Source organism: Hetaerina americana, unplaced genomic scaffold (assembly GCF_022747635.1).
Source record: "Hetaerina americana unplaced genomic scaffold, ioHetAmer1.1.p SCAF_15, whole genome shotgun sequence".
Taxonomy (NCBI): Eukaryota; Metazoa; Arthropoda; class Insecta; order Odonata; family Calopterygidae; genus Hetaerina; species Hetaerina americana.
The window spans coordinates 5,933,359-6,077,537 of record NW_027286625.1 but is presented as its reverse complement, the minus strand read 5'-3'; the positions used below and the strand labels follow the sequence as shown (position 1 = coordinate 6,077,537).

General features: G+C 39.0%; 2 protein-coding genes across 2 annotated transcripts; both read left to right on the top strand.

Moving 5' to 3' along the window:
- The first annotated feature begins 29,569 nt into the window (after positions 1-29,569).
- Positions 29,570-127,426, top strand: Cad74A (cadherin 74A). The gene is made up of 24 exons (XM_071583817.1): positions 29,570-29,879; positions 98,205-98,592; positions 99,456-99,955; positions 101,377-101,619; positions 102,059-102,970; positions 103,596-103,863; positions 104,556-104,774; positions 105,255-105,594; positions 107,561-107,691; positions 107,796-108,157; positions 108,806-108,919; positions 109,524-109,814; positions 111,172-111,427; positions 114,200-114,426; positions 114,553-114,688; positions 115,223-115,398; positions 116,082-116,202; positions 117,548-117,717; positions 119,276-119,360; positions 119,844-120,199; positions 121,291-121,481; positions 123,013-123,136; positions 124,721-124,845; positions 126,403-127,426. The coding sequence occupies exons 2-24, from the start codon at positions 98,220-98,222 to the stop codon at positions 126,596-126,598; spliced, it is 5,916 nt and encodes a 1,971-aa protein (XP_071439918.1). The 5' UTR covers positions 29,570-29,879; positions 98,205-98,219; the 3' UTR covers positions 126,599-127,426.
- Positions 127,427-129,995: 2,569 nt separating this feature from the next.
- Positions 129,996-143,584, top strand: LOC139686846 (growth hormone-regulated TBC protein 1). The gene is made up of 7 exons (XM_071583922.1): positions 129,996-130,108; positions 130,241-130,442; positions 130,725-130,973; positions 133,613-133,773; positions 135,243-135,351; positions 138,801-138,986; positions 142,568-143,584. The coding sequence occupies exons 1-7, from the start codon at positions 130,086-130,088 to the stop codon at positions 142,655-142,657; spliced, it is 1,020 nt and encodes a 339-aa protein (XP_071440023.1). The 5' UTR covers positions 129,996-130,085; the 3' UTR covers positions 142,658-143,584.
- Positions 143,585-144,179: the final 595 nt, after the last annotated feature.

Here is a 144,179-nt window from a genome sequence, read left to right as displayed (position 1 = left end):
TGTTATCAAAACTCCAAAGAGACATATTCGAAAAATATGTATGATAAAAAAATGTATTTTCTAGAAAAATTATTTATTGACGGTTATAGTAAAATATACCACAAATCCATGTACTACAAACCTAAATTACTTTACTACATAATTGCCGTTCACTTCTTCATCCTTTTCGTAGCGCTGCTTGTAAATGTCCTATTTCCACCCTGAAGTCGTTTTCATTTCGTGCCCATCGATTCCTCGAGAAAGTGTACTACAATTGCGCTAGAAGAGGTGCTAAAAATCAAATAATAAAACTAATAAGAAAAAAATCCTAATATCCTCATTTTAAAATTATTCTAACTCCAAAGGCACTATTCAGGACTGATTGATAGCTAACTAATAGCTGAATGAACGTTTGTATGCCTATTCATATATATATATATATATATATATATATATATATATATATATATATATATATATATATATATATATATATATATATATATATATATATATATATGCTTTCATAGACGTAACACGGAAGTGCCAAATAGTACAATACACAGTAACACACAATATAGAAACACAAAAAAAGAGAACACTCACACGTATTTTCTTGATATTTCCCCAACCATTCCTTTCACCCCTCCTTCCCCTCCCGTTCTCCCCTTCCCCTGGCCCCCTTCCCTTTCTCTCGCACCCCTCACCTCAACAATTCCAGCAGTCATTACTTCTATATCTTCAGAGGAAGACGGATTGTTTCCGTCGAAATATCAAGAAAATACGTGTGAGTGTTCTCTTTTTTTGTGTTTCTATATTGTGTGTTACTGTGTATTATACTATATATATATATATATATATATATATATATATATATATATATATATATATATATATATTCCTGTTTATTTTTGCAATTAAAGTCAATTCAATCACCTAGATGTTAAATTTCATTTGTTGCAAACTATAACTGCTTCTAGAGTGGCATTCAAAGATGTATTCATTTTAAAGGCTGACATTTTAATAATTCTTCACTTCGGGCATTTATTTACTTGTTTTCCTGAAATGGTTGTTGGAAGAGGCACATGAAATATTTTTATGAGTAGGGTAGGCGTCCATCAAATACTTTTTGGGGTTCCTTGCCGTCTGAAGTGACCTAAACGAATTGGCCTGTGAAACAGCATGAGGCGAACCGTGTTAATTAAAAGGTTGGGGAATAAACGCGTTAGACTAAGTGACACGAACAATATATTTGCTTACGAGCTATTAATTTCGTGGCTTGAATAAATTTCCCGAGCGATGATTAAATATCATCACTGAGCTGAGCTTTCGGAAAATAAATCACCGAGGTCCTCGAACACCACCGCTTGCCATCCCAGTCCAATGGAGATGGAAGATATCAGACGGAATCACGTGCGCTCTGCAATCTGGAAATTTCATACCTGATACTTTTCAAGGTCGTGTAGTAGGAGTCAATGTGGAAGGAATTTTCATTAAGGCGGTGTGAGACATAGGTATAAGCAAAACTTTGAATTTGAATACTCATTCATCTTCTCAAATCCTATTGGACTTTTCTTCCTTGAACTTGGAATATATGATTCCACGAAAAACAGAGTTTCTGGGCTTCGAGAATTTTGTCTTTCTTTTTTAACCGATAATAAACATCCTTTAGTGCCCCTTCCAAGGAAGTAAACGGTAATGAAAGAATATTTACAGATTTGGAGAGCACGCGTGCGTTTTTATTTTTTTGATGCTTATTTAATATCGATTTGAATTTATTTCTCACGCTTGTGTTTTAATGTGCTGAAGTACATTTGAGATTTCGCCAATGTTGGCACTTTTTTTACAATCCCCACTCTGCTGTGCTATTAGTTTGATAAGACGAGCCCGTGGCCATGAGTCAAGTGTGCCCTTTAGTGTAGATCTAAAATTGATTTTTCTTAATCATTAACATCCAATCAAAATTTCGCTCAAATCTGAATTTCGAGATTTTTTTATTTCAATAATAGTCATTGTGTAGAGGACAATTCCAATCAAATTTTTTTGCATAAACTCTTATGTAAATTTCATGCAATATGTACTTCATACAAAATGTTAACTTTTCTGTCGTGCTTTACAGCTTAATTTTCGATGCAATGATGTATTTGGGTTTGGTTGTACATCAGTCTGGAGCAAATTTCAGAAAAGGAAAAAGAAACTTCAGAGGAATTGAGCATATAACAAATGGTCATTCAGGTCCTTTATAAAAAATGTTTTGGAAAATTTAAAATCTTTTAAGTTCTGCAGCCTTAGGTGGTTTAAGGTACCTTGAACATTGAAAATTAAATCCTGGCGTTGTCAGGGACAGGCAATATTGTACACTTAAAACCTGGAAATCGTATTTTTATCTATTGTATCTGTAGAATCATTGAAATAGAATCAAGTAAGCATTCTAATTTAAACATTATATTGTATAAATTCAATGAAACCGCTGGAGAAGCCGCAACAGTAAAATTTAACCGAATCATCCGCTTGTAATGCAACAAGTCCAAAGTGTAAAAATCATTCCCCTTGATCAGGGTTCGGACCAGGATCCCTCAGGAACTTCTCGTTACCTTAACTGACTAAAGCACTCAGCTGGACATCGAGGGATTTTTGATCAATTTTTTTACACTCTGAAATTGTTGAATTGTAATATTGTTTCGTTAAAAAATCATATTTATTTCAAATACCTACCCAAAAAGAAAACGACGTGAAAGGTGTGTATGGTTCAATGAGGTGTTGAAAAAGAAAACTGATTAATTAAAAAAACCTTTGGGGAATAAATAACATGGCCATCAGCCGTTTTCTCAAAGATGGATCCCTATTATTCCTTTTCCAAATGCAGTTAAAGTATGTTAGTCATGTGCTTGGTTGTGCCTCTATAGCGTTTTCAACTTCAGCGTGTTTTGAAATTTTCTGAACTGAAAAACAGAATGCAATGGTTTAATAATCCCTTCATTGTGATATTCTTTAGAGTTCAGAGGAGTGTGTGGAAAAATGCAGTTTCTGAAATACATCACATTGAAGTATATGTTCATCCTAAAATGCCATATAAGTTACTATGAATAAGGCTAGAATAAAATGTAACCCGAACAATAAAGGCATTCATTAATGGAGAAACAGCTGTAATCCAATCACCATTAAGGACACGAAGTTAGAATTGTCTTCAGATATAATTTCCTTTTGCGTAGAAATTACAGCAACTATTTGTATGATTGTCCAGAGAAAGAACATAATTTATTTGTAAAAATGACACGAGAGGTGGAAATGGAGGTGGATTAGAGAAGTGTTGGGTTTTGAGACAGATTTGTAGCTGACGTTAAATAAGTTAGCAATATAGCCAAATAAGTATTTTTATGGCATTACTGGCTAAACGACGGAAGGAAAAAGAAATGTCGAGTGAGTGGAAATTAAAAAGATTGTTCAATCATTCTGGTTAATCCTCTGTGAATAATTTTTTGAGTTTTAACATTCGTAACGTAAAAATTAAGTTTTTCGAGCTTAGACGTTTGAAGGTACCCTGAAAATGTCACAATTTCGTAGCGTTTAGAGAGAGAGGAAGTATTGTTTATTTCAATCCCCGAAATAGCCGTCATGCCCAAGGATAAGCAGTAAAATATAATGAATGGCACATTCTAATTAAGATGTAATATTTTGTCCTGAAATATAAAAGTAATTCAGCTTTATTAACTACTTTACCTTCCCCGAATGACGATGACGTGAAGAGTACGTACATTTAAACAAGATGTCGGAAATAAACCTCAAAGAAATAACTCAGCGAGCAGCAGTTTGTTCATTGATAGATTTTTGTTATATATTCTTATTAAATAGTTTTGTGATTTTTTAAAGTGTATTTTAGCTAAAACAATGTGCTCAACTAAATTAAAGTGCGTAATATTCTCTTTTCTGCCGTATTAGTTATTGAGTTTCCTTCGGTTTTAATTCCGTTTGCATGCGCAAATAAATGGCCTTCACTACAACAGTTTGTCCACTTGATATATTGTTTTATTTGTTGATTACTTTCTCGATTTCCTTACACAATATTAATACTAGTATAATCTTGCCATCACCTGAGTCCGACGAACGAGTGAAAGGGAGGTCCCGGGGACGGCCCAAATCAAATGACTCCGTTTTCTGATTTAATTTCGATTGGGTTGGAGAATATGTACACGCATTTGGTGGGCTCCACACATATCCAGGGCGTACGCATTGGGCGGAGTTGTCGCACTTCGGGGGGAGGTCTGACGAGAGCGCGTAGGGCAATACCAACACGTCCAACCAAAAATTTATGCCGACCGGGTAGATCGCCCTGCTTGTATCTCACTCCGCTCAATGCTCTCCCCTTCGTCGTCTCCAACGGTGGGGACTGGAACGAATCGGCGAAACGCCGTCCAACGGGTTCCCGCCTTACCTTCGATCCGGAGCAAATAACATAAATTTCCCTCGACAAGATGATCTTTCTGTGGCCTCCCCCCCACCCTCGTTATGTTTTCACGGGGAAGCGGAGATGGGAGGGGAACCTTAATTATTTCCCCCCTCTTCCAGAAATCTTAATGTGTTTCTATGTTTCCACTCAGAACTCTTTTCTCCCCTCCTTTCGCCCCCCCTCTCTCTCTCCCGAAGGATCTCTGTGGTTAAGGATGCTTCCCACTGCGGGGAACCCCACGCAATCTAGGCATCCAGGAAGACGACGATATCAATAATTTCGTGATAATTTTCCTCCAGGGAGATGAAATGATTCCCGCCCTCTCCACCAAGACGCCCTCCCCAAAATTCTTCCGAATCAACACGTCCGTCCGCGCTTGAAATATGAATGTCCCCTCCGTGTGTTCGCTCTCTTGAGGTCTCTATAATGGGAACTTCGAACTGTTCCATCGCGTTGTTTCGCACGCAGATGTTACAGAAGTAGGAAGACAGATGGCGAGCTGGTGGGGGAGGAGAGCTAGGCGGATTTCATTTCGTTAATCACCCGTGTCCTTTGAGCAGTTGATAAAGCGAGGGGGTCGCAATGAATACGTCTGTCGGAGACGCAAAACAATTTGAACGATTTGCATGCGAATCCTTAGATGGAGTTGTTATCATCTCATATTTTGCGATGCCGGCTTCCTTAGCATGAATATGCAACCAAAATTAACCGTCGTCCCAGGAACAATCAAAGACTTCATGACTTTGTTCTCAAGTCTAACTCTAACGGGTTGGAAAACAGTACTTGTGTACGAGAAAGATTTTTCTCTCATCAAAAACGGCAGGAGCACCTCCTGGTAGCAATAGATTTCACAGCCTGGCGTTACTACGCGCAAATATATAGTATATGGGGATCGATAGTGCAGGGATAGCGCGACCCGGAGGGTACGGTTTCGATTCCCGGGCAAGCCTCTCTGGGCACCCTCAGCTCTACCCAAGCTTTGTGATTTTTCGGGTACCAGGGCTTCCAGGGAAACCAAAGCCTACACAGGAAAAGGAACTGGCCTACTAATGTGTGAATTTCACACGCCGTCGGGCTTGGTACTGGGCGAAGTGTTCTCTATATAGCTATCAATGTAGAGGAAATAGATATGTGAAATGTTTTAATGCCAAACTGAGTAGTGTATCAAAGTTTATTCTAATGAGGTTCTAGGTTGGGAATCACTCACGAATCGAAGGCTAAATCACAGATTAATCGGATAGGTTAATATCTTGCATAAATTGGAAGGATGTCTCTTTAGCAATGATGATGAAAATATGCTCTTAGCCCCATCTTTTTACGGGAGAAGAGGACATGCCAATAACATTCGAGAGTATAAGTGTAGAGCAAATAAATTTAAAATGTTATTTTTCCCACGAACGATAAGTGATCAGAATAAAATAACATTTGTCCGACCGTGCCAGGAGAGAAAGGTGTTTTGAGTCAAGGGTAGTCTGGTGTGTAATCACCCCCAGTGACAGACCCAAGCCGTGGCTCGCAGGGTAATAAATAAAACAATAAAACAAATCAGAATCTCACCTGACAGATACAGAACGGGTCATATTCAAAAACGTGTACGAACTATAGTAGTTGATGGCTATTAGGAGATGTGACCGATAGCTGAGATCACTTGCGCCATTAGGACATTTAGGTTAGTTATTCTGTAAAGGTAGTCTTTTCTGGGCATGAGGGACATGAATGGGTGGAGAGAAACTTGGCGTTGGAATAAACATACTCTTATAACTATAGGCGCCAAGGAGTCACACAATGTAACGTCCAGTCCAGCGAACCACGGACGTGCTCCATTTAAAGTGTTCTCTGAGTGGCGCCTACGTATACATTTATCAGAATACCTCTAAAAAACACTGCCATATCCGAAATTCGAATCTGGGCCCTTGGGATAGGAAGTCAATACACTAGCCTCCGCACAAGCTGATCCCCAATACTGATTACATAAATCGTGGGTGGCCAACTTACAAGACGCTCCAATAATTTTTCGGCAAGTACAGATGTGGTATCGTGCGGGATAATTATATACTCCTAGTGGTTAACATGTAGATTTTAAATAAAAACTTCATAAAATAAGGTTATTTTAATTAGGGTTTAGATTATATTGCATTAATATATATATATAGACATAATACCCCTCAAGTCGCCACAAAGGAGCATGGCGGAGGGTGTTAAGGCACCAGCCATACTCATAATAATGAACAAATGCATAAATGTAGTTGGATTGCATATCTGCTTAAACGTGTACACTTACACTCATATGTGCCTATCTACATCATGCCGTAATCGGATATTTACGACTGAATCTTTAAATTTAATTTCGTCTACATACAAGGTTGCGAAGAGACTAATACTTCAACTTCAGACTATGAGTGAAATAATATTCATTCTTTTTTGACCAAAATCTAAAGATATGATGGAAATTTTCATAATTTGAGCAGAAAAGAGCACGGATTGAAGTGAGTGAATATGTATTCACAAGCGACTAAGGGTGTCAGCTCATATATATATGCGGAACCCTAGATTAAATGCCGTTTTTCGGTTTTCAATTTGAGGGGAGTCGATAGGGCGTGAAACCATCAGATACTATCACTAGGGGATAGAACTGCACTGACTAGTTCATTCCTATCCCCTAAACTATTACCATTATATGAATCGAAGTTTTATTCTTCTAGAACAGTGGGCCATTATTTTAAATACATGCGTACCAGGGCCGTTCTTAAGTTTTTAGGCTGGTGGGTGAGAAGCGAGACTTGTTCACGGTGGACTGTGAAGTGAAATCACCATGGCGTCCCGCGCAGTCCCTTAAACATAAAATTTGACTGCTAACCCTGAGATCTTAGATTCGTACTCCACTCAGTGCTTAATTCAAGTGCATCTTTCTAAATCTGTGCGGCAGGGGTGCTTCCAATCCAGCCATGCGCAGTTCCCTAAGAGTTGCGGTCATGAACCAGAAATATTGGTGATCGAAGTCAACTAATGTCATATAGGTAGAAAAATTACGAGAGTGAAATTCCTGGAGAAAAAACAATAATCATTAGTAGAGATCATGTATACAAAGAAAAAAACTTGCTATCCTGAAAATGTTCTAATATCAACCACGAAAGGAAAGAAATATCGATGCCATAACGCCTATTAAACCGATAATAAGTGTGAAATACATTATTACCATTTGTTATATAAAAAGGAAGAAATAAAACAAAAAACGAACCTATTAAGCATATACTGCCTACTGATGCCCATTAATTCCATAGTTGTTGTGGATAGCAGCTGCTTCTTTCTCTTGTTGTTCTTGGGAAACGCGCTAGAAGAAATGTGCTATCATTGAAAGTTGTGTAATGGTACATTGGTAATATGTGACCTAAGCCAATCGGAATAACTTGAAAAGAAAATTATTATTATTATGCTCGTATCGCAGTTTTTATACCGAAATTCTCAGTGTCTACGAGTTAATTTCGTTTGTCATACACCCCTAAAATAAAGACTGCTAGTCGCCTCGTGTGAGGACGGGTGTTCAGACAATAGCCCTTTGTCTAGGTATTGTAAATAGTTGGGGATTTGATTTTGAACATTTTATAAAAGAAGTATCAGATATGTTCTCCCTATAAAAAATGTAGAGGTGGTTGATTGGCCTTGGTTTGGTTTTAACTGCCAATTGGACCGGGGATGAATGTTCAAATTTCTGAGTGCAGTTGGTCATTTCTTCCATTTCATCTGAGTGGCCTAATTTGTCACTAAACATCATAGAGGTCAAAATAACTCCCTCTTTGGCATCAGGAGTAAACTCGGTGTATCCATTCTTTTAAGTAAAATATCTTCGCTTTTCTCATGTAAGGAAGTGCTCTAATCCCAGTTTTTTTCCAGTTAGTCTGTAACAGTATATTCATTCATGTAATATTTTTAATGAAAGTCATTAGATCTTGGTGAACGTGTCTAATTCTTATGTTAAGACACTCTCCCACGTGTCCAATTTTAAATTTGGTCTGTTTCATGTAAAAAAAACTCTTATTTCTAATTAGATTTACCTACGAAATACGAACGTGTTTAAGTTTGGTGGCAGGAGTAACTTCTCAGTATCCCAGGCACCTTAACCATCGATGTTTCAAAGATGTTCTAAAATAATTCCCCCGGGGGCGAGGCTTATGCCCTTGCCGATTATGTCCAAGCAAGCGGGTTTTGGGCCTCGAGATTTTGGTAACCCTGACCGAGGAAATTTTCAATATTTTTTCATAATATTTATGGCGCATTGAAATATTTTTCGTGCTAACAAACGACTATATGGCTAATGCTTTGATATCGTCGTGACCTTATCTCAAATCCCCATTTAAGGCGAAACTACCACCAGGTACTTTCTAGAAGATATACACACGTAAGCCTCTCCGCTCTTTCGCCCACCCTGCCATTCCAGTCCATCACATCCTCCTTGTGACACTCTATCACACACATTGCCTTGGCCGTCCGAGCTTATCATCCACTCATCTGCGTCTCCTGAGACGCACCCTTCCATCTCAAAACTCCCGTCTTCGTGAACCAAAAGTCTCTTCCTCTTCACTAAGCCCCATTAGACTTTTTTTCAGCCCATTCGAGCAGGTTCTACAAGATAGGCTAACTCCTTACAGTTATTCCTAAGAGAGGTCATCTCTTATCTCTAAAAGGTTATTCTGTTATTCATCTATTCGGCATCGCTGTTCATGAACTTAATTAGGAATCATGGATACATTTTCATTGAATTCACTACTTAATTCCGATCGTGAATAGTTAAATGTTATTTATTTGAATGGCTAAAGTTTTCGGGAAAGGGTAACCTTTCCGGATTTAAATCTGTAATTTTAGGATTGACTTCAAGGAATTTATCAATTATGGAAAGAAAAATTTCAGCTTTGTAAATTCCACTTAATATTTTAATCTTACGACGCAGGTTTCAATTCATAATGTCATCTTGAAGATAATACTAAACATTGAAACCCGGGTCGTAAGACTAAAGTATAAAGTGAAATTAACAAAGATACCATTTTTTTCGCTTTCGGGATTAGTTTACCTACCAGCACAACACACTTCGGTAAACTCTCTTAAGGTTTTAAGAGCAGAGCAGCGTAGTGTCGAGTGTTAAAATTGCCCGTGAAAATAGGCAGATTAAAATGATTGCATACACCTAGGGACTTGTTAATTTCGTGAGCTTTTTTCAAAAACTTCCACGACTTTCCACTGTCATTATTTAAAAAAAAAGTGAAACAAACATCCATCAGTGGTATTCAGAGTTTTGAGGGTAAATAGTGGTACTAGTAGATTTATTTGGGTGCACCGACTTCGAAGGTCATTTAGTTCCCACTATTTCACGAGCCAATGCGTTCGTCAACATACTTGTGTACACAATAGCTCGCAAGCCGCCGCAGGGGTGTGTGGTGGGAAGAGACAGGTCACCAGCCTTGCATTCATATACGTTCATAAGAAAGATATGAAACTTACCTATTAAACGTTCTATCAACATTAAAATACCATTACGGCAAGATGTTATTTTTGCCTTGTGTCGCTTGCATTTTATAATAATCGTAGAACACCAGATCCCGTAAAAGAAACCATTACCCGGCTGAGGACATAATGAGTTATCGCCTAGCACGGAAACGAAATCTTCCTCGATCTTTAGCCTACAGGGCTCCGTCCGATAGTACTCGCATTTCGTCTGTAGAGGACCGGCGGTCATTGGCGAGTGTTCACAGTCAGGTGTTTTATCCGCAGTGAAGAGGTAAGAGCCAGTAAGAGCACATCAGCCTGGTCTCAATCGCGTGACGGCGACCTCCTCCCCCCTTGTACTTCTGACGGAAGAAGACCCGCACTGATGTCACGCTTTGCTTTTTCCAGTTTTAAAAATAAAAATTGCAAAGCTATATTCTCTCTTCCATTGCGTAAAAATCATGGAGAGAGGTGAATTCAGAGATTAGGGACCCTTCATCAAACCCATAGAACAATTTACAAGACAGCTAAAATCGACATTAGATGTGATAATACTACTTATCAATCTAATCCTCTGATATGTACCCAAGCGATGTCAAAGTAAACGTGTCTTTAGAATAATAGGCGTAATACAAGGGTATGTAAATTCCTCTCAAGATTGGAGAAACCGTCCGTAGGACGATTCTAATGATCGATTACGTGAACTCAGCAATGGTTATAAACCACTAAGTCATGAATTACGCTATCCAATAGATTTGGTTTTAGTACAGTCGCCGGAACAAAATGTGAATTAACACTTAGCCAGTGATACTCTTACTCTTATGCAGAGTATAGCATTTTCTGATTGGGAACTTTTCATGAATATTATTAAGGTCCATGAAGATAGGGCCACCAGGCTCAACAAAAATATAAAAAACGATATTCATTAAAATGAAGAAGTATCTAGGGAGTTTCTTTTTAATGTGAATTTTATATTACTATGTGTGCGTGCTGTTTCCGACGATAATTTGTGGAAAAAATGATCACTCGGAAAGATTTGTTATTTTTCCAAATCTTTGTTATGCACAAATCATGTAAACGTGCATCATCATAAAATAAAATGCATTTTAGTTTTTTGTGGAATGGTGCGTGTATAGCCGGAAGGAGAGCTGAAAGAAGAGTGGTTAAGAGTTATGGCATTTGGTTTAGGTAAGATTTTGATAACTAATCTGACGAATGTCTCCCATTCTTTATCGCCTTCACCCATTCCACTTTTCCCGGTCATTTCCTCATCTATGTAAGCACCATCCCATAAGAACGATACCGCATCATATATACCTGATGATAACGAATGTTAACATCGGAAAATTTTCTGCGTTATGATACTTGGGAAAAATTCTATTTTTAACAAACGAGGGTGGTCTGAAAATTTTCCGACCTAACAAAGATACAAGACATTTTTTCGAAAATTTTCTAAAAATTTTTGAGGTCGGAAACTTTTCAGACCACCCATTTAACTGTGATTACGAAATATTGGTTGGCCTGGTGACAATTAAATACCTATCATTGAAATCGCCACAATTCATGAGCTAACTTATATTCCCTCGTTTGGCATTGGAGAGATAGCAGTCATCAATTCTGAGGATGATTTGGGAGCCAGGGGAAGAGACCTATCACCTCAAAACCTTTCATCCATTCTCGCAACCTTTCTTCCTCAAGGGTACGTGGAAGTAAGTATGCGACCAAGGTTCAAAGGATAATTCCTTTCGCTTTGCCACTCATCGATTCCCAGATGCGTCATTCTGGTCCCAGAGATATGCATGTAACACAGCTAGGTTGGGCTGAGTGGATTCGCGAGCATCAGCCAGTTTGGAACCAGGAACTCTACAATCGAAAGTTGTATCCTTAAAGCTAAAGCGAAGAGCGCAAATCAGTGTTTAACAATCAATATCTTTTTCGCGACTTAGGGTTTGTTGAAATTCTACGTCATTTGGTGGAGTAAGGTTAATCTTCCGATAACGATGATGATGTTGATCTTCAGCGAAACCTAGATCGAAAATGGCCTTTGTGAAGAAAAACTTAGTTACACTTTTAATTTCAGAGCGAGGCATTTCGACGAAGTTTAACGAGCTAAAATTAATAATAAATACTTGCATCCTAATAGATTCCAAGAGGTTTCGATCAGTGTTGATTGGATACGTTCATTTAGTTTTACCTCATCTGATTCAAAAGTACTATTTTGTAATTCTAAATTTCCTAAAAATTCTTCATCTTCTAAGTGTGTCTGTAAACCTCGGCGGCCTTCAGGTTGAAAACTTACCAAAACAAAAAATAAATGGATGAGATAGATTACGCCGAATTTCCATCGGGGCCACACACCACTAGAAATGTAAGGGAATTACCATTACAGGTCCTTTGGATAGGAAATATTTTGCCATATTATTAAAATATACAACTTTTGCCTAAATACATACGTTGATGTATGAACTTTTTTCTCGAATAGTTAATGTTTCTTTTCATATTTGTTTGTATTCCAATGGTTAGTATTTTTCCTTCGTTGCCTACGTGTACTATTTTTGCTCGGCGATACTTATGCATTAACCTTTTTCAATGCTTATATCTTCAAAGGAGTAGCTGGCGTAACATAACTGGCAACAGTTATTTCCGCGATGGATTTTTACCGACTTAGCTCATTAATGGTTAAGGTTTTTTTTTACAACTTGACTCAGCAGCTCTGTCAGGAAAGCGCACGACTCCTGCAGTAAGTAATAGTGTCCACATTCCAAGTGAATTCCGTTACCGCGTTTCGAAATGAGAAGGAGCTTCCGTTTCAGGGATAGCTTTGAGAAGAACTTCACTGTGACTACGTAAATTGACCGAATGGAACTTGTGTGACTGCTTGGCGACCGGACAAGACCACATCGCCACTCACCAATTAGAATTTCTCTGCATTTAATATACGAACGGTCGGTTTAAAGCACCAATGATTTATATCCTGTCAACTTTATACTTACGAACTGAGGTACATGAGCCTGCCTACCATTCCAAGTGTCTAAACCCGGCACACGTCTCCCAGAGACGCGACGGGAACTCTAATTGTCTCCCGTAACCCAATCCGTGGGTGTGTCCGTGTTTTCCCAGACTGTCTTGGGACTTAATAAAATCCGCTGGTTAATGAAGGCAGTCGGACTGTTTATTGCTCTAAAATAGGGTCTAGCTGGTTGGGGACATCTGGATATTGCATGGATCAATCAATCAAGGTTTTATACCTGTTAAGGGTAGGCTTTTGATCGTTCTTGCCAACTATTTTCTTCTACATCTCACGGGAACTTTTTTTTGCTGACCCTGCATTATTTGTTTCTTTTTTTCGAAGCTGCTCGCTGCCTTCATGCTGCCTAAAATGGCTAATTTTGTCCTTCCTACACCCCGCTTACGAAACATTCTTCCTTCATTCTCCATGCATTCCCTCTTCCTATTAATGTGCATAGATCAGTATCAGCAAATATCACGTCAAAGATGCGGATATCTATAATTACACTCTACCTCCTTGGTGGTCTGTGGCAGGGGGTGGCAAGGGCACCACCTTTCATTATTTAAATTCAGATGAGAGCGATGTGTCCTTAATCTTAATGCTAAATTTTTATTACGTTAATTGAACTTTTTTGTTGGTGTATTTAACTTTGCCACTGTTGTGATCGCGAATTGTGCGAGAGAAGAAAGATTATACCTTTGCCTAAAGATGCACGGAGTCTATTTCTTTTATTTTATCCCGGTGGTCTCATGTGACAATACAGAGTGGGGCCCTGATAATTCACGCCTCGTCAGAAATAAAACTCAAGTATCATTTGACATCTCCCATCATGCTTGAATGAACTCCCATAATAGTTTTTCTTGTAACCCATTTCTTGCTTACTTTTTAACCCCTTAACTTAATTTCCTTCCGTAACAGCGTTTGACGAATCTGTCGGTTCCCCTTCTAAGTTCGTCTAACTCCTTAATTAACACTTTTGCCGATCCATCCCAACTTATTTCACATACTCCAAATGTGTCTCCAACAATTTTTTGTGACATCAGTCCTTTAATTTCTCATCACTCGTTCTTACACCCAGGATGAAGTTAAATGAAACAAAATTTCTTAAGAAGGTCTCATACATTTTTGTCAAGAGCGTGCACCCTACGACTTGTTGGAAGACCTTCAAATCCTTGATTCATTCTGAGTTACTTCATTTGATCCCGTCTATTCTAAGCGAGAATACTTGATAGCGAATGAAATGGGTAGGGATAGTCAACATCCCCGCAGAACTACTTAAGAGGTTATGAAAACGTGGTAGGAAAAGTTTTTATGGCTCAATTCGTAGTATTTTTAAGATTAATTTGGCTGGAAGATTTCGTCAGAGCAGCGTTGGTTCCCATCCCAGAAAAGGGAAAGGAATCCGCAAGTGAGAACTATAAATGAATAAGTTGGATTTCACACGCAGCCAAGGTGGTACTCAGGATCATTAGTAAGAGGATTGAGAACAGAGCAAATGATTAATTAGTGGATGATCATAACCTTACTTATCTGGTTTTTCTCTTAAATTTTTTCAATTATTTCATTAATGTTTTCTCACATGGATCCCGGGTGCCTGCCACGTATTTTAATATGGCCTAACTAAAGTGAAGTAACACCTATCTCTTACGATTTCATTGCATTTTCCTACAACCCGTCCGATGAAACCCAGTTTCTTTAAGACCTACCCATATATTCTTCTAATGCTTGCACAACATGAAAGTTTTGAGGTCTGTGTAACACCCAAGTATTTGGCCCGTTCTGAAATGCTCAACCTGATCCCACATATTTTATAATCAGTCTTTTTTATATTTTTATTGGAAAATTTCAGTGCTATACAATTACTGATCTTTAATTTTAACCTTAATTCTGTACACCACTCGATATCTGGTCTAACTGGAGTAAGACGAGAGTGTCCATTATCCATCAAAGGTGCCCATACTTTTCAACGTACGCGTAGAGGATATTGTTAAAGAGGCATGGGATGAACTGGAAAAGAATGAGTGACGGTGGGCTATTCATAAAATCAGTTAGGTTTTCGAATGATGAAGTTTCAGTTAGCCAGTTCACCAAGAATCATAACCATTGCTCATCACTTTGGAAATAAGTTTGATAGGTATGAAATGAAAATCAGTGTACTAAAATAAAGATTTTCAGATTTTCGAGAAAGAGGAAGGCTAAGTTAAACACTGAATTTGGGGGGCAAAAACTAGAGCAGGTGGGCCAGTCTGCCTGTTTTGGCAATATTTTGAACCAAAGTGGTCAAAGTAGTCGGGATATAAGAAGAAAAATTGCGTTATACAAGAAATACATCACAAAGATGGAATTGATGACGAGCGAGGAGTAAGAATTTTAAGAAAATATTTGTGAAAACTTTGAGGAACGTGGCTTTTTTACGACATAAAAAATAGTTCTTGAAACAAGATGGCAGGCGTAGATTGGAGCCTTTTGAGAAGTGAGTTTGGAGAAGAATTCAAAAGGTGAAATGGACGAAAGGAAAACAAACGAGGAAGTGGTAGGTATGGTTAAAGGGGAGGAGAGAGGATTGTTGGGAGAAATAGAGAGGAGGTAAGAAAGATGGATGCAGAGGATTGTATCAGTAATTGGATGTTATAGATTTTGATGGAGGAGAAAAAAATTAGGCAAGTTAAGAAGGAGGAGGAAAGGGTGGACATGTTGGACGAAATGAAGGGAGGTAAAATGTGTGAGGAATTGAAGGATTTTTTTTTGTGAAGGGTGCCAGGTTGTTTATTGTTAGACACTGCTAAGAAATTTAGCGATGTTCAGTCTGTCTCCATCCAAAACCTACCTTAAACGGTAGAATACCAATTAATGAAATAAATTTTTCATTTTCACGTGTCATTGAGTAACAATTAGCTCATCTATTTTGATCCATGAAGAATCATTTTATTATATTTCTTACGCAGATATACTCTTCTCTCATTTCTCTTCGGAGATGACACTCACCATTCTCCCAAGCAGAACAAACCAGTATGATACACTTTCTTCTCACTCGTCTTTTACAGGTGCATCCATAGCACATTCTTTCATAATTCACTCATTTCTCACCCTATCTCCCTTATTCATACCGCAAATACTGCGAAAATAGTCCATTGCCACCGAATGTATTCCATATGAATGCTTACACTGGTATAACCAATTTTGTGTTAAGAATGATCTGAGGCTTTCCTGGCGAATACTGTGGATGAAGGCTTCTCGGGTTTCGCACCAGGTCAGGTTGGGTAGCACCAACGTTTCGACAGCTAACTCCGCCACCCTGAAGACGATGGCGGAGTTAGCTGTCGAAACGTTGGTGCTACCCAACCTGACCTGGTGCGAAACCCGAGAAGCCTTCATCCACAATTTTGTGTTGTTACAATAATATGGTGAGAAATTCACTTTTCTCAAGGGATTTAAACATTTGTCGTTCCCATCCGAACAAATAACTGAATCGCAAAGGAGCAGCCCGCAGTCTACCGGAATATCTTTCCCCGCGCACAGCTAATAATCTGATGTCGCTTCGCTGGAACTCGTGTCAAGAGGCACGGGGTCGATAAGCGAGATGCCTCACGCACTCTAGACGGGGCTTGGCGTCGCCTGTGGTGGGCCAATGGCTACCGTTGGACGAATCGCAAATTCATGTATGGGTTCGATTTTCGCAGCTGAGAGCTTCTATCAATCCATATCAGAAGAATTCGCACACTTTTTAAAGTGCGTTCTCAATCTCTCAACTTGGGAACCATTTTATTCATTGTGCGACTCGACCAACTTGTCCGACAGCGTTTCCACATTATCAGAGAACTGGTGTCCATCATGAGGTGTCGCTGTAAAAAACCGCGCAGCGTTCCCCTGAAAAGCCTTTATGTTTTGATGGCAAATTATCAGTAATAGATGAATAAACGTCGTTTGGGCGAACCTGAAAGCTTACCTGCAAATTGACGCACGAGAAAAACTTCTCCACACGTTTGCATACTTGAAGTATATTTTTTTAATACGCCGTGCTTTTATGTAGTAAAACCATCATGCTATTAAGAACGAGCTATGTTATCAAGTAACTTCATTTAGGTATACCGTACTTTAAAAAATAAATAAATATATATATATATATATATATATATATATATATATATATAATATCTATTTTTTATTATATATATACATATATATACGCACACAAATATAACCGTAAACACAGTAATCAACACGAAGATCGGTTTGGTAGGAGATGGTAGAGTTCACTGAGTACTGCGTAGGTGGGCCAGATCCTTTCCCTGTGCTTACATGTATATTATTATTAGGTAATCTCTCTGTTAAGGATAGGTTTATGGCGGACACAACTACCAAATAAATATCTCCTAACTAAACATAATACTGCATCCTACTCAATATCAAGTCCTTAATATCTGTTTACTTCCTTCCTCCCTTCACCCCGTGCAACATCACCATCCTGTTCCTGCCCTTATCTCGTTTACCTAACATTCTCCCCTCTATTACAGTCTTCAACATCCCACTATTAATCCATCTGCTTTTCATCCATTTGTCCTTCCTCATAATGATTTCTCCTAACAATCACCTCTCCTCGCCCGCCATAACTAGCACTTCCTCGTTTTTTTCCTTTCGGTCCATTTTACCTCCTCCATCCTTCTCCACACCCACATTTCAAAAGCCTCAAATCTACGTCTATCATCCTGCTTCAGCTACCACGTTTCCGTGTCGAACATTCCCACGATCCATATCAAAGTTTTCACGAGCCTTTCCTTAACATCCTTACTCAACGTCCCTATCATCAACTCCCTCCTCCTTGTGAAAGCCTCTTTTCCTAGCGCTATTCTTCTCCTAACGTCCCTACTACTATGACCGTGTTGGTCCAAAACACTTCCGAGTTACGTAAACTGTTCCACCTGCTCTAGGTTTTGCCCTCCTATTTAATGTTTAGCGTAGCCTTTGTCTAAATTCTTTATGAAAACTCGAACGCAATTGAAGTATTTGAATATGGTATCCAACCACTCTTCAACCAGAAGTTTGAAACGACTGATCATGGAGTATCTCTCTTGGAAGTAGGCCCGGCACCACGGGAAATTCACATGTTCAGAGTGAGGGGACATTTCCTTCCCCTATGCTCGCTGCCGTCTCCCAGCAGTTATCAATGCTACGTACTGTTTTCAAAATTTTTAAAACCAATAGAATAGATATCATTATAACTTTATGCTTACGTGGATACTTTAATTTTTCCCTTGGGATGATACTTTTTTTTACTATTTTTAAGAAACAAAACTGGTAATTAACAATTTAAGTTTTTATTTTAAAGCGCAGAATATCCACAATGTGATGCTTTAAAATATTAATTTTATAAGCATTCGATATGGTAGCGTGTAATTTTTCGTTCCTAATTTGACATAATTTCATCAGCAACTACGCAACACCCCGCAAGCCGCCAATGATGAGGTCGTGGGGCTTGTTTGACCACATTGATAAACGAGTAGAGAGATTCACACCACCAAAGACAAGGTTGAAGTATTTGTTCTTTCCTTGGATGATACAGTCATTCAAAAGAGGAATATATTTATTTTAGAAGCAAAATTTCCACGTTTTAGTCAAACACACCCATTATTTCATGATGTATGTAGGCGATCATGTGCACTTCTGGACGGGTGTTTACGTGAACGATGACATTTGTATTCATATTCACGAATGATTTCATATTTGGGCACGTATTGCTAGGATCCAAGCACCCCATGCCACACCCCTTCGCGGCGGCTAGTGTGTGGGTGTAAATCTCCTTTTCTGGCCAAATGGTCTGCGTTCAAATCATGGAATGTAAAAAGAAGACTCCTTTACACACTCTGGTTCAAATGGACTTCCCGGAGGAGGTTACCGTGTTTCCGGATCCTCCGTCATCCGCCAATCGCGAAAAGAGTGAAGGGAACGGCTCCCGAAACTTGATTTCGATTCGATTTCGGATGAGCGTCCAGTGCTTCTCCTTCTCTCTCAGTAGCGTCCATTAGTTTCCCCTCTAGGATCACCATCCACTCCCGTTCCACTCCCCCGAGGTCTTTTGTTGTCAACCTTTCGACCGTGGCGCTACTACCTCTCCGCCACCCCACCCCACCCTTCCCCTCGTTTGCTCGTCGCCATCATTATCTTCAGACGGCGGCCTTCTCCTCGACATCCCCAAATACCTTCACCCGTCCTCCGCGACCCCCTCTCCGGCGAAGTGAAACGCGCCGACGCACACTTCGAATTCCCTAACGTGTCCATGGTTTTGATACCATGGCTCCCTCAGCGATGGCGCGCCAGTTTTTAAGTGTTGGAGTTGTACGCAGCCGAATAACTCAACGGTCGGTGTGCAACTATGCAAGGAAATTGAGTAGACCATCAAGTAGGGTGCTGGAATAATGAACGGAAAGCCCGGGTTCGATTCTGAGTGACACCTCTGGGTATCCTCAGTTTCACCTAAGCTGTGTGATTTTTTCGAGTACCTGATCTTCGTGGTAAAACAAAGTCGGTAGAGGAAAAGGAAATAGGTCCCATGCTCTGAATATGCGTATTTCACACGTCGTGCTATGACTTAGTACCCGGTGAACTCTACTCTTGCCTACCAAACCCTACCCCCGTATGTCATTCAGATTATTTTATCAAAGTAGGGTTCCATACTACTCCTTTGTGACACTCCTGAAGTTAGGTCCGCTGCTATGAGCTCACCCCCTCGGCGGTTGCTTTTTGTTTACAGTTAGACAAGGATTCCATAATTAAATTGGTCACTTTATCAATGATACCATTATTTCTTAGTTTGTGTATCAATTTCTCGTGAGGGTTCCATGTCGAAGGCTCTCTCTAAATTTAAAATCACAAAATCCACTTGTGTACTCACTTCCTCTGATTCCAGAATATCATGAATAAAAAGACCCAATTGTATTTCACATGATTTGCTTGTTTAAAACCCATGGCAAAGTATGCTCCCTCCACCAAAAAGGACCATTATTTTGCTAATATAATGATTCGAGGACTCTCATGTTCTAAGATTATGTAGAATATTGATGTCAAAGAAATAGATTAAAATTACTAGAGTCCTCCTCATCAACGCATTTGTAGCGGGAGTTATGTGAGCCAGCTTACGGTCACGAAGTATTACACCTCCTTCCATCGTTATTTAAAAAACTGTTTATTAATAAGTTACGATGTTTTAAGCAAGTTCCTTTGGTTTGCTGGCGGGATTTCTTCCGAACCTTTCGATATGTTTGTTTACATATTTCGGAGCAATTTTTCAATTCCTATCTGGAACGATATTAAGTTCCTTGTGAGCTCTTTAGATGTGTGGAGGACTTCTTTTTGGGTGCAAATACTTTTGCTGTAGACGTTTTAAAAGAAATGATTTAGAATAGATTTAGAATTTGGCCTTGTTGACGCTCTCTGTAACAATTTCTGCCTTCAAAGAATGCACAACTGGACGTTTCTCTTGTATTTTCCCGACACAAGAACGAAATGATTTTGGGTAACCCTGTTAATGTCGCCTAACATTTTGCTATTAAAGGTTCCTTAAGGCTTTCCGAATAATCTTTTTTACGTTTTTGTCCACCAGTCTACAAGTTTACCCTCTGACGTCTTCATTAGACTTTCGTCATTAGAACACATCTATGTACTTCAGAAATTCACGATGATGCGTGAAAGGGGTCAAAGAATTCTCGAAAGCATTCCTATTCCTATTCTAATCAGTAGACTATCTATAACGTTGACTACTGAAAATAAAGTATTTTCTTCTTATGAAATCCTTGGCGTGGACGGTTTTAATGAATGCTTAAATTTTAAATATACTCTACAGCTTTGAGTAACACGAAGGTAACTCTGAACAATGAAAAATAATGTTCGTATTCAGTAAAAATCACTCATTTTTTAAGGGTTTGAATTTGAATTTCTTTAGCTTAAAGAGATACTTTATTATTTGAGCTAATTACAAATTTAACATAAAAGTCTAATTTTCTGATAAATCCAAAAAATATGGAATCAGTCGATTCAGTGAAAAAATGATCATAGAACGTGTGGTAAAGTGAAGACGCAAGGGAAGAGGAGAGTCTCAAAATGGAAATGTGGTGTTGAAAAGTCATTCATCGCGCAAAAAATACGACGCTAATCATTTTTAGCTGTCTCAAATCCCACACGTTTTTTTATAATTGGTCTCCTTTGGTTCAAAGTGCCGAGAAGATTGCCGAGAGCGACTCCCACTTTGATGGACTATGCCACGGAAACCGCTACCCATTAGTGAGGTTGAAAAAAACATATCGTTTTGCTAGAATTGCCATTCCTTCAATAGGTATTTTCCGGGATTTCCCGTATTTCGGCTTCTCTTCCTGTAATTACCCTATATCTGAACGTTTTATACCTTATTCTTTTCCAACAGTTAAATATATTCACGTTATGCATTTAATTTTTCCACGAAGAATCGTTGGAAATTTGGGGAAAGCTATGCAAAAATTAAAAAAAAATACTTTCAAATACAAATTTATGTAAATTAATCAACAATAAAATGCAAATTCATTTTTTTGAAGTCTAAAATGTACGTGTATATTATTATTTAACTTGATTCGGGTATTATAAAATTTATATTGTCAAATTTTCTGACTTCCTTATGATATGCGGTACGATTATATCGAGTCCTTAATTGAAATGTTGTCTAAACTTTAGTTTCCTCAATGTTCTATGCATAAAGTTTCCGATTTTTTTCTCTTGATAAAACCCGTATTTCAACGGCTGTGCGTCACAATGTCTGTAACTATAAAATATTTCGCAGTACACTAATATATTCAATATAATATGCTATTTCACCACGCCTTGACTAAAATAGTCAAATGTATGCTAATAGTGAGCGTTTCCGGCTCATTAGGCTCGCTTCCAGCAAGTCAAAGGTGTTTCTTCATCGACTCTAATAGAAAAACGACCGTAATAATAGGTCTTTCACCGCTCCAAACTACATGCTCTTGCATCGCCTTCTGGCGTTTGGCGTAGACAAGGTGGCTATAATTTCATGTTAGAACTCGAACACCCACAATGGCTGGAGGTGACATTTTTTCGTGGTTCTCGTATATGTCTGGTAACTAATTTATGTCGTCAATCCAGTCATTCAAACCTGGAAAAGAGTATGCGGCGGAAGAAAATGACATCCCCGTAAAAGGAAGATAATGATAAATGTTGAGGCCGCATCGTCGCCTCGGGCCCGGATATATTCCAACTATGCATGTGTGGATAAATACACACACACATCTATATATATATATATATATATATATATATATATATACATACATACATGTATATATGTATGTAAATATATTATATATATATGCATATATATATATATATATGTATATATATACATACACAAACATGTGCATACAATTGAACGATGACTTCTTGGTTTCAGTAATGCGAGGTGGGTGAAGTTTGAAGTTGGTTGGGAGTGAAGTTTTTTAAACATCTGCTCTACTAATGTAATCACGGTCTCAATTTTTTAGGTGGAGAAGGAATTACTGTTACTACGATTGTGCAAATTCAACTATCCTTTGATACGTCTCTATTGTTACGGTCCCCATCATTGATCATTCCATTTCCCCAAAAGGTAAATGCGATACTCTATCCGGAGTATATTTGGGGAGATGTGTGACGGGTTTTCTCTACGGCTGCATTCCTAACTTTTAAATGTTGAAAAATTCTATCTAAATAAAATTCTAGGTGAGAAAAGTAGCGTCGTTCTTATTCTGCCCGAAATCTGGAAATCCCATCCTGTGAACTCAACGTATGCGCAGCGAAATTAATGTGATGCCCAGCAAACTTTTTCCGTCGCATTGTCGACTAATACATCCACATCAACATTTTCAACCCACAAGTTCCCAGTGGTGCGTGGAGATGGGTGAATGCAAAAAGACAGGTCAAATGAAGGTGTAATGAAAGCATATATGTATATAAATATGGAAGATAAAGTATTGGAGTTGGCGTAAGAAACTCAAATCTTTGCCGTCTGGTATCGTTTGCGTAGTAAAACAAATTCCCTCTTCGATTGGAATGATTTCATCAATTTTTTCCAGTCTTATCTTCATCATCTGATCGGATTTAATTAGTTGGCCTGTGAGTAATTGATTGCCCCGGATTGATTGAACCAAGAGATGTAGTTGTTGTTCGCCTAATATGGGTAATGTTCCCTCGTCACAACTGTCACCAAATAGTTGACATTCTCATACATTTTGCGGAAAGTGGTAATCAAAGGTAGGCCTCTACCGAAAAACTCGAATTTTTCTTTCGCGTCGCTTGACGCAAAAGACTCGGAATCCTATTAGTCCGAAAGTTTTGGTGTGTTAAAATGTGTATCGGTATCGGTAATTTTGATGAATTTATTTCAATTGAACACCAAATTGTTGCATAGGAAGGCCCAGAATTATCCGGCCTGACCTAGAGATGACGGTAGTTGTTTGAAAAATATCACCGTATCAGTAAGTATGCAATCTATAAAGCATCTGTTTTAAGTTTGAAGACACCACGTTGTTTAGTATTTGTTTGGCAGCCATCAATAGTGAACGTTTTGAGTGAATTTGTGAAAATGGAGAAAATTGGTCATCGTAATGTGATACAGTACTTTTATTTGAAATACCTCAGCCTATCTTAATATAAAAGCTGAACTGGATTCTACTCTGGGAGAGTCTGCTGCTTTTATTACAACAGTAAAATATTGGGTTGCAGAGTTTAAACGAGATTGTACGAGCTGTCAAGACGAGCATCGCATTGGTCGATCAAATGAGGTGACGACTCCAGAAATTGTGAAGAAAATCCATTAAGCGATACTGGATGATCGTGAAAGTGTGCGAGGTAGCAGACATAGTAGGCTATACAAAAAGTGCGGTTCATCGCATGTTAACGGAAAATTTGGACATGAGAAAGCCGTGTGCAAGATGGGTGCCGCGTGTGCTCACACTCGAGCAAAATCAGTCGTGAAGATGCTTCAATTGAGTTTTTAGCAAAGTTTCACAGCAACAAAGCAGAATTTTCGCGCCGCATTATTACCATGGATAACACATGGGTCCATTATTTCACACCAAAGACCAAAGAATAATCAAAACAATGGATTCAAAAGGGAGAGCCGGCTCTAAAGAAGGCGAAGACCGTTTCATCCGCAGGCAAGGTCATGGCGTCGGTTTTTTGGGATGCGCGTGGGATAATTTTCATTTACTATCTTGAAAAACGGCGAGTATTATGCGAACTTATTGCAACGCTTGAGCAAATAAATCAAGCAAAAGCGGCCGCATTTGGCGAAGAAGAAAGTGTTGTTTAATCAAGACAATCTACCAGCTCACAAATCCGTGATCACAATGGCCAAAATTCATGAATTAAAGTTTGAATTGCTAACTCCTTGTACTAATGACGTCTGAGACCACCTTTTTCTCATTCACCCTTGACTTTCCATATCAAAATTTTTCATACTCGTACATTTATGAATTTCTCGAAATTCGATTGTCCATTATTTTCAAAAAATCCAATTATGACGTCTCTCAGCTCTTTCATTTTTGGATTCAATATTTTCCTCGTCAACCTTTCTTCCTTTCCAGAGTTCCTCATGTTGCTGTATTAAGTTAACTATCGTGTCGACGAATATGCCTAAATAGTATTCCTCTGGTTGCAAGTGCTTTCCACAAACTTAATTCTTCAATGTATTGTTACATCAGTCATTTGTTCGGTCATTTTATTTCAATCATTCTTCTGGGATTGATGTACGAACAGTAGCGGGTATATAGTGCTCATTAAAACCATATTGTTTCCTCAGCACATTGGTAGAAGATAAAATTAGATCTAAGTCCATCCATTTTCTTTAAATTCCATTTGTAAGAGAATGAAGAAAGTTTGTAAAAATGCACGAAATTGATATATTCATTCTGATTTTCTTACGCGATTTCAGAACAAGTTTTAGTTTTCCACAAACCTGATATTTCAATTTTCTCGACCTAATTTCATTTTCAATGCGATGTGTATCACTCTGAAACCAACTCACGTAAATATGAAACCCGGCCTGGCAAAAAAAATGCAATCTTATTGTTTTTTTTCACATATATTTGCACCACATTGACGCCTGCTCCATGTTTCTTGCACGAGTCGTTCTTACTTCCAAATTTTCTGCTTTCGCCACTTCGCTATCTTTGCCTCATTCTTTAGCTCCCACCATATACTTATTTGCTCATTTCAGGCACTTGATAAAATCTTACCACTATTTCCGTCGTTGCATTTGTTTTTCGGAATTTTTTAAGCAAGGCATTAAGATTCCTCAGGTAAAAATTTGTCTTTCCCAGATTGGTGCGGTCTAGAGGTAAATAGCACTTAGGTTGTACCCTCTATTCTAATTCGACTCAGCATTGCTTATAAACACCTAATTAAATTGATAGTGTTCTAATTTAATCAGTTTCCCTTGTTATTCTTACTGAATTCTCTATAATTCTGAATTAACAAGTAATTTTATTGAAGACCAGTGATTTAAATATGTTAAGATGAAAGTGGAACACAACAACAATTGTTTGTTCACTCGTGAATGCAATATGAAATTAATACTAATTATTCAAAAGGTTATTCTGAAGGGAAAGGACTTTGTCTGCTCACTCATCCAATAGTTCTGAAATTTTATCACCCAAAAAAGTCAATAATTCGATAATAATTCATAGTCGCATCATGCTACTACAAGAAACTAGATGTAAATTTTTACCGAGATGACAGAAATGGGAGAAAAAAATGATATCAAAAGTAGCATAACCAAGTCAGTGATAGGAGTCTCTTGAAAGATAAGTCTGAGAGCAGCTAAGAAGCCTGGCATTTGGGAAACACCGCATTCTCTCATTAGCTGAAGCATTCTCTTATAAGGTAGGGGAACCGGAAGAGTGACAGCAACTGAAATTGCACGGTTGCAAACAATTTAAATGTGATGTTTAGGGAGTATGGTGAATCAATCGACTTAGTGGATTATCATTGCAGGTTTCATACCAAGAGAAGGGGAAAAGTTAAGCTCTCTTGAAACTTCCAGAAGAAGATAAAGTATAACAGAAGTGCTTGAGGGCAAAAAAGCCCCTTGACTACAGAACTAGGGTAGTTTAAGGCCACTAAATATAAAAACACGCCTAGCGGTAATGGCTGCTCCGAATACAGAGAGCGAAAAAGGAATCAAGGGACCATCAAGAGTACAAGTTATGACTAATTATTTCATGGCGTATATAGGCATGTATACGGATAGTTTTTGTATAAACGAGCAGATATATTTGCAAATACATGAATGAACTAATACTTGTGCATATACATATATGGCTGGTGATCAACACCCTCTACCGCGCGCCCTTGCCGCTGCTTGCGGGACATTTTGTAAATGGAGATGAGTGGAAACGAGAGGGAACCTGTGGCTAACCACTACTGGAGTTTACATACTCTGGAAAATCTTGATAGATGCTGATAATTTAGTAAATGATAATACTGACATTATCAGGCATATGTTTGACTATATGCTCAGCTGGGGGAAACTTAAAATTATTCTTTTAAATTTATAGATTTAAAAAAGCCGTTGAAATCCCAATCCCAACACTAATGAGCTCGCAGGTGGGACTCGATGTGCTGATTGAGTGCCTAGTGTGGAAGGAAGAACGACTATTCGGGAAAAATCGAAATGGTCGAATGAAAAACTTCGCTTAGACCTGCTCTGATTAATAGAAGTTTGTGTGCTTAGTGTACTGTTGTGTAGTGTCAGATAGCAGGCAGAAGCGTAATGATGTTAAGTTCAATGCTTGCAGAAAGGGAAGAGAGGATAGCTGTTCACAGCATAGCCAATGAACGAACGATAATTATGAGAGTTAAAAAAATGAAGCATTCAATCCAAAGGAAAAAAAACACATCTAAATTCGTTAAAGTGGGAAATTACAGACCTTTGCTGCCGTGGGAAAAATACTTAATCACCGTGAATAACTGAAGATAATTACGTCATTCAGGTGCGAAGCAAAAAAGTAAAAAAAAGCAGCGGAAGCCATGGAAGTACATATATCACCAAACAAACGTCTTCCGTATCTAGTATCCTTCGATCTGTATCGCCATAATTGATAAACCTCCCGGCAAAGCCACCGTAATTTAGGCCGAAACAATGGAAGCAGATGGTGAATGGATAACTTCTCCTTTCGAAGATGTTCTCGCAGCAGATTTAATTAAACTTTTTTCAGTCATTTTAAATTATAAATCAAAATTGAAAGTCGAAGATATGGCAACTGGCATCATTCTTTTATTAAATGAACTCTCGGCTGAATGAGTTCCATGCAACAGCAAGACGATACATCCACCATTACGGAAGTTTGACAGGAGTAATCGTTGCCGTAGTATTTTTAACTCACCTCAAAGGCTCATTTTGTTTCGTCGTACGTAACATCCACGCAGTGCAGTTGCCTGATGACTGAATATTTCATAGAAAACCAATTGGTCACCCACGGAGAGGAACTAAGCACCCTATAACCCCGAAAGTGTGTATTTTATAAGCCGTATGGGGTGAGTGAAACCCTCGCCCGATTAATATCAACCTTCGGGATGATAAGTATAAATGATAAACGATTTTATTAAAGGTAAAATGATAATAAATATTCAGTAATAATTAATTATAATAAATCTGTAAGTAATTGCTGAAAGAAATAGAGAAGGAAATTCAATAAAGAGAATGTTATTGAAGTGCACTAAAATTCAGAAATTGACAATTAGATCGAATGCTCTCCACGGCTGAACTCGTTTCTCCTCGGAACTCGCCGACTTATTTCTTTCTGCATGAATGGCTGCTCCTAAAATGACACGATTTCGCACGCACCCGCGTCTTCAAACTTTCCTCAAACTAAACTATGAAATCTCACGTGAATCACGAGCCCATCGCGCTTGATGAACATCAGCCTGTTAACATATTACGTAATGAATTGTTATTTTCCGCCAGGAAATGGCTCTTAATCGAGACAAAATCTCTTCCTTGGGTCTCGAAGAAAATGCAAAGGGATTCAAAATTTTTGATGTTCATAACCTGTAGAGATTATATTTTTTCGATTTGATAGGCGGTTAAGGAAGCGAGAAGACGTCCAAATGACGGACGGAAAGAAAAACGTAATGCTTAACCTAATTGAAAATCATGGATGATGCTACACAAATTTACTTACCTGGTCATATGTGATGGTTACATGAGTTTCCACTCACATAAAAATATATGAGGTTAGGGAACACATTTACTAGCATAAAAGTGTAGGTGATCGCGTAATTGAATCAGAAAAAAACTAAGAGAAGTCATAACATGAAATTAAAAACTGGAAAAATTGGACTATAATGAAGGTATGTCGTTGAAGTTTATTGAACCTTTAAGTTAAATCGAAGTTGAAATTGTTGAAGAAGGTTTGCTCTACCATATCATAAAAATTATAGTTGGTGCAATCAAAGCGTACTTTTCGAGGTACATATTAAATATTTCCCCTCCCCAATGATGTAGTGATTCTTTTCGGTTCATCTCCAACCCGAGAGATATTAAAAATGTGAATAAAATTTTGTGCCAGAACCACTTTGGTAATCGATAGTGAATTATTTGAAGAAATTAAAATTCATGTTCATGGTATCCAACCCAATGGTTTTCACCATTTACCTTTCAACTATTTGATAACGCGCATAAAAAAAGAGGTAATACCAAATATAAGAGTAATTTTGGCAATATAAAAATAGGGTTTGGTCACAGAAAAGTAATCGAAAACATTGATGAAGATGAATTGAAATTGAAAACAGAAAAAGAGATAATATTTCGGTTCAAATGGACGACATCATGTATATGCTATATTTTGGCTAGTGTGTTTGGACCTCCTTACAGTGTACATCCCGTCCCCTTTTTTTTACTTATATAAGTAAGGCATTTAATGTATGGTATACATCTGTGTTAATTGAAATGTCCACTCCATCCTCATCGGCTCAGGGTCGACTTTAAAGCGGATGGTCCATTTTCACAACGCAATTTTTAATTCTTTTTCTCAAGCATTAAGTCCAAACTAAACGAGGTTCTATGGCATACTTCTGCATTGATCGATGTGCGCGTTCTGTATCTTTATCACTTCAATATTTATTGAGGGTCCATCGTATAGTCCACATTCATCTCTCAGTGTGTGATTCTGTTTTTAAGTCTGCAGTTTAACCCGTACTTGGTTCTGGTAAAATATTATGCTAACCAGGTTCTGCCTTTACATCGTATGCAAATTGCGTGCTCTTATGATCGATAAATCGCGTGTACGTAGGTTGTTACAGTGCTCGAAACATCGCGAAGCTCTCGGAAGCTTCTTCGCCGATTGAAACTTGCCGCCCGAAAGACGCGACAGGCGTTGAAGTCTCCCGAGGCCCTCATACTTTCTTGCCTGGCCGAGAGATGTCTTTCCATTCGTCGCGGTGCAGAGCACCCCTCCCTCCCCTTCCCGATTCTCCTCCGTGGGAGGCAAGTCAAGCGGACCCCAAAAGAGAAGGAGGGGGAGGCGACGGTGCTGGCCGAGGTGGTGGTGGCGGAGTAAACGTGTGGTAACGGGTATTCCGTGGGGTGTTCTCCATCCAGCAGCTGGAGTCCGGAGTTGCCGGTCGCTCTCGCCCACAGTCAGTACATCGTCTCCGGGTTCGTTGTTGGGTGAAAGTTCCGCCGTGGAGGAGGAGATCGACAAGGCGTATGCGGCGCGCAGACCTTTAAAAGTGAAGTGAGTGGTGGTTATAGTGCGAGCAAGGGAGGAGGGTATTTTTTTATTTAATTCCCCAGTCAGGAGAGTGTAGGTCGGGAGGGCTGAATGCGGAACCGGAGTGCCTGGACGAACGGAGGATAAATCCAACCTAGAGAGACGGACAGCGAAGTGCCACACTATGGATTCCCCCGCTCGCGAATGAAGAGTCGGGACTAGACGAATAAAAGTAAGTGAAGCGCTTGCGCCCACCCTCCGATTGTGAGGACACCTGGTCGGACGAGGATTTTTGTTTCCTTAAAGAAGACACGCTCGCGTTTCTTTGCAAAAAAAACCTCGCTGATCGCTTGGTGAGAGATTTCGTATAACGATCTTATTATTTCAGCATTTGAACAACGGTGCCAAACGTTACTTAGTGGAATTCTTTCGTGTTAAATGATGGAACTTTGTTTTTTATTACAAAGTCACTAAACCAGGTGGCAAACATTCCAATTTCGTAACAAAATAAATAATTACTCACGGTGAAAAATAAAGAATGCAAATTTATATTTCAATATTTGATCATTGGATATGGTTCATATTATCGCTAATCGCCTCAGGTGCAATTAAAGAAGCTCATCATTGAATGATAACTCACAATCGCATCTTTCCACAGTTGGAACATCTATTATTCAAGACTTTTTAAAATTAGCATGAAAACGACTTAACGATTATCCAAATTAATTACTGATCTTAAAAAATCACTTAAATTGCATTGTCTCTCCACGCAGTTATTATCTAGGAAGTATGTTATAATTAGTTTTCATTCAGTGAAGTTTTTACATCAAGGTTAAAAGTAAAGTTATTACTTTTGGCAATTCTCAACGGTTGGAACGGTGTGAAACGTTTATCCTGGTAAGTACTTGTTCTCCCTTCTCTAAAATACATATCTGGCTCTTGTTGTTACAGCCATCTCAGAGAAATGTTCTTTATAGGAAAGGTGTCACGAGTGATACTAAGGAACAAATACAACTTAAAGTAATTACGGGTGTTACACGGAAGGGATCATGAGCTCATTAAGAAGATAAAAGGTAGAAACGAAAAAGTTGAGGTCGAAGTCAATCAATCTTCTGATTGAAATATTGATGATTATGATTGTTCCTGCCGTCACGTAACAATCTTCTCTTCATTTTCCATGTTTTACACCTTTCGGAATAAATAGAACACTTCGGTATCCCGCAAATTGATATTGCCTCGAGCCGTTCATTTTGCACATGGAAACGGATCTTGGGGATCTTAAAATTTTAGGTGTGTTCAATGCTACGGCGCGATATAAAAAAATACTTTGAAAAGGTCAGAGGTCTTAATCGTGCATTACGCCTTCTCCCCCGTTCACTTTCTCTTCTCGTCCAATCGACTCCGACACTTATTTCGACAGAGTAATGGATTATTCGTGGTAAAGGTCGAACTCAAGGTAAAAGCTTGTGAAACTAGGAAGAGAGATATCGCGACTCAATAAACGAGAGCAAAAAGACGTTGGCTAGTAAATTTCAGAGCGAGCCCGTCGCCTCAAATGGAATCACTGCCGATGGAAAACTATTTGGCGTCATCGATTGAAACCCGCGATAATCGCACTGGGTGGAGTGTTATTTCCATAGGCTCGGGTCTTTGTACTCCGAGACCCGGCAGACTATGGTAATTACCCCAGGTCGTTCCCCAAAGAAAAGCGTTCGTATAATTTACCCTCCCACTGGACTTTTCCTGGATCCGCCCTCTTTATGTACGCGATTGGCGCGAGACTTGGCATCGCCGCAAAACTGTCTCCGTTCGGTCAAAAATGTATGTTTACATGGGCTAGAAGTTTTGGGAAGGGAGTGGAGCATCCTTTTGCAACCGTGGGCGGTCTCCTCTCTGGTTCCTCCATCTGAAAAACTGAATAGAGCGGAGAATATTCTATTTCCACGAAACACAGAGAGGGTGTAAAGCGCCCGGCTCCATCGATGCAGCGATGGGCTCCATAAAGACTCAACAATTCTCATTTTTTCTAAGAATGTTTCTAGACTGGTGGTGATCTGGACGCAATTCTGCTAAATCTGATATTACTGTTGTGCACGATCACTGACCCTTGCGTCTGGCAAGCATTTTTTGCAAACATTGTATTGAATTTTACCTGCTATATTAAATTTTCAACTCCCTATATCTCCCTCTGCGAAAAATACGTATCATATATTTTATAAAGTCCCTCTTCTCCCCGGTATAACATCTTTTTGGGATTTCATCCTGCTTGCGAAATATTCTAAAGTTCTAATTTTGATTCGTGTTGGAAGATTGAATAGAAAATTTTTATTGGGCATTGACCGTGTGATTCACGGAACGAATTTTATCACAAACTGACCGCGATTTCTTCTCGCGAGTGCTTGCAATCGTAGGCTTGTGGGTGTCTACTTCAACTCAGATTTTATGCGTAATACGTTGAGAACGACGTGAGTTTAAACCACGTTTCTTTTCATGTTATACGTGCAAATGTAGAATGAATTCCATTGCCATCCTCATTAAATTGGGACCAGAAAATTTTGAACTAATTTCTATGGAGTTTTAACGCTCGCACTCGCATTAATATGTCGGTCGATTTATGCTCCACTCCAAGAGAAATGTAAGTAAAAAAAGGCCATACTTCCCGTCCGTGAAATAAAAAAAATTCGGATTTATAGAGCGTTGAGATAAGAAGATCTTGAAGATCCATATGCATTCCTCACCCCGCCTTTTGAAATTCTCAGGAGTCAGTGCCCACAGAGCATTCTCCCCCTACTGTATCGCCGAACACCGAAGAGTTTCGTTGAAATCTCTTCTGTCGTTTCCGAACATGGGCAATCACCAAGAGGAAGAGAGTAAGAAAATGTTTGCACGGGGGAGGAAAGAGAGAGAGTACGGTGGGTTAAATTCGCGTCCCTTCCGCGGATGCCTGAGAGAGTTATTTGTAAATCCTTGTACGAGGCAGCTGATACCATCCGAGGGGAGAGTTAAAACCATTCCTCTCGATCTCCGCTGAACACTGCAAAACCTGTTTTCTGGGGGTGTTCGCTGAGAGTATGGACGAGGAAGAGGGAGAGAGGGGTTCGAGACGGGATGAAGTGAAGGCGGGAAGCCGAGCGGGAGTTGTGGGGGAGGGCGGTGTGGACTGTGGGAAGGTTGTTTCGCCGAGGTGCGCGTGTTGCGGGTGAGCAGGGAGTGTCGGCACCACCTCACGCCGTAGATGTGCTGGAAATAATGATCCCCACACATGTCGGAGGGGAGAGGGGGAAAGGGGACGGAGTCAATTCCTGCCTTTGCCACGGGTCGGGGCGGGATGGGGATGTCGATTCCGTCGACGCCTCTTATTCTACTTCCTGCTCGAGTCGAGGTGGCCGGCCTGCAATGGGAGGGGGAGAGATAATTTCTCCGTTTAAGCGGCCGAATAATTAGCTCCGTCCCGCCGTTTGTAATCGGGAGGATATGATGCCCCTCCCCACTGCAGGATGATGTTAGTATGCGTACGGCGGAGGTTAATGGGATGACGTAGCCCTCTCATTCACTGAAAGAAGTCGTTTAATTCCATATTCTTGTTTCATTAAAAAAGCAATGGGTAATTAAAACTTGTGCCTCGAGCATTTCAAGAAATCATGGAGAAAGGAAGTAGAAAATTCACAGTTATCATCTGCGGGCGTTTTTTATTCTACTCAATGCATGTTTCCCCTTTGAAAAAAATCAATAATGTCCCCTTTTCTATATGGTATCAGCGGACCTGTTTGTGCATCAAAGTTTTTTTTGCCAAATATTTTCCAAAATGTCATTTAAGATATTCTACTATAAAGATTGCCGAGGTATTCAGTTTGACTTCGGCAAAAATCAATTCACGAAAATGTTCGTGCTTGGCAAACGTAACTGGCAAAATAGGAAATAGTGAAAATAAAACTTGAATTTACTTTACAGAGATTAAAATGAATCTTAAACATTGCGTTAGGTTTCATTAATTACAAGGATGAATGTAAAACATATTTTATGGCATTCTAAATTTCTAATGATATGTTACTCTAGGGAAAAATATGGCCGCATTCTTTCGAACCTGGATATCGTCATCTCACCTTGGGCCTGATTCGTGATTTGAACATTTTCAAACGCTAATTATCGATTAGATTGTTGTGAATTTCATTCACTCCAAATAATGAAATCTCTTTAACTTATTTAAATGGATAAAAAGAGTATAATCCAAAATAATATCAATTCCTCCTTAATCTGATTTATCTTGACAAAATTTCGTTGTAATAACACACACACATGGAATTTTTCATTTATAAATATTTACGAGAGAATCCAAATGATTTATCTATTATACTTTCACCGCCGAAGAATATTATACGTACGTCCTCAGGAAAATGACTCGCCTGTCTCAATTTCCCAAGTCGGCTTCTCAGTATTTGCCGTCGCCATTTCTACGCTCCCTATAAAAAGTGACCATCTAGACAGGGCGGAAATGCCCCCATAACAAGGTGGGGCGTCGCTGCGGTATTTGCGGTATGCAATTCGTCTTTATATAGGTATTTATATGCTGGCCTGCGGCATATCGGGAACCTAATCTTTTTGAGTTTCGCAGTGGGTAGTGTTAATCGATTCCGGGTGAAGAGAATTACTTGGGGCCACATAATGCTTCTAAAATGTACATACCCAAATCACCTCATTGAATAATAATTCTAATGGTTCCTTTATTGGACAAATGGTATCTGATAAGAGACGTAGTAGCCGAGTGGGTCGAGCATTAGGCTATTGTCTTGATGCCCGAGGCTCGATGCCCAATGAATTTGGACCCTGGTTCAATGGTTTCAGGCTGAACTATGTTAAAGGTAATTTTCATGAAATGAGGAAAACGGAGTGTTCTTCCGCTGAAACATAATTTAGGTATGATTTATTTAGATCTATAATTCAGAATTCACACCTAAGTTAGTCTAGTTATATAAATAATTAAATTATATTAACTTTAATATTTAAATGTTTATCTAAATAACTAAATAATATCTCAGTGGATGTCGCCTATGTCTTGAACTTAGTTGTGCCTAAATAAAATGTTATTGGAAGAATGCATGGTTATCCTCATTTCATGACTTTTAGCACCTCCATGTTAAACCAAGCTGTTGAATTTTTCGGATACCAGATCTCAGTGGGATACCACGTGCGGAACAAGGAAATGATCTAGTCAAAACACTCTGATTCACACGGCTTTGGGCTTATTGAGCTCTACCCTCACCTATCAAACCAACCTCCGGACTGTTTACTGTGGTTGGTTTGCATGTAGACTCAATAATGATCTTCGTATTAGCGGGCGTTGGCCTTCAATCCCCGCCATTTCCGGGGCCGTCCATCGTCTCATTCCGCTGTGATCCGTTATTCATGCACATGCATAGAGCATCCTACACTGATACATATTTTCCGCAGGAAAGAGCGTATAGGCATACTTGGTGACGGGGAGGGGGTTTAAGGCCAAGATTCTTGTAAATCCCTCCTTCCAGGAGTTGGTTATGGTCGTCTTTGACGCCACAGCTCAGGAAACGTCAAGGGCGGTCAGACTAAGCGGCGCCGCTGACAGCGATCGCCTCGCCTGCGAGCGTCTTTGCCGTCTCTACCAAAGCATGACGACGGAACGGTGAGAATTTTCATGAAAATCATACGGAATTTGAATTTTCGGCCAACTTTTCAGTTAGTCTGGCTTGTTTTTACGGGAGGGAGAGAGGTTGTGGCAGGAAAGAGAGATACCAAGAGAGTTCTCGAACCCCCCTCGCCTCTGGAGGAAACTGATTTTATGCCAGTGTACCCAAAACCAGAAATGCCGATTCATTGGGAGTGGTTAGAATTCTTCGTAGCCTAGATGGTTTGACGTTCGGCAGGTGACCATGAGAGTCCCGGGTTCAAATCCCTGGGGCCCCTCCCTCAATGCTCCAACTCATTTTTTAGGCCCTTTTAATTTGCACATACATCTACATCTGCTTAATACCCCCCAAGCCGCCGCAAGGGCGTGTGGCAGGGGATGTTAGGGAACCATCCGTAATTATAAAAATAAAATTCCATGCAAAAGCCACAAATTTATATACTCCATGAAAAAAACATTGTAGGCATTCATGCAAAAACCCTTATATCTCATACACGTACAAACACCCAAACTACCGACAAACACAAGTGCACATGCACCTACAAATATACCTGATATCTTTGCAATGTTGGATTTTGTTCCGCCTTGTAAATTCAATGTTTTTAATGTTTCTAAAATGGCTTCGGTTTCTTACTTTTATGATTCCTGATTGTTCGGGGAAAGAATGAGTATTTGTATCTATCTGTACTGGAATCTATCTCCCTTATTTTATTTCTGTGGTCCCATCTACCTAAGTAGCTTGGGGCTATTGTGATTCCTTTAATATCATCGTTATCCTCGTTTATTCTGAACCTTTCCAAAAGTCTAAGTCTTGCTTGTTCTCTTCGTATTTTAAGTGGCTCCCAGTCCAAATCCCCTAAGAGACCTGTCACACTTTTTTCTTATTATAACAATTTTTAACGAATCTGGCGGATTTTCTCTGGACTTGTTCTAATTCTTTTGGCCAAATTTTCTCCCAAGATCCCAAATACTTGCGGCATATAGTATTCCAAATGAGGTCTAACTAGAGCAAAATAACACCTCTCTTTAACTTTCTCATTACATTTTACCACCATCCGTTTTATGAAGCCGAGTTTCTTTAAAGCGGATCCGGATATTATCCTGATATGTGCTCCCCATGAAAGGCGTGGTGTTAGAACTACCGCCAAATATTTAACTTGATTGGCCGCAGTTAGCACTGAACCCTCTATTTCGTAGTTTATGTGCTGTTCGTCACTTCTTTTGTTCCAAAATTTCAAAACCGCGCACTTGTCGATATCAAGCATTAATCCCCATTCCTTGCACCAACCCGAGATTGTGTCTAAGTCTCTTGAGAGTAGCTCGCGATCTAGTTGGCTGTCGAATAGCTATAGAATAATATTAAATGAAGTAGCAATTGTTATTTGCCTTAAACGCGTAGGATGCGAATTAAAAAGTTTTATGTTAAATTTACGACTGATTAAGGATACTTTAAAATGGACTTATAGCTTTCATAAACGAGTCACAGGTGATGCATATTGACTTCCCCCACTTCTTTCTCTTAGCCAGATTCCATTCCTATGGGATCGGTATTACTATCTTTGTCAATCGTTCTCCATTTTTTCCTATTTATTCCTTCCTCTCATCTTCATCCAGTCTCCTCCTCAGTTCCTCTTCCACCTTGTCCTCCCCTATTGACTTGCGTCTTCCTCTTTTCCTCTTCTTTCCTACGACATCCAAAACTCTACTTTTTTTGAAAGCCATCTGAGCCAGTACATTTTTACCAATATACCCCACCGTGACTGGTCTTAGGATATAGTAATTCCGTATTTTGGCCCTCCTTGTTATTCCGCGCATCATCCCAATGTCTTCATCTCAGCGACGTTCATCTTCCTTCCTCGGTATCGTAAACCTGGCCAGTTCTCCGCTCTATTGAGCATCGTAGGTCTCACCGCAGTCATATATAGATTTTATTTATAGTCTTATATAATTTGCCTTCATCTCTTACAGTTCCCCACTTATCTTTCTCCAATTTTTCCATCCGTATATTATGCTCAGCTGTATTGCCGGCACCAGTCTGCCATCTCTATCTACTCTAGATTCAAGATATTTCACGAGTAACTCCGTCGATAATGCGGTCAGTGCGATATTCAAGATACCAGGACTTAGCCGAACCCATACCAGGGAGAGAAACTTATCTCTCTAACCTGATTTTGTGAGTCTCACAATCCTTTGGATTAGTTCAGAATGAGCTCGACCCTAATCTGTCAATGAAAATATTCGCACTTATTTTTATTTTGAATAAAACTTAGTATTTGTATATTTACATAATAATTTTATTTATTATTTATTTCGTATTAACCCGAAAACATCACTTTGGCCAATTGGACTTCTTTAACAATCATATTATATGATGTCGTCGAAGTAACACGGAAGTGTTGAATATCAAACTTTGACAGCAACAAACAATATAGAAACGCATAAAAAGATCACTCACACGTTATTTCTTGATCATTTCGGCGGAATTCAACTCCGTATTCGGAGACGGAGTTGAATTCCGTCAAAATGATCAAGAAATAACGTGTGAGTGTTCTTATATTGTTTGTTGCTGCCAAAGTTTGTTATTAATGAGTTGGACTACTGACAGGAGGGCCCGGGTTTGATTCCCGGGCAACCCTCTCCGGCTACCTGCAGTTCCACCCAAGCTATGTGATTTTTCGGGTACCAGATCTTCCTGAGAAACCATAACCGGCATAGGGAGAGGAACTGGCCTCCCCTACCCTGATGTGTGAATTTCGCACACTGTTGGGCTTAGTACTGGGTGAACTCTACCATCACCTACCAAACTTTTCTTCGGGTTGATTACTGTGTTTATGTCTCTATATATAATTATTTATGTATAAACGATTAAACGCTCAAGCCCTAGATGAAGAAATACCCACCTAGGCTGGAAATCGAACCCGCAACCTCTGTATTGGAAGGCGAGGAGTAAGGCTGACCCCGGTGGCGGTGGGATATATACTACCTTGATCAAAAAGTTCCCGGAATAACCACCGTGTGGCGCTCCCATCGTTCCGATTTGAGTTCTGTTTTTTTTTGTTAAATTGGTACATCTGTTGTTGATATTCCCTTTAAATCTTAGTGTCATAACTTGACATTTGCAAAAGTTACGGTCGGTTTTCGGTATGTCCATCAGTGCTTCCTGCGATTTTTCCATTACTTCCTCTCGGCTGCTAAAACGCGTTCCCCGTAATGGTTTTTTAACTCGATTGAACAGAAAGAAGTCACAGGGAGCCAAATCAGGTGAATTCGGTGGCTGTTGGATGGTATTTGTTGCATTTTTCGTCAAAAAATTACGAATAATGATAGCACTGTGCGACGGTGCGTTATCATGGTGCAAAATCCACGAGTTTTCTGCCCACATTTCTGGTCTCTTTCGGCGAATTGCTTCACGCAAACGTCTCATAACGCCCAAATAATACTCTTTGTTTACTGTCTGGCCTTCTGGCAAAAATTCATGATGCACTACACCGTTGTAATCCATGAAAACCGTCAGCATTGCCTTCTTTTTTGACTGAAAACGACGTGGTTTTTTTGGTCTCGGCTCATTTGGTGAACGCCATTCACTTGCCTGATGTCTGGATTGCGTGTCGTACTCATAAACCCACTTCTCGTCTCCAGTAATGATCCTTTTGATGAATGTGGGATCGGATTCAGCCTCGCAAATCATGTCTTTTGCGACGTCAACACGGTCTCTTTTTTGCATGAAATTGAGGTCTTTTGGAACCAACTTTGCTGCTACACGACGGAAACCCAAATCATTAACCACAATGTCTTGGGCGGATCCATAGGCAATGTTCAAGTCCTCCGCTATTTCTCTGATGGTTAATTTGCGGTTATTGACCAACATTTCTTTTACTTTATCAATTTTTTCACCGACTTTCGATGTCGATGGTCTGCCACTGCGTTCATCATCTTCGATTGACTCACGACCACTTCTGAACCGCTCGTGCCACTGGTAAACGACCGTTTTTTTTAGAGAATCGCTGCCGAAACACTTTTCCAACATTTCCAACGTCCGTCCTCGTCTTCTTTTTTTGCCAAAACGTTCCCTCTTGACGCTTGGCTTGCAGCTGCCCGATGATTTAATCATTCAGCTGCTGTGTTTGCGGCTTCTTAGCCCGTCGATGAAGGAAGGTCCAATCAACTCCTTTTCCTTTTCAATGGTGGTTGGTCGTCGTCCCGTCCCGTTGCTGCTCTTGGGCGTTTGTGCCTTTCCCAGGAGACAGGTTTTAAGCCGCCGATCGACCGCAAGTGCTCTTCTTTTTTGCCTTCAAGCTCCTCGTAAAAGGCCGTCGCGCGAGTCTTGATGACATCTCCAATGGGCGCAGTTTCAGTTAAGGCGTGGAGAATTTCTGCGGCATAGTTCCAGCCAAGCCCAAGTACACTGTTGAGTGCCCCTCTTTCCGTTACCTCCAAGTGGTGGAAGGCCGTCTGAGTCATTCTGCCACTCCATGCCGGTGAAGCGTACATCAAGATTGGGCGAATTGCCGCCACGTACAGATACGTCTTTGTCTTGATAGAGAGGGACGGTGAACGCAGCAGCGGCGAGAGTTGTAGTCGTCTTCCTCTTGCCTTCCTGGTGGCAGCGAGGGCGTGACTTTTGAATGTCAGTCTTTTATCCAGTATCACGCCTAGATAGGTCACCTCTTCCTTCCATGGCGCCTCCTCGGTGCCCACGAGGATTTCTCCTGGTTCTCGCAGTCCTCCAGGTGAAAAAAGAATCGTCTGTGTCTTTGCGCTGTTGACGCTGATTCGCTACAGGGCGTACCACTCCAGCAGTTTGTCTACTGCTCGCTGTAGGTATGTTGCCGCCATGTGTGCTCTCCGCGAAGTGGTCACTATTGCTGCGTCATCCGCATACAGGGCAACCATGGTATGTCGTCCAAGGTCTACCGGGAGGTCCGCCGTATATAGATTAAAAAGTATCGGTCCGAGCACCGATCCTTGCGGCACGCCTGCGTGGACCTGTTTCGGCTGTGACAGCGCGCGTCCCCAGGCGACACGGAAAGTCCTTCCTGTCAGGTATGATGTTAGCAAGCGGCGCTGCCAATTTGGAAACCGCTGTATTGCAAGTTTTCGCCTGAGACCAGCGTGCCATACCCGGTCTAAGGCTTTCCTGATGTCAAAGAACGCCGCCGTTGAGCAGCATCGCCGATTGAATCCGGCCGTCACCTGTTCCACGAGACGGACGAGCTGGTGTGTGGTGGAGTGTTCCTCTCGAAAACCGTACTGTGATGCCGGCAAGATTGAGTAGGCCGCGATGTGCTTCAGGAGATGTGGCAGCAGTACCCTCTCAAGCAGCTTTCCCAGGGTCGCTAGCAGGGCGATCGGGCGGTAGTTCTCTACGTTCCTAGCGGACTTCGGCGGCTTCGGCAATAGGATGACTTTTGCCGATTTCCAGATGGCCGGAAAATGTCCCATGGAGAAGCAGGCCGTAAAGAGCGTAATCAGGTGAGTTGCGAGCGAGACAGGCATCTGTCGAAGGGCCTCGTTCGGGATGTTGTCCTCTCCTGGTGCTTTCTTGCAGCGTAGTCGTCCAAGGGCTGCTCTCAGGTCGTTTTCGGTAACCTTCGTTACCGTCATGGTGCCCTCCTCCGTTGTTTCATCCTCTTCAGGAAAGTCGCTAGGATCATCCGGTACCAGTGGATCCGGAGTCGACGTGAAAGTGGCCTCCAGCATAGTTGCTGCAAATTCAGCCTTTTCGTCTTCCGTGATAAGAGTGCCACCAGGTGAGTCGATCGGTGGGTCGATCCGAATGCTGTGGCGAAGAGAAGCTGCCATTCTCCAGATGCTCCCATCTTCGGTTCGGAGGGAAGCAACCTTCCTTTCCCACGTCGTCTGCCTGTGGTCCTGGATGAGCTGCCTCACTTCGGCTCGTTTTCTTCTAAACCGTGCCCCATCCGCGGGACATTTGGTTCTTTGAAATCGTCGTCGAAGCCGATTTCTTTCGCGGATGCGGCGAAGGATGGAATGAGGCAGCGTCAGATGTCCAGAAGGGCGGATCAGTTTTATTGGCACGGTGTTCTGTAATGCTTGGTCCACGCCAGCTGTTATGACAGAAGCTTATTCGTCCAGCATAGCTTGTGACGTCAGTGATGGCGGCTGTTCCGGTAAAATGTCGGACAGGATCTGCCTGTACCCTGTCCAGTCTGTTTTGTCCAGGCATCGCACCGGCCGTGGGGGAAGTAACGTTGGGCAGCATCCCAGATAGGCGCAGACTGGGTAGTGGTCGCTGTCCAACGTCGGTGTCGCCACGAGAGAAAGCGAACTCGTGAGCCTACGGTGCAGCGCAATATCTAAGACGTCTTCGCTCCTGCCGTGATGCTGATGCGTTGGCCCATGTGGACCCGCGACGCGTACTCCGTTGTTCTGAGCCCATGTGAGCAGCGCTTCACCCCGAGGGTTCGGTGTAATTGAATGCCATGCAGCATTCTTTGCATTTAGATCCCCGAGAAAAAGCGACGGCCGTGACCCGGAGAAGATGACTTCGAAATCCTGTGTGGCTAGAGGTCGTTTTGGGGGGAGATAGAGTGACCCCACTGTGAGAGAGCCGATCGAAGTATCTACTTCAATGGCTGTCGCCTCTAGATGCAGTCGAGCTGGTAGGTCAATTTTTCTCGCAGCCAGGTCAAGCGAAACGAGGACCGCCGTGCCCCCTCCTCTTGTTTGCCGGTCATCCCGGTAAACTGCATAGCCTGGAACGCCGTATGAAGTTCCAGGACGGAGATGAGTCTCTTGCAGACAGACGATTGAGATTCTTGCCTTCCGTAGAAAGGCAAGCAATTCAGGGGTCTTTCGCTTCAATGCGCCGCCGACATTCCATGTGGCTAGGATGATAGATTTATTTAATTCTCGCCTATGGTCCATTTTGGTTTGGGAAAATAGTGGTAAGGGCGACAGTTAAAGCTTGCAGCTGTTGTTGCAATAGCGCAGCAGAGGACGTCAATGCTTCCAGGATGGAAGAGAGGGATGTAGCCAAAGTTGGAGTCGGCATCTGCGAGTCTGCAGCCCGCCTCTTCTGGAGAAGAGGAATTTTTATTTCTTCTGCTGTGTCCCTGGCGACCGGAGCCGGCGTCGAGAGTGGAGGAAAGTCAAGATGCTTGCACATGGTCAGACGTTGGGTTGCGTTGGTTGGGTCTCCCGGCTTCGACGCGTTGAAGGTACCAAGCGTCTTCTGTTGAGGAGAAGGCAGCTCTGTTTCAGCGGCGGTGTTCTTCGCCCCCTGGGTTGGTGCGCCTTTCCTCCGGAGGCTAGCCATCTTCATCTCCTTCTGTTTGGCGTAGACAGGGCAGGTCCTGAAAAATGCAGGATGGTTTCCTCCGCAGTTACAGCAACAAGTCTTCTTCCTTTCCGTATCCGGACATTGGATGCCTTCATGTGCACCAGCACACTTGTGGCATCGCGGGGCTGCCGTGCAGTTGGAAGATGCGTGTCCGAATCGGGTGCACCGGTAACACATTTGTGGCTCCCTGTGCTGATATTTTGCCACCCTGACACGGGAATTGCCGATGTATCTTATGGCAAGCATTTCTTTTGTTTGCCATTCAGGGTTTTCCTTGACAACGACAAGGAAGAAGGTTCCCTGCCGCACCAGATGCACTCGTTCCACCGGAATCCCCATGGCGTCCATATCTTCTTTCAGTAGCTCAACTGGGTAGGTGCACGGAAGTCCACGAACCGCGTAGAAATTGGCTCGTAGGGATTTCGGGCCCCAGGTCGAGAATTGTGCATTTGACTGCACCAACAGCTGCTTTATGGCCGCATAATCAGCCGCAGTCTTTAGTTGAAGTCTCGTCGAGTCGGTTGAATTGATTGCAGTAAAGGACTTGTCCGTTGCCTTGGATCGGACAAGTTTCAGCAAGGCCGCGTGGTCTACTACATCGTATATGATGAGTGCCGGGGGGCGTGGTTCCTTTTTTCGGCTTGCCGGGGATCCAGATGGTGCAGATGAATTTTCAGCCTCCATCGCCACGGGAGCAGAAGAGTTGTCCGTGTCCGGATCCGTGACGAGCGGTGAGAATTTATTACTCGTACTTACCGGGCGCTTATTAGTTGCTTCTTCAATGGAAAGGAATGGTGCGCTACGCTTCCCGGCTCCTCTGGGATCCTTGACGTGTCGCCAGTCGTCGTTGAATTTCGCGGCAGGGGCAGACGGCCCGTTCTGATGCATGGAAACGTCCATATTTAGAGCGCCGGCAGTATGAACAGGGTTTGAAGAAGTATTTTCCAGCTGCTGGTCGAGAGGAGTCCTTATAGTGTCCGCTGGCAGCGGCACGATGTCCATATTGGGCGCCACCGGCGCCTTGCTTCGCTGTCCCTCGATTATTTAATGATGTCAGGAACCAGGGTTAGAAGTATCCAGTAGAATATTCCAAGGGAGGCGTACGTCGAAATTTCTGTAGGTATATCCAGGTCTGATGGTCTATCCTCCGTCTCCAACTCCAAGTTCTCAGGTCAGGTCCAATTCAGGTGCCTCCAACCTCCAACCAGGTCGGTCTCCAACGTCCGTGCGCCACTAAATCCGTTTTTTAGGCAAAATTTAATACAAGTTCGTTGTTGCAAATTTAAATCCATTTCTGCAATTGTAAAAAATCGCCAACACACACAGAGATAGATGTACTCTTGGCTACGTAACTTTTGCAAATGTCAAGTTATGACACTAAGATTTAAAGGGAATATCAACAACAGATGTACCAATTTAACAAAAAAAACAGAACTCAAATCGGAACGATGGGAGCGCCACACGGTGGTTATTCCGGGAACTTTTTGATCAAGGTAGTATTTCCACGTAATATTCTTACACGAAAATGGTTTCGACGAATAATTTCATCTTCAGGTTCACTGCTTATTCGCTGTGAGTCAAAGGGATTCCCTTCTTCAACGACCATAATTTTTGGTGAATAATATGAGATTCCTCAGTTTCTAAGTGCGTCCAGAGCCCATCCTTTACCTCAATGGGGTATGAGTGAGCTTTTCGAAGGCTTATAGAATTGTATGTATTGGCTAGCGAAATGATGATTGATCCTCGTGAGGGTAACCCTGGAACGATGGATTGAAGACGAGGTGCTGGGTAGGAGCGAGGATGAAAGGTAGTCCACACAGCTAATAGCCATTAACGGGTTCACACAGTGCTTGTCATTCGAACAAATGATCAAAAGGGTCAAATCCCGTTTCAGTCACGCGTCAAGGCACACCAGACGATAAATATTTGTTCATGTTTGCTATGTTAAGATCTCAGCGTTCGCATTAATAGTGCGACAGATGCCGCTACTCGGGATGTGCGCTCATGAATCATTCAAGGCGAAGAGGTCAAGGAGCCCTCGAGCAGAATTTCCAAGCTCCAAGAACGCGAATTTTCCGCCTCAACGGTAGCATGGTGCGTAAACCTTTTATCTCTAAATTCTGTAATGGTACTTGTCGGCGGAGGTAGCTTTTCTTATGATTTTTCTGAGTTTTTGGTCATATTTGGAATTTACTTTTATGAAAACACGCCATTATGTGTTTCCAGGATGTCCAACGGGGTGAGAAAATGGTATCAAAAATGTTACATTGTTACTTATTTCGGGAAATTATGTGCCAATGTTCATATCTTATTTTGACATTATTTTGTTCCTTACTAATTCGATTTGCGCATTATTGAGTTAGCTACCGTGGGTAGGTTGTGGATGTTCGTCTCAGACACCCACTTGCTGCGCCATTGCTTCTCACTCGCTGGCCATTTTTATCTCCCTTGAAAATAAATGTAAACTTCCACTTGGAGGCCACGGAGCTTATACCATTAATAACATCGGGAGTGCGAGGTCACGAATGCTTCTTGCTTCTAAGTGCTCCCACGTAGTGAGTGGATTCGAATGGTGGTCCCGTTAACGTTGGCGTGCGTGCTTGGCTATGAAATCGTTGCATTTAAGATGCCGGTTGAGACTAGAAGGTCCCCCTCGTCCGTGCTCCTCTCTCTTCCCGTCTCGGAAGTGAATGCCGATGTGAATTCGCCGACGTCGTCTCCCCCGTCTTTTGCGTAATAATTCGAGGAGGAAGGTGGCAGGGGGGGGGGGTCAAAGAGTCAAGGACAAAACACCCAGCAACTGGTTCTCTCCAACTCGAAGGTAGTTTTCAAGATAGAAAGAGACAATACAAACGTTATGTCTTCCGAACGCGGCTTCGGATACCTGCGTTGGATCTTGTTTCCTTCCTTTGGTGAAGGTGCTGCTTTCAAACGCAGGGAAAGGATCCGGATGCGGGAAGGCGAATCACTCAAGACGCGAAGAGATCAAGCGAAGGCAAGGATTTTAGGAACTTAAATGACAATTCCATTCATTTGTGACACCGAGACCCCTTCCGTCCCCGCATATTGTCACATCAAACTACACTTTACGCATTCCCTCGCAAGCCGCTGTGAGGGCGTATAGAAGGGGTACAGGGCGACCGGTCATTCATGCATACATGTGAATGGGACCTACGAATCCCCGGAATGCCTCTGAGCACCCTCAGCTTCATCCAAACTCTGGGATTTTTCAGGTTCCAGGACTTCCTGGGAAACCATAGGCGGCACAAGAAAAGAAACTGATATCCCTACCCTGATTGGTGAATTTCAGACGCCGTCGGACTTATGAGAAAAACAAATTCACAATTTTCCACATATTTATTTGTAAGGTACAACGCGTTTCAGTTCATCGAATCATCTTCAGGTACTAGACAAGATTCAAATTGTGATGCATAATATTTATACCTGTTTGAGGAAGGGGGAGGGGGAAGAAAAGAGTGAGGAGGAAGGTAGGCGGGGACAAACAGGGGTAAGATGGAAAACCCAAAGAAACAGAGAAACTAAAGAAATGAGTCTCTGGGTTTTCCATATTTCCCCTCTTTGTCCCCGCCTACCTTACTCCTCACTCTTTTCCGGTTATCGGGACTGGTTCCAAAAATCAAAATTGATTGCAGTTATCATTACAATTACTTAATAATCTTCAAAATACATTCCTCCTGCATCGATACGCTTAGTTCGGCGCGTCTGTCACTCGTCAAAAGCCCGCTGGAAGTTGGTTTCCGGAATACTGTAGAGAGCCTTTGTCGTCGCCGCTTGAACCGCCTCGATGGAGTCGAACCGATATCCTTGGAGCTCCTTTTGAGTTATCCTTTGAGGTAATATAAGATAAAAGAAAATCTTCATCTTCCTGAACGCAGTCGAAAATTTCTTGCGAAATTTCCACCCACGACAGTTTTTGTCCCTCGCTTAAGACTTTCGGAACAAGTCTCGCGCGCACTTTCCTCATCGCAAGGTCCTCTGTTAAAATGGTGTGGACGGTCTCGACTGAAAGGCCGGTCTCCTCACTGATAAGGGCGATGGTTAAATGCCCGTCAGGGTTCAAAAGTTTTTTCACTTTGGCCACCGCTCCGTTCAGGCTACAGCGAGGGAAGAAACAGTATTTAACCTGCCTGTCCCGCTTCTTTCTTTTACAGTACAAAGAGTTATTACTTCTCACGTGGCGGCTTTACAGAAGAAGACCTCTTAACATGGGTCAAGTCTGCAGTTAAATACTTGTCCCGATTGTAGTCAGTATTGTGTCTGCGGTTCTTTATTTCAATGACTTCATCATGCATTTGGTCCTTCCCCTGCCCATCACTCGAAGTACCCATTTCCATAGTCATCCATCTCATATGTTCCCCTAATAATAGTTTCGTCTCTTTAAATAATGGCATTTTTTTTACCAGACTTAAATCTGTCTCTTCAAAATATGTCTCGCAATGTCTCTAAATCGTTATTAAATCCAATATTGCTTTATTACTTACAATGTTTCCACCTTCCTTTTACATTTCAAGCATAAGTTCACCATATGACGTATTTTTCTACTCTTGTAGTGTACTAATCGAACACTTTTTTCAGCTTTATTTACACACCTTTTATCTTTATTTTATGCCAAGATTTATGTTTTTCGTTTGCTTTACAATGTTTGCTTTTCAAATTTGCGTATTTATGTCCGCACTGTGGTTGTTTTTCTCGCATTTTTATTCACAGAGATCCAATTCGTCACATAGCTTTATGCAGTTAGTTTTTTTTCTAACCTTCCATTATCCTACCAGTTATTTTTGCTGCTATTAATCATAAATTTTGTGAAATTGAAAGGAAAACAAAGCATTTTCAAACTTTTTGCCCTAGAAAGGTTGATATTTTATTTTAAGGTGGCGCTTACGTTAAGATGTACCTACAGTTCTTGATGAGGACATCGGCTAAATTGCTAAAAAGTACTGACGAAGTCTTAAATACCTACGCAAGAGGTTGGACTGTGGTCCAGTGATTGTAACGAGTTTTTCAAATCGCCCAAAAACGGTGGTTTGCAAATCAAACCCACAAATCGTCATCATGATCAAACGTCTTCAATAATGGGTTCCTCTGCCACACATCCCAGTGGTGAATCACAGGGTATGACGCAGACGTTCATATAACAACTGGTTTTTCGGTTGATTGGCTCACTAAGATATCCTCGTGACCCCTGTCACTCCCTTTCTTTCCGTGCCTCCATGGTTTCTTGCGCCTTCCATACTTCTACCACTTCTTTCTCGTCCCTTATTCGTATATGTTCTCAGAAAATCTTCCTTTCCGTTTTTACTTTTATTACGCTGCCTATCGTTTCATTTGTGTCTAAATTCTCACATGAGCAGTGGCGCGGAAACTATAAGGAGAGCAATTGCCCCCACCCTCCCACTTCGGATGGGGGGGGGAAGGGATAACTATATCACCTGCCCTCTAAATTTTAAAAGGAGAACGGAATAAGAAGGATTGTCAATTTCGAAATTGTGGCGCGACAAAAACCCGTTGACATTAGTCACGTGTTCACGCACGAAAATGAGAAATGTAATTTCTATTGAAACTTCTTGAGACGGGTTTGAAATGCTAGCGATTTATAAGCGTGCACTGTGTCTTTCGCTCACAATTCCAAAGCCACTAATCAACTCCTTGAGTCATTAACTGCCCCAACACATGGTTATTGCAAGCCACCTGATATTTAACTACGTAGCATATCATCTAATGGTTAAACTCCTCCTCCGGGTACGTTAAAGTTTTGACCCTCCGATTGAGATAGTGTTCATGCCCTTCAGCAAATGAGGATTACGTCACCATTATCACTACTTCCTGCACAATTGGACTTTCACGGGTGCTAATTACCTATAAATATAATAAGTCTACTCTAGCGTTGAGTAGTTGTGAGTCCTAAATGCTTTACACGGTCCGTCACATTGATTGGTTTTATTAACCCTTCAAACCGAGAATTATATTGCTTCAGCCCTCCATTCCCCCTATCCGGTTCTAAACCTGGACCACCTTTAGATTTATTGCGTCCTACTCGGCTTCTTCAAATATTATTAGTTATTGACTGTCAAGTTTTTATCCTTTGGTGTACATCAATGGACTCTTCCTCCTGTTTCTATTTTCAGTAATATTCCATACAGATCAATTCAGTTTCAAGGAATCCTAGTTCCCCACCCGTATGTCCTTTGCCGTATTGTATTATTACACTTAGTATTTTCTCTATTAATCTAAGTAATTGAAGGAAACTCCAGTGGGTGGGAGGATGTCATAATTTTAATAAATGTCACTTGTAATTTTCTACCAAAGAATTTGCGTAGAATGTGTTTCAATTTATATGAACTTAAATTAAATTAAATTAAAAAGCACGAAATAAATTATGTTGAAAACTACAAACAACTTTCGTCGCCACTTTTCCCTATTTTATTCCTCTATATTTCTACGATCCCCTTTTATGTGATGATTTTTTTCTGCGGATTCCTCTGCAGTATTGAATTCGAAGGTCTTTTTCTTTCAGAAATTTATTTCATTAACCCTTTGAATGTCACTCTGCTCACAAATGTATTCCATTGCAAATAACGTTCAAAATTTGGCCCTGTCGAAAGAGAACTCCTATCCTAACTGTACTCTCCTCCCTCATTCTTTCCTCAACCTAATTAGCTGGTAAATGAATGACCAGATGAGACGTATAAATATAGGTGTAAAACTCCTCCTATAGTTGTTCGCGCTTTGTTATTGCCAAGGAAAAAAATAAAATTTATATTGGACGTCAGAAAAGGTGATGATTATCATTAGAGAGAGGGAGAGAGATGAGTTGAGAAAAAACTGCCTGCGTCCCTATTTGGGTGATTTTCGTCTTATGTCGGCAGGAAAAGAAAGTCAAAATGACTACAGGGTGTCAAAATAAAAAAGATGGAAAGTTTCGGGGGACTGTCACCGCCGTTTTGAGTGTCGAAAAGAAATGCCACGTGAAGAAAAATCACCATAGTTCCTGCGTTACTAACTTAATGTGGATTACTTTTATATTAGAAAAATATGTGTGTCGACGGATCTCTAGCAATGCAGAAACCGGAGTTTCTGTCCGAAATTAAAAAAATCCTCATCCTTATCTTTTGTTCTTTGGTTTACGGTTTTTAGGCTAAAGAACGAATGTATCCATGTGTAATGTGATCCATTCGGTACTTTCCTTTGGATCTAATTGCTTATCCGCAAGCATGAATGCTTTTTCTCTAAAACATTCAAATGTGATTTTTTCTGAGGTCAACTTGACGGAAATGTTCGACTTGAAGCCAGGTTTGTTTACTTTTTCAGTTTATCTTGTATTACCTGTTCTTTGGGTTAAATGAAAAGAGGTGTTCTTGTTTGGTGACTTATTGAAACTCGTCTGTGACTACAGTAAGGATATCATTGCAAATAAAATTTCTGAAGAGTTGTGGAAGGAATTTTTCCATCGTTTCTTACGATATTTTTCATTTAATAAGCTACAGTTAATGATTTAATCAAACACCCAGTATCGCATGATATGCGAGTTCTGTCCCAAAAGTAGTAGGACTGAGTCGAATTAAAAAAATGCCGCTATGGATACATTCACTCAAAAGTCTTAGAAGTAGCACCCTTCTGCGTCCACACCGTTGCCAGTGGGTTTTCCAGGCCTAAAACGCCTTCTTGAAGGCAGCCCCTGGAATCCTGCCAAGGTTCCTCGTCACGGCCTGTTGAAACGCTTCCACTGAGCCATGGCGACGTCCTTTCAGTACGGATCTGAGGCAGGAGAAGAGGAAGAAGTCTGGTGGGGTATTGTCTAAAAAATTTGGATCCTCACTCACACGGTCGCAAAGCTCTTATCAGATCCGCGTGCGAGTCTCCTTTTGTTCGCCCGAGAGCACTCGCGGCACCAACTTTGCACATACCTTTCTCATGCCCATGTTTTGGTCACAATCGATGCAAATCACTTTTAGGGGTGTGAAGTTCATAGCGCGTCCTGAACTTTCAGCATCTTCAACATCCTCTCTACCCTCCCGAAACAACTTGTGCCATCCAAAAACACCCAATCTACCCATGGCGTTATCACCATAGGCTGCCTTGAGCATGTCATGAGTCTCCTTCCCGTTTTTGCCCGGTTTCACGCAAAATTTGATGGCGTAGCGATGTTCCAATAACCAGTTCATGACGGATCGTAACGAGGTCACGTTGTAGAGGTTTTGCAAACGAACGATCCGCACTCTGAAAAGGCTGCTAGCCAACTGCCAACGGCCTCCAGTCTTTCTCGAGACTCCCCTCCCTCGAATCCAATCAGAGAAACCGCCGCCGTCCGTCCGTCTATTCGGGAAAAAATAAGTCTTACTACTTTTGGGACAGACCTTGCAGATAGGTATATTTTAAGTGTACATGTGTTTTATATGGCATTATGTATATTGTATATTATGTTTATGGACGCTGCCCCAAGCCCTCCAACCGCACGCCCTTGCGGTGGCTTTTATGGTTTTATGCTATGCAGCAGTAAAAGAAATAAACCTTATAAGAAATCTCTGCATATGGTTATCTGCTGCAAGACTTGGCCCGTTGAAAAAATGCATATCATACTTGTCCGTAAACCCCTTTTCTCCCTCAGATGTCGAGATCACGACTATGGAGAACGTCAAAAATAAATATTTAAAGATCTCGTTCGTTAATTAAAATCAATCGCTCATTAAAATCTCCAGTTCATCAATTTTTTTTGCGAAGATAATAATAATTATCTCTTTCGTACAAGGTTTAATGTTTTAATCCTCCACCTAATTATTTTAAAAATACAACGGGCATGGTAAACGGAGGAAATTGTTTCAGGTTTTACTTTTTAGAAGTTATCCATCGTGGAAGAATAATAGAGCTTTGAACAAATTGAGTAGTTTCAGGCGTGATGTGGTGGAATTCGAACATTATAAAGAACGTTTATCTAGTGGAAAATTGTAATTATCCGTTCTTTAATAATACAGCTTTCATTTATTCCCCTGGATTTCTTATTTTCACTACCTAGGTTTCGACACTGTGTCATCTTCAGGTCCTTCTAGACCTGATGGTGGCACTGAGTGTCGGAACGCAGGTCGTGAACAAAAAATTGATAGAATTAAAAAAACTATATTTCCTCCGGGCATTGTAAACTACCCATAATTTCAATTTTTATAGAAGTAAATGCAGTAGTAATTCGATAGCATTAAAGCTATTATGCTCGAGTATTTTTATGGTATCCTGTAAATTAGGGCTACTGATTGTTATTCCGAGTGAGACTGATATCCCGTGTAGCACTCCGAATGACTCTCAGTAATGAAATTACTGATCTCAGCGACAAAAAAAGTGATACCATGACGGAGCGGACCTGTGGCCAGCGGAGTGGCCTTCACATCACGAGCCGAGAAAAAACGGAATCCGACCGGTCCCGTCTTCCGAATTGTTATTTTGAGAGCAACCCCGCCCCGTTTCCCCCGCTCCAGATCGAAAAGGAATCTTCGAGAGCACGTTTTCAGCCCCGAGGATAAGGTCCCGGGGGGAGAGGGGGAGGCGCAGCGACTGGGAGGAGTGTTTTAAAAGCGAAATGGACGCGACGCTCCATAAGGCATGGATATTTGGTCGGAGTCAACGAACAGAGGAAGGAAAAATAAAATTGAAGACTCAAAGGAGGTTTGAGATACGAAGCGGCAATAACACCCAGGCCAGTGGTGACGTCATGTTTTCGGCGGTCGGCCACTAAACACGCACCTCGGAACTTGGGGTCACGTGGCCCCCGTCCCATTCCTCACTCTCCACCTCCTCACCTTGTTGAGTCCAGTCTCCTGTGTATGATTTCCCTCCGGATCTCCTCCGGAGGAATGTGAGCGGGGTCCAGCCCCCGGTGACTAGGCGACGCGTTTGAGAGCCGTGGCACACTTTTACCCGCTTTGCTCCGACATTCCAGGCATCGGAATACTCGCAAGTTTCATGTATTAAGTATGCCCACTCATGTAAGATTCGTTCTCTAGCCATGTCCCCACCCTCCTCCATCCAACGTTTTTGTGAGTTCGCCTCGAAAGCAACGCTTTCGTCCCTTTCTCCGCTCCTGCGTCAGCGGTTGTGGTCGGTAACAATGGAGCCAATGTTTTTCTGCTTATCACCGACGCTAAGGCACTAGTCACGAGTTGGGCGAAGGCAGAAGAAATTTGGTGTGTCCTAAAATAAACTTTTTTTTAGCTTCTACCGAACGTTTTCTATTTTATGCCCGGATCATAATGATCGTAGTTGGAAGTTTCTCCTTGACTATGGACGTAAAAATAATACGTGAACATACTCCAGCTGCATTGAGTTTTTCTATCCAAACAGACCATTCTTCTCCATGGCGTACACTATTTTCCATCAGTTTTGAAGTTGTTTTCTTCAGTGTCAACTGCTTCGACGGTTATAGTAATTTTATTTCTGAAAAAATGTAAATTAGGTACTTATATATGGCATATATTATGTACACCAAGTATTCGAACCATGGGTATTCTGGTTAGCTAGTGGATGTATTACCAATAATTCTCATATTCATTTTTGTTTTAATGCTATATGCATTTCTCTATTCGAAGGAACTTACAATTTAGACTCCAGTTGATTAAAAAATTTACATTTATACCTCCTTTAGGTGAAGTTTCCACTCTGTTTTTGAGTTTACCATTTAATCAAATTTAGTTATCTGGGATTTTTATTTCACTGAAGTTTTCGCTAAGTTATTTATAATAGCCCACAATTTGATATTGGACGAGTTGCAGAAATGGATTGCGCTTATAATTTCTGAGCATTCATTAGTGGGTGAGTGAGCATTCTCCTGTATTCAGATTCCTGATGGCTTCATCATCAGGCTCTGTGTAAGCTATTGGCTAAAAGCAGAGAATAGTTTCCGCGACCGTTCATTGGCATGCTTGAGGAAAGCTTTCTCAATAGCAGTTGCCACAAAATTCAAACTATTGAATGTAGTGTAAATGTTTCCAAACGTTTTTTATTGCAAATTCATTTCTGTGTTTCTGTACACCTCCCCTGAGGAGTATTTTTTTAATACAAATATTACCATAGATATGGCAGTTGTATCGGGCTCAACCTTGTGGAAATTTATCTTGGGGAATAAGATGAACTTTGTGAAATTCACAAAAAATTATTAGCACGGTACTGGTACAAAGGGAATGGGTACTAGAAGCTCAGGCGTAGAGCGTTGAACTACTGACCGGAAGGCCCGGATTCGATTCCTGTGCAAGCATCCCTGGACACCCTCAGCTCCGTCCAAGCTGTATTAATTAGAGTACCAGATCTTCCTGGGAAACCATAGCCGGCCCGGGAAAAGGAACTGGCCCCCCCACCCTGATGTGTGGATTTCGAACGCCATCGGGCTTCGTTCTGGGTGAACTCTAACATCACCCACCAAATCGACCATCGGGTTGATTACTGTGTTTATGGTAGGATATCGGTACTAACGGTTTCATCACGTCGTAGATGACCTGTGCCTGAAGATGTAACCTTTTGTGCCTCCATGATGAAACCAATAGTACCCTGTTTATAATATTTTATGAAATATTTCAGTCTTATTTTTTTCCCATTAAATAATAAGGATTTGAAAGTGGAGGTTATAAAAAATGCTGATTAAATAAAGATAAATTTTCTGGTAAAAAGATAAGTATCGTCAAAAAGAAGTTTTCTTAGTGTCAACCGATCTCACAAAATAACTCGGGTAATAGAATCTATTGCTTAAAAACATGAATTTCTTACATTAAAATTTTTTTTTACTTTTATTTTCTAAGTTCCAACGTCTCTTCAGTCATAATTCTGCTCCAATCCAAGTAGTTGCGACTTTCATTTTGGGTAACACTTGTGTAGTAACATCATACACGTCCGCAGGTGAAACTTTGCCCGCTTCTGGCGTGGGCGTTGGCGTAAATACGCGTTGCTAGCCTCCCCAGCAAGTAACTCAAGTATTTCATATCCCAACGAACTGCAGTCGATAATAACTCACAAAAATTCTTCCCGCATAAACATTGAAGGAAATACCAGTGGAGAACTTGGATTGGGAGTAGCCGATATTGTCCATTTCACAATGAATCACTTCCAACACATTTCACACCAAATCACCTCGTATGTTAAGTTCATTTGCAGCGTGGCAAAGTCTCTGGAGAATCTCTAGAGAAATTTGCACAAAAACTGCGTGTGTCGATTTCACAACGGTCGCTTCCACAGTCACTTTCGGAATCCCCTCTGTGACTTCTCGCTCTGACTTTTCATTTTCCCATTGTTATTTGTCTGTGTCATTACGGAATAAATCATTTGTTACGTTAAATGAACTTCTTGGGGACTTTTTGAAATAAAAAGTATTCACAAGACATGGGATAATCTCTAAACAGCGTGATGCATATCATATAGCTCTTTGGAGTTTATAGAATCAGGCGTGAATTAGTGGAAACTATGGATATTACATGATTATGATATACTCGCAGGGTAGCAAGGCGCATTGTACCGTGTTTGTTACCAACGAAATTACAAAGTTATAATTCTAATTTGAGTTCATTGCCCTTATCCTATCCTACCACACTTCTGTGCATTTCATTTTGCCTTCGCAGATTCAAAAACAGAAACTTGGGCGTAACATGGTACTACGTTCAATATTGCATCATTCTAACTAACTGATAAATCTAATTACCCGACTCACTCTAGAACCTCACAGAGAGTCTTCCAAACGCATTAAGTTCTTATTGACGAAATTATTCGTTAACGTGGAGGGCATTTTTGTTCTACTGTTGTATCCCTGTATCAGTAGGGAATCAGAATATTTTCTTGTAGAAGAAATGCTCGGAGAAAGTGTGAGTTAATTCCCTGAATAGTCTTATATGCTGAGGACATTTCGAAGAAAATCATATTTAAGGGGATTGTATTTCAGCCGTCTTTGGCTTGGCGGGAAATTGTCACTGTGGAAATGGTCCACATTAGATTCATCTAAGCTTTCAGAAATATTGCTCGGATTGGTCACTTGCTATTTTTTTATTATTGAAGTAAAAAAATTGTTTTTGATGGTTATCATCTGCTGCTATGCTACCGATCGCTTGTTGATCACCATGTAGATTTTAATGTAATTGTTTTTTTATGAAATCATTCACATGTAATGACAGAATAAGGAAAAACGTTGGACAGAGGAAAGCTATTGACGAATTTTTAACATGATGAGATGAGAGTGGAAATTACTGTGTTATCCAAATAATGAAGAAAAGGTGGGTTGGCGAGATATTGCGAATCGTTAGGAAGCTAAAGACCGTGATATCAAAAAGAAGCGGGTAGGAGGGAGAAAGATAATAGGATTTTTGAAAGGCTAAAAGTAGATAGAAAATTTCAATAACTGAAGAAGGAAGTAATATAGGGAAAAGAAGAGAAAGCGCGTGTTGAACGCTACGCGTAATAAAAAGCTTTCCTGGACGGTCCAAAATATATATATATTTAATCATTAGAGTACCAATGAAGATGATTAACATGCAATCATAATGTTCCAGTGAGTAATTCGCATACCTACGAGGTTAAACTATCGCTTATTTAAGTGGATGCGTCATTTAGAACCTGCCATGCTCGCCCGATTAAGCGTAAGTACAATCATCGCATAATTGCAAGTGGATGTTAGTCATTTTGGAATCAAGAACTTCCTCATAGCTCAGACTTGTTGTCAATGCCCGCCATTCAATCCAGCTCTGCGCTCTATTAAATGTTTCTGAAAGTTCCCAACTCTTTGCATTTACGTTCGTTTTCATTTTGGTAATAACCAAAAGGTCAAAACTAGCTCACCCAATTACATGAACCAGGATTTCGTCTCATATCGGCGGAAATCGGATGCCGCCGAATGGGGAGATGCCTCGACTCTTGAGCCGACGTGAGTCACGCGGGAGTCGTGACCGCTCTGACCCGTTTATCCCGCGTGCACGGATAGAGTTTGCATTTGGAAAAGCCTGTTTTTAGCACAGTCTAGCGCGCTTAAGTGTCAAGCACGACAAAAGATGTTTCCTCCGAGAGAGACTTTCTCCTTCACGACTTCTAGTCGCTCCGATGTTGGATTTGCAATTACGTCCATGCTAAGGAGGGAAAGAGTATTGTTCGATTTTTTAGGTACAACGACAGCTACGGTCGTTTCCAGGTCGTGGTTTGGTTTCGGACTCCCCAAAGGTACCTCAGGATGAGCGAATTTTCATGTCGACAAACAGTACACGGACTCTCAGGTTATCTAGTCTGCGTATTGCCCAATGGTGAGACAAGTGGAAGTAGAGGCTAAATTTGGAACTAGAGCTCTACTGGTGGGGGTAATTAATCCTGGTATGGTTCGATTGGTCGAAGTGTACATCTGCATGGTAACCTCCAAGCCCCCGCTAAAGTGTGTGCCCGCATGAGGCATCAAAGGTAAGTACTTCTCGATTTATGCGAGAACTACTAGTCATTGTAAGAGCCAGACGAAAGAAAGTCCGTTCCTCTGTGAGGCGGCTGCAAAGGCGTCAGACGTAAAGGATAGTGATGTTATCTTAAATTACTTTGAAAGTGATTTCATCACGTGTAAAGCACTATTGAAGTAGCCAACGGGAAACTTCCTCAATTATTTTTCTCGTGACAATATGAACGCTATCAATTGATTTTTCCATAGTCTTAGAGATAGGAGGAAAAATATAGATCAGAGGCTTTTGGCATGTAATATGGTGAAGAATGGAGAAAGTAAGTTAGAAGGAAAGACTTGACGAACGCGTTTTTCGAGAGACGAGAGGGAGCTGCTAGGTAAAATCTGAGGAAGGCAGAGGGGGAAGTGAAGTATTGAGAGGTAGCAAAGACATGAAAAATGGTGATGGAAGGAAAAATCCAAGGTAAGGGGAGAAAAGGGAGTAATATACCAGGCTTTTTAGACGGCATACTAAGGCAGGTAGGACGTATAAAGAACTGCAGAAGGAAATAATATAGAACCGTTTAGAGGAAGTCAACGTGGAATATTTATTAGGAAGCAACTACCTGCAAAAGATATAGTGCCAGTGACCGTGTCTCTCATAGTTTATTATTTTGGTAGAATCTATGAGTATTATTTGGGGTCATAATAATTCCACCAGTTTTGAAAGTAAACCCGGGAGCCCTGTATCTTTTTAAAAGTTTAAGTCTTGTCTTCGCTCTTCGTAAATCAAGGAGCGCCCAACTTAATTCCTCATGCATAGCCGTCACGTTACCCGCCTTCTCGTTGAATTTTTTAATCAAATCTTGAGTTATTTCTCCGAATATTTTGCATTTACTGAATAAACTTTTTCTCCAATGGATCCCGAATACTTGTCGCGTATTCCATATGTGGCCCAATTAAAGCGGAATAACAACTCTCTCCTCAACTCCTATTCATTGTATTTTCCTACTACCCGTCTGATGAAACCTAGCTTCTTTGAGGCTGACCCCATGAGTCCTCTGATGTGTGTACCCCATGAAAGGTTTTACGCAAGGGTAACACCTAAGTATTTAAAGCGTTCTTTCATTTACACGAGTCTATCTGTTTTGTAATATACATTTTCTCCTCCTTTCTTCTTTTCCCAAAATCCAGTGCCGTACATTTTCTTACATTTTCCGCAGATGTTCTAAGATTGCTGCAATCAAGAAGGGTATGGGATATTCTTTCCCTCCCTAAACCTCCCTCACGCAAAAATCACAGTCTTCAACATTGCATTTGACTCTCAATATCTCCTGAATCCTTTTCTTCCCTGCATTTTTCAACTTTCCCCCAAAATCTTCTCTCTTTTCTTACCACTTCGCTTGTTTTCCTTTCCGTGGGTTTCATTTTTTTCCATACTCGAATATCAAAGGCCTCTAATCTTCACTTACTTTCTTTCCCCAACGAACGAGTTTCACAACCAGACAACGTGATGCCACGCTCTATTATATCAAAGTTTTCACCAATCGTTTCGTAAAAAATGTTCTCAAGATCTGTCATCAACACCCTCCGATTAGTATATGTATCGTCAGCCGATTCAATTTTTCTGCTGGTATATTTACTACTTTGCACATTTACATCTAAATTACTACCAAATTAGTTAATTGGTCAAACCTCCTCTAATTAATTCCCTCCTATTTCAATGTTTAGGGGGTTTAGGATGCCTGGTGAGTATAACTCGGAGCTGCAGACCGAAGGGTCCGGGTTCGATTCCGGGAGACGCTTCTGGAAACACTCCGCTTCACCCAAGCCGTGACTTTTTTGGCCACTAGATCATTTCGGAAAACCACTGTTGGCATTGGGGAAGTAACAGCTCACTGAATTAGTAGGCTGCATTCATTTAGGGCTTGTATGAGGTACGAGGTGAGCTCTATCATCACCCGTGAAACCAACCTTCGGGTTGATTACTGTGGTTTTTTTGTGTAGATGTTCAAAAAATCCTTATTTTTTTAAAGAATCTCATAACTTTCGTTTGGTTATCAGTTATCTTCATCTCAAAATTCTCATATAGATTCATTCAATGAAAACAAACCATTTGGCTGGATGGATAACTGAAGTTTGATCACCCGCCAATATCACCGACTTCATCATTTCCCGCCTATTTTCATTCTTAATAGCCGTTCCGGTCGACACACCTACAGCCTCTGCTACTTCGCGCACTTTCGTTCGTCGAACAGCGGGAATCATAGCGTGGACTTATTGAATGATTTCCTCGGTAACCACGTCTGCCGGGCGTCCTGGTCACTCCTCATCAAGAACTGATGTTCGCCCACGTTTAAATTCGTTGAACCAATATCTAACTGTGGTCATAGATGGCGAAGTGTCCCCATAAACAGCATCCAACTTTGCTTTTATCTCCTCGCATTTCTTCCCATCCAAAAACAAAAAGCGAATTACCGAACGATACTGCTCTTTTTCCATCTTAGCGAAAATCACAAAACACGTCTTACTCGAATGGCTGCCAAATCCAAGTTAACCTATAAATCAATGTGAAATTTGTTTCACTGTCGTTTGATAGATGGCAGCACACGATGATAGCATAAACTTCCCTCAGGAACGCCCTTTGTCGTCAAACACGGGTACTTATTGAACCCCCCTCGTATCTCCAGCCCTTCCCATGTTTCTCTCACCACACTCGCACTTTAAAGTAGGAATAATAATAGACACCCCTATGTTCCTCCCGCTTGCCACCGTGTAACTGTTACAGCATGTAGAATTGGGTTACAAGTCGTTTTCCTTAGAGGGCGACTTTATAGATAAGGTGTCATACAGCTTGTCTGTGGCATCGTGAATCCTTATATTTGCGGTGGCGCTACTATGGAAATTACTATGGCGCTATTATATGGTGCTTATAGCTGATTTTAGGCGATATTTTTGCAAACTATCGCAATGATAACCGAATCAAAACAGTGCGGTTGTTGTCGTAGCTTAAATTTGGTCTTCGAAGTCATTAGTGAGAGATTTTTTCGCTTGCAGATTTTTGTCTCGCACTTTTAACACTCTTAGCACTTAATAGGATTATCCTCCGTGACCCATAATTTTTTTACACATATGGTCCCAATAAGGTAATTATTCACCATCCAGGTGGAATTGCGTCAACGTTGCGGACTAAGAAATCGTCGAGTCATGATGGAATCGTCACGTTAATGATTCATGGGAAAGAAATCAGTTCAGATGTTCTTTCTGTTTAACACAACTAACGCCGGCATAATTTATTGCATTGGAAAGTGCTACCTCGTGCTCATGCGCGTTCGCCTTCGAGCATTCGGCCTCTTTTAAGAATTGGTTTCTCCTTCTAGAGTGTGTGCCTAAAAAAATTAAAGATGAACTAGGACGCCAAGCGTGAAATGCGCACCTCAAATTCCACCTCTTCTTGATCTAAAGTTTGGAATTTTCCATATCTCAATAACCCACAACTTAGTTCACGCGTTTGTACTAAATAATCATTAATATTTGCGTTGCATTCAGACTCATTATTTACATATTCCTTACCTACAAGATTCAAAATGCGAAGATAATGCCAAATTTCCTAAGGTATCTTTTCTTTCAAAAAAACTACTTCTGCCCCTCGATGCGTTAACCTAACAATCGGTGGTTTTTAGGTTTTATTTAAAATCCAAATGTTGGCCAAAATCTCAATTTTCGTGATCTTAAATTGAAGAATCTTAGTTCATAATGAATCTTGGTAATTCAAACTCAAAGCTATTTGATATTTTAAAAACCTAATGAAAGCAAAAATAGATAGAAAGAACTATTACACAGGTCGCGAATGAGTCATGTAAGTAATAGAAGAGGAAACTGTTAAGAAGAAATGAGGAAACGAAGCGATCAGCTGAGTGCGGGAATAAGTCAAAAGCTGCACCAAAGTAATCTTCGAAATGATGACTGCTGATGGTATGCAGACGACTTTTATGTGATATAGTATTTAAACACATCCGGCGAATGTAAGCGGCTCGTAATCTTTCAGTTCGACGGAAATTCACATTGACCCGGTTCCCTTCGTTGGGAATGTCTTCTCATGGCGTAATAGCCATTCTCCTCGCTCCATACCTAATGAGGACGGGACAGTTTTTCAATCTCCAGCGTGGGACCGATCGCCTCGATGCAATTTAGAAAATTGTATTTCTTGCGAAACGGGCTTCCCTCGGTCGGTAGTTAGTATCTTCAGCGAGAATTCCGTAGAAACCTCATAAATTTCGAGGGTAAAAAATAACAAGGTACGGTAGAAACAGATTGCCGCGTTGGTCTAGACTCCTCGGATTCGATCGACAGCGGCTACAGCGGAGGCAATGCGGAAATGTAATCCCAATCCAACGGTCGTGTTGGTACGGCAATGGTAAGTAGGTAGCTGCTTCCGCTTGGAGATTTCGTTGCGCAAAAAAAAACGAAACGAAACGTAAAACCAATCGTCTTGGTCGGGAATTGATTAGCAAATCATCCGGTTCACTTGAGCCTCGCGGCTATTTGCACGCTTCCGTGGTTAACATTTTTGCCAGCCAGACAGATATGAGTGAATTAAGAAGTCCCTCGCAGCGTAACAAAAAGCTGCTTGCCAGCCAGATCGTGCTTCTTCAGAGTTCTATCAAAATTTGGAGTGACTTTAAGGTGGCGTTAAGATATATGGAACAGAAAATCCAAATAAAAATCCCTCAAATGATTTTAATTATCATTACGTACGTGTAGTTATACTACTTAATGGGCATGTATTCTGAGAATTTTTCTTTTTTTCATTTCATGCGTTAAAGAGTCCCTAATTCAATGATAATGCCTCTTGATTTTGGTTTGTAATCCGTCAGCCTTGGTTCAAAACATCTCAGTAACTAGAAGATAGAGCAACGTGAGATAAAACTTTTGCTTGAAAGATTGATCTATCTCTAAATTTCCCTCATAAAGAGTTGAATCGTTTGAATTCATGGACGAAAGTTAATCGCGAATCGCTTTGTCGCTTCGTCCTCATGGTCACTCTTCTCCTGGTACGAAATCTCAGTAACTCTCTAAATTCTAAAATTAGGAGCTTAAGATCGTTCTCTTATGAAAATAATAGTACTATTGTGCTTCAAATATGTCTACAAAAGACTGCGGTTTTCATTAAAAAAAAATATGCCACGTTGAACGCTAAGTGAATCACCACCGGAACTGGAGTGGGGGTTGGGAGTCGAAACTGGACCTACGCCCCCGGGCGCCAAAGAAGTGGAGGCGGCAGAGTGATATTTTTAGTGATTATGCCAATGAACCGAGTGGGCGAAGCATGATTTGGCGGAAGAAGAAAATTGAAAAATGACACGCTAATATTTGAAGTAGAATTGTTCTCATGAATATAGTTGCGATGAAAGAGATTTTACATCACGCCGTATGTTTGTTAATATAAGACGACTATTTCTTCTCCTAGGGGACGTGGTAGTCTAGTGGGTAGATTACTGGGATACTGTCCGGAGGAACCGGGTTTGATTCCTGGTGATTCCTTTAGACACCCTCAACTTCACCCTGGATATGTGTTTTTTCAGATACTAGGCCTTCTTAGGAAACCATACGCGGTACAAAGAGGGGTTCTGGTCCCCCTGCCCTACTGTGCGGATTTCACACGCCTTTGGGCTTAGTATTAAGTCAGCCCTTTCCTCACCTATTAAAACTGACCTTCGGGTTGATAACTGTAGAGTGATTATTTCTTCTCCTCCAAAAGATTTTTCTAGCCGATGAAAGGAAATGCCAGTGTCTTCTGAATGGTTTGTTAAAATTGTTCTTTCTATGAGTATATCAAGTAATATAATCAAGGAGTCTGTTGTTTGGGGAGAATTGTTCTTTTTATAACTACTTGTACAAGTCAACTCAGATTGAAGCACTTCTGTGGAGAGGGAGGGGATTGGTATGGCAAGGTGGCTAATGTACTGGCTTCACATGCAGAGGGCCCAGGTTTGAACCCAGGAGTCGGAAGATATTTTTCAGTGGTATCCCTATCCCCACTAGAGGTGCTTTGTGGAGGGCACTTTGAGTGAGTACGCTGTCCTTCGAATGGGACATTAAGCTGCGGACCCCTTGGCGCCTTTCGTAAAGAGTAGGCTAATGCCGACGCCGGGTTTCTCTCCACCCTTCATCCTTCCCTGTCCATCCCTAATGGCGCAAACGACCTCATCTGTCGGTGTCCTCCCCTGAATACTACTACTACTAGTGGAGAGGGGGGATTGATTATAGGGCGGCCAACGTTATTTCAACTTTCAATATTCCTGGCCCCAGCTACTATATGCAGTGAATTATCTAGTTTCAGCTATCAGTTTCGTTAGCTATAGTAGAAAACTACCGGACAGTAATTATGATCTCGCCTTGATGGCATTGGACGATATTTCAAATTGGAAATGCCTGGGGAAAACTGGATAGTCGGCTAACCGTAAAGGAGAGATGGTCGGTACATTTTCTTGACAGATTTCACATGATAGATGTCTAAAACCCTGGTTTGCTTCTGAAATCCTGTGGCCAGTAACCCAATGATATTTTATCTCCCCTATCATATAGTATTAATAGAAACAGTGGAGGCAAATTTTTTCGAATTTTTTTTTAATTAGGTAGTGTACCTTTTAAAGTAGGTTTTGACTCGGCACAGACTGAGAAGCGATACATTTCTTTGCCTTTCTTAACAAAATGTAACTTGATATCCATCACTACACACATTAAGCAAGCCCAATTCAATTCCGCATACTTCTTTTCCCCCTTCAATACGTCCAACATGACTACCCTATTCATTGCTTCATCTTCATCCCCTCCACGCTTGCCTAAGGTACTCGCCTCCATCACAGTCCTCAACCTCCCATCGCAAATGAAAATGCTGTGCTGTCTCTTTTGGATCTCTGCCAACAATGTCCTCTCCTCCCCCATCATGCCCAGCACTTGATCGATTGTTTTCCTTTCCGCCCATTTCACCTTTCCCATTCTTCTCCACGCCCTCTTTTCAAAGGTCTCTGTGGCTATTATCTTGTTTTAACGCACATTTTTCGCGCCGCGCAAAACAAAGCTCCTCAAATATTTCACTAACCCTTTCTTAATATCCTTACTCAACGCCACTGTCGTCAATTCTTTTCTTCTTTTGAAAGCTTCTTTTCCGAAGACAATTTTTCTACTTATGTCCCTACTACTGACCATTTTGGTCCAAAGCACTTTCGAGATAGGTAAGCTGTCCCATGTGCCCTAGTTAATGACCTCTTATTTTCAAGTCGTCACGTTAAATTCATCTTCCACTATCTCTTAATCCTAAAAACCTTTGTTTTGCATAGTTGTAAATATTCTTGAAAATACCCAATTACAAAGTATTAAAATTTTAAATAGAAAGGTATATTTCAATTCAAAAGTATTTTAACTATTTTTAAATAATATCTATTGTGAAGAAAACTGGATTGAGTAGAAGCTGCTATCTTTTTGAGGACTTTATTTGAATTAGGAATAATTCATTGTGTATCCATTTCCACCCTATTCCTCTCTCTTACCCTATAACATGTGTGAACAGGGTTCCCCTTTGCACGGGTTACGCCAAATGATAGCGTTACAACGTTGAAACTGGTTGTACTAAATAAATATGAAATGGATGCAATGTTATTTATTCCTATTTAAAAAAAATAAAATGTCTAAACACACGGATTACAATCTAATCCGAGAGGAAATGTCTGAATTCATATGGCATAATGGAAACCAAGCAAATTCAAAAAATCCACTCCAATACCTCTTTCTCACGCTTATATCGTGATTTTTTTTGGAAATATATCATTTTTATGATAATCTAAACAAATATAATATGATTTTATCGACTGTTCGGCGAAACTGGTCGATTTTAATGGAATAAACAAAGTTTTATTTTTTTCAATTTCAAATATAGTAGAAGTACAAAAGGTAGCGTATTTGCTACCACAAGCAAATTGTTTTTATCGTCGAATTAATCATTTTTCCGTATTTGCCCATTCATGGAAACGGTCTCTCTTATTCATAAAATTCTCTTTCCTGATGTCGTAACTATTTGCATTGCTACCCAAGCGTGAGTAAAATTTTCATCGTCATCGGTTTTATTGATGAACAACATTTTCCGCTTCACTTAAACATTACGCTCGAGCGAAACCGAAGGCGATCTTGAAAAGATTTCCGCCCTCCCTCATGATGAAACGAAATCGATATTGCTTTGAACCGTGGAGTGTTCCATAGACGCACGCTTGAGAACACTGGGACGATTTAATTGAGCGTGCAGAGAGGATCAGATTTCTGCGTTCTTTACGAAAGTCGAGTCATGTGACTCTGACAAACGAAAAATCGGCCATGTCTTCTGATACAAGAAATATTCTCATTTTCAATTTCACTCCGGAAGATATCTTTTAAATCAGCGATCCCGAGATAAGTAACAGAAACGCATCGTTGGAAGTAGTAGAGGTTACTTCCCACTTCATGGATTCGTTCAATGGCTATTAACTTCCCGTGATCGCGACATCATTTCTAGTGTGAAACAAAGTAAGGAACTGAATCGGCATCATAGTGATGTTTCGAATGCGGGATTTCTTCCTCCTTAGTATAACATTCGAAATTACTGTAATTTTGGCACACTGATCCTTCTTTTAGTGTGCAATTCAAAGTGTTCATCATTTTTCTGTTATGGATGCAAAGTTTATACGTAAATATTAATGTTGAAACTTCAGAAATGAAGTTAGGTCGTTTCAGTAATCCTATTACTCGGTACTTATATTATTTCTTAGTCTTTTACAATCATTACAGTCCATGTTTCAATCCTAAAAGTGATTTAATGCAACCGCTATCCTATTTCTATACTTCCTTTCTAATACTAACTCCCTTGAACGCCATGGTAGGTCTTCCATCGAACATTGTTCTTTTCTTTTTCCAAGAATCTGTCCCATGCCTTCACCAAAGTATGCCCTGTTTTCTATTATACATGTAAAATTAGCAATATTATTGATTCGTGATGTACCCAATCTACATGGTTTATCGTTTCCTTAAAAGGCAAACTCATCTTAATCATTTCTCGTCTTTTATCCGTCCATTTGATCTTTAAGCATTCATCTCAGGCCTTTCTCAAAGTAGATAGACTATATATCAATCGGAAACTTAAGTGTACAACAGAGACGGACTGCGAATCTAGAGCATGAATGAGCTGTTTATTAATAAATCTGTGGTTTTTCTAGCGTTGTTCAGCAGGTGGCATTCTCCGGTGATTTCGACGGAAGGAGCTAGGAGGAGAAACGAGCGTGGACGATAATGTTTCGGAAGAAGGCGAAAGTGGGGAGAGAAGAGCCTTTCGGAGGATAGAAAGCGAGCTCCAGGGGAGTTAGTGGAACGAGCAAATAATAAACGGGGCATATGAAGGAGCGCGCGAATTTGTCGGAGCGTGGAGGACGTAAAAACCAGAGTCGCTGCCGCTGGAAGGTGCGGCGGAGTGAGCGAAATGACGCAAGAAGCGGACTAGGAAGTTCTCTGAAGATATAAATTTAGAAATCGGAAGAAAGTGTCGGTGAAAACTAATGGTGATCTTCCGTTTACGTTTTTGTGTTTGCTTATCGGTCACCGTCAGTTACATTTTGTCCTCAAAGTGGATCTTCAGCGATGCCGATAACTTCGGCCAATTGAAGAAAGAGAGGTTCACATAACGAGGAATCGGACAACTAAATGCGGTAATCGCTGCAAAAAAGAATAATTAAGGAAATTCTAAAACTCTCTCGTCTAAAAAAATATTGCCGTCCAGGGACCTCAATTTTTTTTCCAAAGGGGGGGGCATCATCGCTCAGGGTCTGGGTACTTATCGAAGGTTCTTAACACTTCATCACAAATTTTACCCTTACGTGTCGTAAGATATTCCTCTTGCTTACCTTCATTATTTCCTTCTTCATTTCTTCGTAACTCCTTCATGCCGTCTAAAAAAACCTTTTTATTTATTTATTATTTATTTAAGAATTCATTGTTGCAATCAGGAAATTGTCCTGGTGGCAACGGTAATGTCTGATCAATGATCACTCTTACAACGAGCATACATACATACACGCACTAGAAAAATAGGTAGGAGAAAAAATATTCTTACATACAATGACACTTCCACATCAAATACAAACAAATTTCCACATCACATACAAAATGCCGTCCAAATCACATACAAAATGCCGTTCACATCACATACAAACAATATTTTAATAAGTACAATGGTATCAATGAAGTTTATCACCCAATGGCTGCTTTAACACTTATTCTTAAAACTTCTAAAATTAGATGGAAATCGCTCAAACAGCCCTCCAGGCAGCTGGTTCCAATCAACAATTTCTTCCTTCCTGTACCACGTGTGTTTGGCATTCTCCCTTTCATCTCAATATCCTGCTGTCTTGTTCAAGATTAGTCATTATATTAACCACCCACTTTTTTCCCTTTTACGGATTTCAACGAGCATCTTCCTCTCATCTCCCACCATATTTACAAAAAAACTTTGTCGTTCGTCAATCTCTCTGCTCAAATTATGCTCTCCAATTTCCTCCACACCCACATCTCAACAACATCCAAGCTACGCTCATCGTCTTACCTAAGGCTTCGTATTCACAAAACATCATGCTTCATACTAAAATGTTTACTAATCATTTCTTCGCGTCTTTACGCAGCGGAGAAAAAGAGAGTGAGAGAAATAACAGTGAGTGAAAAAACTATTCATGTATAATGCTTTTGAGAATGATTAAATGTGCGTAGTATATTTATTTCATTATGCAAGGATAACATTTCTAACAGTATTTTAGTGCGGGTGAGCATGGTGTGAACAAAAACCATTGCCCGTCGTTGATTTCAGGAGCACAGTCAACATTTCTCCGTCTTAGATTGCCATGGGATCTGATTTCGAACGTTTGAGGATGAGGGTGAGGAAATGAAGAACAGAGTCTTTACGGACGCAACCCTGCCACGAATATTCGATGGGGTTCTATGTTGTCTCTCGAAATTTATTGGGTTAGCTTTGATTTTAAGTCACACATTACCTTTTCCTTTCCGAGGATTTGGAAAGGGAAAGATAAGTAGAATGGGAGTCACTATTTGGCCGTAGGCTTAAATACAGTTTATATTTACTGCGTAAATTTGAGGCAGGTTACTTATCTGAGGATCTTAAGGACATATTACAGCACCCCCACTTACTATGATACATCAGATCACCAACTAAAATCAGGGAGAATTAATGCAGAACGGAAAGATTTGAAATGTCGTTTTATCCTGGAACCATTCGAGATCATTAGAAGCATGACAGCAATCGCGTAGGTGATAATTAGAATATAGGTAGTGAATATATTTGTCGATATCTTACATGCTTCTTCCTACATTTAATTTTTTTATTTAAGAGACCCATCTTTTTAACAGTTCCACAGTATGATTTGAATGTACTTATTCTGTTATTAAATATTATTGCATGTCAGTACATACTTTCTTTCGTGTAATTAAGGTTTATCGAGTGCATGAACACGATGGTATTTGTGTAGAGGTAACATGATTTGGATTTTCATGGGTTTTATTCTAGTTTACGGGTGGTGACCTAACAGCCCCCGCCACACGCCCTTGCGGCGGCTTTCGGGGTATTGTGTAAATGTAGATGTAGGTTCAAGTCCAAATTCACTTTGAAAAATGCTGTTAATCCTTTGACATAACCACTCATATTGAGGGACCCTTATGTCCCCTGAGGAACATTTTCCTTGTGGTCTTCTGGCCGATGAAGATGATCCTTAAAAAATTACTAGTATCGCCCCATGCAAGCAAACCGAATACGATTAATTTCCCCGTTCATCTCAGAAAAAGAGCGATTTAAAGCCAATATCGTTGGTTTGTTTGCGTATTTGTTATTTTTTAATTTAGTAGAAATACCGTTGTGATCGGAGTTGTTTTCATCCCATGGCGGCATATTTGTTGCTGTTTAGGTGAACGGAGCGAGTTTCGTTGATTTAAATTGAAAATCAGAACGATTACTTAAAGAAATATCACAGATATGTGCGCTCACATTTAGCTTTGAAATTTTGGAAGCACGTGATCGACTTAAAGTTACGAAAGAAAAGATACGTAAGGACCGCAGTACTTCGACGGATTAGCAGCACAGTAATTGATCAACCCGAAAGTTGGTTTTGATCGATGATAGTTACTAAATAAGCCTCTTTTTTTATCCATACTAATAGATTTTTTACTTTTCCACAGACTTTGTTTTAAAATACAGCTCGTTCCACAGACTTGCGACATCATCAGGTACTCTTTTTACATGGATATCAAATACTCCCACCAAGTGAGTGGAGTATATTCTTTTATAATATTTGTACTGTACTAACGTTCGACGAAATAAACTTCGGCATTCACAAGGAGGAAAACCCTTCCACTCGAGGGTAATTTGTTGTTGCATAGAATGGTGCTTGAAACGAGGTTTGGCGACGAGTCCCATCATTCGCACTCTCGAGGGAAGACAACAAAGTAGAAGTGAAAATTGATTGCATCACTCGTGGCCCAAAGCAAACAAGGTTATAATTCTACATTTTGGGAACCGGAAGGTTCCACGATGGGAAGCGTTCACAGACATGAAATACTACTCTTCTCTCCCAACTGATAAGGAGAGGCACGGGAAGGCACTTCCCGTCATCCTCAAGACGTCTTCACGTCGCTAGTGGCACGTGCGCATGACGCCATGCGATCGTCATTTTGAATTCGCCGCTCCCCTGTGCCAAATAGAAGGAAAAGACGCATCATCCGGACGGAGTATCGATAGTCGTTGCTTAAAAGATTCGCACGCATGACGCAATTCATTGTTTCAGATGTAGACTTTGACTCAAGTCTTCTCTTCTATCTTCCTGCCGGAGAGATGGTCGCTAAGAGATTTTTAATAGCTCGAAACAACCTTGATGTTGAGGTTTTTTACCTGAATGGCGGGGAAACTTGGTTGTTTGAGAATAATGATAGGCGGAGGCCTATTGAATGAGTATTGGAGGCTTTTCAGGAGTGGGTGTACAGGATGATGGAGATGGTAAAATGGACGAAAAGGAAAATAAGAGTATCTAGGAAGGGGCTAGGCGGAGAAATCCTACGGAAGCGTTAGAGTTGTGTCCATAGTATTTTGATTGGTAATAAAATCTTGAAGACTATGATAAGAAAGGAGAACGTCAGGCAAGCGAGGTAGGGGGAAGACAAGAATTGGAGTGATTGGAGTTAGTGGAAGGAGGCATAAAGCATGAGGAAATAACAATGGGTTAAATCTAGTATAGACAGAATAATAAATTGAGACAGTTTACGACTTGCGCTGGAAAATCTATCGCATTAACCACTGTTTGAGGGAAAACGCCAGCATATGTGAATTAAAATTGGTAAACATGGCTGTGAAGGCCCGCAAACTTCCGCCCATTCCTTTATGGCAGGAAATGGTGACTTCAACAGCCGAAACACACGAAATGCTTCTACGATTTTTGATCGGCCGCAAGTGTTCAAATTTTCCATGCATCTCCCAAAGTACCGGAAGGAACAGTTAATACCGACAATGGGTGTCTTCTAAGATTCGTCCACAATGGCATACAATTTTGCCTAATGAAGTTGTGATGATGTCGGACAAACATTATAGAATATTGACATTAAATTTAAAATACTTCGCCTTTCCACATAAAACACTTTTATTACGACCTAGGTTTCGTTATGGTATAACATCATCAGGTCTGATGATGTTATACCATAACGAAACCTAGGTCGTAATAAAAGTGTTTCATGTGGAAAGGCGAAGTATTTTAAATTTAATTTCAATATGAAGTATTCCACCAAGTGACGCCAGAAACAGTTTCATTTATTATAGAATATTTTCTAGGCTTCTAGTTTCTGAAATGTAATTGTGAACTGAAAAGTATTTTTATTGGTAGTAGTTCACGGGATTAAGGTAAGCTTTCCGCAGACGCAGACAATACATATTTGAAGTACTTCTAAGCTCAGACTACAAATGCACAAAATATTCCGGAGGTCTAAATTGCATGTTAATATAACTTGTTCTTCTTCTCTGCATAATTTCTATCAGCCTTAATTCCATCAAAAATGCCTTCTCTTCTCCTCCTCCTCCTATGTCGTTTTCTATACATTCTCCCATCTATTACTGTCTTCAGGGTCCCATTGGCCTCTCAGTATCTCATGCGTCCAATTGTCCTATCTTCTCATAATTTCTCCCAGCAAACCTTTTGCTTCCCCTACGATGCCTAGAACTCCATTGTTTGTTATACTTTCCCTCTATTTTTACTAATTCGATTCTTCAATGAACTTTTCTAATACTTGATAGCAAAACATGATGGAAGACCGTATTGCCCAGCTCATTTTTTAACCCACATTTTTAGATGAAACCTATATTTCTTACCTGGGATTTAAACCAACAGAAAAATGTGCACGAAACCCATGAATCGGATTTGTCCCCGCTCTTTCTTATCATATGAGTTTAGTACTGGTATCGAATATTTCGCGCGCCAACCGAATTGGCCAATTCTATGCGGGCAAATCGCTCCTTGTGTGAACTCGACTGCGTCGGAGGTAAGCTGCAGATAAAGAGGGAAGCTCTTCTAAAACGTCAGGTGGAAGCGGTAGCGCTTAAAAATGGCTCAGCGAGCCGAAACGTTCTCATCCTTGGCCGACCACTTAAAGCCCCTCATGCGAAACATTTTCGCGCCGGTGATGAGGTAACGCCTCCGTCGTTTCGTGGAATTCCTTCTGCCCTTTTTAACTGCGGCGCTATTCCGCCAAAAATACTGATCTCGTATCTTCGGATGTGCGGCGGAGTGTGGCCCGAGAGGCCCAGACGAAATCCTCCATTCAAAGGCACACCGGCGTGCAGCGATCCCAATAGGCGACCCGCGTCCCCCAAACCCTCTTCATTTGGCCCGGAGATTGAAAGGAGGAGGACCCGAAAAATCAGGCCAGCGGCGCGCGACTCCCACGAACTCGTGATACACATATCGTCTCCCAGCCTAGCGGCCATTTAGATCCCTGGGGAAATTCAGTCATTAGTTTTTTAATCCGAAGAATGGTTACCGTAGCCCTTCATTCTTCCCTATGAAGTCCAAGAAGCAACCCTCCATTCTCTTTTCGACCCCGTTAAGCGGTATCTGCCGTCTCAAGCTAGGTTTTTAGGCTGTTAACAAAACTATCATCCATTATTTTGAACCCCTTTAAACCCCCTTCCTGTCTAAATTCCTGTTTTCTTTTTGATCAACCCCTCCTCGAGCCCTCCCTACTTTCTACTCCGCTTCACACTGTCTACAAAGCCCATTCTCTTCATTCCATGTCGTCTCATTGAAGGCTTCCTTTCTTTCATTTACATTCGCCTCGTCTATATATCTCTTGGGCTTCCTCTTGTGGATCACCGTTCAATATTTCCTTCCATTATACTCCGTAGGAATTAATTCTCTAACCTTAGTTGCGAGAATGGCGAAGTACCGGTCCGGTAATCAAGTAGCGGGTACCAAACTTGCCTCAGACATGGAGTTCGTGTTTTTTTAGTACCAGTATTTCAGATTATATGGTGTATCACAGAAATAAATTCCTAAAAACATTTACACCTTCGCTACAATACAAATCTATTCCGCCCGATGGTGTATGGACTCCATTATTTTTTCTTTTCCGTAATATTTTTAATTTTTTATTCTATGGATGTGAGACTTGGAAGATATGGGTGACAAAGAATTGAAGATTGAAGGCGATGAAAATGTGGTACAACCAAACATTAAGAAGATAAATGGATGAGCACATGGAAATGTAATGCAAGGGGGAGATTGAGAGGGAGATTCTGCAAGGTAGACAGACTATGGGGACAAAGGCAAAAAGACGGACCTACGAAAGAAGAGCTGTAAACGCTTGAGACGCATCATTAGATATTGAGGATTAAAGTGAAAAAATGTCCGGTTTAACATACCAGATAAATGAGCTGATAACGATAATATTATAATTTGGTAAAATCTGTTTTGGCTACTCAATATGGAATTGGATTGATGCTGAAAAAAGACGAGTAAACAGATGAACAAATGAGGGAGTACTTCGAAGAGTGAGCGAAGAGATACTATATGTCTATGAACGACAGCTACGAGAAGAAGAGGGAAAACTTTTAGGCACGATGTTAAATTAAAGGTGATAAATGAAGGAAGTATTGAGGGAAAGAATAACAAAGGAAGGCTTAGTGGTAACTGTGACAAAGAAGTAATGGGAAATGTCGGTGCAAGGAGTTATGTGTCAATTAAGAGATTTAGTTATTTAGTTAGTCTTTTTTTTAGATAGACAGGGTACAGGATAACCTGATGAGTTATCACAACCCAATCCTTTGATAACCTTTGATGGCGACTCCTATGCTACTTCTCCTTGAACTTCACCTCTCGCTTTGCTTGACCACTTCATAATTATGGTCAGCAGCACCATATTTTGAAAGCTTTCATTCTGGTTTTTTTCACTTTCTCGTTTTTCCATGTTTGGATTCCTCACTCTGCGCAAAGATTTCTACTTCCAAGTTCAATTTCTTTGAACGTTTCATTTCCGTGTAAGGATGATGAATTCCATCAAGAAAAAAGATTCTGGTATCGATTGAATGTACCGATCCGTATTTGATCAGTGTCTTGCGGAAATATATGCAGACATCAGTGAAAGTACGAGCATGAAAATAATTAGTACTGCTTGGATGCCGCAGTGGGCTATCGACGCAGTCAAAAGGTCAAAGCATTCAAACTGTTTCGGACTGATTCATTTCATACCCAAATTCATAAAATCGGGCAATATTCGACTCCTCCATGAACACAATATTAGTGTGTGAGAGAACAGATCCGCAGATATTGGTCTTACTGAAATTCGAAAGCGGTTGAACGTTTCGTGTTATTTTGACAGAAGATATAAAATACATAAATTGATTTTCATAATTACAATTTCACCTGAGAGCTCTCATAGCAAAATAACGACAGAAATAGTATTACTATTACCTTTTTCACTATTATAATGAAAAGCCTTCGCTGGATTCTGACAGTTTCACAAGCGTCCATATCATTTTGTATAAAACTGTGAAAATCCCGTCTATACTAAACTACATTGAAGGGGTATGTGGGTGAAAATTGAGTGGGAAATCAAAGAGTAAACCTCATTAATAAAATTTTATCTACCAACTAATGCTGCCCGTCGGCATGGAGGCAAAACTGTAATCAACAGGCAAAGTCAACAAATTGTTTCGAGTCACCGAAGAATTGGGCCAAGTTCTCATGGTTATTCACAGCCGGGTAATTTATGTATAACTGTAGTGAAATTAACTTGAAATTACATTGCGGGATACACTTTCTTTGTCGGCCAAACTGGTTTCACTGCCACTCTCATTTAAGTGAATAAATACTGCAAAGAAGCGTATTGGCTGGGTACTCTCCGATAAAAAAAATAATAAAAGAGGGCGGTGCTTCTCACAATTTTTACGTATTAACGGGTTGGGTCACGAACGTGGTTGCGTAAAACCCTAAATTAGCCCTTTTGAATTGGGTCATCCAAAGTGTGTGCGATCGACTCTATGAGACTTAAGGAGCAAATGGCATTAGCTGTCGGTCGCCTCCCCAGATAACTACTACTCTGTGGTAGTTTAAAAAAAAAGGCGGTGAATTTCTTCTCGACCGATATCAATCGACAAGTCTCGCCTCTCTTTTTCCTATCGCCTTCGGTTCTCTTACTTTCTATTTCCCTCCGGTTATTTATTCCATTCGAGCTGTCTTTCCTCCTTTTTATGTCCATATTCTTTTATTTCGTGTTGTCTTTTTTTATCTTTCTGGAAGCAGTCGTAAAATTCTCTTTCGTCTTTCGAGAGGATTAGTCCTTTTGAGTCATAAAGTCCCAAATTAGTGCTCCGGAATTCTCGGGGAAGGAAAACAAGTTGCCGGAAAGATGCACTCCAGTCTCCCTGCTTTCCCAAGACTCGACGTTCATTAAGAATGCGCCGCACGGTTTGATGCGACACCTTATCTTCGTGATTCACCGGCCAGAAATTTTAGTTTTAAACGCTTCAGTCGGACTAAACTAAAACTGGCCTTAATGCTCCACGCTTCCAATGAAAAATGGGCTGATGGTTTCATGTAGGTATTTGCTGTCATTATGTGGTTGTTTTCATTTAAATCAATTTGAAAATTCAGTTAAGACGAAGTTGAAAATTCAAGTTTTCCACATTTGCAAAAAGCAATATGCGAGCGTCATGCTCTCAAGCATGGTCCAGTATTTCTGTACCCATTCAGTATTTGTAGAATTATCCCTGCGGTGTTGAATATTTTTCAGAGGTATCTCGATCCCTACTTGAGGTGCTTTGTGGAGAGCACTTTGAGTGAGTACGCCGTCCGTCGGATGGGACGTTAAACTGCGGACCCCTTGGCGCCTGTCGTAAAGAGTAGGCTAATGCCGACGCCGGGTTTCTCTCCACCCTTCATCCTTTTCTGTCCATCCCTAATGGCACAAATGACCTCAGCTGTTGGTCGCCTCCCCTAAATACTACTACTACTACAACTACTACTTGTAGAATTTCCACTAACATTTGAAATAAAACCAGCTATTACAGGTATTTCATATATTAAGTAATATTTGATATCCTCAAAAGCAGGATGTGCGTCCAAATATTTGCAAGTTCACTTATTTTTTCACGGCAAGCAGTAATTTTAATAGCATGGCGCACATGCTCACTATACCAATCGAATAACTCGAAAGATTTTTCTTAAATTACGGAATTTGAGTATAGTCTTCATTTTTGGATGCTCATTCCATTCCTACGAAACATTTCTCGTAATTTATTGCGTATTTTTCTTTATCATCGATCGATTGACAGAAGATGTGATTTTTCCGGGCAATATCGGATTCCTCCTTTTCTTCAACGTGTGTTCATATCAGACCCAAATGGTTCGAATCATTAAAGATATAATGAGATCTCATTTCTCGATTTATTGGTTGAGCCTATAAAATGGCTTTATTTCCGCAGTTATAGCAAACTATTTGGCATGCATTTCGTCATAACGGTACATTGCTTTGGGAACGTTTTGCCGATGGCTTAAAGTCAGTTAACTTCTTTTTATGTCCCTCTCTGAAATTATTACCCGTAATCAAATTTCCGTCAAATCGTAACCTCGGTTTAAATCCTAAGAAACCACAGTAAAACAACTATATATATATATGTCATATAACGACATTTGAATGAGTGAAGGCAGAACTAATATTTACCAAGCCCGACGAGCGGCGTATGAACTACGGAAATATTGAGAAAAGATGCATGTACCTCTGCGATCGCCATCGGCAGTTTCTCATCAAGTTCTTGGGTCTAGAAAATTGCCACTCACGCTTGGGAATTTCCGGAGGGTGGATTTCAACTCAGAACCCGAATGGCCTCCTTATATCGTTAAACACTGCAGCGTCTCATCTTGCTATTTATAACATGTGGCCTTGTAATGAAGCTATTACCACGGAAGGTTTATTAAATCGTTTTAACCTACAAAACTCTTGGTGATAATTGGTAAACCCTCAAGATCCATTTATACACTATCACCCATGACGGGGCTAAACTTATTGGCTTAGACGCCTACCAGGTACTTGTAGTTGGGCTTTTGAAACCGGAATTCATTCCTTCAATATGATCATATTGAAGGAATAAATTACTTATTGAACCGCCCTTGTATGATGGATTGTTTCTTTAAAAATATTCACATACTTATGCAGTTATTGCGATTGAAACATTGAAATGTGTTCTCGCTCGAACTGTTGTTCATATTAACAGTAGACTACCATTTAAGGGTGGTTTTTTCATGGGCTCGAAGATTAAATACAGTTCTGAGTTCGTCCTCACAAGGTATTATTTACGTCTACATCCTTTCTATCTGCATACACTCCGTCCATCTTTTCCTCCTTCTACCTCGCTCACCCAACGTTCCCTCTAAAAGTCTTCAGCATCCAATCACCTCTCGATATCTCCTTCATCCACTTGTCCCGACTTCTTGCAATTTCTCCACTCATTCTTCTGTCTTCCGTTGTTATGCAAAGTACTTTTTGTTTTACTTTCCGTGCATTTTATTTTCTCCATTCTTCTTGTTGGTCGGAATTTAAAATAAAAATCATAGCTTTGTTACATTATTTATACCCTAAAAAAATACCGATATTTTTATTTACTATTACGTTTTCTATTAATGTGAATTTTATTTTCAAAATTTTCTGGTATACTATGGGAAACTCATTAAACGAGCAAGTGTGATTTCTGAACGGTGACAATAGAACGGCATTTGAAAAGGTTTTGGCATTTCAATCCGGTCTGTAGAAAATACAGAATCGCTAGGAAGTTTTATGGATCAACAGCATTAATTTTATTAAAACTCTTCATTTGTTCTCCTCTTCTCATATTCTTTCTGCGGCCGCAGTTTGTGATCGACCTTTAAACATGAATATTTTCGGTTGCTGGATACTCTTGTGATGACTCACCGAGACCGAATAGCTTTGGACGGTAGTTCCCAAACGGTGAGTCTTGACTCTGTTGAGTCTTCATCTTAGGGAACGCGTAAAAAAATTGGCAAACGAAATATAATAGAGCCAACCCAAAAATATCAATCTTCATCATTCAAATTTAGAATTCTTACTTCACTTGATCACTTAGAATTAATTTGTGCTACTAAAATTATTTTGTATTGACACAGTTTCAGGCATAACATTGTGAAAATCCTTCATGATGATAGAAGACACTTTGCTTTTCCAACATGGAATTTTTTTTACGACCCAGGTTTCGTGACGACGAAACGAAGTGCCTGAAGATGTTATGCTGTAGTGAAACCTTGGTCGTAATAAAAAAATTCTATGTGGAAAAGCAAAGTGTCTTCTTTCATTATTTGATACTGGTTTTTTTTATCAACTTATTGCACTGTTAGCATTCGTATTTTTACTCCGAACTTATTACAAATATATTATTTTTATACGCACTCTTATTTTCATAATCTTTATTCCTTTCTTTTTCTAGTTACTATTTACTGACATGAAACATTTTCGGTGAGGGTTACATGAAAATGTTTTTGCATTGAGTCTCGTATCTGTCCTAACTGTTCGGGAAGCCTTAGCTCCTAGGAATAACCGTCGAAACGAAGTACCTATGAAGTGCGGAAGTAAGCCATTACGGCACTCCATCAATGAGAATAAATTAATACAATATCATGAACTTTTTTCAAAGTACCTTGTTTGCTTAAATGTTTACAGCTATCCCAATCAAAGGCGAAAATCAAAGTAATTAACAACTTCCTAATTAACATTCACCTCAACACCTTTCTCCGCCCTCAATCAATATTCCCCCTCATCATGACCGCTGGCAAGATGAAACCCACGTCTGAATGTCTCCTGGAGCCATCGAGAGGGAAATTGTGAATGCAAAACACGGGCAGAAAATTACAAGTTGCTTCCAGCTCACGGGACTGGGAATCCCGTGAGGTTAGTCGGTCTTAAGTTAGTGAGTTGCGTCACCCCCCCCCCCACCGCACCTTTATGATGTTTCCATATTTTCAACAGAAAAGAATAGCTTCAAAGCCGCCGCAATCCCCGGAACGCGGTGTTGAGGACTCCCCCGTCTTGCCTCTAAGCCCACCCCCGCTCGAAAAACCTTAAATACGCCACCGGTCCGATTCACTCTTCCTCTCGTTTCCTCCCTTGCTTTTCTTTCGCCTTCCCAGCCAACCTCTTCCAATTATTCCTGTCGCGCGCTCGCATGCCCCGCATGGAAAACCATTCGTGGACTGACGCGCGGTGACTTTATCCTTAACCGGCCGAGGAATTCTAACGGTAATGCGTTCCTTCCCTGCCCCACTGCCTCTCTCCTTCCATTCCTATCACCCCCTCCCCCGTTGTTCCACCCTCTCCCCCCACTCCACACCGCCAACCTTCCCTTCCATCGCCTCTAACTCCACCCTCCCGCCCGCCACCTCCCATTCTCACCTTTCCCCTTTCGGGATCACCTCCCAGTTAGGCATCGGGGCGTGAGGGAGTGTCCTGAATGGTTCGATGGGAGGGGTGGTCGAGAGAAATGGGAAAGGAAGGGTGGGAGCCCGGAAGAAGGGCGTTCGGCTCGTATTCCGAGGGTTGCACCTGTGAATGCCAAGGAGGGCGGCCCTTGGCCCTCTTCCTTCCTTCCTCTCTTCCTTCTGCGCCGCCGACGGAAGTTTAACAACCCGCCTGCGATGAATGCGGCTGGCACTCTTGACAATGAATGAGGGGAAGACACGTCCTGAGGTAGTGTGGTATAACCTGGGACATGCGCAACAGTCAGGGAAGACCATGGAGGGGGGGGGTGTTTCTCAGAGCTACGAGTCAGTTCACAAGTCCTTGTGATTTGCACCCACGGAGTCTGCAGATGGTAGTTAGTTAATGGGGCAGTACTGGTTACTTTCCCAAATTACGCAATATTCTGAATTTGGAAGTTCCATGCTGACTAAATGCAGTAACATTTTTAGCTTGGGGCATGAAGGTAACTTAAGTTACATGTGAGACTCTATTCATAGGACTAATAAATCGAATTATAGCTGTGAGTAACGGACCGATGGAATACGTCTAATGGGACGATCCTCGTCGTCCAAACAGAGTGATTCCATTTTTAAAATTAACGTAGCCAAGAAGTAAAATTTTGCTCGCCCTTCTTTGATATTAGTGCAGCGTTTATCCTATAACATTGAAACCCGCACTTCATCTTACGTGGAAAAAATCATTTTGTTTTGTGAACTAAGAACACTTTGACATAATATTGATGAGTGGGGAAAAATGGTCAGAGCCATCGATAACCCTTCATCAACACAAATGCCTGCTACTTCTGCCACCTTTTCACCAACGACCGCTAATGCGAGCAGTGAGGGTCGCTTCACTTAGCTCACTTTCCGGTTGGCAACAATTTCAACGACCCAGAATGAAGGAAATGGATGAATATAGTATTTAAATTCACAGTCGATTTTGGAGATATCCAAAATATCCTCTCATCAATAAGTAGGTAGTGAACGCTCAATTCTAAAATTCTGCATGAAGTCACCGACCCGCCGAGGATCTGGAAACAGAATAAACCATTCGTAATGTTGTCCTTCGTTGACTGGGAGCTCTCTAAGCTGGGACTCTCGGAGCTCCGTAAAACTATCGCCTCCTAAGTGCGTATCGGCCGATGAATTCCAACATGTCAAACGATCTCACCTTTCCTCAATTATTGGCGCCGGTGACTGCCTAGAAACTTCGATGAGTGAGGTCTGTGCTGTGAGGCCTGGTGGAGTGATGTGGGTTGAACGAATAACGGATGGACTTTGTGCCATTGAGAAGAGGTGAGTGCTCTGCTGTGTAATGGAATGGTGTTCCTTCCTCACCGTCCAATGGTGCTTTCCCGTGACTATTGGTAATTTGGGGGAGTAGAAGCGATACGAAAAATAAGACCAAAATGGATCGAGAACACCTTGGCGGATTTCTCTGGAGCGTATTAGAAATATCCCTCGGAGAAGACGAAGGGACAGATGAAGAGACGGGATAACGGGTCAACGTAAAATCAAGTTAAATTTCGCGAGCGACCCGTGATATTGCTGCAAATGTATGCCATTCTATTACGATAATTCTTCCTGAATGAGGACTACCTACGTACCTATGGTGAGGAGAGTAAATAATGCATATTTACCGCATTGAAAATTTAGATAACATTTTATGCCTCTGTTATCCTTTATCTCCCGCGTGACAACCTGTCCCTATAATTACTATCACGTACATGCTTCTCATGGCATATGAAGGGCTGAGATCCAAATGGCAGTATGGCAAGTGTTTAAGCCTGATACAACTTGAGATAAAGTTGAAATACATATATTAATCGATTAATTAAAAAAATTCACTCGGGTGAATTATATCGCAAAGATAAGGCATCATGTGTTATTACGTATGTTAAGTAAACATGAATCAGATTACACATAGATGGAAGGAGTGATGGATGAGTGAATAGTTGATATGATCCAGCTACGTTACTCACCAATTCAGTTGTAAACATGTTAATTAGCAATTCAAGTTTTAATTGGTCATTTATCAAGCACTATCAAATTGTGTTCTGTTACATTTAGGCCCTCCATGGAGCTCAAAAAGCAAATTTTAATCGACTTCGATTCAAAATTCGGTTTATATCCTACGTTCTCCCCCCATATTTTCTCATCCTCCATCACTCAGTCTGGCGTGTTGTATTAATGTTCTTTATTGGTCATCCAGAGGGGGCATTTGTAGTTTTAGGCCACTCCTCCCCGTTTTGGGCATTTTGTCTATTGGTATCGAAGCCAGTCTTAGTTTGTTTAGATTAATTAATGATTTATTTTGTCCAGACTGGTGCATAGAGCGTCCAGTTACTTACCTTTGGGTCTGGGGTCAAATCACGATGGGTGTCGACACCCCCTGGCCCTGTTTACATCTTTGACGCGTGAATTTTGCATGCCACATACGCCGTGAGCTCTATCCTTACCTATTTTGTACTTCAAAATGGCCGAATAGATGAATTGATATTTAATAGGGAGGGGATAGATAGATATTCGTCTTTATTTTTCGAGGGGACGAGAGGACGGGAGAAGTGTGATGTAATATATGGAGGGATTGGATTTTAGTGGCGAGGTATCACTTGGAGGTCGAGTGGTATTTATTTCCTAATATTGGAAACAAAGGATATAACGGCCCCTCATTGAAACGCGCATGCATGACCGTAAACCACTAATGACACGACACGGCGGCACCATCAGTCAACCACGAAAACGCTACTAGTAGCAGCAGCACGTCTTAATTAGTTTCCGCCTTCCACGTGTCGAGATTCTCGGTTATCCCCGTCATTAGCCCAGGCTTAAACCGCCGTCCTAAGCTGTGTGGGGCGCGATCGCTACGAGAGATTACGGGAATTCGGGGGCTGGGCCGTCTTTCATTGTTTGCGCTCTTTAAGATGGATCTGCCCTCAGGGTCGTTTATTCCAGATTTTCTGAAAAATTTAGCATAATATCTTGAAAATATCAATGCAAACAAATCAAGGACTATTCTGTTTTCGAGAGAGAGGAAGGCTAAAACTGTGTCCAGACTTGTCATTTAGACGCCTAAATTGCCTGATTTTGGGTGGACGCCATCTTGAAGGGTGTCCAAACTCGTTAGGCAGCAAGAGAGCGCAAATTTAGGCGCCTTATTTGGGCCCCGAACGTAGGGCACATGGAGTGTATCTTAAATCTGCCACATTGCAACCTCAGAATTCCAAGTGATAGAAGCGAGACAACTAGCAGAAGAATAATTTCCATGGCAGGAGTGTATTATATATGTTGGTCACAATACTTTTGGTTATTTCTTCGAGAAAGTACAATTTCACTCGTTGAAAAAATGGACTTTTCAAAAACACGAGTTGAGAAAAGTTGGAGCTTTCCTTGGGCAAGAGAAATTTGACGTATTCCCCATGAATGTGGTTAAATTCTTGTAATAACTTTATTTTATTTAGTTATTGGATACAAATATTTTAAATATACAGGTAAGAACAAATTTCTTTGTTTGGGGCTTCATTTCATGGCTAAGAACATCGTCTTTTTTATCATGGGTGTATCCATGCTTCGTTTGTGTGCTTGTTAAATCTTATTGTGATGCATAAATATTACGGACATTAATCTTCAAACAATTTAAAATTAGATAGGGCGAAATATACTCGTAATCGGGCCTATGGCATCTGATCGTTTGGCAGTAAAATATGTCACAGTTAATATTTATAACTATATAACGTCGATTTCTTTCAAAGATACGAAATATGACATGAGTGAAAATTTATACCGTAAAATATATAGTAAAATGTTAATTAAAATATTAGCCATCGTAATCTACCAAATTGGTGGTGTAATATGGTCTACATGCTAATGCGCAATAAATACATATATCTACACACACACACACATATATATATATATATATATATATATATATATATATATATATATATATATATATAATTTATTTATTAACATTTATATTATTTTTAATTTAGGAAGGAAAATAAAATAGTCGGCAAATTCACATAGGTCCGCGGCTACTTGAAAGTGGGCGCGGGGGTGTGGCAGAAGGTCGCCCGGTGCAAGCCTTGTGATTGCCCTCCCCCCGGGGCGACAGAACCAAGGTTCTTAAGATCCATTGTTGGCGGGTAACTCTGCTCGACCATCCCCGCCCCCACCCCGCGGGCCAAGTTGCCTTTTCAACCGTCCCCCCAGCCGATTCTAACTCTTTCTTGTGATGCGCGATCCTCCGGTAATTGCGGGTTGGAATTCCGCCGCCGTAGGGCTCAGAGGAGCTCTTAAAACTAACTGGTTTGCGCATTACTTTTCGGTTACGGAATGTCGTCATTTCTTTCATTGCGGATGATTCCATCAGTAGCAGGAAATTGCGATTCTAGAGTGTGCGTTCTGCGTCCTAGGCAATATCTCCAAGCGTCAAGGTCGTAATCCACGTTGCAGTTTTATAGATTCAGAAAAAATGTTGATATAACGCAAGCGCAAGATTGGTTGACATTAAATAAATCAGCACTAAATTAATGACCCGCCGGAGGTTTCTTTTGGCAGGTAGGTATTAATATGACCCCGAGGGGTGTATGAAAATTCTTAGTTATGCAAGCGATCAATCGCTATTGATGGAGCGAACATGTAAATTATAGTAGCCATTTGACGAATAGAATTACAACGCGAAACAGGAAGCCGAGTACATTTCTTTCTGTTACCAGAGAAAATGACCGAAGCATGATTTTTTAAGCCTGTTTAGTTTGGGTCCACTCAATAACCTATTTGCAGATGGAAGTCCACAGTTCGTTGAATAAATAAATAAATATATATATATATATATATATATATATATATATATATATATATATATATATATATATATATTTATTTATTTATTTATTTATTTATTTATATATATAGTCATTCACATAGAATCAGAAATAAGGATAAGGTATGGGAACACATAAAGGACAAACTAAGGAGAGGTGGGAAAGGCGGGATCGAGCAGATCACAAGCGCAAAAATATTTCCTTGACCGGGACTTGAACACCGGATCTTTCGGCTTGCTGGGCCGATTTTCTAACCATTTGAATGAATATTTGTTCGCCATTTTGCGGGTTTTCGTGTCTGAATGTATGTGTGTGTGCATATATATATATATATATATATATATATATATATATATATATATATATATATATATATATATATATATATATACATATATATATATATTTATATATATATATGTATATGTATACATATGTATGTATATGTATATATATATATGTATATGTATACATATATATATATACTATCTTAATTAAAACAGGATTTAAATGGAGTTTCGATTGATTCATAAATATTTTTTTTGTAAATAGGTGGTATTCCTTTTCACAATAATTTCTTCGTTCAAAAGAAGCTTACAGAATTACTTAATAGAACAAAATTGCATATTATTTTGGGATCTTGTAAAAGTATGAGCACGAATAAATTAAAGCTCAAATTGTTATGTTTTTGGTGTGTAAATTACCTTCATATCACTTTGGGTGAAGTGCAGATCAAATCATGATTTGTTTAAATGCATTCAACTAGACGTGTTTACAGCATATTCAGCGTTAAGTGACGGCATTGAAATATCGGTCATATTTGGATGAGAATGGTAATTACATCATTTCCTTTACCCCTGAACGCATTCACTCAGTATTACCAAACCATCATAGCACAGCTCTTTAATAGCAGAAAAATATGGACGAAGTGCACTACGCTGATATCGTCATGTTGAGAATGTATGACGGTCGAATTACCTAGCAGTTATAAAAGAGAAGAGTTAATGGTTGGAGAGGGAGTTATAAACCGAGAAAGTCATGCGTGAATATGGTCGAAGATATTCTTAAGGCGGGGGACATTATACGCCCCAAGTACGTAGGAGGATGTATGAAAACAATTAATGAATAAATGTGACGTAAGTGAAGGAAATGGACAAAGAGCGGTATGGAAGGAATTTGGTTTCCCGAAAGAACTTAAATTAAGGCTATTTTCATTTTGTCATATTCTTTGCCATTCATTGTTGGAGCTTGTTCACCCGTGATGTGCTTGCAGAAAAGTATGCTCCGTACGATCTGAGATGTTCGTAATGTTTTGAAAAAGTGAAAATGCCTCAGAGGATATTAATTTAAGATGTATTCCAAACAGGTATTCGGATCAGGTATTTATTCCTTATTTCATGTGTCTTTCATGTTGCCTTATGGCGTAACCAGCCAAGAAATTTCCCAAATACAATTTTACAGTGTCGTAATGACGTAAGGAAATTCTCACGTTGGGTGAGGTGAGAAAACATTTCTATTCTTTCCGAATAATTCCATTAAAACTTTTCTTTGGCGATGCGCGTGGCGGATTAGCCCTTCCCCCAGCGGAAATGCATGGTTATGCGCGAATCGTGAGAGGTTTACTCACCCCATCATCACTCTTTCTCCTCTTCCGCGTCCACCAGGGTCCCCCTATCGTGACTCGCGGAGCTCCTCGAGGAATCATTGCGTCGACCCCGCAATCCTCCCACGTTCGCTCCCGCCTCCTCCTCCACCCAACTTCCCCCCCTCTCCTTCGCGAAAACCCTCCTCTCGACCTCCACTTGAATCCCCTTGTTATCATTATCTCATTCGCACGATTAATCCGTCCCCGGAACTGATTCGTCTTAAGGAACCGTTCCCCCCATGCAATTAACCGTGGAATAGATGAAAATTGTAAAGGTCTAGTTAATTAGAACACGTAAGCTCCTGGTGAGGGAATTTATTTTGTAACTATTCGTCTTTTTCCGGCGAAAAACTGTGTTCCTCCCGGAATTTTTGCAGTCCCTTCAAAAACAATTCCCCTACAAAGTGGTGCCGATGAGTTCTTCCAGCATTGTATGCCATTGTGGGAACGAATTCGAAATGACCCGTACGTTCTGATTTCTACACACGTTTTTAGCAATGTCTGCAAATGCAATAGGGAACAGCGATATGTTTTCAAATCGTCAAAGTTATGTGGGAAGTAAAATAGAACGATCAATGTATGAGGAATTTGTCGGTACTGGCCGTTGCTTTACTGGAAACTTCAATGCTTCGTGAGAAGTTTTAGGGGTGAAATTTTGATATTAATCTTGAAGAAGATAATTCATAGATTAAATAAAACTTGGATTCGAAGATTGTTTGAGTGTAATCATTCATTCTCCCCTATCCAATAACGATTCTCTTATTCTCTGATAATTCCTCTATCCTGTATACCTACTTATTTGACTGATGTCTTATCATTTGGCCTTCCACTTGGGACCTTGCCAACTAAGATATTTCCCCTTCTGTTATATTCTTTACAAATTCGTTTTGTATCACGATGTGTCAAGGGTATTATTTTCCTTGAGGTATTTAATGTAGTTTTTTACTCGTATATTCTTCTGTATATTTCTTTATTTCTTATTTTTTCTATCCATTTAGTCTTCCGCATTCTTCTTCAGTATCAAGTTTCGAAGGCATCTCTTTTCATCTTTCTTAGAGTCTCCGATCCATGTAATGTCATACTTAAAACGAATATTTTCACAAACTGCTCTCATATTTATCTTTATTTTGGCATTTTATGTATCTTCCCTGAGCATAATAGTCGCCTTTTCATCATTGCCTTCATAGGTTAAGCCATTCTGCCTTAGAGGTCCGTTGAACATCTTCCATTCTATGTCATGATGCTTCCGCTTGATACGTCCACTTGTTTTAATTACGTACTCTCTTGTCAGCACGACATTTGCATTAAGCTTTTATCTTTCGCAAATTAGTATTTTTGTTTCCTTCTCATTTATTTTCATGTGAAATTCTTTCAATACTTAATCCGTTGTGTTTAAGGTCTCATGTCAGTCTTTTCGAGTCCCTGCATGCTATGTCATCCGCGAAGCAAAAGCAAGTCAATTTCAATTCCATTCACCATAATTCCTTTAATGCCAAGTCCTTGTGCTTCCATTATACCTTCTTCTAAGTACTTATTTAATTATGCCGGTAAGAGATTTCATCCTTGTCTAACCCTTTCATTTTATCATAGAGATTCACGTGCATACTTTTTATCGATGAGCGACGCTACAGTTTCCTTGATAAAAATTAATAAAACGCGCATTGCTGATGTTTTGGCTAATGTAAAAATACATAATTAGGTCAGCCAAAAAAATTAACAGTGTATTTAAACCTACCCCGGTTGAAACAGTATTATTATGTGAACCATTCAGCCGTCAGTAAATTAAATACATCTCTGCCTATATAATTGGCTTAGTATTCCACTTATATTCTCTCCAGTTCTTCAGTGTTACGTGTGCTTTCAGCGGCTATTGATAAACATGTAGGTGTGGGTTTTTATAGGGTTTTACTACGCAAAGCTATGAGTAAGGTGATAAGGTAATGAATTAATGTTATTTTATCGATACTGTATAACAGTGAGGAACATAGAATGTAATCAGGACGTATTTACCTGTTTCGTAGAGTTCAATAAGATGTTTGATCGAGTGAATTGGAAAAAAGTAATGGATATATTGCGTGAAATAGTCATTTATTCGTGAAATAAATCAAAGGTTATGCGGTTTTCCAGAAAGAAAAAGTTAAGTCAAACATAAAAATAGGAGGGAAAAAACTAGAGCAGGTGGAAGAGTTTACGTATCTCGGAAATATTTTCGACCAAAATGATCAAAGTAATGGGGACAGAAGGAGAAGAATTTTGCGTTGGCAAAGAAGCTTTAACAAGGAGGAGGGAATTAATGGCAGGGAAGTTGCATGAGAATGTTAAGAAAATGCTCTTCAAAACTTCGATATGGAGCATAGTTACGTATGTACGGTGCGGAAACGTGGTCATTGAAGCAGGATGATAGGCGTAGATTGGAGGCTCTTGAAATGTGGTTCTGGAGAAAGTGAAATGGACCAAAAGGAAACCAAATGAGGAAGTGATTGGTATGGTGAGGGAGGAGAGGAGATGGCTGGGAGAAGTGATAAGGAGACACGAAAAATAGATGCAAAGCATATTGATTGGCAATGAGATGTTGCAGGCTGTGATAGAGGGGTGAATGTTGGGCAAAAGAGGAAGGGGCATGAATAAGATAGGGATGTTGGACGGAATGGAGGGAAGAAGGAAATATTTGGTTGCTAGGTCCATTGAAAACCTATATTAACCGGTAGATTACCTATAATAATAATGTACAAGTATAACAATATGTTTATAGAGGAACGTGGTAGCCTAGTGGGTACTGACAGCGTTCCGCGATTGATCGAAGGGCTCGGGTTTGATTCTTGATGGCTTTGGACCCGCCCAGTTTCACCCAAGCCGTGGGATTTCTCGGGTACCGGATATTCCTGGGAAGCCGCAGGCGGAGCCGGGAAAGGACATGACCTTTCATTTGTGAGTTTCGCGTGGTGCATACAAGGCGAACTCGACCCTCGCATATCAAGTCAACCTTCGCGTTGTTTGCTGTTGTTTTTTTTTGCTTCCACATTAATGGAGCTTTATTATGAATCCATTATTTCACGTGGTAATAAATGGGTTTCAAGAATTCTCACGACCGAATAAATTTCCCAAGGGATTCACGACTCAAAAATCATTAAATCACAGCAGCACGTAATCTGAATCTGTGACCTTCTCATTAGCCGGTAATCGTGCTCTATGACGGTGTAACTGGGTCAGCCCATAATTCCCTGAGAAAAATCGTAAACATTTCAATAATCAAGGCCTTAAAAGCAAAAAAAAATGAATATCAGCATGGAGCAACGGTAAAAACTGTTTCGCAGTTCTGCTATGCAATTATTCTCTAGTACTATGTTGAACAAACTATTTTGTTCTCTTCCAGAAGTGTTTTCATAAATAAGATATATTTTAGATGCTGTGCACCACTAATTTGTATCACGTGAACGTTTTGAAATTATGAAAGTCAAGAAAAGTCTGTTCTAAACGATTATTTATCGCTATTATTCATCTACGAAAGCTCTCGTGAATCTGGTAATGAATAGCTCCCTCATACCATGTCGTGCAGACGACTTTCTTACACAAAGAGGCAACTTCTCACGTATTTTTAAACAAAATCCCTCTTTTTTTACCCATGTAGCAGTCAATAAAAGCAACCTGCGGAATATGAGGGAGAGTTAGTGAAATTTGGCGAAACTTTTAATTGTTCACGGGGAAAAGTTTGACGTAGTCTACTATCCTCAATCATTTGCAAGAATTTGATGGTTTCTCTTAATAGTTATTGTATCATTTAGAAGAAAAACCTTTTCAATGTCGAACATGAACACACAACTTCCTTTTTTATTCTTAGAAACGATTAGATGCTCCTTTTAGGTATTATGCTCCTTTTAGGCTAATGTTGTTAGCTACGTTTTTTTCAGAAATCTGTTCATATTGCATTGAGACAATATTTCATTAATCCACATGCAATACATATGTTTAGTGAAGACAATGGTTTCGACCTGAACATCATCAGTCGATGACGTTATGCGTAGAAACAGCGTTCGTCACCTAATATATTTTGCGTGCAATTACTAATTGCGTTCGTCTCAATTCACAAACATAATGACGTGCTGAAGAGTGTATTGATTTTCTGTCTAAAACAAGACCCTGGTATTTAAGTGAATATTACGGTTTCGGGGAGATAGGAATGCAAAATTTCAAGATTTTACAGGGGGAACTCCCTCGACATTGGACGGAGTCGGAGAGGTAGGAAGTAAATGGGAGGAGAGGTGTTAGTCAAAAAGTGGTCCATACTTTTCTCTGGACTGCCGTGATTCATGTCCGATTGATACTTCTTGCCGCACTTCGCCCAACGAGTTTCCTTAGAGGAGATTCACCTCAAATATCCTCCTCTGCTCGCTGCGAACACAAAAGAGGATCCCTTTTTTTTAAACTTCTGACCCGTTTCTTAGGTTCCAACTTCGCTTGCGGGAGGTGCGCTGCGCTAAAACGGTCCCATCTTACGAGGAAGGGAAACAAAAGAATTCGCAGCTGTGGTGAAGTTTGTGATTTTTCCTCGGTCCTCAGAGAGTCAGTGACCTGAGTGTGCATTGGAATTGTCCTCTCCTCTGGGTGGGTAACGGTGACAGGGCTTTCATTTGCTCGCGAGCGGGATTGCCGCGCCGTGGGTGAGGAAGAGCAGAGTGGGAGCTGTAGGGGGGGGGGGCAAGGGCCCTACTTTAGTTTGCCCCCTTCCCAGCACGTATGCGAGAGCATTGGCGGGGGCGGATATTATAGTGGACGGCATGGAATTAATCTCTCGTCGTTACGGTCTCTTGCATCCAAGGGCATCTCTTTTCTCGCGCGAGATAACTACTGGCGATTTTTTTGTTTTCATCGAACGATTTCCCGGTCGAAGGAATATATTCTTAGGCCGATAGTATTGAGCGCCGTCCATCCTCTTTGGATAAGGTTATTGTGGCATGACAATTCTGTTAGAATTAACCTAATAATAATGAAAATCTACGAAAACTATGTCTGTGTAGCCTAACTTTTATTAGTCTTGAATTTTTTGTACGACCAACGAAACGCCCCATTTCGCGAAAGTCATCCCAGAGATATCTCGTTTCGATTCTTCTTGTAGAGTTTATATTTCCCGATGACATAGGACAAAATTGTACATCATGAAATGCGACGTCTACACGATATATAACTAATCCCGTGGACGAGTACGACGTACGTTATATTCACCTGTGATAAAGGCATCTGTCAGGGGCTTGTTGAATATCATAGGTATATGATGTTACTTGCTATGCTTTTTTTAAGTCCTGACGAAAATACCTCGGATTTTTAGAAAGCATGGGTTTTCTAGTATTACTATTCTAAATTGGTGAACTTCTTTCCTCAATTTGGAGTAATTTATTATACCTAATCAATGCATAAACGAGAGTTGGCGTAAGAATAATTCTGGAGCTCTACCTCCCCATGACCAGTATTTATAATGGTATAAAATTATCGATATCGACAAAGTTATCCGTTGAAAATCGGTCATTATTAGTATCGTAGTAAACGTTATAAACACTATTAAGTTTAATCTAATAACCTGATTTGAATAATCTCGGGATAAGAAAGAGAGTGAAAGAACAGATGGATGTAGTTTCTTTTACTGTGCATCAATTGCGAGTATTAATAATTCAAGTTACTACTGAGATCAACTGTCTCTGGCATTTCACCGGGGAGAAATTCAGCCGTGTTATTTACACTCCCGCTTTTAAAGTTATTTCTGCCACGCACGGCGAGTTTTTATTTTTGTCAATAAAATTTCAAATTCAACGTATGTTAATTTTTTGTTTTCTTCAGTGGGCGATGTGTATGTCCGAACTTCGGCGTTCAGTCCTCAAATTGGAAGAGGAAGCATCTAAACCCAACGAGAAAGGGAGGGCAGAGCGAATCGCGGTTGACCAAATCTTACTCTGTCCTCGTTTACAGTTATGGCGCATTCTTTGGGGTGTCAGAATTATTGAAACCGTTGGCAACGTCCGTGAGAAGAATTCAAACGGATATAGAAATATTATAAATTCCGTGATGCTCCTAGACCTAGGTCGAAAAGTCGCGGGACCGGAATGACCTGTGCGCTACTCCCAGGATCTTAAATTGAAAGGCTTGAGTGCTCCCTTACTTGAGACTTCACCACTGGTGAGCCAAGGAGAGCGTTGCTCTTTTTGCAGAGTATGCGGTAATTGTGATTTTGAAGTGTTATATCTCCCAAATCAAAAAGTAGCGATTTTGAATTGGAACAAAATTATCGTTCTAAAATTGATTTTTTTCCGTTTACACAAGATCGCGGCATAGAAAAAATTTTAGATTTTGACAGCGAATATATTCAAAATTATTTAGACTCATTCACATCTGGTGAATTTTTGAGGAATATAAAAATTCATTTCTATCGTTATTCATTTCATAATGTGTTGCTCAGATCCTATTCGTAAACCGACACTAGCGTTCAAGTCCACGGCATGTCCGGATAACGCGCAGTGTATACAGGTGTAGATACATCTTCCGCGCCTTTTTCATTGCTGATGTCTTAAAATTCATATCGACGAGGTCAACAACGAAATGCTTGGTTTTTATAAAAAGTATTGGCAAAAGTTTCGGAAAATGTATTTATTTCACATATTACTGCAATGAATCAAAATTCTTCGAAGTCCTCCCTTCAGCGTCGACACACTTTCGCCAGCGGCTTTCCCACGACTCGAAGGCTCCCTGGTAGGTGGATCCCGGAAAACCCTTAAGGGTAGGCGTGTAAGATTCTTTGACGGCACTTAGGGTCCCATGGTGGTGTCCTTTGAGGGAGGATATCACTTTTATAGGGAAAAGGAAATAGTCTGCTGGTGTCGAGTCGCGACTTTAAGGGGATTGGGGAATGGTCGCGATAGCGTTGAAGAAGGTGTTCGCAAGCAGACACTCGACTCCGCTTTTGGTCGTCCATTCGGGACGAATACAGCGCAGATCTTTCAGATGGCCAACATTTTCAGTGCTATTGGTGTGCACTGTCATCTTATCAATTCCAATACGATCTGCGACTATATGCACACTTAACCGACAGTCTGAATTCATCACTTCGAAAACATGTCCGGAAAAAATTGTTACCACTACTTTTTAAACTAACCTTGTATTTAATTATATATTATATTACCGAGCAATAAGGCGGAATGATTTTTATAAACCGAAATATCAAGTATCGGAAATGGGGTGTATGAATCAAATTCGTTCCTGGTATATAATTAGTGTGTATGGTTGAACTAAACATGAAATCAGTATTTTATGAACATGTATTTATTCGAGTTTCATATCAAGTAGTTATGGTTTATACATATACATATATAAATATATATATATACATATACATATACATATATTTATGATGCACACCCAAATATTCTTCATTGGTATAATGAAAACGGAAGATTGAAAGAGAAGCAATACGATGAAACGAAGTGAACATAGCTTTCTGTCTTAAAAAAATCGATATTTTTATTATTATTGCGACTCATAAAAAACATACTTTTGTTTTGACACTGGTAAAATATTTTAAAAAGTTATTTATATGTTAATATATTATAAGTTCAAGTAATGTAACCTGTTTTTATGATAAATGAACATGCAAAAAGATTATTTTTGCAGAAATCCTGTGTGGATATATCTCAAAGAGCCTACAAAAATCTAAATCGGTCACGTTTTATTGATAATATTTCCCATTAGCACACTCTACGTACATCTACCTACCTCAGGATTGCGTAAAAAAGAGAATATAATTACCGCCGTAATACCTATGAGCAGTGCCTTGCGCTAGTGGAACCCAAGTGTGTATCGGTGAGCAGGTGAAGGCCACAATTTCGCCGTTTTTGGATTTATCGACTTGGAGAACCGTCAAGTTAATTTTCACAACGCTGAATGTATTTGAAGACTCGTACATTGAAGCCTCACTTGGGAGAGGCCCATGGAAGAAAAAAATGAAAATCCCTCTTGTGGAAATCAATAAAAAATGAATTTAAATATAATAATAAATATATTGTCCCCAACCATTTGTGTCAAACCTTTAATCGCCTATGCTGTTACGTGAAGATAATGCTTGTAAAGTAATTATTAAGATTTTAAACAAAAAGGAATTATTAACCTCACGAAGGAAGCAGTTGATGCAGTTTTGAATTTTTTCTCGTGATTACACGCTCTGGCTTGTCTCACCGGAAAAAGATAATTCAATTGATCATTTTCATTTTATCGTTCTCCCAAATTCGGAAACTGATTTGAAAATTAGTGAGAAAAGGCAACTTGGTATCTGGGATTGATTATTTTCGCCGAATACGTGTTCAATATTCCAAAAGTTTCCGTTCACATTCATCCCTCCTCGCTTCAGTTGCGGTCGTCGGGAGTTCGGCTTGGAAACAATCTCGACATTTCTTTCGAAGCTGCCCTTGAGGGAGCTCGCCCGGATTGCAGTGTGGGATAAATTGTGCGGTGGGGGTTGGAGTGGGACGGGACGGGATTGGCCGTGGGCCGAGTGGAAGGTTCCGATCCGAAAGTGAAAGAGGTCAAGCGATCAAAAAAGGAGATTTCATCCCGAACCAGACAGTATTCGCTGGCAACAAGTTCAGTCGCTCATTCGAGAACTTCTTGGAAGAGACCACAACAAAAACTATGCATCACAAAGTGCAAGTGTTATTTGAATAAATTGTGGCCAAAGCAGAACAATTTTTTGTATTCCTTCTGCCCATGTTTCAGATATTTCTTATTGGTTCATAATTTCCGTTTCCATCCTCGGGACTGAATTTGATGGGCATTTGTAATGCATTGTTCCTCGTTTCAACAAATTTAATGTCTTCCGTGATAACACAATGAAAATTAAGCACGATACTCGGGGGATACTTTTCTTTTTTCTGCGTTCAGGGGAAAATAAAGTTCCAGATGGAAACGGTACTTAACGGTAAAACCAAGTTACGTGGATGAAAAGTATGTTAATACACTGCGCGGTGCCTTGTATTGTTTTAAAACATCGGTGAGAACTCTTGTATTTGCTCAATGCAACGAAATTATCTGATAACCAGCATTGTATTAGGTTTATGTAAGAATATTGCATTTTATTTCATGACCATGATTGTTAAGGCTATATTCACAAAGTTACGTAAGTCAAAACTTATCCAATTTTATGCCGACATTTGGGAAGGTTTCAACAGGTTCGCTTTCTGTTAGAATAAGTTTTGTAACGGTCTTTAATTGAACATATATATATATATATATATATATATATATATATATATATATATATATATATATATATATATATATATATAATGGGCTGACACAATATAACACAAATAGAATAGAATAGCAACATTTAAAAGGACACTCACACGGTAAATTGTTCGAGCTTTCGGCCCTCTCAGAGGCCTTCTTCTGGAGAGACTCATATATATATATATATATATATATGGATGTTGATGTTATTAACATATGTTTCATTTTATTAACGACTTCAGTTATAATGTAGCCTAGGTCACTCAATCCTTAAATCACCCCGAATTATTTTATTGCTCTTCAAAATGGCAAGTGCTTCCATTCATCCAGCGTATATATTAATCAGATAATTCGCTATAGGGCTCTAAAGTTCTGCAATCAATTTAAGCAAGAGCGCTCGAGGATATCAGAGCCAGAATTTTAACGAAGGGTTAGGTTATTGCATTAAATGGTTGCAAGTCGTCTCAGCCAGTATTCATTTTCGAAAAATTTTCTCTTTATCATTAGAATAAATTTCTTTCGATCAATAATGCCTATACATAATCAAATCAAGACATCCTAACGATAAATTTAAATCAAAGTGAAGTAGGAACTTGCTTTAATACCCAAATGTATGCATACGTATACTGGAACAGCATTATAAACGTCGCTGATGAATTTAAAGCAAAGCTGCCAGACTCGTCGGAATTACTAATTTGGCGGCCGTACCTGACGGCGACCATTAGGAGTACGAGCATAATTTAAGAGATTTCTCATTCATTCAAATTTGCTTCCAAACTCACTCTTAATTTTTTTACAAATCGTTTCGTTGAAACGTGCTTCTCATTCAGTTCGCAGAAATGTTTCATTCTTTATTCATGATTAGAAAGTATGCATGATTTATCGATAACCTTAGCTTACTATAGGACATAGAATGATAGTCTTTACAATATTTACTTTATGATAGTCTTTACTACTTTAATTTTTATTGCCACTTTGGTAAGTAGAATAACATTTGTTCCCGTGTTCTCATTTCAAATGCACCCACTTGAAGCATATTTTATCCACTCGCGTATTATAAACAATCTCATTTACCTATACTTTTTCGATATCGAGGAAATTTCTGCCAGCTCAGGTTTTATGTCACCTAGTGAAAGACAATGGCGAGAATCGTGAAAAATCACGGGACTATGACGATTGCTAAGCGCAGTTGAATCGCAAGAAAATATTTGGGCAGAGTCAGTTGGATATTTTACGTTATTTTGCTAAAAATATGAAAGTCATACTTCTTGAGCATAATTTTTTGGGTGTCTCATTTAAACTTGGCCAGTATATACCATAAAATATGGTTCATGTATACGTTCAGAAAAAATGCGAAAACCGCTATTTCAAACTAAACGCGTTAATTTCCCAAATTTATAAAATTTCAAACCTTGAATTAGATAGCGTCAAGTAGAAAAATTAGTAGAGGAAGGCTCTGTTAGAGGTAATCCACAATCATACTTCAATAGGTATTATCACCTTATTCGCCGATCCTTCCTCGTATATGGTTATATGAGGCACGGTAAAAGCATGACTCAAACCTCCATCATATTGGATGTATCCGCAATGACGTAAGCATTATTGGCCGCGGCCATCTTTCGGCGTCGCATCTTAATATTTTAAGGTCAGTTCAACACAGGATTGACTGATGTTAAATTAGTCCTTCACAAGTTACCGGGATACCTGGAAACCATTCTTTCCAAAACTGGTTAAAGATATCTGGAGGTTGTTGGTTAGCATGAAATCCCTGCGTGATGGTGATAATGTGTTGGAAATCGATCGAGTAAATCTCTAGGCTGCTAGTTAAAGATCAGACGGAAAAATCGAAAGTTCTGCATTCTTTAGGTCTAAGTCCTCTTCTCCAAAATCCGTCTGAAGTAACTGAAATTCCGCCCACACACCTCTGCTCATGGTCAGCTTGAATATGCCCAACGCACCAGGAGATGCCTGCCTCTGATTAGTTGGCAAAGTTTCCATATGCATCTCTTTCCCCTCCTAATCAAAAGAAAAAAACCCTCACCGACCTAATCCTTCTTCGAGAGTAATGCCTTGTGGCTTATCATGGAAAAAAGGGATTTTTCGTGATGTAGTATATAACACTTCCAAAGATTCGCCGGTCATCCTGGTCAAGGCGAATGATTTGTACACTTTCGAATTGTCACAGTTAATACAAATAAACGGATAACTTCGTTAAAAATTACTACCAAGGATACTCGGACAGTTCTTTAAATGATTTTCAACCGTTTCTGGGTGTAGTGAGTTGATAAATCAGCAGAAAATACCAATTTTTCAGGGTCACATGCGAAAATAAATGGACAGAAGGTTTGTTGAGCCAGAGAACCTTACATTACCATCATTATAAAAAATTCCAATGGATAACTAAAAACCACAGGTAGAATTTCATTTTCTTAATCAACAATTTATTTCTAGATTTTTGAATTCATACCATGGGATTCGATCGGCTGTTCTGTATCAGGATGTGCTTTGTTTCCCTTTACTCTTACTTCATCAATTGTTGTATATCATGGTCTTCTTTCCCCAAGCAATCTTCAAATTATCTCGTCATTTGTCGTGCGATAAGTTCATGAAATCTATATCATTATTCTTCAATAACGTTTATGCATTCTTCAAATTATTGTCTTCTGGCACCTTCGAGATTTCTCGACTAGAAAAATGTATTACAATAGCAGTTTAAGTTTTTATTGATGTACATTATTGAAATAGAAAGAAAGACTCGTACTTTTCCACAGATTTTATTATACGGCACGACGCGTTTCACCGACTTGCGGCATCATCAGGTACCGAGGTACCGTATAATAAAATCTGTGGAAAAGTACGAGTCTTTCTTTCTATTTCAATAATGGATATCAATTACTTCCACGAAGTGAAGCCTGAAACAATAGAATATATTTTATTGATGCATTATATATATATATATATATATATATATATATATATATATATATATATATATATATATATATATATATATATATATATATATTGGTGCCGACGGGCGCCACAGGATGCGTATCGGGGGAGTTTTTGCAGCTATGTTAAGGCATTATTTTTGATGTGATGTAGCTTTTCTTTATTGTAAAGAGACACTTGCAGTTTTTCATTCATTAATGTTTAATGACAACGGTTTCGACGTTTCACGTTTCACATAATTTTTTAAGCCTTGATAGTGCGGCACTAGTTTTACTAAAGCACTATCGAGTGGTAAAAGTACCAGTGCGCTTCTTCTCATTAACATTTGTAACCACCCGATTTCCTGCTAGGCGTAGCTAGGGTTATGGCAGTCATTTTTGATGAATCTTTTGGGTGAATTTCAGTCACGTTACAACATCTTTCTGTCCTTTTAGGTTGACTCCGTGGACATGGGGGCTTCACGGGATAGGAGGGGGCCAACCCCATCGCCGCCCTCGCCTAGATGTCCTCCGCGGTGCATCGCTCCCCTCGTACTCCTGTCGCTGGTGTGGTGCTGTCCCCCCGGATGCGGCGGCCAGAGCATCAACCGAGCACCTCACCTCGACCCCGGCGGCGACATGTCCCGATTCGCCCTGCGGGAGGACACGCCGGTGGGCAGTGCCGTATACACCCTGCGGGGGTCGGACCCAGAGGGATCCCGTCTGAGGTACTCAATTAGCGGACCGCAGCTGACCGTGGACACCACGAGCGGCGTCGTCACCCTCATCCGCGCCCTGGACAGGGAAAAGGAGGACATCCTCGAGGTCGTGGTCAGCGTCACAGGTGAGCGAATGTGGTGTGCGGCTGGTTTTGGAAGGTTTCGGGCTCGATTTAATTCCAGTCTCAATTTGGGTTCATTGTTTCCTGCTCCAGATGAAAGGTTCCCATCAATATTAAGGGATGGAATCAGGTTGGGTTCACGGAGTCATGACCTCTTTCCACAAAACCAAAATAAGTTGCTTGCTTTGCTGGGCGTCCATAGGGACACAGAGTTTGATGTAGAATGACCCATCAATTAATTTGCTATGAGTCACAGTACACGCGTAGATTTTATTCAATTTTTAAGTTTAAAGTATTAATAGAAAATGTTAAAGTTTTGAAAAATATTGAGGTTATTCAATATTATTTTCTTAAAGCACGACGATAGCGTGAGATCTCTGCTCAAATCATTAGTACAAATCCTCCCCGAGATGAAACATATTTGTAGTGCCTTTGTACATATTCAGTGCCCGTCACGTAATGTTTTCATTGTTAACAACAAAGGTTTCCAGAAAAGTTTCAAAGTAATATGATTTCAATTTTGTAAGTATTCATTTGAAAACACTTCTTTTCTTTGAAAAAACCTCTGCTCATAGATGAACACAGATGAAATACATTGCTTATTTAATATAATTTTGAATTCCCGAAGTATTTTTTTCTGCCTAAGTTCAAGAAAGAAACATGGCATGAATGTATTTCATAATCAATGATTTTTTAATCGATTAACAAGGTTTCAGTACAGGATTAACCATCTCGGATCACCCCCGCTCGTGATCACTAACATCACGAATGTCCCCTTTATTTTTTCTTCAAATATAAAACAATGACCGACTTCACCCATCAAACAGGTGATATGCGTGCCGTAATAATATCCTTGATTCCCTCAGACCAACCCGTCGGTGGTTCCGAGGCCAACACGGTGTCCGTCCGACGCGAGGTGGCGATCTTGGACGCCAACGACAATCCGCCCATATTCCACAACCGCCCCTACTCGCTGGCCATCCCAGAGACGACCCCCGTGGGTAAGATCATCACCCTGCCTGGGACCATCTCCATTACGGACGCCGACGGCGGGGTCAATGCGGACGTGTCGCTGCACTGCAGCGCGGACGCGCGCGACGCCGAGGCGTGCGACACTTTCGAGGTGTGGGCCGAGAATGTGATCGAGGGACAGTTCACGGGCGTGCTGAGACTCCGGCAGCCCCTGGACTACGAAAGGCGGCGCGGGTACTCCCTGTCCATCGTGGCCTCGGACGGCGCCCCTAACCCCGGCGATCGGCTCAACTCATCCTCGAGGGTGGCCATCGAGATCCTCGACGTCCAGGACCAGCCTCCGATATTTCTGGACGAGCCTTTCTCGGCCAGTGTGTCCGAGGGCAGCCCAGAGGTGAGGATATGCAGTTGTCCCCTGGCGAGGGAGAATACCTCTAGGAAGAGTTTCCAAATCGCTAACTCTTTGTTGAACAAAATCGAGAAGCAAAGACGTCGTTATTTAAGGTTTCTATGTACTACAAATTTTTCAAAATGACTTGTGTTTGACGTTCATAACTTTTATTGCTGGTGGTAATTCATTCATGGCGTTCTACCTTTTTAGGAGTAGGTTTCGGGCGGTCCCTACTCTGTACTAAAGACCATTTGCTTGGAATAATAAGTATTGCGAGAACTTAATCTTAAAAGAAAGATTACACGGGCCGTGTCCTACATTATTTCCTTCTTTATTTATTGGTGACTACTGCCTGCATTCATATTGTCTAAAAAGCCTACTCTTTTAACGCTATGACCCTACTTTCCACACGTTCACCCTTCTATTACGGTCTTCAGCAGACTACTTAAAGTATTTCTCCTATCCATTTTCTCTGTCTTTTTCGTATTTACCGCAGTAACTTAATTTCTTCGTCCGCACATTTGAAAAAAACGGTGTTTGTCTTCCAGCCTATTTTCTCCATTCTACCCCACAAACACATTTCAAAAGCCACTCTAAAAAAAAATCTACGCTCATCCTCTCGCCTCAAAGACCAGATCCCGCCTCCATAAATCGCTAAACACCTTATTAAAGTCTTTTATTATGGGTCCGGCATCCAAATCTACCCCGGTAGAAAACCAACCCTTATGATTTGAAGTTGCTTTGCGTAAATTAATTTTACCTGGCATTTCTTTTAAACCAATGAGTGTAATAATTTCCGAGTTTTCGTAATGATCGAGGAGCCAAAAATTTAAGGCATTCGCCAAGCTTTTCCTCGATTGACTAAAATGCGGGGAAATAATGTTCGACCTCTCCTGACAGCTACTTAAATCTATTTGTGTATTTCCAAAAGACTTCCACTTTGGAGATTTCAACGGTTGGTGTGAAACTGTGGCCGTTCAATTACCTACGATATACGAGTAAGTTATTATCAGACGAAATACTGATAATTTTATCGAATCCCAGTTACTCTTGGGTACTACGTTGAAATTTAAAATTGAAGGTTAATTTTATATGGTTTTTAACTAAAATGATAAAGTTTAATTTTTAAAGGTTTTCATTCGATTTTTCATTTTTGAGTTGATTAATTTTTTTTAGAATGTTGAGCTCCACTTCCTTATGAGCCTTTCTTAAGAACTCGACTGAATAATTTGACATTCAACCAATCAATTTCGTCGTAGCGCTTATAATCATGAATTGCATTTTTGGGATTATCGTGGTGTATTCCCTAGTTTAATCTTTGAATACGTATTAAAATATAAAGTATTAGTAAAATGTAAAGATCCGGGTCACACCATAGACTACACACCACACCACACTATGCTAATGTAATTATCCATTCCCAGGGTACGTCAGTATTGACAGTGAGGGCTCGCGATGGTGACCATGGAAATCCTCGCCCAGTTCAACTCTCTTTGTCCAACGATCATAAGGGATACTTCAGCCTTGAACCGGTTCCTCAAGATGAAGAAACCGAGGCTTCCGATCGATTTACAGCCACTGCCATCCTCGTCACCAACAACACAATGCTGGATCGAGAGGATCCAGACATCGTGCAGAGCGGAGGGATTTACACCTTCCAGGTGGTCGTAAGTATCTATTTGAATACCTATCAAAATATTCAATTTACAAAGTTTATAGATGATTAATTAAAGAGCTAGATAATTGGAACCAGAAATGGTTGCAACTTGAAAGAGGTTCATTGTGTTTCCAGTGCATTTACACGTATTTTTTTAGACAATGTGAATCATACAAATTCTTAATTTGAAATATTTTGTTTTGCTCTGATTACTTTACAAAAGCGTTCTTTACGTAGATATATGTGTATATCCTGAACGTTAGAGAACGTATTAATACTAACTTCATCCACCATTTGATGAAAATCGTCTAAATTAAAGCATGTTATGGATATGATGTTTTACTGCTTTGGTGATCTGCTTCATATTCTCTCAATGGGAACCAAAATTATTCGTGTACGAACATGGTATTGCACCATACTCAGAAATTTAACTTAAATTCCCTCTGCAGGCAACGGAGATGGACGGCGACACCCCCACCGACGCGCGCACCGTATCCGCGGTGACCATCGTCGTCCGCGACGTGGACGACAAACTGCCCGCCTTCAACGGTCCCACGTACCGGGTCCAGCTCTCCGAGGACGCCTCCAGGGAATCGACACTCCCATCACTCCCGCTACATGCGGCCGACTCAGACGCCAGCGCGGAAAACGCCCGCTTCATCCTCCGGCTGGACAACGTCCCGGGCGGCGGGGATGCGGCCTCTGTCTTCTCCGTCCACCCGTCCGGTCCTGTCTCCGGCCGGACACCCGTCGTCATCCGCGTCTCCGACCCCTCGAGGCTCGACTACGACTCTGCGGAGTCAAGGAAGGAGTTCTCGTTCGACGTGGAGGCGATCCCGCTGTTCAACGGCTCCGACACCCCGGCCGAGGGGGTCTCCCCCGCCGATAGGGCGAGGGTCACTGTGGTCCTCGTGGACGCCAACGACAACGCCCCGCACTTCGACTCCGAGTCGATGCGGCTGAGGGTGAAGGAGAACGCTCCCCCCGGCACGATGATCTCGGAGATCTCGGCCACGGACGCCGACAGCGGGGCGTTCGGCAATATCTCCTACTCCCTGGGTGGGTTCGGCTCCGAGAGGTTCTGGACGCACCCGGACCGGGGTGGGTTGTTCGTTGGAGAATGTGGTGGTAGGGTGGCCTCGTTCTCGACTTCCAGCACGCCGGTGTGCTTCGACTTTGAGTCTCAGATGTGGTATTCCTTGACGCTTTCGGCTGAGGATGGTGGAGGCAGGGTGTCCACGGTGAATCTGTTGGTGGAGTTGGAGGACGTCAACGACAACGCGCCAGTGTTTGAGAAGAAGGAGTACAGGAGGACAGTGAGGGAAGGCGCCATCTCCTTTGATCCTCAGTTATTTGTTAAGGTATGTCTCTATGTAATTGCACCACTTCAATGGGCCACCAATATCGATTGACAGCCAGAAAACTTTAATATGGAAGGTAGTTTTTATGGTTCAAAAATTTAGTCATTAAGTTGGGAGAATAAGCGTGGATTGTAGTAAGATGTGGGTTTGGAGAAGAATGGAAAAATTATATGGGCAGGATTTAAATGATAAAGCAATGATGATGATGATGAAGCAATGATATTTTAGTCATGTGAGTGTAAGAGAGGCAGCTCTTGGGAGAAATTCAAAGATGGTAGGAAAAGTGTCCAGTTAATTTTGGTCTTTTACTATCGTTGGGTTTCACCATCCTTTTGTAAATTATTTGCCTTGATCAAGTTTTTATTTGGTTTTCATTAACTTGATTTTGTTTGTTCTCAAACTGCTGCATATTCATATTTTTTTGTATGCATACAGGGTGATTTATGGACACATCTCACTGTTTATCAATACTATCTTTGTTTCACCTTGATATGCTTCCATTATGGTATTATATGTTTAAATGTGTCCCTTATATCTAAGTGCTGATGGTAGATTGTTCTTTGAGATAGAAAAACATGTTAATAGTATTTGGGATCATTCGTGAATTCTTTTTTCTCTCTTTTAGGCAACTGATCGTGATGGCCCTTCTCAAGGTGGTGGAGAAATCTTATATGAAATTCTTGGTGGGGAAGGAGGCCCACTATCTGTTGATACGAACACTGGGGAAGTCCGTCTCAACAGGCCTGCTCTCTCTTCTGAGACACCTGGGAGTAGGGGGGAGTTCGAGGCAGTTATCCGAGCAACTGACAAAGGAACACCACCTCTATATGCTGATGCTCGACTGTTTGTTAGAGTAGGTGTCGCAGGAAACCAAAGACCAATGTTCAAAGGAGGTATGTCCACTAGCTCTTCAGGTTTTGAGAAGATGTATTTTGTTAACTCACACCCAAATCAAATTACATGCTTCATGATGGAACATTTTCCTTTTGAAGGTTATAATAATTTAATTTTTTGCTGAAATAAAAAGTGATTAGATTACAGGTCTTTGATTTGTATTTAATAGATTATTTGTTGTGAAATTATTTAGTTCCATCTGAGCTTCTGAAATTATTTAAGAATTATTGTTCTCTCATATATTTTCTTAGATGGTATAAACTTTCAAATTAATTTAATCAGTACAGTATATACACATATTAGATTAAGTCATAAAGAACTAATTGATTCATTGGTAATGTTGATCATTGTAACCCTAGTCAGTGGCACGCTCAATGGATTCTTGAATCAAGATGATGCTGGTAATGGTTTTCATGTTTTAATTATTGAATGATAAAAATGAGTGCATGTACATACATATTTCACCATTTTATTGTATATTACAGCACAGAGTAGCTTTATGATTACAGTAAAAGAAAATTTAGATATTTGCATTTTACTGCTTCTTTTTCATTTGGTAAGGTCACACAAATAGTACTTCCTTGATCAGTTGCATAGTTAAAAATGTTTAGTTGAGACAGACTTTCCTCAAAGTAGAGGAGGAGATATTCCTTCCAAGAGTTGTAAATCATTTTTATATTCTCTCTCTCAGTCAGTATTAGACATGAATCAGCCATATTACGTGCCACAGTGAAGGAGAATGCCCCTCCTGGAACTCATGTCATCACCCTATCTGCAACAGACCCTGATGGTCCTGATTCACAGTTGACTTATGCAATAGCTGGAGGAGCAAGGGACAACTTTGTGGTGGATGCTGCAAGTGGGGAAGTAACAGTGGCTCCAGAGGCCAACCTTCACCTAGAGCGATTGGGTGAGAACAATTTCTATGCATTGAATAACTTCTCATTGGATGGAGGAAGCACCAAACATTCGTAAAATGATCACTTGGTGGCAATAGGGGAAGTTTGGTTGAAGATACTTCGTTTTCATATGCTTCAATTTCAATATGGAGGCTATTATTCGGCTGCTTTCCTAAAATGTACATTTGCATAATCAATATTAGAGATGTTTTCATGAAAACTGATAAGTATACTTTTTAGTTCATATTATATTGACTGTGTAACTTCAATTGCATTATATTGTTATAAATTGAAAAAGGAATTCAAGTATGCATCGCATATCATTGTATAGTTTACGTTTATTCAAAATCTAAGTTAAGTGGTAGAATACCAATAATAATAATCTAATTTCAAAATAATATATGATTGTATATTTATTTTATTAATCTGGGCATTTGCAAAATTTCTCCTATACTCATGAATATTTTTCCATTGCTTCCTCAACATTTTAGAGCATGGCGGTATCTCTGGTTTGTCTGAGTATAGTGTAATAGTGACTGCTATTGACTCTGGATCTCCAGCAAGAGAGACTGGTACTGCAACATTAGTGGTCAACGTGGAGGATGTCAATGATCAGCCCCCTCACTTCCCCCCTGCCTCCTCGACTGAGTCCTATGTCCGCCAAGTATCTGAGAGAGCAGCACCTGGAACGTTCCTCATGCGTCTACATGCTGAAGACCCTGATTCAGATGCCCTAATAAAGTATTCCCTAGTACAGCCAAAATCAGCAACTGATCATGCAGGTCTGCCTTCCGTATCATCAAAAGTATTTGATCTTGATACTGCTTTCAGGTAAACAGAATTGTGCTCTCAGGAACATTTAATGTCCATAGAGAGGGGTGATGAAATATAAGAACTCTTGATAATACAGGTTAATCATGATGATGCAACTAAACATAATTGCCAAATTCTGGTTTAAAAGACTGGAGGAGTCTTCTTATGTTCGCTTGGAAAACATTTACAGGCTTGGCAAACCTGTACGTATTGAACTGGAGATTTTGAATTTGTATCCATCCTTGGGCATGCAGAGTGTGCTCTTTAATATATTTGTGGAGTACAATTGTTAAAGTAATGAAAAATCATTTTTATGATGAAGTTAATGAATGTGATATTGCATATCCTGTTGAGTATATTGAAACATACATTTTCTCCCAACATCAATGTTAATCTGATGCAAATCATGAGTAATCATTATCAAATCTACATAATCTAGTATATGAGGGTGAAGATTTGATGAATGACTTCTAAATTTTAGTTTTTAAATTGAGATATTTAATTGCTCTAATGATGCAGAGTTTCTTCAGTTTTGGATAAACAAGGGTAGTTTTAAAGGTACTTGAAATCAACACCAAATGTCAGTGCTGTCACAACAAGTTTCACATGAAGTAATAGGTAATACTTAATGAGTAAACGCATAGCCCATCAGTGCTCTGGGAAGAGATCTGTAGTGTGGACGCCTCTCTGTTGTTTTTGCCATGTAGTGATTTGTGAAGATGGAAAAAATTGAAATTTAAGCAGTTATTAAATGCTGCATAAAGAAAGGTATGAAAGCAAAGGAAATTCATGCCAACTTTCAGAACACTCTGAGGGACTCTGCTCCTTCATAGTCAAGTGTTGCCAAGGGGACAAACGGATTTAAGCTGGTCAGGACAGCTTAGATAATGACCCACGTGGTGATCAGTGAAAACGTACGACTACTACAGAAATTATTGCAAATATGGATAAATGGTCATGGAGGATTGCCAGATGGAATCTTGAGAAATCAATGAAGCTAAAGGGATGTCATCTGAATGAGCATATCACATTTTAACAGTTGAATTGGATTTGAGAAAATTATCTGCTAGATGGGTACCACGACTCTTAAAGTAGGAACACATATGCATCAGATTGGAAATTGCCAAACAATGCTTTACTTCTTTTAAGAGTAACCAACAAGATTTTCTGTGCCGGTTCATGAATACAGATGAAACTCGGATCACTGCCATACCCCAGAGACAGAACAGCAGTAAAAGTAGTGGAAACATGGTGATTCACCACCACCAACAAAAGCAAAGGGGATATGGTCGGCCGGAAAGGTGATGGCTTCTGTTTTATGGGATGCAAAAGGGATTCTGCTGATAGATCATCTTCCCACAGGTCAAACAAATACTAGACAATGCTACTCTAACCTCCTAGACCAACTACAGGAAAAGATACACAAAAAAGGCCAGGTTTGGCAAGGAAGAAAGTCATCTTTCATCAAGACAATACACACCCACACACAAGTGTCATTGCTATGGTAAAAGTACTTGAACTAAGGTATGAATTGTGGTTACACCCACCTTATTCAGCTGATTTGGCACCATTAGATAGCCATCTTGTCCCCAAGCTCAAAATTTTCCTTGGTGGATGGAGATTCTCTTCAAACAAAGAACTAACAGCCAAAGTAGAAGGGTATTTTGCAGACCTGAAGGAATCTAATTTTTGAGATGGAATCAAGACATTGGGACATGGCTGGGCCATGTGCATTAGTAGGTAGGGAGACTAAATTGGAAATAAAAAGTTTCACTGAGGTAAATTGTTAATTTCTATTCCATTCTGAGAACTTGTCAAACTACCCTTGTTAATAGGTGTGTGTTTATAGATATTTATGATGTGAAGCATGATGCTTCAAATGATTAGTACGGAAAAAAGTCAGCATGATTCACCAGCAGGAATTTTTACTCATTAAGAATTACCGGAAGTATTTGAAATTTTCTATAATTTTTGTCACTTTTAGAATCAACAGCACAACTGGAGAGCTGTTTGTGGCTGGGCCATTATCCCACCAGGCAGCTGCAGTGATCACTTTAACTGTAGAAGCAAAAGATTTTAATGCATTGGAGCAAGTTGATGAACAAACTGATCAGGGTAAGAGATATAAAGGGAGCTTATTTACTGACTTGATTCTCTTCACCACTTGCATATTCTCATAACAGTAAATTACTGACTTACTGCAATATTTTTTATTTCAGTTGAAATCACTATATATGTGGAAGCATATTCTGATGATTTGCCAGTGTTCTCTATTGTTTCTCTCACACCTGGAGTGAGTGGTTCTGCCTTGGTGGGAGAACAAAGGAACCAGATAGCAAATGAGACTGGTGAGGTCAGCATGAACAATACAGCTGCCACCATTCAAGTATTCGTTCCTGAAGAAAGAGAAGTTGGCTCACTACTACTGCAGATTGGAGCATATGACCCCATCTTGGGCCAGCCAGTAAACATTTTGGAAAAAGTTCCAAGTTCTGACTTAGAGGATTATGTGTCTCTCTTTTCACCCTCTGGGCAGATCAAATTAAATAGACCAATTGATTATGAGGAAATGGAGGACAAGGTAAGCACACATTAAATGTTATCATAAGTATGACAGTAGCATTACGATCAATCATAACAGTACATAGCAATAAAACAACCACAGTTCCTGTGTTTCTTCTAAATATAGATATGAAATTTGCTTGATAGTATTACTCAATCAATAACTTTGTAATATTTTAGGTGTAGTCTAAATAGACCTTGAGATTGAACAGCAGATTACTAAGTTATTTTTCAAGTTGAGTATATTGAGGTAAAGTTAAATGGAGTGGAGAACTGAGACAAATGCATAGGTCAATTTACCTTTGTGTAAGATTTACAGACTGCCATGATAGATGTGAAATAATTAGCAACCAAACAAATTAGCCAAGTTAAATGTATATCATGAAATTGTATGGAAAAAGTAACTTAGAGAACGAAATGATGATAAGACAACATTTTAAGGGAAGGCCAAAGCAGCTTTGCCATTAGCATTTGACTAATTTCTGGAGCCCTATTTGATACCAAGTTTATTACTTGAAAATGAATAATATTTAGATGACTAAAATTTTGTGATGATTTTTATATACATATTTAATTTCGATATCTCATCATAAAAACTGCCCTTTACATGAATGAAATATTTTTTCATAAAAATATCAACTAACCTTGTATGAATTGTTTTTTCCAGGTTATATACTTGAGGGTGAAAGCAATTGCAGATGACAGAGTACGTTCTAGTGAGGCTCTTGTCATCATCAATGTGGAAGATGTAAATGACAATAATCCTGAATTTTCTCAGGAGGTAAGTAAGTCAAGATTCTAAAAAAAGTTGTTACAATTATCCAATGCATCTATAACCTTGAATAGAACATAACTCTCAAGACATCTATTTATCACTTCTGGTTACTTTACAACAGAAATCATTTTGTGGCATTCATCATGCCTTTTAAGTAATAACCTCTCAACCTTCCCAATAATTTTTTTGAAGGATTATTTTTGCATCAATTTTTGGGACCTATTGAATTGACAAATCATGCATGCCAAGTTATTTGGATAATTAAAAAAATCCTATTTTTTAGCAGGACTAAAATTATAAAGTTTGAGGCAAAGGGTTTAAATTATTTTTTGTCATCAGAAAAAGGGCTGCAGGATGGGCCTAATAGTTTACTATTAGGTGCTAAGTATGCTTAAACATATGATGAAATCTGTAAAATAACACCAACATTACCTAATTACAACACTGAATTTTGATATACCATTCATTTTGTCCTCTCTTCAATTTGTGATCTCAGAATTAATAAAAAATCTTTTACTCTATTATTAGCAACAATCTACAACATGAAGAAGTTTTTGAATCAGTCCAAGCACATACTTACACAGGTATTTCTTTTCAAACTTTTATCAAGGTATACAAGGCTCATATTCCAGAGTCAGCTCGATATCCTGAGCAAGTTGTAACTGTGGCAGCCATGGATAAGGATTCAGTCTCCACCTGGGGTGCCGTTTCATATTCTGTCTCTGGTGATGGAGCAAATCTATTCACTGTGGATAATAGCACTGGGGTGGTAAGAGTTGCCAAGGGAGCCACATTGGATCATGAGACCAAACCACAAGTTGATCTCCTGGTAACAGCAACGGATAGCGGACAAAAGAACTCTCAATCTGTTAGAGGACTTCAGCGCAAAGCAACTGCTATTGTAAGTTTGTACCTACTGTACATAGAAACTAAACAGAAAGTTTTTTGAATGTGATATTAGAAATTGAAGATGACATTGTGTACGAGGAAAGTAACAACCCTAGTGAAAATAACTGCGGGAATGATTTGGCTGCAATGATGTCAAATTTCAGGGATTCAAAAATGAATAAATGTTGACATTTGTTTAGCGCTTATTTTTTAATGTAAAATACAATTTTCTTTGTATTTAGTATTAACGTCAAAATATTCTGATCCTTTTCTGTCTGATCCAAGTATTTTTTGTAAATTCTAACCTGAAAAATCAGGATGCATCTCATGACCCAGGATAGACAATAAAGTTTTTGGAAAATAGAGGGACTGAATGTATGTTAATGAAATGCTGGAAACTGGATGATTGCTAATAAAATGTTTGGTATTTATGCGTAGGATATCATGAAATTGAAAGATATTAAAGTAGTGCATTTCTTAGATTGTACCATACCAATATTTCATTAAATTGCAATATATGTATATGATAGAATTTGCTTTAGTTGTAATTAACTTTAGGATGGCCTAATTTTTATGCTATAAATAAGATTGCAATTACCATATCACCATAACAAAGCATTGAAGTCCAAGAATGGATAAAAACTCACAAATCATACAAATCTCACAGACTGTTAGTGAGTTAGCCATTGACTTTCCCCACTGGCAGTAATGTTAGTTTTCAGATTTTCATTTAGGTACAAACAGCCATATTAACATTTTAATTACATTAATCCTAAAGTTGGGTGTAATCAGTGGGGTTAGAGCTCACCATGTTCTTCGTCCTACTGTACATGAAGTCTAACAAGCACTAACTGTATAGTCAATGAAGTATTTGAAAACTACAAAATTCCACCAGTTGATCATGCCTTGTAAAGTGAATGGATAAGTTCAAATCTGTCATGAAATACATCATGGTTCATGTCAAATGCACAGTATGCTCTCCTCATTAATGATTTCATTAAATATCAATATAAAAAAACCATTACAATCAACCAAAGGTCGGGACAGGGCTCAACTTGTAACAGCATGTGAATATCATGTAATAGGGAGGGGGATCAATTTCTTTCCTGTGTTCCCTTTTGTTCCTTAGGAAGATCCAATCCCTCAAAAAATCATTCGGTTTGTGTGAAGCTGAGTGTGCCATTAGTAACTTGGATTTAAACCTATGCCCTCCCATCAGTAATTGAATGCTCTACCTACTGGTTTACTTAGGTGCCTTAATTAACTATTCTTCTTACATATAGTCACATTAATATTTTTATGGTTAGTTTATATAATGCCATGGTAGTATTTTTTTAACTCAAGCCCTTGATTCTATAATTGAATAACAGGTCACAATTGAGATCTTGGATGTCAACGACAATCCCCCTCAGTTTGTTGGCGGAGCACACCCTTTGTCCGAATCCCTCTCCCAGAATGACCCCCTGCTGCACTTAAAGGTTGAAGAGGAGGTTGTTTTATTCTCTGCGGTTGTTCCTGAGAATGTTCCTGTTGGATTTGTTGTCGCAACACTGCATGCCACAGACCCTGACAAAGGCCCAGGAGGAATAGTGAACTATGATATTGCCAATGAGGGAGAAGCTAAAGGTAATAATCAGCTTTATCTTCACCTTAACTATTTAAATAATGAATAAACAAAGAAAAATAATAAATTATTAATAATATTTATTTTACTTGTACTAAATCAATACAGATATGAATTATGTCCAGAAGAAAATGCAAGTGCACACAAAACAATTTCAAAATAATTTAAAAGCTAATAATAATAATATTGCATTTTATTTGCCCAAATTTCATATTACAAAAATAGGTGCCAGGCGGCTACTGTATGCAAATGATATATTGCACGTCAAAAATGAGTAAAATGCATACAGGTTTAATTGAGATACAAAATATGAACTAACGATTGCATTAAATGTAACACAAACACAGACATATTAAATGTAACATATGCAAAAATATACATTAAAAATCACAGAGCATTAATGTAAACTAGACTAAGAGCATTGATATAAACAAAAAGTATGAACTCAAAGATCAGGAACATGGTTGAAATATTTGTCAACCAAGTAGAACATGTTACATCATAATCCTTCAAGAAACCCAAACTTAGGTAGAGGCTTTGCTTAGGATGGCCTGCTTAACTCTGTTTTGGAAAGAATTTAAATAAAAAATTATTTAATACAGTCAGGTTGTTAATTATGCAAAACAGATGCATTATTGAGTGGACCTTTCAGATCCAACTTCACCTAATAATTTCTTGGATGCATATCTTGTCCATACACGCAGTAGAAAGTAAATTTAGGAGAAATCTAGAATACTTAGATAAATGAATTGAGGATTTCAATTGTCCAACAGGAAACACAAAATATAACCACAGCAGTATGTTTCTAAAGTGAAAAGGCTTTGCTAGTCCTACAGCTGTGACTTCAAAAGGTTATATCATATGATAGAATGGAATGATTCTTTTTATAGAAAAGTATCTTTAGTATATCCACAGGAAAAACAGGCAACATTCTTCACCACCTTAACATTCCAGTTGCAATTATCTGTAAGATTGCATGAATATTTAGTGAATATATTACTAGTGAATGTCTAAGTGGGGCAATCATTACTTGCATTAATATATTACATTGCAAAATTGAACTGAATTCGGCGAGTTTGTCTTGGATGAAACATTCTTACCTACTAATCCAAAAGTTGCATGTTTGAGTTTCACCGTGGGAATGGGCTCTTATGAAATGTCATAATCATTATCTTTATCTATTAATTCATAAATCATTGAACCAAAAACATCCATTATTTGGCCTTAACATCAAATTTTTAAACTTTAAAATAGCAACAAACACGATTACAAACACTCAAGTCCCAGGTGGAGAAAAACCCGCCTAGGCAGGAATCAAACTCACAACCTCTGGGTTGGCAATCGGAGACCCAGCACCACCAGAGTCAGCCAAGTGGGCATTAGTTGGTTACATACCAAAATATATATCATCAATTATATTGAAAACTCAAATCAGTTTCCCACTTGCATGTTCAAACACAACTTACTGGAGTCACTAGTCAGTCTCAAAAATATCATTGACAGAATAAAAAGGCTCGGTTGAGAGAATAATAGAGTTTTGAATTTTGAAATGTTGATGCTATATGCGGAAACTGGCAGTTTATTAAATAATGCAATGCCCCAGTATTTCACAGACTCTTGGGTCTTAGCTTAATGAGAACATGATGTATTTAGCTAATCTATTTGTTGACGATGTAAATGTACAGTCTGTAAACTGTCATGATACAGTTACAATTGTTCCGTGATTTGCAGTTATCTCTAGAATCTGTATTACAGATTATTCTAATGGCTTTACTTTTGTAGAGAAAGGATGGATTTGACACCAGAGGAATTGCCTCGGCTCTAGTACTTCAATTTATTGAAAACTCTTTAGTACGTTCAGACGTGCCATCAAGATCTTACAGGTGTATGGAGCACCAGAAGAGCTAGCAAGACAAAAACTCAAATTCTGTGCTAGCCCAGCTGAATGTGACAGTCCTCATAGCGTTTTAGTAAACACCGTAAAGCAAATCACCCATACAAAAAATTAGCTTACAATTCTAGAATTCACTAATGTGTAAGCTATCATAAACAATCATTTGGCCTGTATCGTATTTGATCTTATTTAGTTTTTCCTATTACCAGTCAGTTTGATATGTGTGTAGGTTCAAGTATAACTCAATTTTAGTCCATGCCTGAATATAATTTTCAGCCAAGTAAATCAAATAACATCCTTGGCTCTTTTATAAGTTTAAAACAAGGAAACAAAAAAATTTTTCCCATAATTTACTATGAAAATGAATCAATAGAGATGTATTTAAAAATAAATAGAAAAATGAATAAATTGTGTTTAGAAAGCTATGATGAATGACTTTTCATTGTATATTTAACTGCTTTTTACTTGTGTTGGTGAAAATTCGATCTGGGAAAAGTTATTTCTTTTACAGGATAGATTTTGATTGGGTGCAAAAGACAAGAAACTCAGCTTAAATTTGAATGTAAATGGTAATGGGATATATCACATTAATTAAGCATCAAAGTATCACGCTTTTGAGCCACTGTGCTGTACTTGGATTCATAGTATATTAATTTTCTTTATTAAATTGCAAGTAAATTTTTCTTTCGGAAGGTTGATTTGGAGATGTAATAGGCAACAGAATCGGGATCAAATTCCACATTTCTATTGCTCAAATCTAATGACTATTTATTTGATGGCATGTTCCCACATACTATTTTGGTATAAAAGAGCAAACAATATTTATTTTGCTTGCCTCATTTTTATTCTGTGGCTGATGTATTGGTGCTTTTGGTTTCAGGTCTATTTCAAGTAAACAAGAGTACAGGAGATGTCAGAACAATTAGAGCACTGACCGGAAAAGGCAGAACAGAGCCATATTCTCTCATCATTCGTGCTTCTGACAGAGGTGCATCACCTCTCTACTCGGATGCAGTTCTCTCTATACTAGTTGGAGATGTGGCCTCGAATGATGGCGTCCCCCATTTCATTCGACCTACCCAATCCGAAGTGGCTCGCATTCCTGAGGTGAGATCAAAGGCACTCTCTAAGCAACTCCATTCAAATCATATCTTACCAAATGTAAATCAATGTTCACACCAGAAATGTTTATTCTAAATTTGTGAACTATGCAATATTTCCATATCCTTCCAGAATTCTCCAATTGGTTCTCCAGTGTTCAAGGTCAAGGCTACAGATCCAGATGACCCAAATACACCAAATGGAAGAATTTATTACAGATTCCTTGATGAAGGCAAGACCGGGAGTGATGCCATTACTTTTGCAATTAGTGAGTATTGTAAACATTTTAGTAAGTATAGGACATTTGCTAAGTTTTCCCATTAATAATTCTTAAATATTTTGTTGCATTTAGGAAGTAGTTAATATCATGACCTAGCAAAATAGATAATTTCAGTAGAGCCGATGCCCATTTATTTAAACTACAAATGAATTCATGAGTACTCTCAAAATAGTTGAAAATCTACTCTTTGCAAACTGTAAATTTGAAATCAACATACTTCATGCTTTCCTCATTTTTGTTTAGATACTGAAAATCTACTACAGATCAGGAAGGTATAAGTTCAATATTTAGACTTGAATGAGCATATGCATAATGTAATGGTTGTTATGGACCATTCAAAGCTTCACTCTAATTTATGATTAAATTTTTGCATTGACAACCTACAATGAGGAAGCATATTTCTCTTTGAATTTAATTTTTTTTATCTCATAAATTTATTCTTGGTCTGCATACTGATAGAAGTTGGAAATATGAATAACTTTTAGCCTACCTAAAGGTTTCGGATTTTATTTTTATTTATAGATAGAGACACTGGACTGATAACCACTAAAAAGCAACTTGACCGAGAAAAGAAAGATCGTTACACATTAATACTGGAGGCATCGGATGGTGGGGAGCCACCTCAACAAGCCTCCAAAGTTTTGGATGTCATTGTGGAAGATGTTGATGACCACCGGCCAATCTTCAAGAGATCTGTGGTATATTATTTTGTGGTTTTATGAATATTTAATGCTTGTAAAACTTAAGTTCAAAGCATAAAATAGGATTTCAAAATCTTATCTTATCTTCATCATAAATTGTTTCATGGGCACATATGCCATGCTGGGTATACATCTATCCAGCATAATAAATGTTAAACACTTTCTTAGTCTTCAGTTTCCTAATGAGTAGAGATAGTTACTATCCCTGGTTAAATAAAAAATGACTTAATTTGTGTTTTTTTTACATATCCTGATTCCCAGCTTACCAGTGCCTTTCCATTTCCTAAACTCTCCCTAGTGAGCCTAGATTTAAAAATAATGATAAAATTGTTAACCTTTCACACGGAAGGTGGGAAAAGTAAAAAATCCTGATTTGAATTTATTTCTGAGAATTTCTTCTGTTTTACTAATTTCTAGAATGACCAGTTTTAAATGATCATTTCTAAATTGGCTATATCGAAAATGGTAATTTTCTCAAAATTCAGAAATTTCATCTGGGTATTACAGGTATTACAGGCTGTAAGTTACTTCCTGGGCAAAAGCTTCACTTAATTTTTTTGTGCAGTATTAAGAGGTCACCACAAAAATGTTTTTTAAAAGACAGTATGAAATGCAAATCTCCTGGAGTACTTGTATGCAATTTACTGATATGAAATTCTTGATCAATGCCAATATTCTAGGATGAAGATCCAGTAGTTTTCCGTATAAGGGAAGAAATTGAAGAAGGAACTGTCATTGGAAGTGTTGCTGCAATTGACGAAGACATTGGAAATAATGCCAAAATTGATTATCGAATTATATGTAAGTTAACTTGATCAATGTCCATGATTATTGAATCCTGAATCAAAACATAAATTTGATTTAGAAGTTATATATTTTCAATTACCTACGAGGGTCATCCGGAAAGTAGTACCCGTTCGTGAAATAAAGACACAAAAGTAAATATTAACAAACATAAAAAATTTTATTTGAAAGAGGATACTTTAAACTACTTCTCAACATAATCTCCAAGCAAATTAAGGCATTTGTCATAACGTGTGACAAGTTTCTGTATTCCTGCTGCATAGTCCTTCGCCGCCAGCTCATTGAGATACGCGAGGGACCCATCTTGCACAAATTTTTGCATAATGCAGATGGTGTTTAACAATTTCATGAACAATTGTTCGAGAAACATTGGGAAAATGCTCACAGATGTCATCAATTGTGACGCGCCGATCGTTCCTCACGAATTCGTCAACTGAGCTCACCAGTTGGTCTGTAATGACAGACGGTCTCTCCGAACGCTCATCGTCGTGTGTGTTCCCCCTCCCCATGTTGAAGTTGCGACACCACCGCCGAACAGACGACTCGTCCATTACATTGTCTCCATACACCTCCTTTAATTGGCGATGAATATCACATGGGCGAACGTTTCTTGCATTGAGGAATTTAATCACTGCCCTCACTTCACAACTGGCGGCGTTCTCAATTTTTTTAAACATTGTAAACAATCACAGAAACAACACAGGCAATGCTAGCGTCACGCAACTTGGCTCAGAGAAGGCAGACAAGCCACTGAAGCTATCTGACCTCGTCCAGCGGCTACTCGCGTCGTCAGCACTTCATGCGGCACGAACGGGTACTACTTTCCGGATGACCCTCGTATATTCCTTGTTTGCTTCATTTCTTACAAATGTTTCCCTGATGTGACAGACTTAACAAATAATCTCAAATATGTTCACAGTGTAAGTACTGGAAGATTGCCAGTTTCATATTATTTGACTTTGCTCCTGCCTTGTAATTCCAATGGCAAAATGCATTTTATGCTCAAGCTTGACTTTGAGAAATTTTGCTGTGTCTTCTATTAATTTTGAAAGATATTTTACCTATAAATGGAATGGTTTTAAGTTCTGTCTTATAGATGTTTTCTATTGTTCACTGACCATTTTTTATGATTATTAGTTCAGTTTTCCTTGTACATATGTGGAAGTGTTATATTCCATCAATACTGCATTTTATTTAACCTACTGGTCTAGTAATCCTTTATCTTAGCAAGGAAAGCATTATTTTTCAACAGTTATGTACTCTTTCCATTGTTTTCACAGTGATGAGTGTTGTTTTTTATTTGTGTCTACTTCTACAAAATCTTCTCATACCATTTTAACAGATGGAAATGAACAAGGGCTGTTCAGGATATCCCAATCTGAAAATAATGAAGGAATGATAAGCACAGCGGGACGCATAGACAGGGAAGAAGCAAGTGTTCACAATCTTGTCATAAAATGTTTTCCAGCCTCTGAGTCACTCGAGTATCCCCACAAGCCATATGACTATCAAGTGAGTACCTTTTCAGCCCTTGTCCAAGATACTTATGCCATTCAGTTGTTCACTTGTTTTTTCAATATTTTATTTCTATGAGCCTTATTTAAATTTATCAATGAAGCTGCATACAACACTGGGATATGTTAAATATTAAGCAATGGATACTTGTGTAGGACTGCTTGAATTCTGAATTCAGATGTAGTGAATAGAATAAAAATATGTGAGAATTGGATATGGTTCACTCTAGGTATTACCACATCAGTTCCCCCTTAAAATCAAAAACTTACAGTCTCAATATGAAATAGCAATTTATAAAGTGGAAGATTTAGTGAAAGCACAGCTGGCAGATTTAACAAGTTCTTTTACAATCATTATTGAAAAAATCTCAACTTTGCACATTTGCTTATAAAATGTAGTTCTCATGTTGTCTCCAATTTATATTCACTGAGTGAAATGAACTTGAATTCAAATGTGAATGATTATTTTTGTCGATGGAAAAAAATTTAAACATTTGACATTTACTACACAAAATCCACACATAGGCAACACAGAGTAATGATAATAATAATAATAATAATAATATCATAAATGAGCAGAAATATATCATTATTGCGTATGGCCTCAAGTTGAAACATATCATAGTCCAGAGAAACATTGGCACTATGAGAAAATGGTGTGAAGACAATTTGGTTTTTATTAACAATGAGAAAACAACAATATATTCAATTTCATCCCCAGCTAAGAAAAACTACAGCCTTCCCTCATTTGAGGATAAATGGGTCATGTGTTAAGGGCTCTACTGTAACAAAGTTTCCAGGGATACATAATCAAGAACTCTTAAGGAAGAAAGCAATAATATGTTGGTGGAACGTTAATAATGGTACTTAGAAAAGTCCAAACCAAAATAGTCATTCAAAATAACAATTTGATCAAAATGGCATAAGAAAAAAATAGGTCCATTTCACAGTAAAATTTTAGAACAATGAAATTTGAAGTTCACATTTTAACCAAAATTAATAAAAAACTGTTTTTAATCAAACTTTTCAATTAACAGTGCATACCTTAATGTAGATTTTCTTGCTGCTCTCATACACGAGAGCCCTGGTGAGAAATGCCTTCTAATCTGTTACTTAACCCAGAAATTAAAGAGCTAATACATACCTAATCCATTTGAACAATGCAAAAATAAGGCTGAACATACAGCATGTTTACGGTAATTCACATCTGTACCTTGAGTTCATACATATTCGCTTTGGTCAAGCTTGTGATATCAGTAAAAAACCATCTTTAACCAAACAGTAGCTATGTACACATTTATATGTAACTAACATAAGAAATTTTTTGGCTGCTTAGTGACCTGGCTGTGAAGGAATTTGTAAATTTCTGTATGAATCTTGAATCACAACTAGGAGATGAAGACAATGTAATGCTTATGAAGCAAATTTGACTTAAGAGAAAGAAAACATCTAGTGATAAAGAAGTACATCTAATCAATTGAAAACATTTTCAACTAGATTCATTTTAGCATATAAATAATCCTGTACTTATGCTTACATGTCAATTGTTTTTTAAGGATCCATCAGAAATTCAAGTAAAAGTTATGGTCAGTGACATTGATGATAATAGTCCAGTATTCACCAAAGAAAATGTAACTGTTGGTAAGTGATATTTAGGACTATGGAAATTAATTACCAGTAACTTAATTGATAATTATTCCTTTGAAGGGGTCTTGTATTCAGGCTTGGATGAGCAATGTTTATTTTTGTCAAATAAAAATAACTGTGTTAATGCAGGACTATCAATAATTAAAGTTTCAACTAAAAATTTCAATCATAATGGCATGAGAGAATAACTGCCACAGCTCCTGCTTAATGCTATTTCTGAAATCCTTTTACCATTGACAAGTTCAATTATGAGATATTTTAGATCATAGGCAAAAGAAATATGAATTAGTTGTTTGTTAATGAAACATCAAATCAATTTTAGTGTCAAAAATTCTTTCTAAGCCTAAATCACATACACTTAAAAATCCATGCCAATAAAATATTTAAAATCTTGGTAGCAAGGAAAATATTTCTTTTGTTTCATGTTTTAATCATACATCAGTTATTTACATACATCTGTTCCATTATTTTTTCCAGGGGTACGTTTGAATGTCCCTGTGGACACCCCTGTTGTAAGACTGGAAGCCAAGGATGTTGACTCAGATTCAGGGCCTATTCAATTTAACTTGAGCAGTGCCACATTTTCTACCCTTTCTGGATTACAATCCCCATATAACATTGATGGTCCGTCATCAAACACAGCTCCAATTGAAGTTTTCCGTCTTGGCCTGGAGGATGGAGAACTCAGGACTGCTCAGAGTCTTGTGCCATATGCTGATGGTGTGTTCACTCTTCTGGTCACTGCCACATCACTCAGCCCTGCATCTGAAGTAGCATCTCAGTCTAATGAAACTGTTTTGCAACGTCACAGACAAGCTAATGCTACATTAAAGGTAAAAACTGCCAACTAAATCAGTTTTATTGTTGAGTATAGAATGCCAGGCCAGGTTTAACTTGAGTCTTCAAACGCATGAGATTGTTGTTGGTCCAAGTCAATTGAAATAACTGATATTTTTCAAGGGAGGTGATTAGAGAGGGTACATCACATAAGATATTAAGTCATTTTTGCATTCATCAAATTCATAATGAAAGGTGTAGTGAAAGGATGCATGAGCCAGAAGAACTGTAGAGCAAGGCTCAGGATGAAGTATATAAAGCACAGAGTGGTAGATGTAGAGATAGCACTTCCAAAAGGAAAGTAGGGCATGTAGATTTGAAGGGAAAGAAGATGAATGGATATCTTATTTTCCATCTCTAAACTTGTAACTAGGAAGTTTAATGGGTGCTGTGAATTTTATTTCACTTTTTCCTGTGCTTTAATTGAAATTCTGTGTCTACATCTGGCATTCTTTTTTTGGCTGCTTGGAATGAATTTCCAAAATTTTAAAACATAAGAATTTGGGAGCACACAATTTGAAAAATTCTAATTCTTACCGCTAGCAGAAAAGGTTTTCAGTGACAGAAAAATATTTGTAAACGTGTTGTTAACTCAACAGAGGGAAGTCTTTTCACATGACTGCATCTTTGCCTATGTACAGGATTCAAACCTGATATTCTAGGCACATTGAGAACATGTCTCTTTTGGAGGGGCATAAGGAGATATGTATAATAATACATTCCTTTCAAAGAAAAAGTGACACCACACATAATGAAACATCAGACATAACTTCCAAGATGACTTGATGCATTCCCATATATGAAAAATAAATTTTTTGGTATTGTGATATTCAAAATTTTTGGAATGGTTCTCCATTATATACTGCAATATTTCAATTAATGTCAATATGGTGCACTAAAAACAAGATTTCATATTATATGAAAATTGAAGGAAAATCTTTGAATTGATTGCAATGGGAAGAAATTGATAAAAACACTGTGACTAAATAGAGATATGAGATGAATAATAGAGAAAAAAGCTGTATGTGATCGAGATTCTTTGAAGACAAAAATTCAAAACAAGAGTTTTCATATATCTTCTTTGTAGGTGTTTGTGCTGAGAGAAAGGGATCTGTTGAAATTTGTGTTTTCTAAGCCACCCACTGAAGTTCGTCAAAGCCTAACTAAGTTTCAGCAAGCTGTGGAGCAAGCTCTTCTGCTGCCATCAGTTTCCCTCAATGTATATGATGCCCAGTTTCATTCTAAAGGAGATGGAAGTCTAGATTTTGGAAGCACGAGGTAAGTTTTCAATTCTAGCATAGTCCTATTTTGAAATTATCACAATCAAATGTATTAGAGCAGTGCAAAAAATATATATGTTTTCCTGACTGGATTTTCAAGCACTCAAACTAATGTATGCTAACTGAAATTGACGCTTGTGGCATACATGGGAAATTAACAGCTTCTAAGAGTATATCACCTGATTGTTCATAAAACAACCATATGGAATTAATTATAATAATATTATTATTAATAATAATTTTGTAGTGTACCTCGTAGAAATTTGTACTAAATTGAAAAATTAATGGTATTCAACCAAAATTGTGCTGACTTCGTTTCATAGTTATTTTTTTCTTATGCACTTGAGCAGCCAAATTACCCTGCTCTGATTTCATTCATTTATTAGTCATAATGAAATCATATGAATAAGTTGGAAGAAAACCTAGCCTCATTATAAGGAATTGCAATGTGTATCCCAAATTCACACTTAGCTATTCCTCTTGTATTGAGTACATATGTAACAGAAAGGAGAAACTATGTATAGTCTCAAGGTAATATATGATGGCAACATGCTAATGCATAGGTAATTCAGTCTACTGCTTCAATAGGGCAGTTGTAGTCAATCACCACTTGCATTCCCAGAGAACTCAATGCTCTTCCTTTAAGAGCAAAGGGCACACTATAGAATCCCTTGCATATTGTAGCTATATGCACTTAACATCATATTTTCACTAGCTATATTTTCTCCCTTGCTTTCACTTCCTGTTGTCTTTCCATATCTATTTTACATCTTCTTTGAGTACCAACTCTCCTGATAGCTGACATTTTTATAGATAATCGGTTGATCCTTCATAGCTGTAAAAAAGCATTTTGTGTCATTCCATGTTTTCTGGTGAAGTTGGGTATTTTTTGCCATTATGCTTTCTTTGTTTTTTCAGAACTCTCGGCTCTAGTGCATAATGATGCACCTCAATGATTCTCCTATTACTCAATGAATTTCTCAAATCCTAATTGGGAAATATTTATAAGTTATCATTGAACACTTTAGGCTGCATCTATCAGTTTCAGGTGATGCTTTTGTAAAAGTGAATTGGCATGTTCAGTGTTTTATAAAACTTAACAGGGATTAAGAAACAGAAGTATTTTCCCTCTGGTATTTCGGTGTAATACCAATGTTTTTGATAAGCTAGTAAATGTCCATGGATTGATTTTAAGATTTTTTAATCAATTTTTTTATTATTCTATGCATTGTATGTGAGCATGATGTGAGGATTTAACTCCCCATCTGAAATGTCCCTTTTAATAATCTCAAGATAGGCTAAGACTGAGTCATTGATGTGTTTCAAGAGAAATTATTTCATCAAAAGAACATTTATTTCCCAAACTAGAATTTGAACACATCATTTTTGATCAGTTTGTGAGGAGGCTGCTTCCTGACTGAATACATTTATATCGTACCATAGAGGGAAGAAAAACTACCTTTATTCTATTTTGTAGATAACCATGAAAAATGTTGTTGCTCTTCTTATTTCCTATATTTCATTTTCAGTTCGTGCTTCCAGTTGGTTGGAAAGGAATCTTATGATTTAGCAGAAATGGAATCCCTTCTTCAAGATCCCAACAATGCAGAGCTTGACAAGGTGTACAAAGAATTTGGTGTTCAAGATGTTCAGGTGGGTGACAAATGCCAATTCTTATTTTTAAGGAGAATTTGTCCGTGCACCATACCTACATTTTACCAGTTAAGGTAGGTTTTATATCTTCAAAATTGAAACATTTGAAGGAGTTAAAAATAATTTTGATCATATTATTGGACTATCAGGTAAGATGTAGTCTTACCTATGAATCCAATTTTCAGGCTGATTTGACTTAGAATATCAATTAAATTAGACTTATATCAATTAAATTGGACCCCAAGAGGGCAAGACAGTGAAATCTTTATGGAACTCATGTGGAAAATCAGGCAGGAATTTGGTGGAAACTTCCATGGGGAATTCACATATTTTCCACTTGTAATCCATTTAATCGAAAAACAACATCCTCCTTATTTCCATTTGAATATTTCATAAAGGCAGCTTTCTTTATGAAATACTCTTTTACCTTTTGAGAAGGACCTAATTCACATAAGAATGCAGTATGATTGAAATAAAAAGAATATCTGCCTCCAAATATGCACATCCTCTGGTGGTTTTCACAAGTAGTTTACACGGATTCACAAACTATTTCTCTCTGGAATAATCTGCAACCTTTAAAATGGAAATTGAGTGTTCCTTAGGAAATGGAAAAATCATAATCACTAAATGCTCAAAACACTGCTGCAGTAACCAACACAAAGAGAACTATTTCCTTATTTGTAACAGGTACCTTATATTATGTATTCTCTCAAAAAAATTCACCTCCTAATTAAAAATTAAACTTAAGATCCCCCCTACATCATGGCACAGTTACCAATTCTATGTCATATTAGGCTGGTCACTTTTCACCTTTCCCCATCCTATTACAAAAATAAAATCCTGTTCATCCTCCTCAGCTGTAAATTATAGAATGCTACAGTTTTTTTTAATTCTAAGATAAGACCACGTATAGTCAAATTGCGGCATTTGACTTAGTAACTAAGCACTTGGAAAAATGGATAGAATATGCGTCACCTGAATAATATAAATGATGCAATAATACATAGGTTACAATAATATATACAGTGGTAAGCCAGTGGTTTTGCTTAAGGTCATCACCACTGTGATGGATAATGGCAGCAATTGCCCTTTTAGAGGGATGAGTATTTTTTGTGCATACATGTATGCTAGATAACCTCCTAGCAATATTGAAAAAGTAGTTTATACAATGCTTCAGTGAAGTTGACTTCCTCCCAAAATGCCCACTTGATCAAATATAAAATTATCTCTGCTGTTTTGCTGCTGTAAATTGATAAATATCAGAAATACTCCAGCTCTGACAGCTGGCATAACAACTAACAGAGCCAGTCTAAGATAACATTTTGGAGATATATGCTCTACAGTTATGTTCAGCTGTGACCACTCATCGAAAGGGGTGTTATGTATGACCTAACTGGTTGATGAGTAATATAATGGACTATGAAGACCATCCAGTAGGTGCACCAAATCAGCAGTGAAAGCTGTTCATGGTGGAGCATTGCTGACATTAATCCAAAAAAGGAACTTTTGACAGCTATAGTAAGTGTTTACGCCAAGTTAAGGGTGCAAATTATAAATGTACATTATTAAATCTTCATTTTTCAGAGGTGTGCACCCATAATTGCAAGGGCAGAGACATCTTGGGTACAGGCATGGGTGTTAGCAATTGCTTGCTTTATTGGAGTGGCCTCCATAATTTCTACCTGTGTACTATGCTGCCCTCAAATAAGGTGAGAAAAAATATATACTCCAATTAGAAGTTAAAATATATTGTAAACTCAATTTTGAGCTGTTTATGTTGTGCATAAGATATTAATCCACCAATCCAATATAGTGTAATATTTGTCAGGGATCATCCAAAACCTGTAAACAATGAAGATATGTATAATAAATAATTACCATAGAAAACACACTGTTGCAATAGTCATGATAAGGTTCATGATGCTGTGCATATGGATTTTTTAATGTTAATATGTACATTGTTCAAGGTTCACTAATTTCTCAGTATTTGATCTGCCTCATGCTTTACAGTTAAGGACAAAATTATTCATGATATTGTCAAAATCAATGGTAAAATAGACATGAAGATTACATTTATGCAATTTAGTTTTTACTCAGTTTAAGAAGAGTCAGTCTGAGATCTTTTGATACTCTAGATGGAAGTGCCTTCTGGTGGGAACGCCTTCATGGTGTCCCCATCATCATGGGTGATCAGTGGCTAAACACTAAAACATGATTTCAATCCCTCTCTATTAAGTTATTCCATTAATTAGTTGATATCATTATTGACTGAAATGAAAATTTGTTTCATTTTAATTAGACTTCAGATGGATTATTGGCTTTTATGTTGATCTTCCCATTGTGAAGAAGGGAGGGAAATAGTGACGACACCTGCCCACTGTGAAAAACCAAACATGAGTATTTTTACTTTCATTTAAAACAGTAGTGCACCATGTTATTTTTATGTTCACTACTTAAAAAAATGCATACGTGCAGAAGGTGGGCAGTAAAAACTCAGCTGGTATTGACAGTATTCCTAGTATTCCTCTTGAAGATTGCTGTAATGCCATTATGTCACCTCTTTTATTTTTAATTAACCAATCACTTTTACATTAGCATTTGTAAGTTTCCGGATGCTCTAAAAACTTCTTAAGTAATTGCTACATAAAAAATATTCGGAGAGTGCAATATCCCGTCAAATCCTCAATTTGGATTTTGTAAAGGAAAACATATGGGGCAAGCACTCTTCACTACCATCAACTTTATGATTAAGCAGCTAAATAATAGTAATTTTGCCCAGGGGTTATACTTTGATTTCACTTATGTCTTTAATTCTGTTAATCATGTGATTCTTCTCTTCCTTCCCTCTATATGTGATAGAATAAGCATAAGAGGAATTATTTTCAAATGGTTTAAATCTTACTTGTCCAATTTTCAGCAAGTAGTTGAAGTTTTTAGGAATGGTTAACAAATTTTGCCTGGTACTAGACCAGTACTCAAGACACTACTACTTATCAAGGAGCCTAGAACTTCCTCAGTACCAATACATGGGGTAATAATCTTCGATGATAGTATTTTTCCCCTGATTTTTTGTTTCTTCCTCTTCAAAATATAGTTTAAAATGATTTCTTACAGCTTATCTAACTAGGGTTTACCATCGAAAAAGCTTTTTAGTAATAATACGCCATCAAAGTGATCCATTTTATATCATAAAGGCTTGATTAATTAACAAATTGACAAAAAGATAGTATGCATTCATTGATACATGTTTTGATTGAACATGACAGGTTCAAAAAGAAGCACCATAGGTTTGGAAAGGGAGGAATGACACCTCCGCCTCCAGCACCACCACCATCCATACTGGTGTCCACGGTTGGTTTGGAACCAGATGCCGAATGGCTCCCAGGGATGGGTCCACCATCAACGGTCCTCCATGATCGGCATGAGCAGTTTAGTCCCTATGGTTACCACGTGAGAAGATGATGAAGTGCCTAGATGATTGTGTTTAAAAGAATAGGGCAAGTTTGTTCTGTCATTTTGAGGAGAAAAGGACTCTTCTTGTGATGAAAATCCATTCCCATTATGGTGTGGGAAATCATAAACAGTTGCTCTGGGTGATATACCCTGCGTTTCAATGGGTGCTTGAGTAAAAAGTGGTGCATCAGTTCCACTTGTGAGAAAACATTTGAAAAAGTGCAGCGAATGTGAATTATCAGAAAATGCACTGTGAATGAGGAGTGTACTGGCTGAGTCAAGTGTATGGAAAAAGTTTTTTTTTGCATGTATAAGTCCAAATTTTTATTTTGAAATCAATCCAGCTTTCAATTCTTTCCTGTTATTATGGAAGTAATGGCTTCACTGTGACATGACCATTTTGAAACCTGTATTGGTTTTTAACATACGAATGGACAAGCATGCATAAAAGCATTTTTTATTGCAAAAAAGAAAGAAAAAAGACATCTGAAACTACAGTCCTATGGGAAGACATTGAGTGGTATATGCTTGTACAAAGTATAGAAAACATTATTTATTTATGTTTTTCTTCTGAAATTTACCTTTTTGTACATGGATGTTGACAAAAATTATGAGTGTTGTTTCATAGGCAATTGTGCATTGCAATGTGTGCATGAAATGAGAAGTATGTAATAACAAGTGAGTCTTAATTTTAAAAATTCCCTTTCAAAAGCTATTTCTTGAAATGTACATAGTCACTTTTTGGTTATAAACTGACCAGTTGTAAAATTGAGTGGCAGTTATTCAGTATGTTCTCTATCTTCCCTCTATCCTTTAAAATACATTATACTGTATTATAATGTGAATAAAAGAAATGGCAGCATTATTTACTTGGCTGCTTTCATAATTTGTCATGCCTTCCTAAAAAAATTAACAGCAAAATTATAATCCATAGAGTATTAGGGGAACATTCGTCAAATTGTCAATCATTCTGAATTGAACCTAGTGAATTGTATGGATGTTCATATTTCCGATCATCTTGAGAATAGCTACATTTCATCGACCGACCCACTGAACTGACTTGACATCCCTACATTTCTTAACTTCATCTAACAAGACCCAACATGAAACCCCACACTACAATAAACCCTTTTCAATTTTGCATACTTCCTCCCTTCATTCCATTCAACATGCCTATCCTACTTCTCCTCCTTCCTCATTCGTCTAACATTCTCCCCTTATTACAAACTTCAACATCCCATTGCCAATCAGAATGCTCTGCATCCATCTTTCCTGCCCTATTTGGATTTCTCCCAACAATCCTAGTTCTCTTTCTTCAAAGATTAGGTTTACAAACCAAACAGAGCTGTTCCATGTTGAAGTATTTATCTTTCTTTTCTTGATATCTATTATTGGCATGCCTGTCATCAAGTCCCTCTTCAGAAATGTTTCTTTCAACAATACAGTTCTTCTGATGTCTCTCTTACTATACCCATTTTCCTTCAAAATGATGTCCAAGCATATGTATAAGGAAAGCAACACAACTGTGCAGATCTCTATTCACAACTATGCTGATTATGTGTACATCTCTAATCCTCCTGTATAATCTTCCCTTGTCTGTCCCATTAGTTGGTACTACTGCTTGGGCCATAAGATGACACCCTGCCCACTTGTGTGTAGACCTCTGAGAGTGAGGGTGAGCATTAAAGGTAAGATCCTGAACTAGGAAGGTTAATGCTATAACCCAAGCCAAATTCACATGAGTGGCAGTATTGGCTAGGCCAAACTAGTGATATAAATGAATGATACACAGAGAAAAACAAAAATTATGAAAACCTTTTACTGTGCAATTCTTTCATGAATCTTTAAGTTAACAAAACCTATGCATGAAATCTCATGAAAAGAAGTATGGAGTCACCACATTTATCCCTCACTCCTCTCAATTCCCTCCTTGCAGTCCATTCACTGCATCATGGTTTCAGTCTTCACTCATTGAATTATTTTTCATTCCCCTTTCCTATTGAATTCCCTTTCCTATTTCTCCCTTTCTCCTCTTTCCCCCACTGGATATGTAAATGGCTATAACTCTGTATCATATAAGTGAATGAAACAATTACACATTGAAGCACCTAATTCTTCAACTTATTCACCATGAACTGAAGACATATCACAAAGGAATGCTAATTTGGCAAATTATTACATAGGCAAAGTAAATCTTTATGGATTAGTAAAACATTGATAAGAAATAGTAGTTAGAATGCTTAGGAATTCTCTTACATTTTGCCGTTTTTCTAGCGTTTCATAAATTATTATGGGTTATTAAAGTAAAAAGTCATAATAATTTAAAAATTTACGTGATTTGAGGCGCATTCTTTCAGTCATATCTCAGCAAAAAGTAATTTCCAAATAAATATTCGCATGTCTGGTTTGATTTTAGACTAAACTCATTTCCAAAGTTTGTTTTTACCGACATTTTTCCAACAGATTGATACATTGGCGTGCATCGTTAATATAATCATTACGTAAGTTGTGAATGTTTCCCATTTTTATGCAAATCAGTCGATGACTATGGTAGAGAAACTGTCGCGGCATTTCCCAATTATTTGAGTTATAATACCTTCTTGACAAGTGAAATGTCATACATGTATATTAGATAGCAACCCAACGGTAGACACCACTTTTTCCTGGTTATTGCATATAAAGATTATTAGGCCATCCACACCTAAAAATATGAAGATAAAATGTATCTCCCACCATATCTTGCCTATGAATATGGAAAAGAGGTTAGATCAAGAGGTAAAACATTTCTACAAAAGGTGTAATTATGGCAACGGAGCGATATTTCACGGAGTTATCCCTCTAATCCTCCAATTAGAATCACAAGGCATCTATGTACTATTTAGTTTCCCTTCCTAGTTTCAATTATCTTTACCTCTTTCTTTTATATGTCCTCTATTTAGTTCCTCCAAAGTGGGTGGACATGCAGGATTTCTCATACCTGTGGGTTGCTACCTGCTACCATTAGGATCTGCACGAGACAGGGGGACTAAGCGATCGACTTAAATTTTTGGAAAATCGAAAGCTGCTGGTAAGCACTTCAGAATATAAGTATGTTAAGATTGCAAACAAATTATTCTCGAAGCCTTTATACGCTTGTTCGAAATTTTTTGTCTTTACCGTTTTAACCTAGGCGTCGTCATTTGTTTCAAAATAACAGTAAAAAAATGTTGCCGAACACTAATTTGCTGGAAAAGGAATATTTCAACGATTAAATATTTCTATTTGGAGGAAATTTAGACTTCGGCTGAATGGAAAAGTGTCCAATTGAATTATCGCTTTAATGGATGCAAAAATACGGAATTCAAACTTGGCGCAAATTTTCATAAGTATGAGAAATTTCAGTGAGTGTACTCGTGCGTACCGCCCATTAGTCACCTCGTTAATGGAAATGATAAAATATTTTGTTTCATTATCGGGGTGCTCATAAGGGCCTTTCACCAAGTGTTTATAGCATAATATGGCTGTTTCTTCTACTTTCAGGTAAGGTCAAACCCTTTCGTCGGGGGTTGCTCTGTTTACATTAGAGGTTGTGTACCGGTGTAAGTTTACACGGCTTACTTTGCCTTGCTCCTTCGTTTCATGCGTTAAGAAATAATACTATTCTTATTCTAGCAAAGTTGATGAGTATGGATTTGAGAGACCTGAGGATTTCGATTATGAGACTTATGAAGATTTTATGTCACATTACTTAATTGTCTTGGCTAAAAGAGCAAAAAAATGGACTGATTTATTTGGAGAGGGCAAATCTTTAAAAAGAAACCTCACTGTGAAACGTTATGTACGAAAAGGAATACCTGGAAGCCTGCGAGCTCGGGTAAGATAATTATCATTTTATGATCTCAGTTATTCTTCTTGTGGAAAAATGCTAGAGTTATATGATGATTTACTTCATGTAAATGTGTTGTCATAAAATAAATCATTAGTACATTATTTTTTAATGTGGCAAGAAAAGTATTTTCAGCAACCGAGAATTATATCTTTATTTGTATGTTTGTCACCTTCTTGAACATGAATTTCGTCGAACATATGGGGAAGCTTTTACTGGGAAAAGACACAACAATCAATGATAAATGACCATATTTTACTCATGTTTCAGGTTTGGATGTCTGTTAGTGGTGCTGATTTAATGCGTGAGCGAGCTTCTCCGAATTTGTATGGTACTATTTTGGCAGGACCGAAGGATGAGTCTTTGGTTGACATTGTGAGAACAGATCTCCCTCGGACTTTCCCGGACAATATATTCTTCACAGAAGAAACTTCTCGTCTTGAAAATTCTCATCGGCAAATGCTTTTCAATGTTCTAGTTGCGTATGGTCATCATAATCGAGAAGTTGGGTATTGCCAGGTAATATACAATCTTCATAACATGAATGCTTTAAATCACCTAATGCTGGAAATGTTCACTCTGTTGATAAAGGGTTTAATGGATGAAAATTAAGTACAGTGAAAAGTTGATTTTTCTCAGGTTTGGGAGGTGTCCACTGAATTAAGGTCACTTTTTTATCATTAAAAGCTATTGTGACGCTTATTTACTTTGGAAAAGTTAATGCAGGACCCATTGTGTGATGGTTCCTTTTGTTAGTAGTTAAACAGAATGGCTTTCATGTTCCCGTAGATCCGCAAATCCTTACTGGTTAGAACAATTTCAATGGTATCGGGCTCAACCTTGTGTACATTCATCTTAAAGGAATAAGACAAGCTTCGTAAATTCACAAAAAAATTATTAATATGGTACTACCGGTTTCATCACATATTTCACACATGACAGCTTCCTGAAGACGGTTGTACCATATTAATAAATTTTTGTGAATTTACAAGTTTGTCTTATTCCTCTGGTAAGAACAATGATTATCGTATCTGAAAGAATCGCCCAAGGTGAATAGAGGGAATATTCTAGCCGGACAAAGAGTAGTCTATACTGTAGTCTAGTAGCATGGACTACCATAGGGTAGTTTTAAAAGAAGATGACTCAATTGTGGAAAGCGATTAGAAACCACCGAATTTCCTTTCCATTAAATATGTTAGACATGACTAACAAATGCAGCTTCAGGTGGGATATTGTCTATCTAGTTGAATATTTAGCAGTGGGGGTTGCAATTTCCCCATTGTAATTGTAATCACTCAAAATCTGTACACCCTTGATTCTATGGCAACTGACTTAAACTGGAATAATGACTAAAAAGGGACCTCAAATGTTAGAATAATAAGATGCAATTCAGGACATTGTTGAGGGTGCATAAGTTAGAAAACTTCACGGTAGAAAAAAGTAAATTTAGGATTGATATGTTAGGGTTGTATGGGATGGAATGGAGTAATGTTAGGAGAGAAGGAGCAATGTTATTCGTATTATTTGAAATGTAGGATAAGTGAGTATTCAAGTATCCTAGTACTGTAGTATTGAATGCCTAGAAAATTAGGAAAGATGTAATTTTACAACCTTCCTTTTGTTAGTAGTTAAACAGAGCCAGGAGTGTACAGGTAACAGTAAGGAAAATGTAGGCAATGTAATCTATCAACTATGTGAAATAACTGGTATATTATCTGAAGGCAAATACCTGAAAGTGATAGAGGACTGGAATTCTGTGGTGGGTAAATTGAAGAGGGAAGCCAAGTAGAGGTAGATAAAACAAAATTCACAGCTTTGAAATGAGTTATAGAATGAGGAATGTTGGCTTGGGAGAGGTATGGAGAAGGCAGGGCTGGGGGGTAATGTGAAGTTACAAGTGAAAAGCTGACATGCCAGCCAGTGATGCCCTTAAGTATGCACTTCTTGTGAGAGGTTCTTTTCCCTGCCCTGAATTCCCCATCAGTTCAGCTTCCGAGAAGTAACTTGAGGTCAAGTAGCACTTTCGAGTAGGTCATGGAGAGTTGGGTTTTCTGGAATGGTGCTGTGCACACCAAATACCCCATGGGGGTATTATAGGGGTTTGTTGCCTTCCTTCCAAAACATGCTTACCATACCAGTGTCATTAGTTTTTTTTTGTCTGTAGTCTTTGAGTTTAACAGCAAGTGGCAATCACAATGAGAAAACAATCAATTTTTTAAGGAGAAAGGATTTAATAATAAGCAGCACCTGTTTCAAGCGCCATCACAGCCATTTGGGAAATTTGAAAAGATACAGAAAAGTTAGTTGGTCTCCAAAATTATTTTCGTGTTTTAGTTTTGATGGAGACAATGTCTTGTATTGTATATATTCTACCACTCATATTAGGTCATGTGCTTATCTTTACATCAGTTTCTCCATGGCTATACTTTGATGAAATCATTTACCATTTCAGAAAGTTCATTTTGTCAAACGGTAGGTTATGTATTTATCACATTTCACTAGATGATATAGGGATAGGAATGAAGAGGGATGGTTGCAAAAAAATATTAATTAACAGAAATAGTGATTGTTGCTTACCATCATATCAAATTGTCAAATAATCAATTGATGTTATAATGAGAATTTTTTCTTTCACATTAATGATGCTTCAAGAGTGCATAGCATTTTATCTGTCTAAATAAATTCACAGAGAAATTTTCCTTACTTCTTGCAGGAGGATTTTTCATCGGAATATTGGTTTGGAAAATGAAAGATTTGTGACTTGGGAAACATAAAGGAGTCAGGGACATGGATAGCGCTTTATTGAAATGGAAAAAATTTGGCCTCCTCGTTGTGAGTTGGCTATTGCCAAGTTTCTTACAGGAGTTTAGCATCCCTCGCAAAGTTTGATGGTTTTAGTTAACGATGACAGGATCTTTAATGCGACTCTGTTGGATGTCATTTGAAACAAATTTTATGCATTGTGCATGTCTTAATTTTATTGGAAACATGGGTATGCAATTTCTAGCCACCTTTTTTTTCTCTAAACTGGTTTTACGACTCAATAATTCCCATCATACTTTCTGAGGCTGAAATGACAGGCATCAGCTTTTATTCTTGAATTTCCCCATATGTATGCATGCCTTCGTAAAACGTCTCAAACTTTGTCTTGATTTCAGGGACTTAATTACATTGTTGGACTACTGCTACTGGTGACAAAGGATGAGGAAACAGCATTTTGGCTCCTGAAGATGCTGGTTGAACACACGTTGCCTCAGTATTATATTTGTACAATGGCAGGCCTTATAACAGATATTGATGTCCTTGCAGAACTTGTGAGGTAATATTTAACATTTGCGTCTTCTTGTGGATTAATTTGACATTATTGAGCTTAGACTTGTGGAGAAAGGGTGACTTCGGAAGTGAAATTTCCACCTCACTGCTTTTGCTAATCACAAAATTTTACAAATTTAATCACATTCAATGGCAGTTAAACCTTTAATTATGCCTCTGAAATATTTGTTTTAATTTGGAAGAAAATACCAGCTTAATTATTTATGTGGGCAGTGCTTCCCCAGCTAACCCATGAGAAGTGAGATGTAAAAACACATTTGTTCATGATTTTTTATAATAAGTTATGAATGATTATGCAAAATAATCAAATCTGTGAAAAGGTTTTGAAAATAATCACTATTATGCCTCCTCGGGTAATGCCAGAATTGCTATTCATTCATGAAAATTTATTTTATATTAACATTTATGATTGATATAAATGCTATTATTTGTCAATCTATTCCATTTATAATTCATCAATCATTATTTGAAAGCATATTTTTCATGGGAAAAAATTCTTACCTGCTCTTGGGTGATTCATGTGTGTTAAGGTATGATCACCTCTGTGTATTCTCCATAAAAGCCGTTTTCAGTTCATACATGAATGTAAAATTAGGATTTTGGGCTAATATACCGTTTATACGATATAAAGATACAAATCTTCTGTGGATTACATTTTCATGTTCCTAAAAAGGAGGCTTGTAGGCAAGTAGGTGGTTATATTACCAATAAATGAGAATGAGAAATATGCTAGACTAACCATACTGTGTAAAATTCTGAACAAATCAGTATGTACTATTGCGAACGTGAGGGTTCGATCTAAGTATAGTTATAAACAGATTGTGTATTAAACAGCACAGGTCAAGGTTTGGTACTCCTGGATTACTGCATCAGCCAGTAACTGCAATGAAGAAATTGAAAATGTTCCTTAAGAAAATTGGTGTATGAAATGAAAGAAAAATATTGTTTTGGAGTGTATGTGGTGCAATGAGAAGTGATGGGCCATCAAAGGTATAATGCACACTTTTGTCATTTAGGATGTGTGGGTTAGGAGGTTTCTTTGTAAACATCTGTGCAGTATGGTATTTTTATTATCTTTGTGATTTGAAGGGATATAAATTCACTTTAAGATTTACCAAGTGTTAAGCAATTTCTTATGTTATTTTTTGCCTTAGTTTTTATGCTCCAATCGATCATTTGCTTTCAGAATGATTCTGAGGGTTTTTCTTTATGCTTGTTGGTTGTGTGTCTTGCATTGTTCCTTTCATGAGCTCTGGTTCTGTGGAACCAATATTGAACAATTAAATTGAATAATAAAATAATGTCATTAGAGAGTTTTGTCTGCAATGGCTGAAATTTTGTTGTGATATATTTTCTGATTTAAAGAAATATGGAATATGTGAAGTATTATTTGATTGGTGATTTTTTTAAACATTTTATTTTATTTTTAAAGATGTGTATCTGGGTCTTTGACAGGATAAAGGTGCCTGAAGTGCATGCCCACGTGACTGCTTTGGGTCTTCCGTGGGCTGTTATTGCCACCAAGTGGTTCGTCTGCCTCTTTGCAGAAGTATTACCCACCGAGGTATTTTCATAATATTATCTCTCTTGTTCATTTTTTTATTTTCTAGTTTGAGGCATCTCAGTTTGGACTGACTGTTGAGAAATATCTATCCAAAATAAATGGTATTCATGGATTTTGGGGCATCATATTTTTTATGGACTAATTCCTCACATTCAGCATTTTTAGAACTGTATATTAAATGATATTTTTTGATAAGTCATTGTGACAAAAATGCATTCATTATAGTATAGTATGGGTCTAAAATTAAGGTTTAAAATATGTAAATACTTGCATTCACTGTGGTAAACATGTTTTAAGACATGTTTAATAAGTGGAAAATATGATGCAAATGACTGTAGTGGTCTGACACCTCCACTAATAGTTGAAAATATGACATTTTGTGCCAACAGAGTAATTGCCCCGAAATTTGCTCTTTCAGTATTCATGTAGAGAAAATAAATTGATAGTGAAACCCTTCAATGGATAATTATTATTTATTTCAACTATGGACTTATTCTTTTTTAATTGCTTGTTTTTTTGGAGATAATTCGAGATAATAAAAATTCGAGAAATTATATTATTCTTAAATCTGTTGCTTGGTTTCCTTGTTATAATTGGCAAAATGTTAAATCACTTACACTTTTTTAGAGAGATGGGCTTGTTCAGAATACCATTAGCTTCTTCTGTAACATTAATACTGTTCTGTGAATTTGTCATTCTCATGTCCAACCCTCTCATCTGCATTGAAAGTGCCTCATTGGAAAATTTCTGATAACATCTTGTTGGCTTCCTCTAATTGATTGTAGCTTTTTTTATATTTTCATTTAATGAGCTGACTGTAGATATTAGTCCTTAAAATCTGCTTTTAGCACATTTTTGCAAAAAAAGACTTTCAAAAATATGTGCCCATAACTCTGAATAAAATGGAGGCTGAAGCTGTGAATAAAATAGAGATTTTAGGTCTGAGTGAATTCTCCCATTAGTGTCATACTAAAAGAATCAACTTTGATTTGTGTTAATTAATAAACTTATTCATAATAATTTTGAGCATAATATTTTTGCCCATATTGGTAAGATAAATATGAACGGACAATGGAAACAATTAAAGTTCCCATTTCATCACATTAGAATGGACAGTTAGCTTAACAACAATTTCTCATAGTCATTTGCTCTGTTGGTAAAATCAGGTGACAAGTTCATCTGTATGTAAACAGCCAATGTCACAGTTATGAATGTAAATGTGTTTGCATCTAGATTATTTTGCTGGTGAATATAGTATAGAGATAAATTAGTATTACCCTTATTTTCTCTTTTAAATTATGGAATAATTAATTTATCAGGAACTTCAAACACTTTGGAGTTACAGAATAAAGTATGAATGAAAGTATCATCAGAAACTGATATTTCAATTTAAATTTTTATTGCAGAAATTGTCAAAAAAAACCTTGTGCAATTAAACAAATGTGGCTTTGATGGGTGGCAAGTAATGATGGATAGGTAGGATGGGGGTCTCACGACTGGTGAATCATTTCCATGAGGAAAATGGTATAAGCTGGATGTATATTTTTCAACACTGATATTGGGGTAATATGTTCATTTACCCCTTAGCCTTTCTTCCATTCCCACTTCCTTTTAATCTTACACTTTATGTTAGGAAGGTATGGATCATTTTAACTTCTCCTGATGGTCATTCTTCTAGATTGAAAAATCATGTGCTTTTCATATTTGAGGCATGCACAGTTGTTTTTGTAATGTGTAAGGAGGCAATGTGTAATGTGCATATCAAAACCAAAGCATTGCTCTTAATGGACAATGATGACATCATCTGATCATACTTTTCTGGGATGTGATAGTGGTAGCTTCAGGGCTCCCAGCTTTCTAATGCTATTTTATTGTCAGCAATGCAAACTGGAGGAAAATGAGTAAATTTCTCTCAGAAATAAGGAATGACTTAATTTCAGGTTGCATATACATGCCCAGTTCCATAAAGTGTTAGTTTTGATAGCAAAGACAGTTATCCTTCAAGTGATGAACCTTTCAATGCTTACACTTTTCCAGATACAAACTGTGGTACTTTTCTCTAATGCGGCATATCCCAGACTACTTAATGTGAACAAACAATGTGGTTAAGTTTATTCAAAGGTACACACAATGATTCTGTTGCTATATGCATTTCTTACTGCACTAGTTTCGCCATTCAAATCTCGTACCATAGCTTTATGCTTGTTTAATGCTTAATCTCGAGTGTAATGGTAATTGTTACTTTGCATATTTGAGGAGGAGTCAAGTGAAAGCCTTAAAAACTGTACTACAATTTTGAAAAATCGTGCCATTACCAATTTCCCTTTCCTACAATGATAGCCATGGTTTTATGAGTAGCTTACACCTGGCAGCGTGATATCAGAATGCAACAATAGTGTAAACATGACCCCTGCACTTTCAAAATGCACCATAGAGAAACTGCGATCTTTCATCTGTTTATTCAGTATTAAGGGTGGTGAAGCATATGTACATTCATTAATGAATGAAAGTTCAGAATGGTGATTCACCTATTCCACGTTAGGAATGCCACCTGGACTAGAAGTTCTTAAACAGCATCATTTCCATATCAGGCTCCCCTCGACCAGGTCAGGCAAACACTGTGTTGTGATGGCAGAAGAAGCTCTTAGAGCAGTTTAAGTTATGGTTTTTCTAGAAGTATCCGTAAACTTTCAAGGTGCTGAAATATTGCTATTGTACTCCAATGGGACTACGTATGAAAATTGTATGAGTGAGAACCTTAAGTATTCAAGAAAGTATGAGATAGATAATATTTAAGATTTTCATTTGGCTCACCCTCATATACATATAACATGTGCAAGGAATGTGCAGTTTTGTTTTTTATGTTTTTTTAAACAAGCAATACACTTCTGGTGATTTTTAGACAAGTCCATCGCTTATTCCTATGCTTACCAAATTAACAATTTTTTTTATAAGTTTAGGTGCTTTTCTACAAAATGTCTCTCAATACATGTTTTTTGTTACCAGCAAACTTTTAATTGCATCGTCAACATATTGATATCTCTGTCGTTTTTTTCCAAAACTTATAAATCCTGAAATGTATTGATTTTCCATAGTGGGTTTCAAACTACTAACTGTGGGCAAGAAAGAATTATCCTTGCAAGCTGAGGTACCCCTGTAATTTAATCCTTAAAGCAAAGTTTTAATACCCAGTCTGTATAAAAATCCCTAAATTCATCCCTAATTAGTTGTTAGTTGAACTTAATAAATGTGAATTCATATTCTTGCGTGTGAATTCTTTTTTAACAGGAGACTGATTTAGGCCTTATGAGATGTCTTTCATGATGGGGGCAAAGAAATGATAATTTCACAATATAATTTTGGAATTGCTGTTACTTTGCCCACCATGATTAGAGTATCATTGTTGCCATAATGTAAGCTTCTACTTATTAGGAATCTTTTCATTGCAGACGGTGCTCAGAATATGGGATTGTCTTTTCTATGAGGGATCCAAAATCATCTTCAGAGTTAGCCTAACCCTTATCATGAGGAATAAGGAAAATCTGCTGAAATGCTCCGATTTTTCAGCATTGGTGGAGTGCTTCAAGGAAATAACCAAGGATTCTTTGGTTCTCCAGTGTCATGAATTTATGGAGGTACATTAAATGCAAATATGCACTAATAGAAAATCTCTCTTGCAGATAAACCCACCAGAGATATGATTGGGTGGATATTTATGTACAAGTATTGAAGGAATGGAAAATGGTTCAGGATTAATTTTCTATTATTGTCTGTTAATTGTTTCTTTTTTTTTGAGATGCTTGTGGTAATTATGGTCAGGTTACAGTATGTGGTCTGTTTTCCTCTGCAACCACTTAGAATTACAGTATTTTTTGGTTATTCTGTGGAAAATTATTTATGGTCAGGTTACAGTATGTGGTCTGTTTTCCTCTGCAACCACTTAGAATTACAGTATTTTTTGGTTATTCTGTGGAAAATTATCAGATAAGTGACTGTGTGTGGAGTTTTTTCATGGTAAACTGGCCAGCAGTCAGTAGCTACCATTGAATGTAGGAGATCTTCATCCCAGCAAGTAAGAGAGTCAGTGTTTTCTCTGATGGTAGACGTGTAAAATCTTTTTGAGATGTTGAATAAAGGCAGGGAGAAGGGATTAACTGTGGATAGTAATATTGCTATGGAAAATCTTCTTGGTGAGCTGTATTCAAGTCAAGCACTTGTCTCAACCAAAATCGCTTGCTCCACCTGATTTATTTTCCCTCCTCAACAATATTAATTGTTGCAACTAAATGCAATGAGTTTTATGTTCGGTAGAGCAGTGAATGCTAGGCCAACCCATTTTAGGTGCTTGGGTAATTTGTATCTGTTGGGCTAATCAAAGAATGCAACATAATGTAAAGTACTAGCATAAAACCTAGTGACTTGATGGTTACTTTGCAATCGTAACAGTAATTAACACTGGTGGTGATGGTAGGATTGGTATTAAAATATTTATTCATACCGGGCAGTAAAAGAAGTATTTTGAAAATAAAAAGCTCCTACAAAGTGTAGGGAGTTGAATGACAAGGGTCTTTAGTAAATATGTAAAGAAAAAATTATTGAAAATGTTGATGTGAGTCAAGTTTTGTGTGGCTCAGTTATTTGGTCAATGAGGCAAGAGGATATGTGTACAAGGGTAATCCCAGGAGTGCCCGACCCAACAAAGAAAACACAAAAATTTTAGAAAAAAATTATTTATATTTTTCAATGTAATCTCCTTTCAGCTCTATACACTCTTCCCAGCGATGTTCAATAAGTTCGATACCCTTTTTACAATAATAACAGTCTTGCTACTCAAAATAGTCATTAACTGACAACATCACTTCTTCATGGTTGGAAAATCTTTGATCACCGAGCCATTTTTTCAAGTTTAGAAACGGAAAATAATCCAAGGGGGCTGAATCTGGCAAATAGGGTGCATGAGGTACCAATTCAAACTTTAATTCATGAATTTTGGCCATTGCAATAATGGATTTGTGAGCTGGTGCATTGTCTTGATGAAACAAACTTTCTCCTTAGCCAAATGTGGCCACTTTTGCTTGATTTCTATACTCCAATATACTCCAGAATACGTTGCAATAAGTTCACCTTTTACTCGCCGTTTTTCAAGATAGAGAATGAAAATCATCCCACGTGCATCCCAGAAACTGATGCCATGACCTTGCCTGCAGATGAAATGGTCTTTGCCTTCTTTGGAGCCGGTTCTCCCTTTTGAATCGATTGTTTTGATTGTTGTTTTGTCTCGGGTGTGAAGCAATGGACCCATGTTTAATCCATGGTAATGAAACGGCGCAAAAATTCTGCTTTGTTGCTGTGAAACTTTATTAAACACTCAATTGAAACATCTTCACGACTCTGGTTTTGCTCGAGTGTGAGCCCATCTTGCACCCAGCTTCCTCATGTCCAAATTTTCAGTTAATATGTGATGTACCGCACTTTTTGAAATGCCTGCAATATGTGCTAACTTGCTTACTTTCAGTCGACGACCATCCAGTATTACTTTGTGGATTTTCTTCATTATTTCTGGAGTTGTCACCTCATTTGTTCAACCAATGCGATACTTGTCTTGACAGCTCGTTTAAACTCTGCTACCCAATATTTTACTGTTGTAAACGAAGGAGCAGACTTACCCAGAATAGAATCCAGTTTAGCTTTTATATTAGTTGGGCTGAGGCCTTTCAAATAAAAGTATTGAATCACATAACGATGACCAATTTTCTCCATTTTCACAAATTCACTGAAAACGTTCACTATTGATGACTTCCAAACAAATACTAAACAACGTAGCATCTTCAAACTTGAAACAAATGGTTTATAGATTGCGTACTTTCTAATACTGTGATATTTTTCAAACAACCACTGCCATCTCTAGGACAGGCCGGGTACTTCTAGGGCCACCCTCGTAGATTGGCTACTTCTGAGATATGGGTGTGGAGGAAGATGAAAAAATTGAAATGGGAAGAAAGAAAAACCAAAAAGAAGTCTAAAAATGGTGGGGGAAGAAGGAAGGTTGCTGCAAGAAATTGGAAGAAGTCAGGACAAGTTAATTACAGAGATACTGGGAGTCTTCCAACATATTTATTTTTCTAATCAACTTCAATTTATTATTTCCCTCAATGCATATTTATCACAGCTATGAAAATCCTGCTGGTAAACTGTTGACCATTAATCTTAATTTGGCTAGCCATTCAATGATCCATCATTTGTGTTTTGGTAAATTTTTGCTAATTTGAAAATTTAGTTCAGGTTATGAAGTTTTTGATGATTTTGTTTTCAAAATCGGTGATTGCATTTTACATTGTGATGAAAATTCAGTGAATGAAAAGATATCCCTTGGAAGTACGAGGGCGGTTCAATAAGTACCCGTGTTTGATGACGGGCGTTCCTGAGGGAAGTTTATGTTATCATCGTGTACTGCCATCTATCAAACGTTGGTGAAACAAATTTCAGACTGATTAGTTTGGATTTGGCTGCCATTCGAGTAAGACGTGTTTCGTGAATTTTGCTAAGATGGAAAAAGAGCAGTATCATTTGGTAATTCGCTTTTTGTTTTTGGATGGGAAGATATGGGAGAAGATAAGAGCAAAGTTGGATGCTGCTTATGGGGACACTTTGATGCTTTGACAAAAAATTGAAGGAGACACCGCCACATTTGGCAAAAAAAAAGGTGCTGTTTCACCACAATAACGCACCAGCACATTCATCCGGAGTTGTCTCCGCCACTCTGCATTAACGACGTTATGAATTGCTGCCTCACCCCCCGTATTCACCCGATCTGGCTCCCTGCAACTTTTTCTTATTCCCTAACATGAAGAAAGGGCTCACGGGAAAACATTTTGCTCAAATGAGGAAGTTATCGCTGAGACAGAGGCGTATTTTGGAGAGTTCAACAAATCCCATTTTTTGGAGGGGTTAAAAAAATGGCCGGAATGTTGGGAGAAGTGTATCTTTCTAAAAAGGGACTTTGTTGAAAAATAAAATAAATGTTTTAGAAAAAATGATTTCTTCATTTCTAACACGAGTACTTACTGAACCTCCCTCGTATTCCAGCCAAATATGCAATTTCTCATTCTTCCCTGAAGTGCTAAAGGAATTGGCTTGAAATTCTTACTCTTAGTCTTTGTATTTCATTTTCTTGATGACATAATCATGTGTTCTCTCCTGTTGTCTTCACTTGCAGAGCATCTTTAAAACCCCAGGATCTCTACCAGGAAGTACAATTACTAAATTAAGAACAAAGATCTCTCAAGAAAAGGAGGCCAAGAAGTGAGGGTACTTTTATTGGATCTTGTTGTTATGAAATATGAAGAAGTCTATGAATGTTAATGCCCATATATAGAAAAGCAGTGTTTGAGGTGAAAATGGAATTTAAAGATGAGAAGAAGATTTGTTGAAGAGTTATAGGGGATGATGAGATGGGATACCACTTTAGATGAGGTCCCATCATTCACGTGAGTCAAGTATTTTTATCATACCAAAGCTAGACAAAGGGAGTGAATTCCAGTGAATCAAGGCACGTTGGTTTAAATTTGCATAAATAGTCCTGTTGAAGTTACCATGTTTTGCAATGGTGTTTCCTGTGCTGTTTAATGAGGCTGGGAGGCAAAAGGCCTCACTTGAATTCATGTTCCATTTTCATGGATGTCTGTAAAACTTAAGAGCATGTTGTGGTGTCAAATTGATATGCATTGCGACATTATTCCTGCATCAGTTTCTTCCATGGGGAAGAAAGTCAAATGATATGTTGCTGGTCTAGTCAAACTAACAAGGGAATCGTTTTAAAACATTCTGGAAATTGTATCAGTGAAATCTGAATTGGAATTACAAATTGGGAGGGTTGGTAATGCATTCATTTTGCAGCCCTCATGAAGTTTATTTCTTTGATGGTTTCTGGCTCAACTTTGTGGAAGTTCATGTTCATTGAATGAAGAACACAATGTATTTTTCCCACTGTTCTTTATTTCGGTCCTACAAGTTTCAACACTTTGGCATCATCATCAGGTACAAATTTGTCAAGTTGAGGCTCATTTAGACGCAATTCTTGTGGGGAAGAAAGAAGAGGGGTTGTGATCAGCATTGATGGGATGGAGGAGAAGGGTGTTAAGCATCAGGAAAGATAATTAGTGGGGTTCACAGCAACAATTATTGTTTGAATACCTCTCCCCAATCCTGAAAGCATCCCTGTCCTTCACGGAAGGACCTAACTACCCCCCCCCCCCCTCGACTATGAATCCCAATAATTGCCTTTCCTGGTGCTTAACACCCCTCTCCTCCTCTTCCCCCCCTTTCCCCACAAGAATGGTACATAAATGGATGCAAATTGACTTATTGGTACCTGGTGATGATGCCTCAGCGTTGAAACTAGTAGTACGAAAATAAATGACAGTGAAAAAATACATTGTGTTCTTCATGTGATGAAGTTTATTTCTATGTATAAATGTACTTCATGTAATGCCATCATTTACAAACCTGGTGAAGCAAACAGAAAATACAGAAGCACATTTATATGCATATGTTGTGCTCATCACTATTACCTAGAGGTAATACAGATGTATTCTTTGAAAATGCAAAACATACCGAAACAAAATGAAATACCCCTTTGTAATTTTATATAAATGGTTAATGTAATTTATAGTCTACTGTTTGTTGAAACTGGCGAAATATATTATACTATTAGGCTTTTGCAGAAATGACAAAAAATCCCAGTGAATGCGATTGAATGAAAATGTCTGAAGCATTGTAGTATTTTTGAATGCTAGAAAAATCACTTAAAACAAGCTTTATAAGTGGTA

Excerpts from the sequence above, each read along its gene's own strand:
- Cad74A (XM_071583817.1), top strand. The coding sequence starts at position 98,220 with ATGGGGGCTTCACGGGATAGGAGGGGGCCAACCCCATCGCCGCCCTCG. Across the intron at positions 105,595-107,560 it reads GATCTTGATACTGCTTTCAG|AATCAACAGCACAACTGGAG; the intron begins GTAAACAGAATT and ends TGTCACTTTTAG. Across the intron at positions 119,361-119,843 it reads CAAAGAAAATGTAACTGTTG|GGGTACGTTTGAATGTCCCT; the intron begins GTAAGTGATATT and ends TATTTTTTCCAG.
- LOC139686846 (XM_071583922.1), top strand. The coding sequence starts at position 130,086 with ATGGCTGTTTCTTCTACTTTCAG. Across the intron at positions 130,109-130,240 it reads GCTGTTTCTTCTACTTTCAG|CAAAGTTGATGAGTATGGAT; the intron begins GTAAGGTCAAAC and ends TTCTTATTCTAG. Across the intron at positions 130,974-133,612 it reads GAGAAGTTGGGTATTGCCAG|GGACTTAATTACATTGTTGG; the intron begins GTAATATACAAT and ends TCTTGATTTCAG.